The 141,692-nt window shown below is 42.6% G+C and overlaps 2 protein-coding genes and 1 pseudogene across 2 annotated transcripts in view; 1 reads left to right on the forward strand and 2 right to left on the reverse strand.

The window, feature by feature from the left end:
- The window catches only part of LOC128455077 (retinal-specific phospholipid-transporting ATPase ABCA4), a 32,887-nt gene extending 16,786 nt beyond the window's left edge, over positions 1–16,101 (forward strand). The window contains exons 21-49 of the mRNA XM_053438711.1: positions 1–127; positions 243–380; positions 1,076–1,260; positions 1,867–1,972; positions 2,317–2,522; positions 3,322–3,376; positions 3,605–3,658; positions 4,447–4,610; positions 4,705–4,829; positions 4,953–5,051; positions 5,325–5,606; positions 5,789–5,821; positions 6,405–6,510; positions 6,587–6,661; positions 6,952–7,121; positions 7,709–7,886; positions 7,969–8,084; positions 8,257–8,404; positions 9,092–9,215; positions 9,467–9,596; positions 9,710–9,830; positions 10,744–10,806; positions 11,089–11,195; positions 11,970–12,111; positions 12,806–12,940; positions 13,228–13,331; positions 13,543–13,635; positions 14,608–14,857; positions 15,365–16,101. The exon at positions 1–127 is cut by the window's left edge and continues 13 nt beyond it. Coding sequence (XP_053294686.1) covers positions 1–127; positions 243–380; positions 1,076–1,260; positions 1,867–1,972; positions 2,317–2,522; positions 3,322–3,376; positions 3,605–3,658; positions 4,447–4,610; positions 4,705–4,829; positions 4,953–5,051; positions 5,325–5,606; positions 5,789–5,821; positions 6,405–6,510; positions 6,587–6,661; positions 6,952–7,121; positions 7,709–7,886; positions 7,969–8,084; positions 8,257–8,404; positions 9,092–9,215; positions 9,467–9,596; positions 9,710–9,830; positions 10,744–10,806; positions 11,089–11,195; positions 11,970–12,111; positions 12,806–12,940; positions 13,228–13,331; positions 13,543–13,635; positions 14,608–14,857; positions 15,365–15,481 — 3,753 coding nt within the window. The 3' untranslated portion in view covers positions 15,482–16,101. The remainder of the gene's footprint in view (positions 128–242; positions 381–1,075; positions 1,261–1,866; positions 1,973–2,316; positions 2,523–3,321; positions 3,377–3,604; positions 3,659–4,446; positions 4,611–4,704; positions 4,830–4,952; positions 5,052–5,324; positions 5,607–5,788; positions 5,822–6,404; positions 6,511–6,586; positions 6,662–6,951; positions 7,122–7,708; positions 7,887–7,968; positions 8,085–8,256; positions 8,405–9,091; positions 9,216–9,466; positions 9,597–9,709; positions 9,831–10,743; positions 10,807–11,088; positions 11,196–11,969; positions 12,112–12,805; positions 12,941–13,227; positions 13,332–13,542; positions 13,636–14,607; positions 14,858–15,364) is intronic.
- An 11,931-nt stretch (positions 16,102–28,032) lies between these two features.
- On the reverse strand, positions 28,033–38,545 carry LOC128454508 (noelin-3-like; annotated as a pseudogene).
- A 6,845-nt stretch (positions 38,546–45,390) lies between these two features.
- Positions 45,391–120,150, reverse strand: LOC128455069 (collagen alpha-1(XI) chain). Its single transcript, XM_053438700.1, has 67 exons — positions 119,747–120,150; positions 113,930–114,094; positions 111,255–111,468; positions 109,911–110,073; positions 100,220–100,348; positions 96,944–97,033; positions 96,546–96,644; positions 94,295–94,603; positions 93,021–93,086; positions 91,869–91,910; positions 91,376–91,438; positions 88,450–88,524; positions 87,824–87,907; positions 85,786–85,842; positions 85,250–85,303; positions 85,079–85,132; positions 84,685–84,738; positions 84,544–84,597; positions 83,787–83,840; positions 83,639–83,683; positions 82,871–82,924; positions 82,723–82,767; positions 81,496–81,549; positions 80,412–80,456; positions 79,984–80,037; positions 79,856–79,900; positions 79,305–79,358; positions 79,167–79,211; positions 78,210–78,263; positions 77,996–78,103; positions 76,703–76,756; positions 73,883–73,936; positions 72,163–72,207; positions 71,810–71,863; positions 71,321–71,365; positions 70,966–71,019; positions 70,796–70,849; positions 69,992–70,045; positions 69,634–69,741; positions 69,402–69,491; positions 66,676–66,729; positions 63,944–64,051; positions 63,719–63,826; positions 62,630–62,683; positions 62,095–62,148; positions 59,071–59,178; positions 56,678–56,731; positions 55,891–55,944; positions 55,710–55,763; positions 55,380–55,433; positions 54,249–54,356; positions 54,061–54,114; positions 53,905–53,958; positions 53,501–53,554; positions 51,919–51,972; positions 50,354–50,461; positions 50,185–50,238; positions 49,855–49,908; positions 49,134–49,241; positions 48,832–48,885; positions 48,713–48,748; positions 48,537–48,590; positions 47,904–48,165; positions 47,093–47,205; positions 46,880–46,948; positions 46,337–46,570; positions 45,391–45,698 (listed from the first exon to the last, which is right to left on the reverse strand). The coding sequence occupies exons 1-67, from the start codon at positions 119,859–119,861 to the stop codon at positions 45,552–45,554; spliced, it is 5,475 nt and encodes a 1,824-aa protein (XP_053294675.1). The 5' UTR covers positions 119,862–120,150; the 3' UTR covers positions 45,391–45,551.
- Between the last annotated feature and the right edge of the window lie 21,542 nt (positions 120,151–141,692).

Here is a 141,692-nt window from a genome sequence, read left to right on the forward strand (position 1 = left end):
GAGCACATCCTGTTCTACTCGCTGCTGAAGGGTCGGACTCAGGCGGAGGCAGAGAAGGAGGTCGAGGACATGCTGGTGGACCTGGGGCTGCCCCACAAGAGAGAGGATGAGGCTCAGAACCTGTCAGGTCAACCACTTGTTTTGCCTTTGTGTATATGTGTGTATCTGTGTGTGTGTGTGTGTTAGAGATAGTTTGAATTCATACATATTCATATATTTTTCATACATTTGTGACCCTGCAGGAGGAATGCAGAGGAAACTGTCTGTTGCAATGGCATTTGTCGGAGGGTCAAAGGTCGTCATCCTGGATGAACCCACCTCGGGAGTTGACCCATATTCCAGGAGGTCTATTTGGGATCTGCTGTTGAAATACAGAGCTGGTAACTAATAGAAGTCACAAATCCACATGTTGTTCTCCGTGGGTCTGAATGCTCTCTGAGTAGCTGCAGGTCCAGATCTCACCCACTTCTCACTTTTAAATTTAAAACTGGAAGACGAGCGAATCCAAATCAGTCGCAGCTTCTCCCGAGGCCCTGGAATTAAGCAGTGAAATGATCAAACAGAAAAATTCAGCTACACAGTTACAACAAAAGCAAGAAAGATGTAGTCATAAAATCAACCTGTTTTAGAATGTGTTGACAAAAGCACTTGGAAACTATGGTTAGCTCTTTCTTTGTACAGTTAGCCTGGACTGGAGTTTCCCTTTGATCCAGCTGAAGGTCTCTCAGTCAGACGTCTCGTGTTTGAAACGTTTATCACAGCAGCAGAGCTTGTTTAGAGTTCAGGCTCTGATCTCGTTATCCCTCAGATATATGATTACATGGAGATGATTTTTGTAATGAACACATATCTTTAACCTCAGCCTCCAGGTAGACGCTGGGTAGAAATAATGATGCAGAGGCGTTGATAAGCAAAGGGTGTGATGGGAAATCTTTGCAATAGACGACCTCATTAGGAGGATTTTAATTATTTAATTATTCGTTTGATAGGCATGTTAATGAGCATCAATTAAAAAACCCTTCATGTAAACATGTCAGATTCTATCAAATGAATCAACACTTAAACTCCTGCACAGGCCGGACGGTGATTCTCTCGACCCACCACATGGACGAGGCCGACCTGCTGAGCGACCGCATCGGCATCCTGTCCAAGGGCCAGCTGCACTGCTGCGGCTCCCCGCTCTTCCTCAAGAACTGCTTCGGAGTCGGCTTCTATCTGACGCTGGTCCGACGCATGAAGGAAGGAACGAGGAAGAGGGAGGTGAGGTTCAACTCTGACTCAAAGTCAACCAGCTGCAGTGTTGTAGCTCTTCCTCGTCTGAGCTTCTCATACAAACACAGGGAAAAAAAGAAACTTGCTTTTCTCCCATTGAGAAAAACACAAGAACGCTTTTGGGAAATATAGTGTTCACATCAATGGGATCCCATTATTATTATATTACCAGAACGCCTCGAGGAGATTTCTTTAAATGTGGTACAAACATTCACAAAGCCTCAAAGATGACCTGATTATATCCCGGAGGTCAGAATGTGACCTCACTGTGACCTTGTGAACAAGTCGTCACAAGGATGCCTCAGGAAGTACTTCAACTCACACATTGACTGATTTCATTTTGGTGATTCAAAGGTCAAAGGTCAAGATCACTGTGCCCTTAGAAGACTTGTTTCTTGTGTGAGAACTCAACATCCAAGGAAAACCTTGAGGAAAGTGTTTCAAATTTGGTAAAACATTCACTCAAAGATAAATTGACCAGAGGGTCAAAGGTCACATCTCCACATGAATAAGGAGGCGGAGGGACACACCCGCAGTATTTAATAGTTCTGGCAGGATTGTTAAAGTTCTTCTTGTCATGTCTGTTTCTGTCAGAACGACTGTGACTGCGCCTCCGACTGCTCCTGCTCCTGCTCCCTGTGCACCGGGTACAAAGACCAGTCTCAGTACCAGTCCCAGCACCTGGACCGAGCTCTGGATGGTGAGTGTGTGTGTGCTTCACCTTCTCTCTGCGTCTCTCACCAGCGACACAGAAACAAAACATCACTTTGCCACATTTATAATTTAGAGGTGATATTGACCCAACAGCCTTTTTTCCTCCTAATTCTCCCGGAGGACTCTGTGCTGGAGATGCGGTGCCGTGAAGTTGGCCCACCGCAACTTACTAATTAATTTTACAGCTTGAATAATTATGTATTTTTTTGCCGTGGTAAGCAGTTTCCCCGTTCCTTCCTTCACCGTCTTGGTTTCTGCTATTTTTTGGGGGAACACGTTTTTCTTTAAAACCTCCTCTGGATGGGAGTTATTATCTTTCTCTCTCCTCAGGGGACGTAGAGAACATCAGCGGGCTCATCCACCACCACGTCCCAGAAGCCAAACTGGTTGAGATGATTGGACAGGAGCTCACCTACCTGCTGCCTAATAAAGGATTCAAGCACCGTGCGTACGCCAGCCTGTTCCGGGAGCTGGAGGAGACTCTGAATGATATGGGCCTCAGCAGTTTTGGCATCTCGGACACATCGTTAGAGGAGGTGGGGACGGTGAACTACAAAGTGCAGTGGGTGTACTTTTAGTGAAGTTCTGGGCTTCTGCCTAATTACAGTGAAATGTACTTTTTTACTCCACTGCATTTATCCAACACTGGAACACTGGCAGGTGGATGAGACTCAGAGAGCAAACCAGAAACCAAGGTTTAGGTGAAAAGGTCAGAAAGGCAATAAGCTCTCAAAGGTCGAGGAGAATATGAAGGGTTCACCAGCGGCAAGTGAAACCACCGGGAATGTTTGTGATGAGACAAAATAAAACAGGAAATGCAAACATGCTAGAAGCTGTTTTTTTATTTCTTCAGTAGCTCAGTGTTTGATTTTAATGTACATACTCTACAAACATCTTTTGAATTTAATATTTTTCAGTTAAAAATCTCGTTTTGAGGGGAAAGTCTGAAAGATGTTTGGTGAAGTCACAAAGGTCTACGTGCCCTTGAGCAGCAGGTTGCCGGTTCAACTTTCCTGTTACAGATCTTTTATTTCAACAATTTTTATTCATTATATTGAAATGAGACAAAATAAGTGAACAACCATTTGCTGCACTCTGAAGAAATTACAATAAATCACATGACTTGTATTGAAAACAGGTTTATATGATTCAACCACACTCTCTGATTTGTTCCTTTTTTAAATGTTATTCCTGGTTTAAACAGAATCCTTGAGTTTAATAAAGGAAAAGCATAAACCTGTATCTTGTAACATCTGCGGTTAAAACAGGAACTTTTTGTGAAAACGGTGAAAAGTTCTGAATCTCAAAAATAAATAAATATATTTCTTTCCCCAGATATTCATAAAGGTCACTGCAGATGGAGAAGCAGCGAATAACGCCACTACTCCTGGTAAATACCACCACTGATTTATTCTTCATGGCCTTTTCCTGGAATTGAGTTTCCGACCCTGTGACCCCGTCCCTCTCACGCCGTGTTGACACACTTGTTTGCTGTTATTGTTGCGTGTCCCCTAACAGGCCTGTGAGCTCTCACAGCACTTGTGGTGTCGAGCATTCTTCGTCTAGTTTGTGTTCACGTGTTGTGTCTCCCTTTTGTGTCGCACACTCCCACCTCTAGAGCAGTGGATGTTGAAGCGGAGACCAAACGATTGTGGTGTAGAGGGAGACGAAGGTCAGAGACCCGGGAGACAGTTATCTACTCCTCTAGTGGACCTGGTCACTCACGAGCAGATTCAGATGATTTTACATTAGCTACTTATTTCTTTATGTGGAGTTATCGCATAAGAACAAATTTGACATTTTATACAACAATAATAGTGAAAAGTCTGAGAAAAGAACGAGAAGAGGAAGATTAGTTTTTTCTATTTTGCGTTTCTAGATTAAAATCCTAATTCAAATCCGTTGGAGAATTTCTTTTTTAAACTTTTTAAATCAAAACTTTTAATATTATATCAAAGTTGTGACATAAATGAATATAACTGTCATTATTTAAAATGCCTTGTGTAGAAAAATTGGTTAATTTTTTCTTCAGTCACATTTAGACTTTAATCCTCAAATTGCAGAAACTCAATCTTCCTCTTCTCATTGTTTTCTGAACCCGGATCCTAAACCTCCTCCGTACACATCAGATACAGTTCTATTATGAATTTTGCGGCGATAACAAAGTGAAGTTTAAATCCTCTGGTGGTCGTGAGTGATCCAGGTCTGGGAGGATGAACATAATGAGCATCACTCAGGAAGCTTTCAGAAAAAAAGTTTTGCTGCTTCATTGCTCTTTGATTGCTGCTTATAATTGATATATTTACTCATTTACACTTGAGACCAGAAAGCTCAGATGACTTTTAGCTGCTGATCCCAAACCTGCTTCTCCAACTTTTTATCTCTGCCTCCAGTCTGCAAATGTTTTTCCAACACATTTGTAAGAGCGATACTTACTGTTTTCTTTCCTTTTGACCACAGAGCAAAATGGCTTGAACGGCCCTACCCAGAATGCATCAGACAGCAGCGCAGGAAAGGGCTCCCGGCAGGTGAAGGGAGCCGCTCTGACCATGAAGCAGTTCCATGCGCTGCTCGTGAAGAGGCTGCACCACGCCAGCAGGAGCCAGAAAGACTTCCTGGCACAGGTCCGTGCTGTTGAATTTCATTTATTTTTTAATTTATGTAACTTTTAATAGACTTCCAGAGTCTGGTGACTGATTTACGGCTGTGTGATTTCAGATCGTCTTTCCTGCCAGCTTCGTCCTGATCGCTCTGATCTTCACCACCGTGGTCCCTCCCTTTGGAGAGTATCCCAGTCTGACCCTCACTCCCTGGATGTACGGGGAACAGGTCATCTTCTTCAGGTCAGACCCGTGGGACCAACACACTGTGAACTTTACTTCTATAAGACTTTTACTGGAAATACGTTCATGCACAGGACGCCGTCTTTGCATCTGACGTCACATCTGCGTGTCTTCTGTCTTTAGCAATGAGCAGCCGTTGGACCCCTTAATGAAACACTTCACCGAGCGTCTGTCACACCGGCCGGGCCTGGGGACACGCTGCATGGAAGGAGAACCACTGGGGTGAGTGTCAGGACTGTTCATAGATGGAATGAGACAGAATAATGTAGAATATAATGAGATTATTACAGAAAGTGCATATCATTTCCTACGTCCTCCATGTTAGCAGATGGGACATGGACATAACTAAACCGTCAAATCACATGTCACATGTCCAAGTGTGAGTTTTTCCAGCAAGTTTAGTTTTTATTAGTTATCTGATGCTATAAAGACATGGTGAAACAGAACTGCCTCTAAAAGCTCAGTGACCATTTCTCTTCACTCCTCTCTACCCAGAATGCCTTGCAGCAACATCACATCGGCGTGGGCGTTTCCAGGCGTCTCCCCCGATGTCAGGAATATCTTAGAGAGTCCTGAGTGGAACCAGAGGAACCCGTCTCCGTCCTGCCTGTGCAGCTCCAGTGAGAAGCTGACCATGATGCCCATCTGTCCCGATGGCGCGGGAGGCCCCCCCCCTCGCCAGCGAACCGACGCCACGGGGGACACCATTCTGGATCTGACCAAGAGGAACATCTCCGACTACCTGGTTAAAACCTACCCCAGTCTAATAAGAACCAGGCAGGTGTTTTTATCAAATGGTAAAACATGGAGATATTACACAGCCGTGTTGAAACACACCCCAGAGCCAGTTTATAGATAGATATTCAATGCACTGTTTGCTGTGTAAATCAGTTTTTACCACTTAATCAACCTGTTTCAATATATTTCTGTTTAATCAAACTCTGATTTCCCTTTCACAGTTTGAAGAGCAAATACTGGGTGAATGAACAAAGGTAATGAACCTTAACGTTGTTATTCAGGGTTTCTCCAGAGTCTGAAGTTAAAATAAATCTTAAAGATGTTAAAATACTAGGCACCAGGTTTTAAGGTAGGTTAAGTTTGGTCTTAATTATGGTGATGTTCATTTAACGCTACTTAAAACAAGCTTTGAAATTAGATTCATAAAGAGAAATGTTTTTTGGTCTGCATAGCTCAAATATACATTTATTAGCATATTGCAAAAAAAGACCTTTATGGATTCTTCAGTCAGAATTGATCAAGGTACACTCGGCTTGTCTGTGGGAAAATTATAGAAACTGACTTCTAGTTTCAAGGTTTTATTCTCTACTCGATTACTTTACATTATCTTGAATTACTGAGTTGTTTAAGTAACTGTGGGACTTTGTTATTCCTTCTTATCTGTCGTACTCAACAAAGGTCTTAAATCTACTTAATGATGCTTTTTACAAAGTCTGAATTTTAACCGGGAAACCCTGATTGCTGTACATCTCTTTCCTCTTGTGCTTTATTCATCACATCTTTTAAAGTGCTGTTCATGTGGAGCAATGAGTGTAAATCCTCTGTGTCTGTCCCCAGGTACGGGGGTCTGTCAGTAGGAGGACAACTCCCCATCCTGGACGTGGACCCCAAAGACATCCAGACGGTTTTCCATCAGATCGGACAGATTCTCAACATCACAGGGGTATTTACTGGCCTAATTAATTTGACTACACACAAGATTAATGTTAGTTTAAATCTGTTAATTATTGTTTTTATAGGGTCACTACTCCGGACTTGCCCTGAGGGAGATCGGTCCTTTCCTAAGATACATGGAAAGTGAATTTAATGTGAAGGTAAGAGTTTCCTCTGCTCCGACCAGTGAGTGCTGGGAATTACTGGATCTGCACTTTCCTTTTAAATTAGAAACTTTTCAATTTATAAAGTCTGTCACATCACACAGACACCGGCTGAAGCTGAGAGTGCTTGTTTTAATGGTCTCGCCCCCACACTTAGAGTAATGGAGGGTTTTATGTGATGTCATGTAACTGTCAGCCGGCAGCTCTGTGTATTGTATATCAGCTCTGTAATCATCGCGTCAGAGGCGTGTGAGATGTGCTCAATTAACTCCGCTCTCTGCTGTCAGGTCTGGTACAATAACAAAGGCTGGCACGCCATGGTGACTTTCATGAACGTGGCCAATAACGCCATCCTGCGGGCCCTCCTCCCCCCGACGGCCGACCCGGTGAGGTTTGGAATCACCGCCATCAACCATCCGCTCAACCTCACGAAGGAGCAGCTCTCTGAAGTCACCGTGTGAGTGTTTGTGGTCGTTCCTTTGATTCTGTTTGTACTGTAAACAACAGAGTACAGACGTGGACCTGGATGTACTGTACAGAACAGGTACTTGGAGGAGAGGTTAAAATCTTTTAGAATGACCTCTTCTAACAGTTCAGGGAAAGAAAAACATTACATTTAAAAAAATAAGATAATATGTCTGCCTCAAAGTAAACAGATAAGAAAGAAGAGCACATTATTTGTAGTTTAATTTTAATTTTTTTTTATTTTAACATCTGAATTATCATAGAGAGAAACTCAATATTTTCCAAAGTGAGTAATTAACAACAACAATTGTTTTTTAGTTATTTTTTTTAATAATTGCAATCAAACCAGTTGCAAATATATCAAAATCACGTATGACTTTAAATTTGACTGTTAATCACGACAGTCAGTAAATCTTCCAGACAAGCACTTTTGTTTTTTATCATTGTTTCCTTATCACCGTGAGTTTTCATATCAACCTTTAAAAAAATAAATACTTTTAAACATCGGATATGAGATATGAGATATGAGATTCCCAGAGCAGAGTAAACAGACCTGACCTCTTGGACCTCCTCCCTCAGGTTGACCACCTCAGTGGACGCCGTGGTGGCGATCTGTGTGATCTTCGCCATGTCCTTCATCCCGGCCAGCTTCGTCCTCTACCTCATCCAGGAGCGCGTCACCAAGGCCAAGCACCTGCAGTTCGTCAGCGGCGTGAGTCCGTTGGTTTACTGGGTGGCCAACTTCTTCTGGGACATGGTGAGTCAGGAGATTGATGTTATGTAACTTTAGATTTTGGCAGATTTATTATTTTAAGTGACTTGTGTTTTTCCTCTTCTAGATGAATTACTCTCTCAGCACTGCGTTGGTGATCGGCATTTTTATGGCTTTTGACAAAAAGTGTTACACGTCACCGACCAACCTGCCGGCACTGATCGCTCTGCTCCTCCTCTATGGGTAAGACCTCAAGTTTCATTTATAATGAATAATCACAAATGAATAAGGAAAAGAAAAATGTGAGATTGAAGAGAAACTGGATAATTTCACCAGCTACAAAAACAAAATACATAAATATGGCTTTAATGAGGAGAAATAAAACTCCCATAACTGTGATGTATTTCTCTTGCAGGTGGTCGGTGACGCCCATGATGTATCCTCTGTCCTACATATTCAACATCCCGAGCACCGCCTACGTCTCCCTGTCCTGCATCAACCTGTTCATAGGCATCAACAGCAGCGCCGTCACCTTCATCCTGGAGCTGTTTGTTAACAATCGGGTGAGAACTCAGATAAGACTCTGATTATTTAACTTGGTGATCATTGAACTAAACAAGCTTCAGTTTCACAGGTTTTACTTCACGTCTCCTCCTCGGCAAGATTTCCAAACTTTACATCAGCTCCTTAAAATAGAACAGAAAACAGTAAAGCCCAGTTTCACTTCTCTCACGTCACTGACACTTGACTGGAGCTTGGGCACATTCGACCACAGCTATGATGACCTGGGTTCAATTACAAATGCAGGGAAATGTCTTAGTTTAATGCTTTGACTAAAGTTTTTGAAAACTTTAAGTTTCTGAGGTTCAACTTTAAACAAAAACACAAGCTTTTTTACTTCTAATACTAATGATAATAATGATTTTAATTTGAAAAGTTCTTTAAAATTTGTTCAAAGACACTTAACTATAAGATACAAATTATAAAAATAGTTTCTGTTATGTCTGCAGTAGTATGAGCTGAGATGTAGATATCCTACAAATCATAATTGTTTTACAACAAATTACTTTTGGAAATGCGTAAAAAGTTTAATTTAGCTCAAGACGTTTCTCCCAAAACCGAACTGACCAAATTCAGTCTGATATTTATGTGTTGAATCAACTCTGAGATTCAGACAAAACGTGATTTTAACATATGTGTGTGTGTGTTTGTGTTTGTGTGTGTGTGTGCGTGTGTTTTTGTGTTTCCAGTCTTTGCTGTTGGTTAACGAGTGGCTGAAGAGAGTCCTGCTGGTGTTCCCTCACTTCTGCCTGGGCCGAGGACTGATCGACATGGCCATGAACCAGGCCGTCACCGATGTCTATGCCAGGTTTGGTGAGTCCTCTGCTCTAACCACAGTCTCACAAAACCAGCATCATCCAGTGGAAACAGGGTTCACCCAGTCAGTCGTATTTCCTCAGTGACAAACATCTGCAGTAAGAACGAGACGTCAGAGTTCCCAGCGTCTGGAGGAATTCAGTTTGACCAGCCGCTGAATAACTTCTATAACTAAATCATGTGGGGCTTTTTATTTACTGGCTGAACAAAAGGTTTATTTCCAGTACTGACCTCGTGTCTGTTTCCAGGTGAGGAGCACACACTCAACCCGTTCCGCTGGGACTTTGTGGGGAAGAACATCACCTGCATGGCCGTGGAAGGTTTTATCTACTTCGCTCTGAACCTTCTTATCCAGTACCGGTTCTTCGTGGACCGCTGGTAAGGGACGACTTTAACCCCAGATCAAATCTCCCTAACTCTTCTATAATAATGCAACCAGGAGAAATGAATTCAAACATGATAATAAGTGCAGCTTGATTCGTGCCCCTCAGGTTCTCAGACTGCAAACAGGCTGCTGTGCGAGATGAAGACGAGGACGTGGCAGCGGAGAGGCAGAGGGTTTATGAAGGAGGGAGTAGGACAGACATCCTGCACATCAGAGACCTCTCCAAGGTAAACGTCCCTCACACCAGCATGTCTGTTACCACGAATTCATATAAACCAGATTCTATAATCATACTTTACACAAACTAAATTCAGTCTTTTAAATAAGACAGATTTTTTCCATCAAGATCCATGAATTATTGGTGAAAATGTCCAATTCCTGGATCTGTCCAATTGTCCAAATCCATGACAAATGTAATTTATTCTGTCTTGGCCCGTCCTTCCTCTAAGTTGTGTGGAAATATGTTCAGTAGGTTTTTGCATAATCCTGCTGTCAAAGAAACCAAAAACCCAAACCAGTGGACAGGAGGTAATAAGCTCTGGTTCCTTCTTTTGGTTCCTTCTGAAATCCAATTTAATTTTCTTATTAAAGTTTTAGTTCAGCTGTATTTTAATTAATCCTTTTCATCCTCGTCGAAATGTCAGAGTGCCAAGCAGCAGAAAATTGTTAGAATATTCATGTGCACATCCACAAAAACCTGCACTGGGAGGATTCTGGACACAGAAAAGATATTGAATTTCAGCCACACATGAGAATTACAGCTCATTTGAATTTAAAATGATTTCATTTGCAGTGTTTCCACCAAATTCTGTCGTTCTACCTAAAAAGAAATGAAAAAAGAAATAAAATAAGATAAGAGATATATCCAGCAGGTCCTAAACAAACCTGAGATCACATAATAATATTTTATTGTAAATATCAAAAAGTGTTGAATAGAGGTGAATTAAAACTGACTCTTAAGTTTATAAACTGTAGCATTAAGAGTTAATAAAGACAAAGATTAAGAGAATAAACATATAATATGTAAAATATATATTCTAAAGATGATGATAGAAGTGCTGTTGATCATTTAAAGACCTGTGACTTTTTAAAGCGTGCTCAGACTTAGTGGTTGATTGTCTCCGTGCTCTCTCTGCACAGACCTATGTGGGCAGGAAGAGGGCAGCTGTGGACCGGATTTGTGTGGGAGTCCCTGCAGGAGAGGTAAAGTCACTGAGTTCACTGAAAGAGAAACTAATCCCCCCTTTTCTTCCAATCTCAATATTTCAGATTCTAGTCTCATGTGTTTGCACAAGTAAAAAACCTTCACACTGGCTGATCTCTGAACCCGACAGTTAGAGACGCAGATGTTGACATTTACAGTCAGCAGGCGGCGGACGGAAGCATCTTTACCTCTGCTCTTATTTATTTATTTTATTGGTGAGTGTGTGTCTCGGCTGAACGTGTGTTCTCCAGAGCCCTGATTGCTTTTTTTTGTCCCGTTAGTGCTTCGGCCTCCTGGGAGTTAATGGAGCTGGGAAGACGACGACCTTCAAAATGCTGACGGGCGACACTGATGTCAGCTCGGGGGAGGCGGCGGTGGTCGGCTACAGGTAAACAGAGATCAGTCCCTGTTCTCCCTGGACACAACAACACAGAGCACATTTAATTCTCCAAAAATAAATAAATAAATGAATATGATGTTGCTTGGGGTTTATCGCTCTCACAGTTCCAGCTGGTTGAGTGTGAGTAAATACAGGAAACTGTCCAATGAGTTTAGAAAGTTTCCCAAAAACAAACAGGAAGGTCATTCGGACGTAATTCATCCTGTAACTAAAACCAATGTGTTTCTCTAAATGGTTAAAATAAAAAGAAGAAGCATGATCACTAAATTAATGGGATAAATGGGAACGTCACTATTTATTATGTTGACCATATAAGAAGACGCTATTCTGAAAAATGATTTAATGGTGTGATACTAGCTTTTGTGATGGTGCCAGTATTTAGTTAGTAAAAATTTAACTATACCAATAAACAGTTTTACCCTTTTGAATTCTTGTTAGAACACTTGTACCGAAATGTAAACATCACAGAATTGTCAATCCATTAGTGTGATAAAGAAGAAACTTCATTTTGACTCAAGTTATATAAACCCTGTGGTTTTAGAATGTTTTTTTCTTCTCAGAGATTCTCACATTAATCACGAGATGTGAGTGGAGCATCACTCTGGAATTCTTTTCACCGATCCGAATCATGCAATTGATTTGTATCTCACCTCCCGTGAATCAGAGACACACATTTCCCTCGGTGCACTCACCTTCCTCCGGAGGAGTCGTCCGGTTCGACTCCCTGACGTAACTGGTACCATGTGTGTCTTGTCCCTGCAGCATCCTGTCAGAGATACTGGACGTGCACCAGAACATGGGCTACTGTCCCCAGTTCGATGCCATCGACGAGCTGCTCACCGGCCGGGAGCATCTGTACCTGTACGCTCGACTCAGAGGGGTTCCCGAGTCAGAGATCCCCCGAGTGAGTCACACTCCTGCAGCTTCACACATTAAAGGACACATAGTATATTCATATTCAGGTTCATTATGTATAATTTGGGTTATTAATTGGAAAGACATCCCTTTCCTGATAAAACCCAGTTTACTCCGATTGGCCAGTTGGCTCCACTCTGTTGTGATTGGTCAACCGCTTTTAGCCCAGGAGATAAAACTTTTATTTTACTTATGTAACTTTACGTACATTTATTTTATGATTCATTTCACTGCATCTATGTGGTGAATTTTTCACGTGACACAGCTCTATATTTAATTATTTAACGCTACCTTGTTTCCAACCTAACGTGGTCATTTAGCCTCCTCGTCAAGTTGCATCCTGCGGATTTATTATCTTACATTTACTTTTCTTACTTTGTAAACTCGGTTTTTAAAAGAGTACAATATAAATAAAGTTTATTATTATTATTCTGTTTGTTTGGGGATGTGCCAGACTAGTGAAATTTCTCCGTTAAATTGTCTAAGGTCATTTTAACCTGTTACACAGATTACACTATAATAAGACCAGGCAGTGGACAGGGAGCTAATCTCTATTCCTAATCTCCTACGTCCTTCTGTTCAGTGTTTTGCTGATGTTTATTTTGTCCTCATCCTAAAGTACATGAAGTATTGTATCATGGGTAGAAGAACCTTCCATTACGCCCGCCCTGTCCCCCCTGCAGGTGGCGGAGTGGGGCATCCAGAAGCTCGGCCTGACGGAGTACGCGGAGGCCTGTGCCGGGACCTACAGCGGAGGCAACAAGCGGAAACTCTCCACGGCCATAGCGATGATCGGCTGCCCGGCACTGGTGCTGCTGGTGAGTGGAACTGGTGAAGCCATTATCTGGGTTTCTGGGAGATGTATTGTCCACGGATCCAGATGGGAGGCCATATGGGTTGAGTCGAGCCCGGCCTCCAATGTTTGTAGCCATTGGCAGGCTGCAGCTCAGTTTAATTCAAACTGGCATAAATCTAAAATGTCCTCCATATGCTGACGCAGATAAGGATTTGGTCCCAGTTCATGAGTAATTATTGCACCGAGAGTCAGGTTTTTCTGTTTTGTCTGAGTCCCTGTGTGTGTGTGTGTGTGTGTGTGTGTGTTCAGGACGAGCCCACGACGGGGATGGACCCGCACTCCCGCCGCTTCCTGTGGAACGCCATCATGAGCGTCATCCAGGACGGCCGCGCCGTGGTGCTGACATCACACAGGTTCGATTTCCAACCCGCTAACATCTGCCCGCAGCAGCTGACCAAACACAGTTAACCGTCCTGCCAAGAGTTGTTGATGAAGTCATGAATAAACTGGTGTTTGCTCGATTTCCCCGTAGAGATGTCGGGGGGGAAGTTATTTATCTTGTTTGTGGCCGACAGATGTGAAATTGCAGCACTGACGGCAGGATTGTTGTTGTTGTCCCACCAGTATGGAGGAGTGTGAGGCGCTGTGCACACGACTGGCCATCATGGTCAATGGGACCTTCAAGTGTTTGGGAACCATTCAGCATCTCAAATACAAGTAAGAGGCCGATATGAGCCTTTCACTGACACTTTGGAATCAGCATTCATGTTTGTTGATATGTGACAATATGACAAGTTTTATTTTCCAGAATAAACAAGTATGGACATAAGTAGAAAGCATAAACCTCCGCCACGGTCGAACTGTCCCTTTAAATTCTATCAAGCTGAATCAAATGTCATACTCTCATCAGTTTCCTACATGTTTTTGTTTTTATAAAGATGAATGTTATTCTCTAGGAAAATAATAATAACATCTCCCACAATGTTAAAGAAAGTGAAAACAACTCTCCGCCCCATTTTTCAACCAAATTTCGTGTAAATCCATTTAGTTGTTTGTGTAAAATCTTGCTTACAAACAAACAGACAAACAAACCAACACTAAACAAACAGTTTGTCCAGACAAGTTCTCTCTATCTGGTTGTTTTTGTGTATTTCTAAATACTTAGATAAAGGTTTAATGATTAAACAAAAAAGATCAACCCTCAATTACACTTTACTTACTTTGCCATAAGGGTTTGATAACAACAGCTGAGAAATCATTGAGATTTAGAAATATATATTCATTTTTTATATTGTGTATCAGCAAATAAATCTGTTTAGGAAATTGTAATTATACTTAATATCAGTATTGACCTCGCTTTGGATAAAAGCATCAGCTAAATGATATGTTATCTAAAGTAATTCTACATTTATTATCTTGGTCCTGGAAGAGACTAAAAACATTTTATACTAAACTTTATTTATACAACACCTTATTTTGAAAGTTAGAAATTACAAATTTAAGGCAAACAATAGGAATCAGTAGAAAGCAATTTGAAGATCACACAGCGGTGTGTAATGTGCAGTAATGAAGTAACTGCCATAAACAGTGTCTCTTCCTGTCTAGTAAAAGCTGTAGGTTTAAATATTAAGTTTAAATATAAAATCTGTCCTTAAGCAAGTTTAACCTTTATCTGCCGTTGTCCTCCAGGTTCGGTGATGGCTACATATTGACCATGAAGATCAGGGCAGGTAAAGCCGGCGTGTCCCCCGAGCTGGAGCCGGTGGAGGGCTTCATGGAGAGCTGCTTCCCCGGCTGCGTCCAGCGGGAGAAGCACTACAACACGCTGCAGTACGAGATCGCCTCCTCCTCCCTCGCCAGGATCTTCCAGGTGGTGGTGGCCAACAAGGAACGGCTGAGCATCGAGGACTACTCCGTGTCTCAGACCACGCTGGACCAGGTACATCCCCAGAAATCACCAATCACCTCCTACATATTATTAAACTACCGCTTCCATGTAAGGTTATGAAAATGTTTTTACTTCTCTTTAGATAAAACGGTTAATTTCCTCTTTAATCAAGCTGGAAAAACTAAATTACCATCAGCCCTTAGCAGATAGAGAACATGATACAGTACTTGTTCTGCCACAGGGCGTTTCTGTTATTCTAGTTTTTAAGTAGTATTACTGGTAAACTGATATCGACCAAACCTAGTGGACAAATGGAGCCGGGGACAAACCCATTTCATTTTTTTGTGCTGCTGAGGATTAAGGTTTTTTTTCTCCACTTTCTTCAACAATTTCAGATGACAAATTCATCATTTAGGTTTTTCCACCACTTTTCCTACTTTTCTTTTATATATTTATACTTTGAGATCCAGACACTCGTGTGTGTGTGTGATTGTTTGGCCCTGTCGGAGGTTTGCACTCTTCTGAGGGGCCGTTCTCATTCTTCCTTCTGTTCTTCAGGTGTTTGTGAACTTCGCCAAGCAGCAGACGGGAGAGGACGAGGACGTCACGTTACACCGACGGATGGCGGGAGCGAGAAAAGACGTGAAGATCGCGCCGGTGAAGAGGAAAACATGAAAGTCACCTGTGAATGTGCCGAGACACAAACAGGGGCGGTGCACTAACGGCTTCCTGTCAGAGTCACTGGTGGAACATGTCTGACACGAATGCAAAATGAGAATTCCTCATCTGAAATATGGAAAAAAACGAGATATTACTACGTACATTGACTGACCTGTATGAATATGTAAATATTGTGTGTGTTATGAATACTTCAGCACCTTAGCAGTGTGTCTACAGTTACACACACACACACCTCAATTTTATTCACGTGTCATTCTCTGTTGTCCAAGCGCAAAAAAACATGTTTACTCTCTTCTCAGTCATGTACTGCTGTAAATGTTCAGTATTTCTTTCTGTACTTTGCCATTTCATGTTGTTCCTCAGTGTCAGTACTAAAAGCATGGTCTTCTTAAAGGATTACATTGGCAATGAACCAGGTTTTTAGATTAGATTTGAATATAGCTGTAAATAAGAGGAATTCTATTTTGTATCTGGCCAAATAAACTTTGAACATGCTTTCTACTTCCCGCTCCGCTCGGTGCTCGGCTGATTTCTGCTTCATCAAACCCAAATGATGCTGTTTTCATAAGGTTTATGTGAAGTTCAGTTTTTCTCATTAAATATTTCAGACCCGTCTTGCTTCTCTTCTCTAAAGAGCAAAGCCACTGGATGCTGCAGTGGCTTATTCAGAGTCCAAAGGCTTTTCACTCCGCTGACCTTCAGTAATTCCTCTGACCTCGGCGGGAAGAAGCTCAGAAAGCATCTCCGGGTCAGAGGCAACGCTGCGCCCGAGAAGTTTGTCACAACCTGGGATTCATCCGGCACGTCGTCCAATTACTGGTGTCTGCAGCTCGAGCCGCCCACTGGTCTGAGTCTCACTGGCTCACCTCAAAGAAAGAAGAGGGATGATGGCACCGCGGAGTTCAGGGCGGCCGATGAATCGTCTGCTGGGGACGCCGTGCTCCTCTCCGGCCCCTAGGGGCGTCTGGACAGAGCCGATGAGCTTCCATAACTCCGCTGGGGGGGGGTATATGAGTCATACAGTAAAAGGGCTGTTTATTATATCCTGAGGAAGGTTCATTTAGAGCTGAGACTGAAAACCTGTTGTCTCTGTGGAATCAAACTCACAAATACCCATCAACAACACTGTGGTGGAATGTAACTAAGTATGTTTACTCAATACTGTACCTGTACCTGACAATTATAATGTAGTATTTGAATTTATTGCTACTTTGTACTTCTACTTTTTTACTCATCTGCACATATGATAATACAGATACTTTACAAATGAAGATTTCACATTCAAAGCATCTGAAGGACTCAAATGAATCAGTGAGTTGGTTATTCTAATAATTCATGCTTTCGGACCTGGCTTCATTTTTCGAATAGAGGGAAGAGAGAGATGCGTCCATCTTTATTTACAGTTTGTGTTTCAGACAATTTGCATCTTTTCAGACTTTTAATCGAACGAAAACACGTTTAAAAGCCTCACTTTAAACCTGTTGGTAATTGTGATGGACATTTCTCACTTTTATATAAACTTGATCTAAGCTATTTACCAAAAATAAACATATTTTAAAAACTCATCCTTTCTTCTTTAATTTTAAAATTGGAGACGACTACCGAGAATGTAAAGTGATGCTGTTACTTGTACACGATCAAAACAGCATTTTAATGCAATGGGGTGAAACTACCAAAGGGAATATTCAGTAGATCAACTGTCAGAGTTTTTACTTGGAAATACACTAGGAATTAAGAAACACAATATTTGCCTCTGGAAAGAAAATATAAAGTCTTATACAAATTGAAATCTTCTTGTAAAGTAGAAGTAAAGACTGTAATATGCAATATATGAGTAAATAATGTAAAGATTTTGAATGTGGAGTAAAATACAATATTTGGCCGACTCATTGTTGCCTTGACCGATATTAAATGATGGAGATAAGAAGTGTGATTGACATGTTGGAGGTCAGGTGATGGAGTCACATGACACCTCAGTGCACAGCTCTTTGTCTCATTAAACACTTTTCTGTGGCATCACGTCAATCTACTGGAACTCTCGCTGCATCAACTCTTCTTGTTTTGATTTGACATTTCTCTTCCACGGCTTTTTACCTGAAATTAAATCTTAATGAAGTTTAATGAAACATAGTCGTGATTAAAGTCTAAGATCAGCAGCGGAACAACAGGGAAGTGAAGTGAATGTGACCTTGACATATATTACACGTGCAAATATAAGAATCGTAATTAATCTCTCACAATTACTCACATGAATGGAAACTGCCTTAACTCACTTATCTTTAATATAGCAATTAATTTATTTTCAAATCAGTCTCAAACTATACAAAACAAAGTTTTACACTATAACGATCAGACACCGTGAAAGACAATATCTTCCTCAGCATGTTTTATATCTGGAATTCCTTGTTGATATGAGACAGTCAGACTCACCTGTTGCTTTGCACAGCAGGAAATCAGAGAAGCTGCAAACCCCCGGTGACTCGCCGGCTCCGAGGAAGAAGAAGAATGTGAATTATATTTCTTCTAATGTTGTGATAAAATCTAAACTGGCAGCCCACATGTTGCTTTCAACACCCGACCGGCAGAGATACCTGCACAGAACTCTCTTGTTTGGTATAATATGGTCTCTGGCAGGAAGACGGTGCAGAGGGAAGAACATGAAAACTGATCCTGGAGAAGCGCCGCCTCAGAATCGCTCTGTGGCTCCTCAGTCGGCACTGATCACGTACATAACCTGTATTGATCCAAAGCATCCGGCCTCCGATCCATACATATGAAGTTAATTATGTGATAAACTGTGTTTACGCCAAAATCAATGCTACACTGCAGCTATTCCACTTTAAATAAATCTGCCCTGAACTTTTAAAGTCTGACTTTCCATGCTTTAATTCCACAGTGGTTTTTCATGAACTTTCATGTAAAACACATTTTTCCTCTGTTTTAAATATAGAATATAAAACATATTGACCTGAACTAATCTGGTATTGATTTCTGCTTAAGCATCAGAAGATTTTATCCTTGTAATGTTTTATTCTAGTAAAATTAAAACTTTATTCTCTTAATATTATGACCTTATCATCACATTTTACAGGTACTCTTGCAACATGAGTTTATTCTTGTAATATCACTACTGAGTTGGTAATTCTCAGCTATGACAAGGTCACAGATGTGAATGGAAGCTGAAATGATAATTAATGTTTTTACAAAGGTCAATGACGTAGATTAGTTTTTTCTCATATGAAGAATAAATCAGGAATGACATTTTTTGTTGCAAAGAACACCTTGTTCCATATTTTCTATATTTACACACGTGTTATAACTCTTTGACACATGTGCCTGTGTGTGTCTGTGTGTGTATGTGTGTGTGTGTGTTTGTGCTTCTTGCAGACGGAATATGTCAGAATCTTTTTTGAGTTCCATCATTATAATGCTCTTTTTAAGTCCTGTTCTTAACGCCTGTGAGACAGAGAGCTGGGTGTTTGGGTCATGAGTCTAATTGGGGCCATTGGTTGAAGGATGGAGATTTTTTTTTTTTTAATCCTAGATGAGGAGAAAAGTTTCTGTCTTCGTATGAGCCAAAGAAAAAAGGAATGAGGAGAGTTATGGGTCCTGGTGTGTGTGTGTGTGTGTGTGTGTGTATGTGTGTGTGTGTGTGTGTGTGGGTGTGTGTGTGTGTGTGTGTGTGTGTGTGTGTGTGTGTGTGTGTGTGTGTGTCATACTGTATCCTAAAGTCTCTGCAGGAGAGTGAGACAGAGACAGAAAAGAAAAGCAGACAATGATGGAGATTCACAGGCACAATAAGAGGTAAAGATGCTGATTGCACTGGACCATGAGGACCATGACTGTCTATCTCTGACGACACATTCACAACTCAATCACTGAGCACGCAGGCAGCGCTCCACTGATACACACGTCTGCAGCATTATCTCCAAGAGTCCAGCAGCACAATCACATGAAGCAGCATGAGGCGGCTGACCACACATGAAGAGCACAGAGAGAAGAGACATTTAAAAAAAACCTTTAAGTTCATCCTGTAACCTTGGAAGTTTATTCACAAAGTTCTGCTTTTCCCCTCCATTTGTTCCCATAAGGATATTACTGTTATTTATATTCATTCAAACAGAACGCCTACATATTTACTATATTACATATGTCATATACAAAAGCCTTGTTTTCGCTCCCTGAATCACAATGTGAAACCAAAACGGAGCACATCAGATGTAGATTAAGTAACATAGACTTTGGTTGGGTCCATGGTTCAGACGTCCAGGTGTGGAAACATCCTCAAACTCTCAGGTCCACTCAAAGAGTCAGAGAGAAACTCGCCCGTCGATAAAGTCAGTCCTGAATAAAAAGCTCAGCTGTTTCCCCAAATGACCAGAATCAAGGTGTTTTCCCTGAGCGAGCCGGGCTCATCAATCATTACGTGAATCGATCAGTGACTGTGTCGACTGACCCTGAGTCAGGCATGTGTGGAGTTTACACTGGAGCAGGACGATCACTCAGCAGAGAGTCATCGAGCTTTAATGTTGTTTTGAAAATGTTTCTGGCCTGATCCTGATCCTGAAGCAACAACAACAACAACACAAACATCAGGTTTGTTAAAAAAACAGAACCCATTAATGTCTCCTCAGGTTTGTGGTCGAACCTTCAGAAGGTGGAGTTTGAAGTCTGAGGGATGTGGGAGCTCATGGAAGGAATAACTGATCCAGTGCACGGGAGCCTGCATCTTCCTGATGTGTTCTTGTGTCGCCCTTGAGACACCTTGAGCAAATACTTCTCTCTCGCCTCCTCACAACCGCACACTATTATTCACGCCAAATAAAATGTACTCGTGAAACTCCCGAGAATGTACGAATGAAACACGCTTCACACCTCAACACTCTTAAGGAAGTAGGAGTAGCTTAATTTAGGTAATTTAGCTGCCCGCTCATTTCTGGACTATTCACTGTCATTTCTTAAATCAGCGTTAACACACTTCTTTGCCACAACCCGACACATTTGGTTTCAGAGTGCACAAGATAAATAATAGAAAAATTCTGCCTAAAGATGATGTCACTTGGGATTTAATGCAAGTAGAAGCAGTTCTGCTGCCGGATCAGATTTAAGAGGCAAACACAGGACAGTGAGAGAAAGTTTGAGGAGTTGGTATCAGTGAAGTGAATCTCCCTCTGGATCTTGAGATGCTGATGTTGTGGGTCCGGGTGTGTGGGCTCCTCTGCACCCCCGAGGGACCCAGAATGAGCTCCAATCAATAGTCGAGCTGGCTCATCATTAGTTTGCCACTTCTTCGCAATCATGCTGATGCGAATACCAACTTTCCAAAAAACTCCTCGGGCTGTAATTTGCCGCGGCACATGCCAACGCTTCCACAGGTCGGGCTCGGTGAGAAGACTCGGATGCCGTCAATTTGAAGATCCCCGAAGGTGTCTCATCGGAGCAGGAGCCGAGGAATCCGGAGACAATATGCATTTTACTCCTCTGCAGTCAGGATTACCATAAATCTCCAGCCAAGATGCTGTGGCGTTGTACACTGAGCCATTAGAGATATGACTAATACGTTCATTAGCTTCCTCTCTGCACCTCAGCCTCACGCTGCTCCTCCCTGGGGGGGGGGGGTACACAGACCCTACAGGGCGAACAGCGGAGCAGATGATTGAGGGAGATGCATCAACACGGCTCACTGTCAACCGCTATTCCAGGACTATTGATTATAATTATGGAAAGTGTCAGTCAAAGTTTGTTTTATACCACTTCACCTGTCGATCACAAAGAGAAAGAGAGAGAGAGCAGCCGTCAAGACGTCGCTCTGGAGAATCTCAAAACTTCTGAGTGCAAAGGGGCGTGGTCAACCGAAGACAAAAGAAATCCATCCAATCAATCTCCTGCGTCGACGGCAAACCCTCCACAACACCAAGGACCACATCACTGGCTTCTGGTGCAACACCAACACAACTAACCTCCCCCCCCCCCCCCATATACCTGTGGGCCCATCTCAATCCCTTCCCTCTTCTTCAGCTGCTCTGCACAGCTGGACTCTATTGGTCTGTTCAAATCAGTCTCGGCCTCTCAACCTGATTTTAACCCTGGTTTTACTTTTAATATCTTGTGTCACATACGTTTGAAGTTGATAAACATATTATGCTGGTGAATCTGTAGAGAAACAGGCGGAACACATTGACTGAAATTCTTCTATTGGCATTTTTATTTATCTGCTCTGGAGTTCAGATAGCTGTTGATGTCGTCTGGATGTTAACAACCAGGAAACGTTCGACTCATGTGATAAAAGAAACTAATCAGATTGTAAACACAGAACAGAGAGAAGACATCTTGGCTCGGACCGATTCCCTCAGAGACAACTTCTCTTCATCAGACACCAGCTGATTGGCCCCGAGATTGTTTCTGATCAAGCGTTTGGTTTTACTTTAATTATTTACAACTTTGTTTATTATGCATCGTAAAGTGTCCTTGGGTGTTTCTAGAATGGCACCATGAAATGAAATGTATCTTTTATCATTCTATCGTAACTTCTTGATATTTTTATGGTAAAATCAGCCACAGTTCGAGGTCTCACTAATAATCGACATGAACTATAAACACACATATTGAAATATAGCCCATTCCGATATGTTCTCATTCAAATTGAATCCTGTTTGTCAGATTGTGGAACAGTAATTACAGATTGTGTTGTTTCCTGACTCTATCGGACACGCCCCCGTCACTGTGAGACCTGTTTGATGCTTCAGCAGACGCAGCATCACCACGGAGGTGATTGTGGAAACTGAACTTTCATCTGATTCCCCATTAAAAGGTCAGTCAAGCCTCGTTCACGGAACATAATTGAATCCCTGGCCTGGAGAAATGAATATCTCTCTCATGAATCTCTAGTTCATTTCATTTTAAACCATTAAAAATTAGACTTCAAAACCAACTGAAGGGACGAGGGACACACGACATCCACCACATCACACAGGCTGATTACAAAAAGGTAGAAGACGACTTTTCAGATTTTATTGGCGGTTAAAAAACACTTTGCACTGTTGACTAAAATGAAATAGTTCCACATTTTGGGAAGTTAAAGTGGACACGGACACTCCCCCCCCCCCCCCCCCCCCTGCATTGCCAAGATAAATGGACTGTATCTAAAAAGCTATTCCAGCCTCAACTACTCAAAGTGCTGTTTAAAAACAAGTCACATTCAGGTATTCACACACACACACACTCATAGAGCGGCTCTCTCCACTTTTTCAATCACACACCATTCATCAGACTGCAGGAGCCGGGGTTTGAACCACCGGCATGCCTGTGAGTGGATGAGCCACAGCCACTAAATGAAGTTAAAATCCCTTTCATTCATTAACCCTTTGATTATAACAGAATAAAGACATTGTGAGCACCACCAGAAAACATGCTGTGTTCCACTTTTGTTCCTGGTTCACATGTAACACACACAACATGGCTGCCACTATCAGACTACCAGTGATAAAACAACTGTTAGAGTCCCAGTTTGAACTGGAAACACCGATCTCCAACTGAGTAATGACTCAGGACAATCACATATTTACAAATTCGCCACAGCTCAGATATACCTCCACTGTGCAGTCGGGGTGAAAACTCATTTTCCTCCACAAACCATACATCCTCTCTCATTCTACCATATCTGCCAGTCCTGGGCACGGATGAGTCTCTGAGGATGGAGTCGTGGAAAGTTCATCTGGAAGAGGAACCTGCTCGTCTCTGCCTCCGCTCGCTCGGCTGTCACTCAGATTTTTTCGGTGAGCACCTGTCCCAGAAGCTGACAGCCTGCTTGTCCTTCCAGGGACCCGGCCACGGCTCCCTCTTTATCACCGATCGCCTCATTTAAAAATTCATGAGAAAAACCTAAAAGTTGATCCGATGCTGAATGTGACCTCTACTCTGCTGCGGGTTTTTAAATTTATATTTAAGGTATTTAACTGAGTCTCTGAAAGTACCACAGAACAGAAAAGTTGTATTGATGGAAAAACAGCATTTTGTGCTTTAACCAACATATTGAAAACATAAAGCTGTGTCTTTATAGACTTCTGTCAATATTTCCCACTATATGAAAACACTTCCTTATTACAAAGCCACACAGTCTTGTTTTATAGACTCACTCAATATATCTGAACGATGCCTGGAAACAAACAAGGAGGCAACAAACAAGTGAACACACATTTAGTGACTTTGTGTTTTTAATGGCGGTCGTGTGTGTGAGCAGAACATCACGTTGTGGATCTGTAGCCAAACCGAAGCCAATAAAGAGGATGGATCCGTGTAACCTGACTCAGTACAGAGTCAACAAGTCTGGGCCGTGACAGCTTTATTGAGCCCATTCATTCAGGGAGACCAACCCTCAGCTGCTGTGCACACAGATAAGGGATGATTGGAAGGGGAGAGCAGCCAAATACAGAAAATGCAGGAGAAGAAGTGACATTCAAAATGAACACAGTCGCTCAGGAGCAGCGGCACGAGGAACAAAAGTCTCTCTCTCTCTCTCTCTCTCTCTCTCTCTCTCTCTCTCTCTCTCTCGCTCTCTCTCTCTCTCTTGCAAAAAGCTAACATAAATTTACGAGAATCTTCCTTGTTTCCATTTGCCTCCACTAGTATCTCCCACCAGGACATATCTAACAAAATCTGAAACAACCCTCCCCGCCTCCGGGTGGAGTGATCGGGTTCAGTGGTCGGAGCAGAGTTTACAGTAGCTGTGGTCATCCAGCAGCTCAGGGCAGTGGGGGGGGGGGGGGGGGGGGGGGGGGGGGGGTTTGTCTGTAATCGCTGTTGGAGGAGTTATGGAGCAGCGCTGTGGAGAAATGAGCAGAGGTGTTGGCAGATTTATGTCAGTGTGCGTCTTCTTGAAACTAAAAACTCCCAAAACCTTTGAAGACAGCCTCGTGGATTGATTCCCACTGTGGTGACTCATGCATTCATTTTGTTCTGCGAGGATACAACTGTCTCCAACTGTTGTTAATCCACCAAGGAAAGGTCGGGGCAGGATTTGAACTTCAGGACGCGTTTAATCGAATCATTGTTTCTACAGAGCAGAGTAGTCAGTGGTGTTTAAAAACAGAGGATGGTTTCTTGAAGCTGAATATGTCCAGAGGTGGTTGTAGAGCTTGTTAGACTCGAATGTCACTCGCTGGCGATCATATCTCCGCCAAGCTGAACCACACTGATTGTGATCAAGTGGGAATCTGAATGAATTGTTTGTCGTAAGATGTAGTGGAAGAAAATAAAACAATTTTAAATTGTGAGTCTTTAATCCACATCCCCTCAAAGGTTTTATAGATTCTTTCCAGGCCCCAGAGCTCCACCAAGTTTGACAATGTTTACTCTGTCAAGAGGAATGAAAATGGTAATGATACCTCTTTAGCCACAAAACATTGTTGTCACAAGTTCACAGAAAGTTTAAAGACCTTCATTGTAAATACTCATCTAACAAAATAAGGATTTCCCTCCTGTCGAAGGAAAATCCTAAACTCCGCACATTATTTTCGGGAGTGGTTTTGATAAAGAGCGTTTTTGGACATGCACATGTTACTGATTTTAATTTAAAATATATTTAGAAAGTCTGGTTATTCCTTCCTTTCTAAAAGGGTTTGTTGTTTACATGTGCTTGTGTGTTTGTGAGCTCACATACACAAACAGTGTGTTGTCTGAGTCTCTGAGACCAGTGCAGGCAGTTCACCGTGTGTTGGACAAAAGGAAACACTTGAATAAGAGCTCACAGAGCTCGACTGCACCAGACACTGTAAATAAAGATGGCCGACACGCCTCCCCCACCTCCCGTTGTACGAAAGTGAAGCTATAATATCCTGGATTCAGGTGCTGCCACATTGTGTTTCTGACGTCAGGGAGCTTCCAAAAAGGAAAGCCAGTTTGGTATTGATTGCCCCCTGGTGGCTGGCTGCGAGTTAACCTCGCCTCCTCCGTGTAAGTCGGCCAAGTTAAAATAAACACAAGTACGTTTTTCTCAAAGCTGATATTTTAATCAGGTTTGTTCATATCTTTATATTTTATATTTGATGCTTTATAAATGGGTTGAAACATCCTGATTGACAGCTGATATTAACTCGGGATTGGCCGATGTATCTGCAGCTCCACCCCCTGATCCCTTCTCCCGATATTTTGGCTTTGTTTTGTTGGAAGGAAATCGAGATGCATCGTCCATCTTTAAATAAAGTCTGTGTACTGTGCAAAAGTTTGTCCGTGAATAAGATTAAATATTCGAATGCAGTGCAGAAGCAAGTGAGTTTACTGCACAAGGAGAAGTGCTTAACATGGCCGCTCCTCAGGGATCAATATCTGTGGAGATCCACACTGTGATTCCTACAGGCATGGAGCTGCTGCGGCTGCGTCTCTGACCTTTCAGACGCTTCCTGTCTGGCTGATCTGCATCGATCTGACCCGGAGGTGAGCTTCAACATGGAGCCTGTCAGTTGGATACCAGCAGCGTGTGTGTGTGTGTGTGTGTGTGTGTGTGTGTAGTAAAGGAATGATTGTTCCAACATTGTCAGTTACCTCTGGGCATGGAGCAGTGGACGGCTGAAAAAGATCTCAGGGCCAAACACATACAGTAATCTCAACTCGTAATTTTTTTTTTTTATTATTATTTAGAATCCATAAATGTGAAGCTTGAATTGAAAAACAAAAAATTGTGAGAAACAAGTAAAATTCATTTTAATATATTAAGTAAAACTTCATCTGATCACATGGTCACAAATTTACAAATAAGGTTTTGTTCATGATTACAAATGAATTGTAAATTTCTTTTACATCCTCTTTATGATAAAAGATTTAAATGATGTTAATTGAGTCTCAGGTGTAAAACAACAGTTTATTTTTCTATTCAAACCAACATGTAAACTCATCTGAGTCCTTTTCACTAAAGAACATCAGAACACAGTATTTCCATGGGCTCACTGTACAGAACAGAACTGTAACACACGTCCAATCAATACAGTGCAGCTGAAAGTTACAATCAATAATCAAAAGCCGACGCACAAACCAGAGCACGAAGCTTCGACAAGTCCTCCGGTACAAAGTGTGTGTGGACGCTGCCTCTCCCTCACTGAGAGTCACCAGGAAACAAAGCACAGGTAAAACACACACGTCCTAAAAAGCCTCAGGAAATGACAAAAGAAGAATAACTTTATAACTGTAATAACTTTATTCCAGTGGCACTTATCTGAACAAGGTCACAAAGGGCTTCCCAAAAACCGAATGAATTAAAAAAATAGATGTCAGTCACGTATCAGGTTGAGGTTTCAGAGGACAAAGGAGTAACTCTCTCTCTCTTTGTGGCTCAGAAGTTTTAATGGGCTCACGTCAGTTTAAAGTGACGTCAAATGAAATGATGCAACACAACATGAACTCACTTTCAACACATTTCACGTTTTCCTTTCTTTCCTCTCGAGCGAGTTAACGAACACAAATACACACAGAGCCCCTCTTTAATGAAAACAATGCTTTTATTTAATTCTTTTTAAAGTTACGTATAACTTCTTAGTTACACCAACAAATGTCCAGTGAGTTCTTCTACTGCTGGCTTTATAAATGGATCTCTGTCGTAGCTGGAGGGGAGGAGAGGGGGATGTTGTGCAAATACAAAAATACACAGATATACAGTTACAGTACAAATGCTATCGGGATAGCCAACATTCATGCACAAGAGCTGTTTTCCTTGGGCTTAAAGAAGGTACTGCACTGAGTAAGGCATACAAACCGTCGCTGGAAATACAAAACAACATCTCAAAGTACTAATTAAAGGCAGCCCAGGTTCTCCGCGTGTACTTTACACTTAGTACTCGCAGATGTCCTCTGACCTGCATGACTGAGAAATCTTTGTGAACACACACACAAAATAAATAAAAACAGCCGAGTACAATAACTACACAGGTTCATAACGGTTTAGCGTGTTCCTCGTTGTCTTGTACAAGGTCAAGTGCAAAAAACCTCTGAGAGGGAAAGTGGAGCGAGGCGATGAAAGCTAAGTGGTGGCGCTGAAAGGCTGGGATAAACTGGCAGATAATGATGATGATGAACAAATGGCGAAAAAAGGGAAGAATGGAAACAAAATGAACAATTAGTGAACACGGTTGAAAAACATGAATAAATTAAGTGGGGGGGATGAATAAAAAATGTGAATCCTGGATGAGAGAACCATTATAAACACGTCGACTTCAGCTCATGTAAAAGCTTTAATTTCATAGACAGAAGGGAAACGGTAGAAATCATCGGTGGTTCAGTCATTCTGAAACTTTGCAAAGTAAAAGGGCAATTATTGAGTCCAAATATATCTCCTGCAGAATGTTCCATTAAGTGCAAAATGACAAGTTAGTTGGAGAATATTTTCACCCTCACGGTGTGAAGACAGAGAAGCAGCTCGACCGAGGTAAGTTAACTTCCACCGAACCAAATCAGAGAAATAAAATAACTTAGCAAACAAATCAAATTCATCAGATCATTCAGGTGAGAGCATCAATTCACTCGCTTCCTTCACGTGTGTGTGTGTGTGTTTCCTCCGCTTAAGAGTCGTCCTCCGTTTTAATGATGTGGAACAGTGTGACATTGAACAGGACCTGGTGGCCGTTGTTCCAGCCGTACAGGGTGCGGTCCCGGGCGTTGTAGTCCAACATGGACATGTGGAAGTACTGGTTGTGAAAGGGGATGTCTGTGTACTCGTACGTGGACGTCTTGGTGGAGTAGGCGTAGTACACCTTGGCGCCCGTGAGGTGGGAGTTAGTGATGTAGAGCGTCCCGCAGATCATGAAGGACTCACCGGCGTTCCTCTTGGAGTACTCCGTGTTCCACGTGTTGAGGATCTGCAGCGTGTCGGGGTTCAGCTGGCTCACCACGATGTTCCCGGCGTTCTGGTTGGTGGCGTACACGGCCCACAGGCCCAGCTCGTCCGCCATGAGGTCGATGTCGGAGAAGCCCCCCCACGTGTAGGGGTACACGTTGTGGAAGCCCGCCGACTCCAGGGCCCTCTGCGTGACCACGCGGCCCGTCTCGAAGCTGTAGCGCACCACGATGTTGCTCTGCATCTTGTTGTAGTACAGCGAGCCGTTGTACACCACGTGGTTGGTCCCGGCCCATTTGAAAGGAAGGTTGTATGTTCTCGACTCGACTCCCGCCACAAAATCATCGAGGGACTTAAACTCTTTGACGATCTTGTTGTTGGTGTAGCTGTCCATGTACCAGACCTGAGGACCAATGAACACAGAGAATGATCCAGTGAGTTTCTGTTACAGGAAACTACAGGTGGTCGCTCCGAGGTCAAACTCCAAGAAACTGTATCTTTAATCATTCAGTTATTTAATAAAAACACAATATATATATGGTATGTACCTGAAAAACAAATATGAAAGAATGCATCCTCTAAAAAAGAAGATCATTGGTTGAATAACAATATAAAAAACCTGAACATTTCTTGGAAGACAACTAGTAAATGATGAACTTTTAGTAAAGATCACTGAAACTAAAGACAGGCTATTTAACTACTCGCGGAAATAAGAGGATTATTTTTTAATTCATAATATCACAATTCAGCAAGTGGGATTAACAATGATTCAAGTATTTGAGCCATTGGTGAGTTTCTTTGTCTTCAAGTTTCCACAAAAACCACAAAACAGATTTCCACAAAACTTGTTGGGTGAAAGAAAATAATTCACGGATCTTGATTTAAACAAATCCGTCATATTAAGAAGACTAGACGATAGATATTCTCATTTATGTTTCCATTTAAAAAAACAAAAGGAATCTTAATTTTTGCACAGAATTCCTAATGATGATTAAAGTTTCATTTTAATCACACAGAGATTCTTCTGTTCCCCTCACGACTCCCCACGGTGTTCTTACACTCACGCTCCGTTATTACAGCTCAGAACATCAGGACCAGACACCGTGGTGATAATTGGAGTTAAAAATATTCTCTCTGTTTTCTTTTAATACACAAATAATTCACACTGTGTTAAATAGTTCTCCATGAATATAAATGCAACACTTCAGTCACCCAGAGATTATTAAACATGAACTACTTCTCTGCTCTTGTTCTCTCTGAATATTTTATTCATCACTAGACATTGATACCAACTCCATACTAAAGATATAATGAAGTTGTTATAGCACCAACCTTAGATTCATATATTTAATTTAATTGATAGCTATTCATTTTAGGTGCTGCTGTTGCTATGACCAAGTTCTACATCAGATAACAGAAGAAGATTGTTGCTGGTTATGTTGTTGCCAGATCACACCAACAGAAAAAGTTCAAAGCACATTTAGAACAGATGTGTGAAAAGCTTTTAGTGTTACAGATGTTGTGTCTGACAAATTAAGACTTGTGTATCTGGCCCTCGACCTCTGCAGCTTGAGTTTAAACAGGAAACGTCTTTGAAAATGCTTTTTACACAGATTACCTGAATGCACCGTGATTAAAAACCCAAGACATCTTCCACAGGGTGACGCCCTCCTCATTTCTGTGCCTCCTATTTGCATGTTCAATTTTTTACAAAAGCAGTTAACTGTCAACTTGGTTTTTTAAATGCGTAAACACTTTTAAAGACGCGTCACCGGTAAAAGGCTCAGTATTAATGTGTCTCGCTGCTGGAGGATATATCAGCTATGATCGAGACTCTGCGGCAAGTAGTACAAAGTGCAGTAGCTTTGGTTTTCAGTGTTATTGATTGGTTATTTCACATTGGGCTCCAAGCAAAGAACAACATGTCTTCCCTCTAAGCGACGGGAGGGAAGCAGTTCTACGTGAGTTAGTAAACACGACTGTAAGAGAAAGAAAAGCCCATCAGGGTCTCACCCGGTTGTTTTGGGGCGACGCCTGCGGGTCGGTCATCCAGGCTCCGAATCTGGTCCCCGATGTTTTTACCGTCAGCGGCCCGGTGATCTTCATCAGCTTCCCGCATGCTGCGAACACATCACACAGCTCCAGGTCACACACAGCTCAAACTTCTCCCTCCCCACATGATACAACCACAGCCAATGTTGTGATGTGTCTTCTGGAATAAATATCAAAAGCACCGGAGTGATTAAATCTGTCAGCGGCTGATTTCTCCAAACCAGAGATATAAAAGTAAAAGGTTTTTTTTGGGTGAAAGCATCTCTGCATGAAGGAAATGCAACAACCTGTAAATTAGCTTCTCGTGAGTCAAAGCTGGTTTAACACATTTATCCCACACGGTTTAATATCATCTTCTAATTGTTCCAGATGACAGTAGATTGGAACCTGAGCTTAAGTGTAAGTATTTAACAGCTTTGTTTACCTAATCATTTAGAACTCAGGAAGATTTCCAGCCACTTCCCATTAGCATTCACGTTAGCTACACACGCTGACACTTTGACAGGTCCCATCCGTGTTGATACCCCGGCAGCTGGCAGGTTGGAGCTGCAGTTACACAAACCTTCATCAGAGGCAAAGCTGCTCCGGGGGCAGAACTGATCTAATTAACTGAGTTCACTGTCGATGGCTGGAGCAAAGACAACCGCAGCTTTTAGGTGCCCGGTCATAACAATAATAAAAGGAATTTATATGGCGCTTTCTAAAATGCACTTTCCAAAGGGCTGCATAAGACAACAATAACACAGATAACTCATAAATTGATCAGATTTAAAAGAAAACAGTTATTCAAATTAGTTCATTAATTCATATTCAAAAACAGAGAGTGAAAAGGAAATGTAACATCAAGTAAAATCAAGAGACTATCTGATAAAAGGATGTCTTAAGAAGGGACTTAAAATAATTTCGTTTGTCAGCTGACTTCATTTCCTCAGGCAGATTGTTCCAGAGCCTCGGGCCCTGACTGCAAAAACTCTGTCCCCCTTTAGTTTTCAACTCGGTGTCTGGAACAGATAAGAGACCTCTGCCTCAGGATCGGAAGGTAAGAGACTGAAAGGTCCAATGTACTCTAAAGCAAGAATCTTAAAACTGATCATTGAGATCTTATAAATCAATTATATAAGATGTTGGGAGCCGGTTCAAAGAGGCTAAAACAGGAGTCAGGTGATCACGTCAGCTGAGTCCTGATGCAATGATGTGGAAGCAGGCAGGAATGTCACTGTGTCTTTAAAAGTTAAAATAGAAGTTGTTGAAATATATCTAAGATTTATCGTGACAGGCCTGATATGTTCCTCTAGGGCACCAGTAGATGGCAGGATTTGGCTCTAAGGGATTTCTATTTTAACATCCAGTTTTTAACATCATTAGGAAAGACATGAGGTGAGCTCAGCATTCCAGCTTCTCTGGGTCTTACAGGCAAGTACATCAGCGTATCGTCAGCCTAACAACTGAGGGAGTATCCAATCAGGAGCATGTATAAAGAAAATAAATTGGTCCCAGGACAGACCCATGTGGTACACCATACCTAAAGGTAAGTTGTCCACTGAGACACAGTGGACAACTTACCTCCTATATGATGCTATGATTAAAAACCTTTGTGATATTTCTGGACTTACTGAGTTTGTTCATACAGCTACGAAGCCGGTTCTCCAGGTTCAGGACCCTCTGCTGCAGCTCGTCGTAGTCGTAGGCTCCCATCTCCTCCTGGATTCCCATCAACACACCCGACAGGTTCCTGATCTCCTCTTTGAACAGGGAGATGAGCTTCGTGTCTGTCTTGTATTGCTCCAGAACAGGGATCAGCGGCTGCAGGGCCTCCATCTTCCCCTTCAGCTCCTAGACAAAATAACAGCAAAGTGAAAAATAGATACCTGTCTGGACAAAGTCTGTCTGGAAGAAGAATTGTTTGTTTTGAATGCAGCAGGAGGTTTTACTGTAATGGAGCCAGCATCTTCAACTGAGGAGGAAAGTGTTGTCTCCTCCCGACTGGCAGCAGTTTTCACTTGTGTAAGAAAAGTGTCTTAGACTCAGATCAATACCAAAAATACAGAAATCTTCTTATGGCAGCGAGTCAATAAACAATTTCAATTGATTTTGCAGAAATGACGACTTTTCGTCAACACCTTGCTGAGGGATTATTATTGTTTTTTCCAGACTTAAGGTGGAAAAGGAATTATATGGATTTTCTTTCATGTTATTGTAAAACAAATAAAAACAAAACCATAACATTGACAGCTGCAAATGTTTATATTAAAACCTATATTGGTTATTTTGCTGCTGTTGAAAACCAAACCATTTTCACTGATGATTATAGCTACAATTATTACTGTAATAACTCCTATTGTTGTTGTTGTGTAAAGGCAATGTCAAATATACATGTCAATTATAACATGAAAATTATACAAAGTCAATTCATGTGGAAGTCATCGCTCCTCTTTGAAAATATTTCCGCAATTGTTAACAATGGAAATTACATTTACCATCTTGGAATTACTGAAATTGTCCATCACCATCAATTTAGCAATTTATTTAAAAATAATACACAATCAGAATCTTCCCAGTTTGTGATTATCGTGACAGATGAAGTTTTCTTTCCAGCCCATTTCAACTCTAATGGATGGTCACCGCTGTATCACGTATTACATTAAGTTATTTATCAACAACAAGAAACAAACATAAACAGTCCCCTGATGAAACCACATTCATATTCACTAGATGACAATTTAAATTTGGATCTGTACCAAGATGTAAACCCTTATAGACAATCCCCTTAAAATGCCATATTTCTTTTAAAATCAAGATCATATGAACTATTCTCTGTGAAATCTGTAAAAATGTCATCTCTCAATTTAAATAAATAAATAAACCTGGATCTGCCCACTGAACCGTATTAACACCAAAGTTGAGTGGGCTCTTCCCTGACCCATAGCACATCCGTCCACTAAGCTTCCTGGTAACACACACAGCAGTTTCTGTATAATGATGCTGACAATTGAATAAACAAGATGGAAAACATTCTCCTCCTCCTCGGTGAAGCTAATGAAACAATCAGAACAAATAAAAACCTGCACTCAGACAGATTCCTCTGCTTCCTGAGGGTTAGACAAACTGACTGGCTTCATGGACCAGTCGCTCTCACTGGTGCAGAGTCTTCAGTAAGTGTGATGGATTCTGTCTTCACAGCCTGTCCAGCTCTACAGACAAGCATGTCCTTGGCTGATCTGTGGTGGACCTGTATCGATCTTATCCAGAGTGAAAGTTGACAGGTTCAGAAGTTTCTCAGGAGGGATATTTCCCCCCTGGGATATTTCTCACAGGCTTCTCAACACGAAAATAAAAAAGAATGTACCTGAAAGTTTTTGTTGACGAGCGTCTTCCTGTCCGACTCGATCTGCCGGAACTTTGAGCGCAGCCCCTTGATCTGGCTCTCCATCCTCATGATGTACTGGAAGTCCCTCTGCGTGCGCAGGTTCAACACCGCGATCGACTGCGACATGTTCTGCACCTTTTTGAAAAGAGTCAAACAGCGAAGCATTGATTTCTCCGTCCGGCACCGGATTAAAATGTCCTCGGTGTTCAGCCGTCTGGGAGCCCGCTGAGGTCCAGCGTCCAGAGGAATAAATCAACATTTTGACCTCGAGCGTGATTGTCTTCTGAGCGTCTACCTGTGTTCAGAATGTTTGTCGCTCTCTCTCAGTATTTGAACATATAATTCACTTTATCAGACATAAATTGCTTGTAGTTTCAAGGATAAACTATAATCTGCTGCTTGAGAACACATTGATCTGACACTTTAGGTAAAGCTCACTAGAAATATTGTCCTTTCTCTCTTTTCTCTTTCGACTATCACTGGAACCAGTCGAGGTATTGGAGCCCATCACTGGAAAAGTGGCCCAACACATTGTACTCTGAATACTTTCCCAGCTCTGGCAGCCGGATCCTCAAATGGCCTCACAGAAGCCCTGAAGCAGCTTAGTGCATTAGTGTCAAAAGGCCCCAGTGAATGACAGTGAACACCCTTCAGCGTAACACAGCTAAATGTAGGTTAGAGCGCTGCTTCCTCATATGACTCTAATTGTTGTGTGTGGATAATGCATCAAATCACATGGAGGGAAATAACACGTGGAACTAAATGTGATGTTTGTGCCTCAAAATACAATCTTGTCTGTTTTGTTTGGTCTGTTTCATGAAATCATTTGAGAATTCTTCCTTTTATGGTAGAAAAAACAAATCACACGGATTCTTTAGAAGCCGAGTCGCCCTTCTGACAGAAATAACTTTCCCAATCACATGCATAAAGCCTGATAATACCACAATGGCCTTGAATGGCTCGTGGCAAGACAACCAGGGGCCGCCCCGTTCTTCGAAGATGAGATGGAGAGCGCTCTCATCTTCACAAGCCGCCATTCGGCTGATGTCATTTATGTAATATATGCATTAGTATAAAATAGGGTTAGGGACCTGGCTGGGGCAATCTCTGCGAGGATTAGGGCCTTAATGACGATAGAAATCGATGTCATGTGTCCATGTGGATTCAGGTGGGCTGGTTGCTTGCAGTAAATATGCGGTTGTGTGTGTGTGTGTGTGTGTGTGTGTGTTTGTGTGTGTTGTCACACAAACAGAAAAGCGTGTGGCTGCCTGCGACGCACCTTCTCCAGGAGCTGGCGGAGCTGTCTCCCTTTGGCATCTCTGGAGCACAGATTCTGTTCAGGTGCCACCACCGTGCAGACACAACGGCCATCTGCATCCTGAGCTGAGCTGTACACCTGCCACCCCTCCTTTGGCCTGATGGTCTGCACACACAAGCACAGGCACGGCCGTAAATTCACAGCACAGACACACACACACACACACACACACTGCTACACAGAGACACACAAAATAAATCCAACTCTGAGGATAGCACAATCATGAAATTGTGACAACCGGTTGCTATACTTTTCTTATTTTCATCACACTGGTCTCCCATTCTTCAGCACCCTGCCCCTCCCCCAAGCTTTGATACCAGCCACTTCGCCTGACTTATAAAACATCCGGGCTTTGACACAACAAAGTGCCCACAGTATACGGTCTCCAGTGAATTTCCTCTCCGACAATAAATTCGGTTTCCTGGCCCTGATGAATAACCCGAGTGTTGAAATTCCTCTGTTCCTCGTGGCCGGGCCTTCCGACGCCGTAACTGAATGTCCTGCCACAAGAAACAGATAAACCTGATTTGTGGGAGCTTTTCCTGCTCTTTATTACATTCAATATGCTCCGCAGCTCGGGCGCATAAAGTCGAAAGCACCTAAAGTTATGCATCATAAGCCAATGCAGCAAATTGTGATGCAACAACATCAACCACTGTCAGAACCGAACGCAGTAAAAAACTACTTGTGCTCCAAATATTGATGAAATTGGCCCGAAGTGCCGGGAAAGTTGGAACCTGTCGGACACACAAACAGAAGAAGTGTTTGAACAATACTTCTGTTCGCTGTCAGCCGGGGGAATTAACACAAGCCTGCAGCCAAACACTGGCAACCTTTGACTGCAGATGGTAAATCTGTCTGCACCACTCTCCTCGTTGGCAGACAACCTGATATCATTTGAAGTTGGACTTCTCCGTTCCATGTGTGGGGAGACTAACGTGTGGAACATGTGAGCGGCGACGGCCAGGCAGCGGCCTTTTGAAGCTGGCGGACCGAAAAATGGAAGTGCCCTGTTTAGAGTGCGGGCATTATTTCCTTCTCCCATTTATCCCTGCCTGTCGGCCGTGGCAGTTTGAAGAGCGTTTGGAATCAGCCGTGAAAGATCCTGTCCCCTCTGAGCAGGAGGAGACGCCTCGTCAAAGAGGAAGAGCAGCTTTGACTCATCGCTTTCACCTGTGAAGCTGCTTTTTCACCTATTACACAGTTTATATCGTGAATTTGCAATTTTGTGTTTTGAGGAAAATGGTTGTTGAAATCATTCATCATAATTTGCAGTGCAGAATGTGATACTCCTTATTATATTTTTTGTTTTTTCACACTCGGATCCTGACTCCTCTGACACATCCTCATCTGTCAACTTGATGAATAAAGAAATAAAGAATATACCTTCGATGCTATCAATCTCCTGCGCTGTCATTCTGTTCCCAGAACATCTCTCTTATGTCACTTTATCAGATTGTGAGAGAAAATTGTTTCTGGTATTATCAAAGCAAAGCAGAGACGATCTCTATCCACCTCCCCATTGGTTGTTGGTCACGTTTGTGATCTGGGGAATTAAAGCTTAATCGACTGATGCCCCTGATGTAATGTAACATAAAAAGAAGCCGAGGAAAAAGCCTTGAAAGTGGCTATAACAGTGTCACCTTTACAATGTCACCTCGTGTTTCTTTCACCTCTGGTCTTCTGTTCTCAGTTTGATATTCATGAAGAACAAAAGCTCATCGGAGCAGCAGAAGAGAGAAAAGGTGACACTTGACTGAAACACCATGGAGGTCACGTGTGGTGAATCACCAGGGAGACTAGATGCCTCAGTGCATCATGACTGTACCTGAACCTCTCTCATTGCATCATGGCTGAAGGGGATAAGAGAGGAAGAAAGAAAAACCTCCTCATCTTCCTCACTTTGCTTTGCAAGCGGCAGTTTCACTAATCGACTAAAGTTCTCTTTCTCCTCTGTCTCTTGAGTGACGCACATCCTTTCCTCTCTCCCCCCCCCCCCCCTCCCCCACTCGCACTTCTCCTCATATCAAAATGAATTTGTGGCACAGCCAAGCCAGATGCACTCTCCAGCTAGGAACTCTGCACAAATACTTTTTTTTCTCTCATTAAATAATCCAGACAGCTGGCTCCTCTTTTGTTTGAGCCGTTCATTAACACTTTCAGTTTCACTTCAATTCAGTTTCTTGGAGTGCTCACTTAGCCCCGTACACATCTCCTGTTTCCTTCCCTCCCAAAAATTAATTAACAACATTTATTCTCGACACAACTTTCAATCAGGGTGAAGTGATGCTATATGTGGGGGCTCAGCTTTGCAATCAAAACGCTGGCACAGGGGTTGTTCTGCCTGGGTGGGATGAACCTAATCGACCACTGTTCTTGTCCAAGTGGCTCGGTGATCTGCAAGCTGCTCCTCCTAATTTCTGATAATGCTCCCAAGTGCATCTCGGGGGGGGGGGGGGGGGGGGGGGCTCAAACTGGCAGCACACGATTCCTCTTAAAACATTTTAGCAGCGGGAAATAGAAAAACTGCAAGTCCGTTTTTACAGTCAGTATCATTAAAGCGCTTCCGCCTCTTTTTATACTGTCTGAACTCTCCCTTAAAAGTGACTTATATGCTCGGGCAGCTCAGGATCAATATCAATGCACTGTGGTTGATGCAAGCAATAAACAGGAGTGCTGCTCCTCTTCCTGCACCGATGCTTCTGATCTCCTTTTCTTATTTCACATTATTTCCCCCCCACACACATTTAGTGTCGGGTAAGGCTTGCACTGAAGTGTGCACCGCTTCTGGATACAAAAGCCGAATATGCAAGAATAGCATGGAACCTGAAATGAGTCATTCTGTGTGTGCAGCGCTCCACCCAAACGAATCCCATCCCCACTGAGCTGAACTTTACAGCAGTGGTGTTACAGTGACAGTCTGGATGGAGTGTGTGTGTGTGTGTGTGTGTGTGTGTGTGTGTGTGTGTGTGTGTGTGTGTGTGTGTGCGTGTGTGTGTTTGTGTTTGTGTTTGTGTTTGTGTTTGTGTCTGTGTTTGTGTTTGTTGAAGGGAGGAATGTAAAGTCATGGAACTCACCGCTGACGGACAGTAACCGAACAGCAGCAGGAATAGCAGTGGGTTCAGCACCACGGACAGCGACCACATTCTGCAGCCTGGTCCTGAATCCTGGTCCTGGACTTAAACCTGGTCCTAAGCCTGATCCTGATCCTGTTCCGGATCCTATCCTGGTCCTAAACCTGGTCCGGATCCTTGTCCTGGTCCTGGTCCTCCTCCTCCTCAGCCGCGGCGGGAACAAAACAATTTTTCACGCAAGTTTCTCCCCCCAGGCTCGAACTACCGCCGCCACCACCACCGCGTCCACCACCGCGTCCACTACACGCTGGTGAAAACCGAGGCTTCCTGAGGAGGAGGAGGCGGAGGAGGAAGAGGAGGAGGAGGAGGCGGAGGAGGCGGAGGAGGAGAAGGGACGCACATCCATCCACTCGTCCCCGTTACGCATGGCAGGTGGGCAGCGGGGGGAAGCATCGTCACTGCGCGAGGGAGGAAGAAAGTTTGTGAGGATGCAGCGAAATCCAAAAAAGACCCGAGCAGCGTCCAGGTCACAGGGAGACGTCTTATCCACGGATATGACATCATCCAGCTAATGAATCCTGCCTTAGTGTGTGTGTGTGTGTGTGTGTGTGTGTGTGTGCGTGTGTGTGTGCGTGTGTGTGTGCGTGTGTGTGTGCGTGTGTGTGTGCGTGTGTGTGTGTGTGCGTGTGTGTGTGTGTGTGTGTGTGTGTGTGTGTGTGTGGCAGATGTGTGTGACAAAGTTACATAGACTTCACCAGATGATGATATAAGGCAGCGGAGCCACATCACACCAGCGCTGCAGGAGAGCGGGAGGGGGGTGCATGACTCGAAAAATTTAACAAAACCTTATTTTACAGGATTTAATCAAAGTTTGATGATAAGTTTTTTGGAGAACACATATTAATGCAATCAGTAAATATCTATTGGTAAATTCTGAAAACTGTTTTCCTCCAGCAAACATCGAGTGGTTGTATGGAGGCCAACATGTGCCAAAAAGAAACCAGTAAACGTCATGTAAATAAAAAATGTACCTATGAAATATACACATCAAAGTATGGGGTACTAGAAGGGCATGTGTACAGAGAACAAATTTATGAAAACAGAATTTCTCATCATAAAATATCAAATCAAAATATGAGGATTAAGTAAAACGTGCCAAGAATCTGTTGAAGTCTAAACCTAAGAGCAAAAGCTAAAGCTCCAGTTGACTGTTTGCATTGCGTAGGCAGGGGTCCGGCCAATCAGAGTTCCCGCTTCTGTTGTGTGGGTGGGCTTTAATATCATGTTAATGTGCAGTCATGCTGAATTATCCTTCTATTCATGTCTATGTGAAATAGGACCAGACACATCAGCTTCAGGTCGGTCACAACTGAAACAAAAAGAAAACCCATTTACGTCCATTGTACTGGGATGGAAACCAAAAAACCTTGACTAACAAAGTGAAACTTAGAAACAATGTACGGTAAGTAAAAAGAAAAGAATCTTATCATATATTATTTGAGTGAACTGACTTCTAAGACGAGGAATGTAAAATATAAAACTGAAATCGCACAAAACCTGTTGAGGCTTGTATCATGTTCCTCTCAGCTCCAAACCAGCTCTATTAATATGACACAATGATTTCAATGCTAAAATAACCAAGATCTGTTTTTTAATGTAGTGAATTCTGCACATTATTCATCAGAGTTCATCAGAATTTATTCAGCTTTTTGCTCAAGATACTTCACTTGAGCTCAGCTTTTACACCTTAGGAATCAATAGGCCTCAACTTCAGCACAGTAATTTAACCTTTATTTGTTTGAATTTAAAAAATGAAACCATTAAAGCTTTTTTCAATGAATATGCAAACAACTAACAGAATATTACTCTGAGGAAAACTTTCACAGAGTTAAGAATCAGTGGAGGGTGAAGATTTCAAGGTAAATGCAGATATTGGACGTTAAACTTTTGAGGAGCACGTTAAACCTTCTTTATATGTTGGTCGCCTCCTGAGTTGCAGCTCAACCAATAGATTGTGTTGATAATCAGGACAAATGAGCATTTGAAATATATAACTTACTCTACAACACTGATCCTCCCTTCATGCAATATCTCAGCCCTCCGTCTGTACCTCTGCATCGGTCTCCATCCAACCTCTGGTCATGGACAGAGACGTCTGTCTTCTTCTCTGATAAGGACGAACGATTCCTCACCTAGAACCAGCTCCTGACTCGGGGCCTGAGCCACAGGCTTCTGTCCTTGAGTTGACATTCAGACTTTTTCCCAAGATGCTGACGCCTGTGAGCCAAAGTTTGTCCCCGACAGCAGGAGTCACCTTCATCCTCCATCCACCAGCCGTCCACTTTGATATAAGAAGCCCTAAAGTCAGTAGATTGTTCTTTTTGTGTTTGTTTAGGTTTAATATATGTGCACTACAAGAGGGTGCAAAGCTCTGGAGGATTAACAAGCCGGGGCACACATGGTTTCAGAGATCCGATGTGTGGTCAGATATTCAGCTTTTTCAGGGCGCTTCAGGCAATACTGGACAGCATGACTGGGAGACGTATGGGTTAGTGTCGTCCCCAGGCTGTCTTCAGATCAGCAGTCATCAGCAGGTTAGGGTGAAGTGATGGATTGTGCAAAGACACACATTATGTTTGAGTGTTTCCCAGTGAAACAGTCTGAAAGGGGAATACTTGAACTCGAGGAGCTTCTCTGACCGTAGGAGACAGAAGTTTCTTGGCTCACTTGAACAAAGGTTTTGCGTGACCTGCATTCCTGATCGGCTTCTTCTCCGGCAACAAAACAAGCTCCGACTCGCTTTGTGGCTCATCTCGGCTCAAATTGGCTTCGACACATGCTGAGCCCGGGGTATCTCTGTAGTTCAGAAGCACTTTAAAGTGCTACAAGAAAACAACAACAGAGAAAACAGTGTTGCCATAAAGGAGACATGAGTCAATACAAATGTTTTCAATCTGATAAACTATTGTGTTGTTTCTACAAGTTACCTTCATCTTCCTTTATCCAGGAACTTGTTTTTACTCTTTTGCTTCAGTTACAAACTTTTACCTCCATCATCTCTCCGGTACAGACATTTCAAACTCTTGGTATCTTGAACAGTTTCCTGACTTTTTTGATATTTTGGCCTCATCTGTCGTCACAGTATGAATTTCTGCATTAATGAGACACAATACTGATCTACAGATGTGATACAGATACTTGCTGGAGGCCAGTTTGGGATCTCTGACTTTTGACAACATGAATTAAATGAATTAAACCTGAAAACCGACTTTTAGAGATGTATTTAATAACCATGTCTCGGGACTGGTATTCAGCAGCAACATGCAACTTCACCACTAGATGTCACTAAATCCCACACACTCAACCTTTAAGTAGAAACACCATCTGCAACACCAAGAAACTGAAAGAAAGAAAGTGTGGTGAAATATGTTTTTTTTTGTATTTTTTGTGTTGGTTGCATTTGAGGTTTCCTCCGATGTAAAACCATCATATTAAAGAGAATGTGAGACTTGGATTGTTCTTGTCCTCCGGCTTGATTCAGGCTGTGATACAGTCGTGACCCGGGAAACGATTAAATGGGAAGAGAAGGACAGAACAGCGGAGGGAGAACGTAACATTTTCAAAGAATAGAACATTAACCTCCTCCTCTTGTTTCTCCTGTTTTGGAATCAGATGCGACTGAAGCCCACGGCCGCTCTTAGATTCTGACAGAGTGTTCTGGGATCAGTTAGGGACGCGCAGGGTTATTGAAGTGGATAAGTTCATATATCAACAGCAAGCAGTCGAGCCACCGGCAGCGTCCTCTCATTGCTCTCCAGCCTCATTTTCTCTCACTTGTTTGGACTCTGCACCACGACAACATGTTGTTCTGCCTTCGACCAAGAGAAACAGGTGGCTGGGTATTCATCTAAAAACAAGACGAAACTTAGTGATGAGTCATCACCATATGTGCTTTACTGACCGAACATGGCGACGACAGCATGCAGGTTTAACAAGTACACGCAGAGATCTACCAACAGATGCAATGATTCATACGGTGGAATGAAAACATTTCTACCAGACCTGGTGAAAGTCAAAATGTTTCTCATATGTCGGTTAAAAGTATTTCTTATATCTTTATCTTTTAATGTGAGTAGTTTGCAAAACACAGGAAATAGAGATTCATCTTTTAATTGGATTTTTTAAATACTCCACATGTACTACAAGCACTGTAGTGACCACCTCATGGAAATATTCTTCTGCTTACCAGTCAAGTTTGAATTTTATAAGTTTGTCCACACACAAATAATATATCGAGTGCAGACTTTAAAAGGGATTTAGATTATTGTGTTATATTTTTTCATAATCATCGTATAGTTCTTGAGTTTCTGGCAAACACTTTTTGTAAGGTCGCGGTGACCTTGACCTTTTGACAAAAGGGTTTTTGTGCCAGACACAATTCACACCAGGCAATGAAATATCACATTCACTAGAATGGGAAGGACGTGGGGTCACAGTGACCTTGACCTTTGACCACCAAATTTCTATCTGTTCATCCTTGAGGGATATTTCTGGCAAATTAGACGGACAAGCGTTCGCTATATGTACATTCACAGTATTTTTGGACAGATGGATGGACAGCTCAAACAACTGATGCCTTTCTGGGTCTATAAATTCAACTCCTACAAACTATACCTTCTCAAACCACGCCGAATAACATAACCACTTCTCTATAACCATCATCTTAAACCACGTAACAGTTTGAAGCTGGACTTCCTGATCCCGTTTGTCCTTTAATGTTTGTTTTCCCCGGCTGCAGCTGGATCCTCTCACAGCTGTTATTGGTGTGGAGGCAGACTAAGTGAACCAGATTAGTTGAAACCGGCAGAACTACTGAGACAAATTGTTTGTTTTAAAGACGAATGGTGTCGCCCCTGTGTAAAAAGTCATGAACACAACATTAACTTCATGTTTATGTTGTGAGTCGCCCGTCGTTGTCCTTTGTTTCCCCAAAACAACACACTGCTCCAAGGATCTCCTGACAAGTTGACATTAGACAAGGGTACATCAATATTTAACGGTGGGCAATGGTCTGTTGTTGCTTTTGACACAGTACTAACATTTTATTGGAGCATAAAGTCTGCCATCACATGTTTTATGTACTTGGCAAACCGGGGAGGATGTGTCGAGTGACACTGTTAATCAAGCGCTGGTCAGAGACGTTTGGAAACTAAAGAGCTTTTTTGCGTTGACAGAGTCGTGTCATTGACAACAACAACAACAACAAAACAGTTGAAAGCCAAAACTCTGCTTGAAAAATAATAACAGGCTACAGCTCTTATCTGCCGACCGAAAACAAAACAATTAACCAAACCTGAAACCAAACCGTAGAACCGGGGATGCAGATTTCTAAAGATAAAAATCCTTCACGTCTTTTTGCTTTAACCGTTTTCAACATGATGGAAAGTCACACTTCATTTAATTTGTAAAGATCGGATGTGTTTGCATGCTTTACTATCAAAACATTTACTTAAGTGCTTTTGGTGGATAGACATTCAGAAGTGATTGGTGCTGTCTGTTGCTCACCACACACACAACACAATGTTTTGGACCGCGGCCCCTTGAAGCTCCTTCACAGAACATCGACCATGTGCACGTGGAGATGATTAGTTTGAAAAAAACGTCACTTCTCTAAGCGACAGTAGCACTTTGGGGTGAGTCTGTGTGACATGTGGTTTTGATTAAAATGCAATTAGAAAGCGTCCCAGCCTGGGGAGTGTTGTCAAGCTGTGTCGACACACACACACATGATTCACCATCATCATAAACTGGCTGAATACATCCGTTATAGTGAAGTGATTCCCTGATAAAGCATCGGGTGTAAGTGAATGCAAACCAGTGTGCATTGGGCAAGGCACCAAAACATTTATTTCAGTTGTACATAGGTTGTAAACATAGTGTAATTACACAGGTTTGAAAGCGGCTCTGGAGTCTGTGCTGGCCTCAGTGTGAGCTCAGGAGGCGGAGATGCACCCAGATGTTGATCAAAGTCAAATCTGAGTCAGTGGGGGAGGAGAGGGGAGGAGATCACAGCCCCTGGGCCTCAGCACAATCACTCACAGGAGCCCAAACACTTGGGAGAGCTAATCCTCCTAATTTAAATTATCATTGCGGAGGAAAGTAATACGTAGAAGGCGGAGGTGGAGGCGGGGGGGCAGCGGCGGCGGCAGCGCAGAATCACAAAAAGAGCACGAATCATTTCTACACCAACAATACAGACGTTCCACCCGACGATGTTTCAGAATCCAGTTTTAATATTTTTGGAATGAACAATTCAAGGCACATGAAAACAATTTGTTCATAGTTACAAAGAAGGAAAATCAACAGAGCTTGTTGAGAATTTGTAAAAAAAAAACACAAAAAAACACAACTGGATGAATTTAACTACTTTGTTATTTAGTCACCACAAATAATGTTCAAACCTGATTTTGTTTCCAAGATATAAGGACGAGGGATGAGGAGCCGAACGTGTCCACATTTTGAAAAGAAACGGAGGTAAAACATCCGGGTGAATAAAGTCTGTCTGGAAGAATAAGCCCTTTCTTACAATATTTATATTACTATCTCATCTTATTATTATGGCTTAATTTCCTAATGGACATACCGACTGGTATGACATGAAAAAAAAGACAAAAATGATTTTAGAGTTAAGTGTCGTGTTCCAGTTTTGTTTGTTATCATACAAGTCAAATAATGAAAGTTATATTATTTACAAAAGGATTATTTTATACTTACAAATTAAAGCTTTTGTCAAATCACGTCATGAATGTACGACTTCCTGGAATTTGTTCTTAACAAACATCAAATATATTTATTCTAATATAGTTAAACCAAATATTTACTGGGGCACATGCAAGTTTTAAAGGAGTGGATTCGGAAAGGAACAATATTGTACAAAATAATAATAATAATTACAGTTTTATCAAAAGCACTTTTTTGTAGCACCTGGAGCGTTTTGTGATTCTGCACAAAAGCACCTCTGTGGTTGTGTTCAGAGCAGCACCTGGAGCGTCCAGAGAGGGAGGCGTGGTGGGGGGGGGGGGGGGGGGGGGGCGTCGGGGGAGTGGATCCTCTCTCTGTTGCTGAAAGTGCGCCACTGTCCGCCACGGCATCAAATGCCCGTATTCCTGATGTCACTCAAAGTCATGTGATTCAGGCCCTACAAGGGCGAGGAGCAGTTTCCCCTGGTCAGCGCCTTCATGACAGGGCCTGGGGGGGAGGGGGGATGGGGGGGGGGGGGGCACACTTCTTCTCCGGGCTTGAGTGGATCTTCTCGGCAACAAAAGAAAAACACAGGTTTTTTGCTTCGCGGGGAGAGAAGGTAAAGAGGATGTGGGATCTCAGCATGTGGGTGTTGACGTGACCCTGTCCTTCAGCGGGAGGAGGGGGCGTGTCTAGCCGAGGAAACACACGGGGCCGACCTCGAAGCCGAACCTCTGGTTGGAGTCCCCAAAGTCGTTCAGCATGACGTCAATCACGGGCAACTGGTCGATGCGAGGAGTGTTGATCTCCAGCACTGACCTCGAGTAGCCCTGCTTCAGCTGGAGACACGAAGGACACATGAGGAAACATTTAGAGAAGTGCTCCAGGTATGTTAGGGAATCTGATGCATAAAATACTATTTTATGATATTTTACAACGATTCAGCCATGACCTTGAAAAAGCAGGTATAGGAGACGAATGGATCTAAAGACAGGTATTCATTTCTTGTGTTTGGAATGATTAGGAATTGGGCACTGGAAAGTGAGTCACTTTTTAAATAATTAAAGTATGTGTCAGTTAAAATAAATTAAAGACGAAACATCTTTCTTTCTTAAATTTTGTAAAATGTAAGAAAAAATTGTCCTAAACACCATTTGACTTTTTTTTTTTAAAGAAAAAGGAAGATTCTGAATTTGTAAATTGTGAATATTTGGTAATTTTCTCAAAAAAATGCAATAAATCAATCGGTTTTAATCGTCTCAGACTCACTTTCCAAATTACAAACCATTAAATAAAGCATCAAACAGGATCAACTGCTAAAAAATGTCCAGATTCTTCTATTCGATATTTTGTGTCTCTACGTGTACGAGTGATATTTTGTGACATTTCTCTTCATGTTTGTGAGGATTAACAGGATTCCACAGGATACAGAGACAAAGTTTAACTGCAGACAGAACGTTAGTGAATCAATGTTTACCGAGCAGCCGTCCGTCAGCGGCTTGATGAAGGGATTGTTGTCGTAGGACATCTCCTCATCGTTGGAGCCCAGGAAGCGCAGCGCCTTGTCGTAGTTGTCGGCGCCGGCGTCGTACCAGGCCACGGACTGATGGCAGATGTAAGTGAAGTTCTGCCGTGCGGAGGAGCTGAGCAGCTTCAGGAAGGTCATCTGCACCGTGTTGATGGTGTTTTCTGACACGTCCACGTAGTTCAACTGGGGACGGATACAAAGAGACGGTAAAAAAAGAAGAAAAAGAAAAGGGAGAGAGGTGGTAAAGAAAGAAGCAGATAGAGGATAAATGAGAGGATGTGGCGAGGAAAGGTTGAAAGAAAGGTCAGAGTGGAGGAAAGAGGAATGAAGACATGATCAAAAGGGTAAAGGAAGGAGAAGTATGACGGAGGAGGAGGAGGAGAGGGAGAGAGCTACTGTAAATGAGATTAAGCGATGAAGCGGAAAAAATGAGAAAATTATCTAAAGTGGACCAGAGCGTCGGAAAATAAGAAGTCGTCGGTGTTCACTCACAATTTTGCCTCGTTTAAATTCACTGAACCATGAACCTGGAGACTCCTTGGGCCAGTTGGATATTCTGACCTAACAACACAGAACAAAACACTTGAATTCCTACTGTGCAGAGATCTTTCAACTTCTCACAGAATTCAAAGAGCAAAAAAAAAACAGTAAATCTAAAATATTGGTTCTGTTTCAATCCGGTGCCGACGGAGGCCTTTCACTCACTCCTGTGGATTTCTTATCTGGGTAGATGCACGTTTCTCCTCCTGCTGTGAAGTTGCAGAGCACTTTGATGGAGTCCCCTATGCAGCCCTGGTTTGGATCGATCCAGTATTCACCTGGGAGAGAAGACGCAGCCATGAGACGCGGACAAAAGGCGGAAAGTCGAGGCTGCTGCTGTTCAATTCTCACATCGTCCTCCTTCACCAGATCGCTCAACCTTTTCAAAAGTAGCCTGGTGTGCTATGTATTTCAGGTTTGACACAAACCACAGCAAACCAGTTGAGGCTCAATCTTTGGTTTAGAGTCGTTGTTGATTTATCGTTTAGTTGATTGTTATTGAGATCATCAACGATCTGTATTCTTGCTCATGACTATATGTTCCGTCTCATGGAAAATGATATAAACACACGTGTAGACACAGGTCACCTTCAACCTGAGATTCCTCCTCGTGCAGAACCGAAGACTTTTCCCTGAAATTCATGTGCATGTAAGGAAAGACACGAGCTGTGGTGCCTCGTGAGTTATGTCTGTTTCCACATAAAGACGATAAATCATAAACTTTGTGCACTGGGTCGATTTGGCTCTTGAATAACGACCATTGACCCACCGCTGTATTAAAGGGTCTCCACTGAAAGTCATTGTCTCTTTTGTCTGATTTCAACCTTTTCCATCATCTCCAAGAAATATCTGACCGTCATTGATTCAAATATGATTAACAAGCAGCTGTTTTGAGTTGATAAACCATTTGCTACATGCCAAACAAGCTGGACATTGAGAGGACACTGGTTAGAGGTGGCGATGGTCGCCATTTTACCGTCTGGGAAGTCGGGCTGACTGAGGTGCAGGTCGTTGCAGGTCCTGGCAGGATTGTCCTGGGTGCCCATCGGGAACTTCATGCGCTCGATGTCTTGTTTGAGGTTGTTGAGGGATCCAAAGACGTCCTCCATGCCCTCCATGCCCACGCCGTCCACGCCGTAGTCGGACATCGCCTCGTCTCCCTGCATGTCCGCCTGTCGCCGCGTCTTCCTGGAAGAGTGCTGCATGGGCAGCGGCTGGATGAGGTCACCAGGTGGACCCTGAAGAGCAAAAAGGTGAAAGGTCAAGATTATTCATCGAGATCGTTTTCTGTGCATGAATCGTCTATAGCATTTTGATGATCTGTTATTCTGCCAATTATTTTCTTACAAGATCAATAACTAGTTCAGGCAACAATGTAAAAATAAAAGTTTGTTAAACCATTTAAAATCCAAACATGTTCTATTTGCAAAGATACAAAGTATTTCATATTTGAGGAAAGGTTTTTGAGAGAATTACATCATAAAGGTTTTGATTCATTATTGTTGACAATACATGATTGATGATGATTTATCATTTATTATTATTTATGAAGTATTTTCTGATCCTATTATCATTGTTGCACATTAAGAGGATTGAACAGGAAACCTACTGGAGGTCCGGGAGCTCCGATCAGTCCAGTGTCTCCCTTCTGACCAGTTGAACCCTGACAAAATAAAACACAACATATATCAAATATCATTAACACAATCACAAAGGGAACAGATTCTTACACACATTTCCAGATTCATGATCTAAAACAGTGAACATGATAGAACGTTGACTTACAGATGATCCCTTTGATCCCTTCTGTCCTTGAGAGCCCTGTGGACAAAGTAACATGAACACATGAGAAACAGCCGGGATGCAACACAACCACAGTTTAACAGAGAGGGAGAGGAACTTACAGCGATACCAGGAGGACCAGGAGGACCGAGAGGACCATGGAGACCACCGAGACCCTGATAACACAGAATAGAGTCAGGATCCAGCAAAGGGAGATTTCATTTAAGATGTTTTTTGATCGATGTGTTTGTCCAAAATGTCTTTGAGTTTGATCAGGACAATACACAGTACATAACAATAGGGTGCACATTTACATGGAGATAACCAAATACATAGACTGCTGTATTAAATAAAAACTCTTTAAACATGTGAAGAGAGCACTTTGCCATTTATATTTTATATTTGAATACAGAGATTGACTTACAGCGTCTCCCTTGCCACCTGAAAGACCCTGAGGTCCAGGCAGACCTCGGTCTCCCTTCTCTCCGGACTCCCCAGGGGGTCCGATCAGACCAATTAGACCTGGGTGACCCTGGAGAAACAAGACAAAAGCATTAAAAGTGAGACAAAAAAACAGCAGTGAAAGAAAAAGCAGACACCAAAACCATATTTTCCAATTACCCATCGGACAGAAAGCAATTTTCAAATCCACGGAAATGTAATTTTTGCTCATTTATCACCGGTAGAAAGTAAAAGCCATTTAACTTCAGTAAAACTAAAATGCTAATTCAGCTCCGGCTTTATGCACAACGCCACACGACCTCACACACAGTCTTATTTCTGCCTATAAATAATTAGAGTGTTTACTGTGGTCGTCATATTTAACAATAGTGGTCTGTCGCGGCACCTGCTGCTCTGCGGAGTTACGGCCATCTGCATCTGACTACTGCATGCTGGCATTTAACCAATGACCATTACAAAGATGATATTATTGGACTTATACATATTCATCCACTGCATCAAATGGCTCGGTGAGAAACTCCTCACAGAGCCGAGGCTTTCATCGTGGCACCGGGAGCGAGGGAACGAAGAGATAGAGGCGACAGGACGTTTGCTCACTTTGGAGGCTTCAGATAAGGCGCAGATGCAGATATGGGAAATACACAGTGAAGCAATTTGAGATTAGCATCATAATAACGTCTTGCCTTCTCTCCCTTGTGTCCAGAGTCACCTTTCATACCGGGAAGTCCGGGGGGTCCCTGTGGAGAGAGGGGAGCGGGTCGTCAAGCTGAGTGACAGTGATATGACTTTGCATTATTCTTACAGGGCAGAGCAGAGCTGTGCATTCAGGTGCACTCCTCTGCATCGTTCCTGCAGAGCGACAGCTGTAAACAATGCAGCATGTAGCACACAGACATCTTCTGATAAGGACTTGGCAGGTACAGTATTTTACATTCAGCACATTTCTTGACTTTAACAGTAACATGCTTCAGTTTGACAGGTTTCTAGTTGGGAGGTGGAAGGAAGCGTCTTACGAGAGGTCCAGGAAGGCCGTCCTGACCTGAAGCACCGGGGAGGCCTTGCTCACCCTGAAAGAAGGGAGAACCTCATTACAGTACAGGCTTAATAACATGAGAATCATTAGAGAACTGTTCTGCAATTGTTCTCAATTACAATCTGGATTTTCTATTACAATCTACTCACAACAGGGCCAGGGATTCCACGGAGTCCCTCAGGACCAGACTTTCCATTGGGTCCCTGAGGTCCCACAGGTCCGGTTTTCCCATCAGGTCCCTCGGCTCCAGCTTCGCCCTGTTAAAACAAAATCTGAATTACTTTCCTTTTCATGGTCGATAGAATTAAATTTGTACATATGTTCATCTTATATTTCCTGTTTTTCATCAGTATTTGTTTGTTTGTGTCCCTGCCGTTAAAAACATCTTTGCTCCACAGCGCTACTAGTGGTCAAAAACTCCACATCATTCCTTTAATACAGTTATTTGTAATGGCAGAAACATCCCATGATGCCTAAACCACACATGTCACAGTAAATGTCAAATACGTCTGACAGTAATTAATAATCAAAGCAATCTTGTATTCAGAAATCACATTGTTTGATTTGATGCTTTTCTCCAACAAACCCTCAGATTAGAAGGATTCAAGGATTTGTACCATCTGCACGGATCAAATGTTTCCAGAGCTCGTCTTCTGTGTCCGAGCAGGAACAGCAGGTTTTTTTTTTTTTCATGTATTGAATTTCCACAGATGTCATATCAACTCGGAGATAAGGACGGGATTAAATTGTTCTGACAACCAATTAGGCCTGGATGTGACACTCAGGAATCAGCACCCAGACTTTGTCTTGTCTCCATCACGTCAACTCTAATCCTCAATGTGGATAGAATGAGCGGCATCGTGTGTGTGTCTGTGTGTGTGTGTGTGTGTGTGTGTGTGTGTGTGTCTCTGTGTGTGTGTGTGTGTGGCTCTCACAGTGTGTTTTTGTGTAGAAGAGAATAAAGACATGGAGAAACAACAGAAGAGGCTGTGTCTGATATTCGTCAGGTTTCTGTCTGTGCGTTCCTTTGAGCCGTCTGATTTGGAGACAGTTTCTTTATGCCTCACAAACACAGCTTCGTTCTGATGCTGTTCAACTGTGTCCACACGAGGATTTTAACAAAGGAATCGAACACGCTGCAAACTTCAACAAACACCATTGTTGCTTGTGTGAGATTAAACGTCCACGATCATCTATCTGAGCCGTTCTGCAGGAGAACAGGTTTGAACAGGTGTTGTTTTGCTCTCTAGGTTATCAACTTGAAATCTATTATAACATTTTGTTGAATATGTATCTTTATAACAACTTTAAGTAGCTCTTTAAGGAATGTTTTATGTATGATATATATAATGTAATGTATAATATACAATATTTCTTGGAAATAAATCCATTCCAGGACGGATTTTGGGGAAAATAGCAATATCCTAAAATCAATTCCTGGAAAAGTTCAATGTCCATAATGTTTATTGTTGAATTGTCGATGCCTGTGCACAAACTTTCTCTTATGTATAATGTTAAGATGACTTTCAGGTTCAGTAGATCTGAATACCTGACCCCTGTGGGTGAATCACTGTGAGAGAGCCTGGTTCAAACCGTGATGTGAGATGTTGTCATTGTAGAAACTATGCAGCTGCATTTCTTTGCTTCCCTACATTTATCAAACTTCGATCCCAGCAGGAATCAGAATCACATTGTAATCCGGTCAGTGACTTACCTTGGATCCCTTCTCTCCCTGTTTGCCCTCCTGACCCGTTTTTCCTACAGGTCCCTAAAAAAGAACGACAACAAAGCCATTAAAACTCATACATGAATTCTTTGAAATAAACCAAAATATCATTGAAAAGAAACACAGCAATTCACTGTTCGACCTTTTCCAACCTACTGAAAACAACACAACACAGGTCATTATTGAGCCTGACGTGCAGGAGGTCCGTGCACACTCTGGCTGTCCAGCTGAATGCTCTCTGACCTTCAGTCTTTGCAAAGAGAGAAGGTTACGCGGGGCCACACGACATCAGCGTGGGCAGATTGCCCTACATTGCAAACACACTGGGCTAAAAGCACAACAGCGTTTTCACCAAACAGCCTCTGGTCAGAACCTTGAAAGTGGGCTGTCATTTTCCCATTAGACACCATAATCAAACAGAGCAAACAAAAGCCGTCCGTCTTCAATGTAGGTTATGAGCCTCGCCAACTGTGTTTGTGCATTAGTGGATTGTGTGCTGAATGTGCGTGTGCTTGTGCTAAAGTAGTCAAGCGGCCACACGCGTCAGTGAACACCGCAACCCGAGTCAATTTAGAGAAGAGACTAACTCAGAATTACGCTGGTGAAGGATGAAAAATCATATCACAAACTCCATGGATATGGACCTGGGCTCTAATTTGCTCTGTAGCCGCCGTCACCTGGACACCTCCCTTTGGAATACAAATTCTGGAACTAGGAATTGTTTATTTTAACACTGTTTTAAAAACGTACAATCAATGGTTAAGGTCGGTTTTTAAACTGAAGCCTCAGGATTACATTTAAAACATCTAAAATCTTAGTGGGACCGAACACAGGGCAAGAGGCCTTAACTAAACACTAAATAATAATTCATGTATTTAATTTAAGAAACACTTCTTAAGGAAAACTACAACTGTAGAAATATGGGAAAGTGCAGTAATAATACAAAAAGTCCCACTGAAATGTAGTAAAATAACTAGAAGCACAATATAAAATGGAAATATTGCCAGTATACATTAAGGTAGAGTTCTCGTTCTTACTTCCCATCACCACATATTCACAATCCAAAGAAGAATATCTGTTATTCGTACTTTATGCAATAATATAAAAGAGCGACAGCAGCAACACTGGTTGATGTTGATGCGCTGGAGAACGACTTAAACAAGCTTTGAGCATAACTTCTGCTGAAGTACTCAACAGACGAGAATGAAATAACTTTAAATATAAATCTCTCCATTCTTTCTTTTCATTTCATCTGGCCATTCACTCATACAGTACAAGGATGGCATGCTTTATCGCCAACTGTAAAACATTATTAGTGTAAATGGAAGGTATCGTAAAAACGCCGCACCAGAGAAATTGAATAATCTCAGCTCAAGTCTGATGTGACAGGAGGCCGTCGAGAGCCAGAAATTAAAGTGACAAGTTAATTTCCTGACAGTTGCAGCAGCAGCAGCGGAGCTACTGCCCGTCAAAGTCACAATATGTCTCCGTCCTCCTCCTGATTGATTCCTATCATTAATTATTCCATCATGCTTTTTATCACATGCATCATTTTTGGGAAAGTACTCACCCGTTTGCCGGGAGGTCCTGGTACACCAGACTCACCAGATGGACCGGGAGGACCCTGAAGTCAAGAGGATACAACAATTCATTTCATTTCACAAAAACTGAAGAGGTGTGTATCTACATGAAATCTACTTTCACAGATTAGATTCTCCTTCGGACTCCATCACGAACCTTAACTCCCCTCAGAGCGCTGTACTTTTCGTCATTGAATTACAAATGAACAATAAAATACAAATGTGCTTTCAGAAGGCACAGAGATAAAAGATTTATTTCCATTTTCCATTACTGCTAAAGTAAATCTTGCCTTATTCTCCCACATCATTGAGCACACGGGAGATTGTTCCCAGTAGCAGAATGTGAATGATCAAAGTTTGACCACATTTTTAAGATCAGGTTTTCTTGACTTACAGGTTGACCAGCATCTCCATCATCTCCTTTGTCACCAGCTGAACCGTCAACACCCTGAACAAAACACAGAAATTAGTCAAACAAAGAATAATTTAACTTGATTCAACTCAATATAAACCAACGTTAGACTGAGTAAAGTATAAATTCAACACTTACAGCAGCACCAGCCTCTCCAGGGGGACCTGGGTCTCCTGGGAAGCCGACAGGACCCTGCGGATAAACGGAGACACAGAAGGTTGATCTTTGACATCACATCACTGAGGACAGTTTGACTGGGAAACCACACAAAGCTCTAATAATGCACCAGTCAAGTGTGTCTCTGTGTGTGTGTGTGTGTGACATACAGGGTTTCCCTTGGGACCATCATCTCCAGAGGGTCCGCGGGCACCGGCGGGTCCAGCAGCTCCTGGAGGACCAGATTCTCCCTTATCACCAGTCTCTCCTCTGGGGCCCTGAGGATAAACAAAAAGCACCACATGGCTTGTGAGCATGGAGACCACGAGAGGGCACAACGCGACTTTGACAACATTGTGCTAAATGAGGCGCGACACAATTGTGTTATCGGATCCGTCACTCCGGCTGGCATCAGAAACACGCAGCGAGCAGACTGACAACTCAAAGCATGACTTTGGAGACAGGAGACACTGAGATGAAGCTTTAGGATCATCGTCTCTGTAGTAACTTATTTTTTTCCATCTAATAAATGATTACACCGCTCATCGTGCCAATATCTCTCGTAATTGCTGTCACGGTGTCTTAAAGTGTCGGCCATGACTCAGAGCAGCAGCTGAGACATAATCACAAGACCAGAATCGTTAGCCGGCTTATTAGCGCCGAGTGCTTCTCCAGTCGATGCCCAATCTGAAAAATTGATCTGTCACCGTAAACAGACGCGTGGCGGTGGAGGGATACGTCGATACAACCTGATGGACTCAGGAGGAGTCGACCCCTCCCCCCCAACCAAGGTGAGGCCGCCCTGGTGTACACAGCAGATCTCTACTGCTTAGTCCGAATCGATGGCACCGCTCTGATGTGAGATATTCTACATCAGGTCGCCCACTGTGAATACTTCATCCTCATTTGTGAGAAGAAGAAGAAGTAGAGGCACTTTGCACAATATGCAGCATCGTCATGTTGCCTGGTGCATGACGGAAAATGAAATGCCTGTCGTTTAGGCTCTTGTGGTGAAATGCCTCATAGGATCTTCTGACCTTAGCCTCTATTAACAGCCTGGTACAGGAGGTTGGATTAATGACAGCAGCAGCAGTGGAGGTATCCAAATGTGGCCGAGTTAATTATCTGCTGAGAAGCCGGCAGGTTGTGAGGATTTCTACACATCAGCCTGAATACGAGCAGCTGCTTGTGGGAAGAATTGTCCACGAGTGTCTTTTTACTTTTAAATACTGTTCACACATGTAGAAATCATCAGTTTCTTGTTATTGGAAATGAAAATGAAGGAACAAAAGTGTACTTACACCCATACCGGGCTCTCCAGCTGATCCTGGGTTTCCAGCCTCTCCGGTTTCTCCCTGTTGTGGCACAGAGTAAATGTGAATCATTGTACACAGAGTAAAGAACACACAGGGGTTTTATCAGACTCGTTCAGTGCTTTAGGTTCGAATCTTCTATTTCAGATACACAAACATTTAATTACAAAGAAGAAAAATATGTCCTTCAGAAGTACAAAGAGAAGCATTCTGCAGAATTCGCTTATTTTGACGAAGAATGTACTCAAAGAAATGAAAGGAATGTATCTTTAGAAGCTGGAAAGTAACAACATGAGAACAAAAATTGACAGTTCTCACCTTCTCTCCGACACCTCCCATTGAACCGATACCACCGGGAGGACCTTGTGCACCCTGTGGATCAATTACACAGGTTCATTCCATTTTAGATTCACAGGCAACACGATGTTTTTGAATTTTGAATGAATGAAGTTTCCGATGGATACAAAATGTTGAGTGTGAATGAAGCCTTGAAACTTACATTGGCTCCGCTGGAACCTTGAGGACCTCTGGGGCCTGGAGGACCATGTGGACCCTGTCGGAAGAAAACTGAATTTACTATTTGTGCAGTAGAGCAAAAACATAAATCTTGGTCATACGCAGAAAACACGTGTGCATTGTCCGAAATGTTTCATATAATGTCTGGTATATATCTTCTTTCCAAAGTCATTTAAAGGAATTCAAGGAAATGCAGGAATGTCAAACTGAAGTTAACACATTTCATTTAATTATCTTCAGAAAGTTTTTTTTCGATGACACCTGCTGCAGAGAAGCTGGGCTTGTGATCGACAACCTGTGTGTTTCTTGTCAACACACGATTTCTTGGCTGCGACTGTGACAAGGACATGAGGCTCATCTCGCTCAGCATGACAAAGACTAGGCCTGAGATGTATAACGTATATAGATGAGGATGCACCGTGTTTGTGCTTGTTCTGCAGATGTGTTGTGAGAAAATCAAACCCACGTTCAATATCTGAACAAAATACTAAAAAAATATCCCCTCAGTGCTTTTATTGTACTGACAAAAGAAATAAATGATTGAAGAGAAACATATTTCCAAAAAAAGAGAATACTGAGTTTTCACCCGCTGAAATGTTTGGGTCGAAACATCTCACACAGGCTTTAAAAACATCTGCCAACTGACGGATAGAGTTGCCAAACTCAGCCGCCGGCCAAAAAACTTCAGAACATTCACAACGATTTCCCCCCCTCACCAGGTTGTACGTGCAAACAATGTGAATTCCTGTAAGAGAAAGACCGACACTCACCATCGTTCCGACGTCTCCATTCTCTCCCTTCTCACCAGGAGGGCCGGGCAAACCCTGAGAAAAAGACAAACACTCTTCAGAACAACAAAAAGTGCACGTTGAAAAGTCTACACCAGAGCACAAATGTATTTTTCTTGCTCGTTACCAGGTGCTCTCAGAAGATGTGAATTGAAAAGTGGGCTTTTAGGATGCGGTGCGATGAAGAATGCATTAATACGAGCAGAACCCCTGAGCGTAAACACACAATTAGTCAGAAAAGACACCTATTGTAATTAAAGGGTATGGGCGTCCTGGGGATAATCAGGCTGTGTAAATTACAGGGTGGGAGCTCCATCTATCTATGTCGGCAGGAGAGTGGAAACAAAAGGGGGAAAGCACGAGCGCTGCATATTACCCAGCTCTGGGATTCAATCATGCTTGAATACAAACAGTTTGAATACAGCCCAGGAAGGTGTATCTGTAACAAAAATGAAGGAGCTCTCACTTTGCCATTGTGGCTTATTGTCTCTCTGCATAATTGCGGTTCCTATTCGTTGTGCTGGTTTACCTCTGACGGCGGAGCGTGAATAATCAATAGGTGGGTGGAAAGCAGCGGTGATGATAAGTCGGGCCGAAGCACAAGTGACGTGGATATCGATCACCGAGATCACATACGTGTACTTTCAGCCCATTTGGTTGATTTACTGTACCTGCGTCGGCGGAGAGGGCTAATTTATAACAGATTCTGACCGGGACGTTAGTCAGAGTAATAAAGCACGAGGGCGGCGAGAAATGGAAAAATAAATAAAGCATCAACTTATTTCATGTATAATGTTTTTGCCGGTGACAGGTTCTTGATCAGCGTGGGACTTGTTTTTAAAATGGACGAAGCAGTGGATTAGAAGGCTGCAGCTAGGGGGAGTGATATTAATACACAATTATAGGTCTGCTTTTTTTACTATAATGATTCTCACCTTATTTGTTTTATGTAATATCTTTTTCTTCTCATATGTTTTAACGTAAGTCTTTGCCTTATCTCTTAAAGTTTGTCGCGTGAAATGTGCTCGATCAATTAACATGACTTCACATAAAAATACACATTTACATATATCAGAGCAAACCAGTAAATCTCCTCTCATCACTTGGCGTGTCCCTATTTTTTACCATTTTAAAGACACGTGAGGACAAACAATTTAAATCTGCGGCGACATCTTCACCTTTGAATCTGAGGAGATCACCCTGTCACTGAGGACTCTGATATTCCACAGCAAACACAGCCCCCCCACAGCCCCCCCCATGATGGAAGGCTTTCAAAACCGAGGCCATTCATTCCTCCTTTAGTCAAAAATCATTACTGCTACAGATAATTGAATTGAAGAGCTGAGCTCGCATTGGCCGCTTCCATCTGTTGAAGGGCAGCTTAGTCAAACGTAATTAAGAGAGTGGAGATGGAGTGCATTATGGCCAATTAAAAGCCAATTGCACTTAATAACACTGTTATCTGGCCCTATTGACCAGCGGGGGCTTCGCTCTAATTTCATCCTCAGCAAGTCCTTGGATAATTGACTTTGAGATATTCTCAAGTATTTCCGTTTCTGTATTCATCGCCACCAGAGCAAGTTTCTGTGAGTCCAGCTCTCAGCTGTTTGACAATTTTCCTCTTTCTTTCTCGCTGTTCAGGGAAAAGAGAGGTTTTTTTTGTGTCTTGTCACGAAAACCTGACATATGGTTTATTCTAATTAATCAAAAATGAATGACAGAAAGTGAGAAACACATGTAGCCTGAGAGAGAGACAGAGATACTAAACTACAATTGAGTCAACTGACTCCACGTGATCAATAGAAGAAGAACAAGAAGAAGAAGAAGAAGAAGAAGAAGAAGAAGAAGAAGAGCAAGAAGAACAAGAAGAACAAGAAGAACAAGAAAAAGAACAAGAAGAACAAGAAGAACAAGAACAAGAAGAACAAGAAGAACAAGAACAAGAACAAGAAGAACAAGAACAAGAAGAACAAGAAGAACAAGAAGAACAAGAAGAACAAGAACAAGAAGAACAAGAAGAACAAGAAGAACAAGAAGAACAAGAAGAACAAGAAGAACAAGAAGAAGACAACTTCCGTCTCCCCTCCACCATTAACGTCGTTCAAAATGCAAAATGCTAAATAAACAGTATTTGCCCGGGAGCAATAGAAAGTGTTGTTCGGAGCCGAGGCTTCATTAATAATTGATGCCGTGTTCTGATTCAATGATGTAAAGACGGATGAAATGTCGTTAGTTTAAGGAGAAGCTCATTCTGCTCTGTTTGCCTCTGACAGAGAGGAAATTATGTGCGGTTGTGTTCCATTTGATCTTGTTGTCATGCGTCCAGAGAATAATGGACGTGTGCGTGTGTGTTTCTCTATCGGACGCAGACTCACCTGCAGCCCGATTGGTCCTGGCAGACCTGGGAATCCTCGAGATCCTTCGTCTCCTTTCTGGCCGAACATGCCCTGCTGTCCTCTCGGTCCAGATTCTCCGTCGCTGCCCTGTGGGAGATCAGAGTTCACACCATTCAAACGTCTTTATTCTGACTCACATTAACTGGAAACACTGATATCTATGTGGTTTTTCCTCTTTGCCCTCTTAATCCTCCTCAAGGTTAAGGAGTTATATTCAAGCCCACATGGTAAAGAGTGGGTCAGAGCCCATATTCAAACACAGGCTGAGGATGGAGAGATGCCTTGATGCCTTTTCTGAAGGTCAATTTATGGCAATATCATCCATCCACCAATTCTCTACACCCTCACGTTTTTACTTCAGTGTCAGGACCATTAACTCTGGGCAGGCCGATAGTCTGTGTCTCAGGGCTAATGCAAAACATGCCACGCAGAGTTAAGAGGGAAACGCACGGGTGATATTTAAACTCAAAACAAAAGAGGACAGGGATGAGGCAACAGTCCTTGCCACTGATGATCCACTGTGTTGCTGTGCTACCTGAGGACACGGCAGACATCCCACTAAAGCCTCCCATTAGGGGCAGCGAGATAAAGTGTAGCCAATGGGTTGTGATAAAGATGCTGACTTCATCTGTGAAGTCTGAGGTGCAGATAGGAAGGGGAGACTACAGGGAAGGAGTGAAGAGTGCTGACAAACTGGGAGTTTTCAGTTCAAACACATGTCAGCACTTGAAAGTGCTGGAGGAGCTCTCCCTGAGCCCTGGGACACGGAGGCAGCCGCAGGTGCTTGTACTGAATGCAGATCAGTTAGGAGGGATGGTGATTACAGGTAGCGTGACTGCGTCTTTGAGCTACAGAGACGAGGAGGACTGAAGTTAAGAGAGGCTGAAACAAAGAAGGAAGTCGCAAATCTTGCTGCGCCAACAGCTGCTGGGGGGGGGGGGGGGGGGGGGTACTGGACTCAGAAATGTTTCTGGCTGTAGAGTCCCAAAAAATGAAGAACAGGATCATTTTTAACACCGCAGGCACAAATTGCACCATCAAACTTCAGACTTTTGATGCAGCCTTCGGGGAAATTAGAAACAAATCATCCAAATCAACATGGAGGGCAGCCCAGAACATGAGGTTACAGAGGTAGCCCTGGTTCTCCGATAACAGGAGTGAGGTATCTCACCATTGGGTACGTCTCTATGATTAGTCATCAGAAGTTCAATAAAGCTTCTTTAGCCCCTGGCATGGAGGCCAAGTAGACGCTGCAGCTAATGTCAAAGCCGGCTAATGCTAGCTGGGCTAAGGTGCTGGGTGTTACTGTTTGGAAACAAGTATATTGCTGTATATTGCGTATATAGCTTTTCTTATAAACCCCAGTTAATTTGCGGTGAACCAATGTGCATTCTGTAGACGATTCAGAATTTGTGAAAATCCTAATTGTCCCTGATCCAATAGTCAGCAGGTCTGACGCCCACAACTGTCCACATGTCTCCATTACTGTCCATCATTCACTTGTCTCATACCTGTGGGTTAAAGAGATGTTTAGGCCTGGAGGCATTAGTCACCTCAAGTTGCCTGACTTTATGTAGAAGTCACAAACTTTTAAATCCAAAAGAAATTATTCTCCTAAAACATTGATGACTTTTTATATGATAATGCTAAGTAAAAACATCTGCCCTGATGAAGATTAAAACTGTTCTGCTTTAGACTCTTTATTCTAAGTGCTTCACCTCTTCTGCTTCCTGAGGACAACAGCACTGGTGATTGAGCTGCTGTAAACCACATTAATCCTTAACTGGGAACGGAAATTGTATAATTTCCCCCAAGGAACACCAACAGTTCTCCTGGACTGGAAGATGAGCTGGATGCAGTCAAAAGTGATGACAGCATTAGGACATGGAGTAATTAAAAATAAAAGAGGGGCAGACAATGTTGAAACTGCACAGCACGAGTTAGGACTCAGTGATGAAGATATGAATACACATGAGCAGACTGACTCACCAGGACAAACAACTGTTAATTTGTTATTCAGCTTGGGCGCGCTACCTGCTTCCGGCAATCCGTCTCACCAGTTTCTGTTCTAGCCCCCGACAGAGCCCTGCAGCTGCTGAATATTTGCTAGTATGGTTGTTAAGGCCTGATAATTCACAGCAATGAGGTGTTAGCTGCCCCGAGGCCATCAGCCCATTGTTGTGCTGTTGTGTTAATGAGGTGGACGGGAGGACGAGGCTCTGCAGCGTGCGCAGCAGTATTTTCTGCTAGGTCTGCTGCCATGTGAGGGTATAGGCTGGAATTGGCAGGTTGGGTTACCATTGTCCTTTGCACACGGAAGGTCACAAGTTTATTCCTATATAACAATCATGAAGCAATGCATCATCTGAATTCATAAACCAAGGAAAGAAAACTTTGTGCTAAAGGTCAAGATGCCAGAAACTGTAATGACAAAACTTTTTGTGCAGTATCCTGACATTATTGAGCTACATTACGCAAACTCATGTGACGTTACTCTAATAAATTACAGGATTTAGATGGAATTTATGAAACATTAAGATGATAAAGGTAGTGGGGTTTTAAAAAAAAGGCTGGAGTGCAGAGGCAGGAGAACAAGAGAAATGCCTCCAGCATAAAGTACTCTGACCTCACTGGAACAGAGCTAAACGTCCATCCTGGGAATAAAACATAAATATGTCTTTCTTAGTTATAGGGATTTCCAAGTACCGACCATCAGGAGGTTGGTGTCTACTTTTTAAAAGTAAAAACCTGCATACTCTTCACATTACTCTGTATAGAACAAAGATGGACACTATTGGATAGCAGGTATCATCTGGTAGCAAGTATTTCAATATTTGCCCTTTTATTGTTGAGACTCAGATCCTGACATGTTGAATGAATACTAGTGAGCTCTTGTTGTAGAACTCTTTTCATTTTATGTTATACTCCTGACTGTGAAGGACGTCTTTAGCAAAAGTGTAAATTGTGATATTTCATCAAAGGTTGAGAGAAAGTGAGACTTACAGCTGGACCAGGAGCTCCGAGCACACCCTGAAGACCATTTGATCCTGGTGGACCCTGAAAACACAAGGAGTAATGAGTAATATGCAATCTGAAACAAGCTAGACTCACTCTTTCCATTTACACTAGAGCAGAATGGAAGATAATGATGAATCTGTTTATCCTCACACCTGAACGGAAAGTAATTTCTCAAGGGGAGAAACATATTTCAAAATTTACTCTATTTGTGATCCAAACCTCAGTTGGTTAAAAACACAGATGTTAAAAACGAGGACTGAGCAAACTGCTGTTCTTCATTATATCAAAGCAACCTTTTAGGAAACATAACAGTGCTCCAGTTAATAATTTACATGCTGGAGCCCATTTAGGGCAGGATAACCTGAGATGAGTCATTGCCAAGTTACTCATGTTCGATAATTAATTCAGCTCATTTGAGAATTCAGCGGCTAACGTCAGTGTTCTTTGCACAGTTTGCATGGATTATCATTCAAAGTTATGCGAAAAGTTATAAAAGAGAAAAAAAAAAATCAAGACTCACCAGTTCGCCCTTGTCTCCTTTGCCTCCCTTCTGTCCAGGTCCACCAACTTCTCCCTGTGGTGCAACACAAACAGCACAGATCACATCTCTGCTCTCCGTCGGCTCCCATGTTTAGTCAAAGTCCAATACCTTAGTTTCACCTCTGCCACCACGGGGGCGGTTCATATTCCTCCAGAGATCCCATTGTGATTGGAGCTACTTAATTCATTGGCTTCCAGTCTAACCCCCGTGGGCAGTTTGATTGACATGATGGCAGATGTGACTGGGATTTGAGCGGCTTGATGGTTACAAATGCAAAGATGCAGATCTGTGGATCAACTGAGGACTTTCTGGCCTGAGGGTAAACAGCATGTGTAAACTATTGGTGCTCCCAGTAAATAGAACTGTTGATCTGTACACAGTGGTGGGTGAACCCTCTGGAATTATCTGTATAAATCTGTCTTCCTGTGATCGTTTATTCTAATTCTCCTTTTTTCAAGTTAAGTCCTTGGTGCAAATAAAAGTAATTATAGTCGGTGACTTTAATATTCTCATGGATGTCGGTAGCCTTAAACCACTCAGTTCTAACCACACCCTCGACCTTGTTCTGGCTTATGGCTTTGGAATTTAACATTTAATAGTCGTCCCTCAGAATCCTCTTTTATCAGACCTCTATTTAATTACTTTGAAACTCCTATTACTGACCTAGACAGAAACGTCCTGATAGAGCTGTAACTAAATATAAGAAAGTGATTCCATCACCACTAAACTGAGGACTCCTGTGCTAAATTTAGTTCCTCGCAAATTCATTTTATCAACAGTGTTGCAGGCTCTACTGACTCTCTCTCCTCAGAACATATAAGCTCATATAGTGCATACCCCAAAGAATAACTCAGAAATTAAAGCAAGGCAGTCTTGATAGATAGTTTTAAAACATATATACATGATTTGGAGTTTGTTTGTTTCAGATGTTCTAGTAGAACTCTAAGAATGTAAGCGTCTGATTTCCATATTTATCCAACCGTTATGTTTTGAAAATTACTTAATTATCTAAGGTGGATATTCAAATGAAGGATTACAGGAGTTCTAGTATGTAAAGATGTACTCTACCTTGTCACCGTCCTCTCCAGGGGGACCCTGAGGACCACCTGGACCAGGAAGACCAACAGGACCTTGAATGCCATCACGGCCGGCGGGGCCCACGGGACCTTTCTCTCCCTAAACACAACATTGATAACAGACGTAAGGAAGTTTCACATCACCAGCAGACAAATCCTCAGTTTGCAGAGTCACAGAAGAGTTTGACTGAACGAGGGGTTGAACAGGAATACTCACAGGGCCGCCCTTCTCTCCAGCGGGGCCGGGGGGCCCATGGGGACCGTTGCGTCCTGTCAGACCAATGGGACCTCCGGGGCCAGCGGCACCTCTCTCTCCAGGTGAACCCTGTCACCGAGGAACAGAAGCCAATCACTCTCTGCTGCTTTAAATGGCCGTGAACAAGAAGTCCCGGAGAAAAGGTACAGTAGCACATGAAAGACACAGGAACATGAAGCAGGAAAAGTTGACTTAGTTTGAAAGGCTGCTGATTGAGTAAATCTAAAGAAACATTTTGTGTTTTTGTTATTTGGTTATTTACTGATTTGACAGCTGCAATGAGCCGTTGCATCAATTATTTAAACTATGATTTATGAGATTTAAAATCCGTAGCCCTCAAGAACATTAACCCTGTTGTCGGCCTCAAAGCCAGAACTGTGGTGCTGAAACGATTCTTATGTAACTAACAGGGTTCGGACTTTCTATTGTTTCCCTGCATTAGCATGTCTGATTACCCTGCTCTCCACTCGTCGCTGTGCAGGAGCCTCACAACACATAAAGTGCAGCTACATCTGTGATCACCAGGTCATTATGGAGACAATCTACCTGAGGAAGGTCTGAGGCTGCTATCAAATAAACCACATGCATGTGTGTAGACCAACGATTCACCTGGATTCACTTGCATGCACATCGACACACACAAACACAGAGACACACAGACACACACACACACACACACACACACACAAACACTAATTCAGCTGCCACCTGGCATTCACATGCCTGGCCCATTCCATAATAGACATTGCCAGTAGTGACACACACACACACACACACAATTCCAAACTGTCAGCCCCATCCTGCCATCCTGCCCACAGGGACACACATATACACCACACACACTCAGTCACATTAACACACACACACACACGAGACAGAAGTTTCTTTGCCTCGTGTAACTTCATATTCTATCTGAATTTTTCCCTGTCTCTCATTTCACCAATGTTTTTCTCCCACATGTGATTCTGTGGCGAGAGATCAAAACCCAAACACAAAAGCGTGCAGACACACAACCAGAGTTTGCCGTTCAGCTGGTCCCATTCATCCACCCTGTTTGCTGCTCAGCTCTTTCTTGGTCTGTCTCTTTCAAACGAATGCACACAAAACCTCTTAAAAGACAGTGAAACCGCAACACACACACACACACACAGACGCACACACACACACGCAAAGACTTTCCCACAGAAAAACAGCAGCTCAGTGTCTGGCAGGAAATCGATGGAGGGAAATATCAGATCTCTCGTGTGCGTGGGCACTGCACGCTGTCCTCTCTCTCTCTCTTTTTCCTTTTTTCAGGGAGTTTTTCAAACGCTACCAAAACCGCCAATCACATGTTTTCATCCAGTTTCTCACTCTCAAGCCAATTTAAGAAAAACTATCTCATTTCGGCGAGGCAACGATTTGACTCTTCCAGAGCGAGAGCCTCTCTTCACTTTCATCATCTTTTCATCCGTGCTCTGCATATCCCCTGTCATCTAATCTGGTGTTGCTCTGTCGCTGGTGAGCAAAGGGGGGTGGTGGGGGGGGGGGGCAATTATCGGGAGTCTGCGTTTAACGCTTGAACAAAATGTCAGGCGGTTCAAAGCTGCCTGTCAGTCAGCGTTCTGTGCAGATTCACCGCCAGAGCTCCCGGGGCCGGGCTCAAAGACAAAGGCAGCGAAAGAAGCGGCCCACTTATTTCATGGATGGCCCTGCCACTCCCGCTGCTTTTTATGGTCCTACACTATGTGAGTGCACGGCTGAAACGTGGCACAGATACAGTGCACGGCTGCAGCTACAGTGTCTAGAAGGATGCACATTACTGCAATTAATGGGGAGTCAGGGAGGCTGAGAAAGATGTTTGTGTGTTATTAGTACCTGAGGGAAAAAGTTTCTCTAAAAGTCGCGGTCATACAATAATAAAAAAAAAAGGTGACATGAGAAAAAACTTCCTCAACATGCGCCACAGCAGTTGCTAGGGTAACAATAACATGAAAGTGGAAACCATCACACACGAATCAAGATACTGGGATGAAAAGTAGTCATTGTTCAATTAGCCAATTAAGCAATCATTAGAACGTTTTAATTTCACACCTACGACTATCGTTCAGCTGAAACTCAAACAGTGTGTTTCTATCATCCACATGTGTTACATACATTCACAGGGGTTTTATTTATAAACTGCAAAAGCTTGATCATTATAAAACTACTTTAATACTTGTGATCTTCCTCAGTTAGTTTTCTTTTCTCACCCTAGTCGAGTGATAATGGAAAGAAGATGATTTGTGAATATATGCGATACAATTCTTTGTCTAATTTGATTTGATACTAAAACACAGAATCTTATGTCTGAAAACAAAACACAAGATTCAAAATTTCAAAAGGAAATAAGTGAGTAATAGTGTTTTATGATATTTTTCCAATTCAACTAAACCAAGAAAACCAGATACAAATGACATTAGACATTTAACACTACGATGCACATTCACATTTTCTAACCATGCTGGTGTTGAGTATTGATTTCACCCCTGCCCTGCTCTACTTCACCATCCTTCAAACACGGCGGCTTACATCGCACACGCTGCCGAATCACCGGAGCACGGGAGCACGCAGCATGTGCAGCGACTCCATTCTCCAAAAGGCACAAAGTCACTTTTCACTGCAATTTCTGTGTGGTGGGAGAGATGAGGAAACCATAGCAACAGGCTACTTACGAGGGGGCCGGGGGGGCCCTGAGGCCCTTCTCCTCCCTTCAAGCCAGCTGGACCCTGAAAGCAGAGGACGGGAGAGGGTTAGAGCTCGCTCGCTGCAGGCCGCCGCTCAATGCCATTCCACGAGCGGTGATTACAGCTGTCAAATGGAGCTTTAAATGTTACTGTGTGCGTGGATATGTGTGTGCATGGACGTGTGAATAACGATCAGTGAGCATGTGTGTGTGTGTGTGTGTGGAGGAGTTGGCATTAGGGTTAATACTAAAGAGCAGCAGCAATTACACGATTCAAAAGAAGAGAGGAAAATCATATACTGATTAAAATTCGGTCGCCGCTCTTGTTTTGAGTCTCAAGTAAAGTTTTCTATACCCTGCACACGGCAAATACCTCGTTAATTTATGTACATAAAAGATGTGTTTCTCCTCATCTACGCCCACAGTCGGCACATTATTACCTCCCGAAGTACTGAGGCAGCAGGTCAATAAAACACACCTCCCTTACTTCCAGTCTTCTCAGGCCCTGCAGATACCTTTGATTTTACTTCTTTCTGCCACCTTCATCATAAAGAGCTGAAAGGCTCTTTGGCTGCGCCGCTCTCACTCACGAAAATTACATCGGAAATATCCAGCAGCACAGATTTTTACAGCTCCTACTTTCTGCCACAGGAATTGTTCACACTGAGGTCCATGGATTATCCAGAGGAACAAAATGGGAGATTTTCAGTTGCTGAATTCTTGAAATGAAATATTTCAACTCTTCCCATTCGCCTCAGTTGTCTTGGGGAGTGAAAGAAATCTCAGAGACAGACTATAACCAAAGCTAAAGTCATAACGTTATGGAACACACCCATTTTCTAGTTTTATTCCTGTGGTTCAAGTCAAGCAAAAATAATGAAGGCAACCTGTAAGATGCCCGAACCTCAGCTCACCAAAGAACGATGTTATCTTTTATTATTTATCTATTGTCTGGATTATGAACTGATCTGATCAACTGTTGTTATGTTGTAGATAACAGTAAATCAAACACATTATAATTCCCATAAATCAAGAGGTGACCCTGTGCAAACCGGGCTTCAGTTCAAACCAGTTTGCCTGGTTCACTCCTATATTACCATTTTCCATTGTGTTGCGTATAGTAGCTGCAGAGCAGAATACGTTATGTGTTTGATAAGCAGAGCTGCAGGTGACGGGGCTGAAGGGGCGGGTGGGGATAGAGGCGGGGGTGATTTGCATATTCAGAGATGCGTGAATACCAAATGAGGGAAAGGTGTAGAATTGCATCCAAGCCAATTTAAAGCCATAAAAGGATGTCCTTTAAAAAATAAATTAAAAAAACGTCTAATTTTGAGGATGAGAGATGAGATTTTAAAAGTTTGATCAACGGCAGAAGAGAAACTTTAAAGGGAGCCAATAAATGAGCTTCAAAATAAAGTCCTCAGGTATGGTCCCTCTATCTCTGAAACCCCCGACACCTCCTCCAGATCCACGCCCTTGAAGGGCCGAGCCTGTGCTGCTGAATCATAACACCAGGAGGCTGAGGCTGCATATGGAAAACACAGTTCACTGGAGGCAGTAAAGACTTTCATTATAATAACTAATTTACAGGCTACAGTCGACAGAGCCAGGGGGGTGCGGAAGCTGCCAAGCTGGCTCTCCACCTCCCCGGCTTCCACAGTTTGCCACGCTGCATTAGAAGCCTGGAAGGTTCATTCTGTGCCGGACACACACAAAAGTTATTTACTGGTGTGTATTTATTGTCGCTGTGCCTTTCCTCAAGACTGAGAGACGGGATAAAGAGAATGTGAGTTTGTGAGTTTGTGTGTTTGTGTGTGAGTTTGTGAGAGTGTGAGAGAGTATGTCTAAAACCAAAAGAGAAAAATAATCTATTCACGTAAGCATCTTTCAGCAAAAGGAGCGAGATAAACGTTCATGCTCTTGCTTGTACAACAGGTGTTTGTGTCTGCGTGTGACTGGATGGGAACACTTCAACAGAGCGTGGGAGGATGTGTGTGTGTGTGTGTTTGTGTTTGTGCAGTGTGTTCTGAAGTTATGAAGAAGAAGCCATCCGCTCTGCACACACGGAGCAGACATCAGCGCAGTAATAAGTCTGGGGCAGCGCTGTCGTCTTTTTCACTTAATGGTCGGTCTTGAAATTAGCTCGGGCCTCCGTCGCTCCCGAGCTGATCCTCCGTCAGCCTCTAAACAACCACCCACTCTCACCTTGAACTTCTCCTCACCCACGCCCACTCCCTTTGTGGATTAATTTAAGATGCCCGGGCTCGGCTGCACGCTCACAGAGTTGCGGGCTTTGACTCATTCTTCCAATCTGATGGAAACAGGATTCCTTCAAGAAAAGGCCCTGAAACTAGCGTAGCTGTGAATGTCGAGTTAAACACTCTGATTACAGCGACACAAACCAGTTAGAGAGCTTCGCCAGTACCGTATTAACAACCCAGTATAACCTACTTCAACCTTGCTGAGTTAAATGATGATAAAGTGTGTTAATATTGTGTGTGGATTAGTCCTCTCCATTTTATCCATGTAAGCTAATTCTACCCCTTGTCATCAGGTCCAGTGCCAAGCTGACATTTGGTTAAACAGCAGGTTGTTAGCCCGGTAATTAGAGTTTGGAGCTAAATTCAACCCAGTGTGTGGGAGGACACACTTCTTCGTGCACATGTGAGTGTGTTTGCATTGGTCTGTTAAGAGTGTGTGTGGTCTGTGTGTTACCATGCCCCCTGGAAGACCTCTAGCACCCTGGAAGCCCCTCAGACCGGCGGGTCCTGCCTTGCCACCAGGACCATGAGGACCTGGATCACCCTACAGAGAGAGAGAGACGCAAGAATATCTGCTTAACAGAGATCTCAGACAACGTCATGTATTAATTAAACACACAATTGCTTTAGGTGTTACACTAAGGCTTTATAAGTGCAGTGTGCAGGATTTTGTGGAATCCATTTACCTTTCCACCCTCTTTCCCAGCAGCTCCAGGCAGACCTTGCTCACCAGGTGGACCAGGAGAGCCCGGGTGCCCTCTCTCTCCGCCGGGTCCAGTCTCACCAGTCGGTCCCTGTCGAGCACAACAGAGATGTGTTAAGGTCAATGTACGATAAATATGTCTTCACCTGTGTTCTAAAGGACATACAACATATGAATGCAGTAGTTTTACTTTAGACAGTACTAGTGCTTCAAAGCCTTTTCATGCATCTTGATGGTTCACACTTGTATTGTTTTGTTATATACTAAGATTTCTCCAAAATAAGACACAGGGGGAATGAGGAAGCAGATGCAAACATAGTAGTGAAGTGTGCTGTGTCTACCTGTGGTCCAACAACCCCTCCGGGTCCTGGAGGTCCTGTCTTTCCTTGGAAGCCCTGAAGAGGAGGACGAAGAAATATGTTCAAGATTTTGATTAATTCAGACATATCAATCTAATTTGTTTAATGTACAATATTTAATGTCGGCCACTAGGGGTCTCTCAGTCAAAACAATGACAATAGACCTAGTTTAGTGATTTCATAAAGCAGCGTGGGATCATGGAAGTTGGTGCACTGGATAAAGTGGATATGATGCAGTTAGAAAGCAACCAAATGTAAATGGTCTGCTTCCTTGAATAAAACCTTGGATTTCTCTAGGTACACAAGTCAAAGTACACGAGTTAACAAAATATATAGTCATTTATAGATATTTTACTGAAAGAATATTACACACTACTTCTTTAGGTTCTTTTACTGCACATTCTCACCCCATTGACAAACTGTTTTCCAGTTATATATTGAAAATGTCTTCCTCCCTCAGAGGGAGAGAAATTTAATGTTAAACCTAATTAAACAGTATGGATCCCTTTATATAGAGTCAGGCCCCGATGACTTGAGGTGAACAAACCAAACCAATAATCTTGGACTGAAATCAGTTTGCAGTGTCTATATTGTCGACAGCTTGTGCCTCACTCTCGCTCTGCAAACACTTTGACATTTCAGTTTCCTTCCCTCCGCGCTGTCTTTTCTGTATAACCTATCCGAGGGGGGGAAAGGCTGAGCCGGGGAGTGAGTCGGCACTAATGCACAATGTTGAGGATCAGGTGACAGGACACGAGGCGTTCGGAGATGAAACTGTCCACTCACCGTCTCTCCTCTCTGTCCGGGATGACCGGGCAGCCCATCCTTTCCTGCCGGGCCCTGTGTGGGGGGTGACAAATTGAACAGTTATACTGGGTGTAAGTGTGTTTTAACATGTAAAAAGCAAACTGGGACATGGTTTGCTGTGGACGGACAGTTTGACAGCAGCTACTTACGTTGGGTCCTTTGGGTCCAGGGAAGCCGACGGGTCCCTGTGGTCCATTAGGTCCCTGGGATGAAAATGAAATGAATGGAGTGAGTGAGTGGAGAAACACAACATGAATAAAGTTGTCAAGGCAGTTTAATATTAAATGACAACTTCCCCTTTTGAGCCATTTTCATAGGGAAACGATTTTCTTTACCTTTCCAGTAAAAATTAAATGAATCCACCTTTTGATTATTTTGATGAGAGAAATAGCTGTGGTTCACTTTGAGTTAAGATTCAAGTAGAATGTCCCTGAGGTACTTTTACTGTTGAACTCTAAACCTCAATATTCTCAAGAGCCACTGAAGAAACAGTCTGGTACTGACCCTCTCTCCTGGTGGGCCGGCAGGTCCATCATTGCCTGAGGTGCCCTGAGGAAAAAGAAAAGGTTCAGAGGAAAAGTTTGTCAAAAACGTCAAAGTCTGAAATGGACCTGAAATAAACTACTAAGCAACTCACATCCTCTGATCACAGACAAAACTGAATGGTATTACAGGTGGGAAATAGTAAAAGTAAAAGTAAGCTCACGTCAGTTCTCCAGACATACGAGCTAAAAATCAAATCAATATTAATAATAATAAACAGGAAATAGAAGCGGTCCTACATCGCTTCCTTGAGGAACACCACTCATTAGAACCTCCCATTTATTGCCATTCAAATATGTCACAACAATTCAACCTCTATTAGAAACAAATGACCAATTATATAAATTGCAATATTCCACCTCTGATCTGTGTTATTGTGTTTTGGACATTTAGACACATTCATTTTCAATGAACTGAATTCCTGAGGTTAACAATGACCCTGGTTCTCACCTTGGCTCCTGGTTTCCCTGTTGGTCCTCTTGCACCGCGCCCACCACGTGGACCCTGGACACAGTTTATAAAACAATGCAGCAATGTTCTGGTAAACAAATGCCTTTTTAAAGAATTTTGCTCTATTTTAGAACATCTAACGATAGTATAACAAAACAAACCAACAAGGTTATCAGCGTCTACTGCCCTCCCTGCCTGTTTCTACAATTCCCCATGCAGTGCATATCTCCTTCAAATGAGGAGGGAAATAAAGGCTATACATGACTACACAAAGGACAATATTTTCATTTGAACACACTAAATCATTAATGTGGATGTCTCGGGCTGCGTGGGCAGACAGTAGGATTTCTTACCGTGGGGCCACGTTGCCCTCTGGGGCCAGATTTGCCGGCGATTCCCTGAGAAAGAAAAACAAAAGCTCTGATTTAGCACAGGATCATCAGCCAGTGTGAGTAAAACTTCATCTCTTCTCAGAAGAAATATCGAGAATACAACAATACGGGGGGACAGAGATGAACGCTGAGGGGGTTAGGGACTCGAAATGGAATCATCTGAGTGTCTTTGGACACAAAAAAAATATATAATGAAATTGCTAAGTGGTTACACACAGGCACTTGACAGGTTGAACTACCTGTCAGTTGTAGCCCGATGGGGCCGGGAGGTGTCTGCCTCTCAATGTCCGTCTCAGAGCGGAGAGGAGCTTGTCTCGTCAATAATACCCCCCCCCCCCCCCCCCCCCCCCCACACACACACACCATTCTGCCACCCTCCCTCTCCTCGCTTAAGCTCTAACCCTTTTTTCAACTGGACCCCAGAGCTGAACATAGCTGTTAGTCCTGCACCCAGTGTTAAAACCTGATCACACAGCTACATAATAAGTCAGTGGACACTTTTCGTGGTTTTATCTCCGATTAAGGTAAATGTTGATGCTACAACATGTGATGATAGCTATTGAGAGTGAGTGTGGTAGAAAGTTTGTGGCAACAGCTTGGAGAACAGCCCGTCCTTATTTCAAAATGACAGTGAGGTAAATAAATACATGTTTTTTCCTGGTTTGTTGTGCCGGAGCTTGACTGATCTGTTCTGACCTCAGCTCCATCCAGAAGAGCTGGAACAACTGGCTTTATCACTTAAGTGGCTGAGTAGGAGAAAATAATCAAAAAGCATGTTTCCAAAATCTCATGGAAAGTCATCACAACAAAGTGGAGACTGTGATAACATATACAAATATATATATATATATAATATTGCTATTCAATTCAGGAGTCCTTTGTTCTGGTGTTGACATACATTTAAAATGCAGATTATACACAGTTGGGTTATAAAAACAGTCACATACATATTCGGTTAGATGGTTAAATGATGATGATATCCATGTTAATATATGCTTAAAGTATGCAAAGCGTCCTGTCTATGGTTTATGTTGCACAAAGAAAAATGCTGAAGTAGATGTTAAATCAATACTTGACTCTATTTTATGCCTGGCACCAGTAAAGTCTTAGGGCCTTTTTAATCTACAAGTCAAGACATATTTACAACCTGTCGTCGACACCTACGTGCGCAGCATCGACCCATAATTGACATTTATTGATTTGGAGTATCCAGCGTCAGCGTGTTGTCAATTCAGTTGCTGCATTTGCCAACTTTTTTTGAATTAAGAGCACAGAAGTAAAGGCGTCTTTCCGTTTGAATGGAGACAATAATCAGGTTCATTTCTTAATTTCCTTGCCAATGTAAGATCATTATGTTATTACTACCATCTTCTCCTATTGTTTAATGACGTCTAAACTTTTCCAATTGGTGCCAAAGTCCGAAGTATCCCCAAAAATGTTTGCAAACAGGAAATGAACAAACTAAACAGAAGAGCCTGAAGGTCCAGAGCAAACAAGGTATAATGTGAAAGCATCAGTTATTTATTGTGCATCTTAAACTGCTACAATAATCCTTGACCATGATGTGTTTTAATATTTTACATCCTCTGCACTTACTTCCCTTTGCTAAATAGGAAACCCCTTAGTGACTGAGAGTGTTTGTCTTCAACAGGAAGGAGCATAATGAATGTTTCTGACTCACCCTTGCTCCTTTCTCGCCATTTGCCCCAGGGAACCCTGGGAAGCCATTGGAGCCCTGCAAGACACATAAAGAACAAGTGAGTGAGATGAAAAGAGAAACAGAAAAAGGTAAGAGTGAGGGGGAGGTATAATATAAGAGAGGACCTCACAGCGTTCCTCTCGTGCTTTACTGACAAAGGATAATTAAAGGGCCAACCATAAATACTGCAACACCGGCCAGCACATTGTTTCCATTAGGTTACAGTTGGTGATTTGTGAGTTCCCGGCTGATAAATGAGCACCTTACTTTAAATGCTTCAAACAAACTCAGCGGGATACTTTCTTCCTCCTCCCTGTGAGAGAAGTGCTGTTGGGATGTTGGCACAGTCGGGAGGCAGGAATAGGAAGTTAACCAAAAACTGCCAGAGGGAGCAAATAAAGACAAAGGACGGGGAGAGAGCAGCTCCCCTTTGATACCCATCAGCAATTTAGTTATTGGGCTTTCGCGGGCTGTGCCCTCTGATAGCGGGGACGGTGCCAGTCAAACAAATACTCGGGGAGTGGAATCACTATTGGATGAATGAAACGAGTTCCAAGCAGCTTAGCACTGCAGCGTCACTTCATGCAACATTAAGTGGGATAAACGCTGAATACATTACGGCTATTTAAGTTAAATATTTATTCGTCTCCGGTTTGTCTTTGTGTTTAGAACATAATCCAATGCAGATCACATCTGCAGCGCCCGCTACCGATCACATGCATATGTATACAAGGCATAATTCTGTGTGGTATGCGCAGGAGCAGCTTAACAAGGCGCCGTGGGCAGAATTGCAAGAGGTTAAATTGCCCAGCAGTTTCTGAGGCAGCAGGAAAGCAGATCTGTGCAGTTTAATGAGTTTTTCACAGAGGTGCAGTTATGGTAAACTGAAAGGATCACCGGCACCGGACGAGCCTGACTTGTGCCACAGAGATAAGACGGCACGCTGGAGCTGTCGCCAAATGGCATCGGGAATTAACGGTGTGGCAAGGCTGTTAACAGAGGGTGATGGGGTGCAGCAGCCAAAACCACAGCCAGTGGAGGGATTCGAGCACGCGGCTGATGGACGAGGGATAAAGGCAAACGAGCAGCCTCACCGGCAGTGACCCTGAACCTACTCACCGGGACAATGTGACATTTTACAACACTGGTGTAACTGTGCAATGGTTTAACAGGCTAAAAACTGAGGGGATAATAAGGTTCGGTGAAGCATACAGTAAATTATCTTAAGTTCTGGTCTCTGAGAGCGTTCTCATTATAAGTTACCACTGACAGCTTCAAACTTTGTTTCCACTTACATCTTTTAAACGCTGGAAAGAAAAGAAGAAGAGAGCGTGTCGCTGTTTATACCGCGACAGAGTCAAGATGCCTTTATTCTCTGCCTGCCTCTCTCTCTCTCTCTCCAAAAACACTTTCTTTGAAGGAGTGGAAAAAGAAGATGGGATCCACGGGGGACCGTTTGTGGGCAGCCTTTGTTTGAAAAGATTTTTATGGATACAAACAGAAGGGAATTTTTTTTGTGTTCTCCTTATTACTGCAAGCGCTTATTGCTTATTCATTACAGCCATTTCACTTGAACTGGTTTACTCCACAGTGAGATGCACCACAGCTAAACAAAGAGAACTACCTGACTTTAAATGAATGTAACAAATGGATGAAATCATCGCCCTCCTCTGAGTCTCTCCCACTTTAATTCGGTCTCGTGTTAATTCCAGCTCCACACTCGGCTCTGATCCTAGTGCTGACACTAACAGACCGAGCAGGAGATTGGCCGGTCTGGATGTTGTGAGAGAGGGTGTGTCCGACCCATCATCTCAGGGCCAAGCTGTCAGTGCTGACAGCAGCAGAGGGGAACCGGCTGCAGCAGCACATCTCGATGGTCAGCGCTGCGGCTCGAGGAACGCCAGAGGGTTAGATCATGTCTGGAGGAGTTTAAGGAGGGGAGACGGCTGATGACTGCGGCAGGTGACCGTGCAAGTTAAGCTTCCTGCAAGAGTTTGTGGCGAGCGGGGCGGCGGGTGTCTGCTCGGGTTTGTGTCTGGGCAGATCGGGGTCGGTCAGCAAATCAGCAAGTTTTAGAGAGGACACGCAGGAGCAAATTTAGAAATGAGCGAACGCTGATCAGGGGGCAGATCCAGGACTTGTTTTCATTTTCTTTAACACTGCTGGAGAGAGTATTTTTCATCAATTCCATAATTATGTGTCAATCTTGATGAAATTGTTCGGACATATTTAGGGCGTTGGTCGTGATAAGTACAGATCCATATTAAAATCTCGATCTAGTTAATTTAAAAGTGCTTTCACAGTGGTGAAGGCTTTTTTTAGATGCTGTATCGGAACTGATTAGAGTTAGAAACCTGTAAAGTCCAAGCTGAGAGATGTTTTAAATTGAAGTCGCCTGTTGGGCCTTGGTGGAGGTATAAGCTCTACTGAGTGCAACACTAGTTTACAATTAAGTTGTTTAAACATTAAATTCAAGCTTTAATTACATTTCTTAACCATAAAGAATATGTTTTTAAATCTATATGTCAGCTCATATGCTTCTTACTCCCTAATATCAGTTTTGGCATTGGCCCTGAAAAAAATACATATCATTCAGACACATTTTTAAGCTTCATTGTTTCCACACTGACAAGCAGAGTGGAAAAATCTTCCCTCAAAAGTTCACATTACTGCAGCTCCTCTGCTGAACTGCGCCTCAACCCTGAATAAAATCTCCATCCGTGACCTCTGACCTCTCAGTGGATTCAGGGGAGCAGAACTCATTTCCACACACCACCCAGCGGAGGTTGGTGCATCACGTACCTTGGAGCCTTGTCTTCCAGGGTAACCAGGCAAACCGGGGACTCCAAGTTTTCCCTAAGAAAAGAAAAACAAAACAAAAGACACTGTATTCTCATTGTGTCACTGGAGACAGCGGAAAAGTTCACAGAAGCGTTAAAGCAATAAACTTATAGCAGTAAAGTTTTACTGCTGGTGTGGGAATTATTTTAATACCATGTTTATGAACATGACATCATCCGGGCACACAGTTTTTCTGCGTTTTGCACCCGAACGTGGATCCATGCTGGTCCATCTAGACTCTTTTCGATGGTGTATGGTCGTTATGAATTTCACAGAATCGGATGCAACTCTCCTGGGTGCGTTCAAACATAAAGGTCAAGTCATATATTCTCATGAAGAGACTTTGAATCTGAGACTTCTCACGCCGGTGCTGGAATGTGTATTGCTGCAAAACTCAAGATGACGATCACAAGAGGAAATGTGAAATTTATTGATTTGATTTTTCAATATTAAGTGATATACAGCAGCAGAAGTAGCTTTGAGAAGGTTTCATATTTATATATATCATAAAGTCTGCTGTCACACCAGGTGGGATGAGTTTAGCTGTGAGGCGTAGGTCGATTTCAGTTGTAGCAAAAAGATTAAAATAAGAAGCGGTAAATCATTTTTCTTAAGTCTCCTTTTCAAATGGATTCTAATAATCTTTCAGTATTTCCCTTCCACAGCTATTGACATCATCATTTCTTCTTTCTTGGAGGATTACTGGGTTTTTATTGAGTAGTTTCATCCACAAACCAGTTGATCCAAACCTAATTACTGTATAAGAAAACGGCTCATTAATTAAAACTCATCAAAACAACCCTTACTACTGTCCTGAAACCGACCAGGCTCTTATTTTCAATAGTATGAATACTGCAGCACTACACAGCGAGGAGCTCACTGGAGGAACGTTGTCAACATGAACCAATTAAAACGAGTCTGAGTGCCGAGCTGAAGGCCGCTGGAGGAGACTCTGAACCTCACATGATCAAAACGGCAGCGAGACCGAAGTGGACTGTTCCTCACAGACCTGTGTCTTTCCGGCTCAGTTCACTAAAGACGTGTTATTAGATCCCTGTTTTACTGCCCCCCCCCCCCCCCCTGTAACTTTACCCATTCACATATGAGGGAGAATTTATGTGTGTATGTTTTCTTTCTTTTATCACACTCTAAAGCATGTTGGCTAACCCTAGGCTTAGTACAACTCAATAATCAATAAAGGCATTACGGAGAATCCACAGCTTTATAATCCAGTTTCAGCTGTTGATTATTTACCTTCTCTCCAGCTGATCCCAAGGGGCCGGACTCTCCTCCAGGTCCTGATTTGCCCTTGGGGCCCTCTGGACCGTCCTCTCCTCTGACTCCATCCACACCGATCTCGCCCTGGATGCAAAGAATACACATGTTCAAATGGGTTTCCCTTTACTAAAGCACATGGTTTTTTCTCTTATGCGAGTATCATTTCTGAATTTTGTAGTTGATGATTCACCTTGTCGCCCTTGAGACCCATGTCTCCCTTGAAGCCGGGGAATCCATCTTCTCCCTGATGATGAAAAGGACAAAAGTAGTCAGTTGTGTCTGGAGCTGAGAGTTGAGTCCAGTATCTCAGAGACAAACTTATACTTAAAATACATATTTCTGCACGAAAGGTGGAATCTACAAAACTTCACACATAAAACAATGAACCCTGATTCAAAACAGCAGCGATAATAACAGTGATAAACATTTACAGTTATGCTGACTGAGGTACACAGGCTCATTAAGACAGATTCATACCGACATCTAGCGGCCACTTAGGCAAAGCATCCACCTAAGCACTTCTGAAGTTAGTGTTATTCTACTGACATCTGGTGGTTCACACTGAGAATGCAGTTTAAAACTTTTTCAAAAGTCCCTTGGTAGTTGTTGCATGAAAGCTGAGCTCCAGTTTATATTACATTATATTACATTGTATAAAGTTTTATTATATTAAATTATATTATATCACAATACAGTAAAATATGATCATCCTATAACTTGAAGTCTTGGCATTGTGAAGATGTTTACAACAGAATACATGAGACATTAGCTTTTAATGACATAATCAAGTATTTCAGTTAATTTCTCCAGTTCCCTAACGATTAGTGTTGGATCTGCACACAGTGGCATCAGGCTACGTTCAGCACAGAGATCCAAGGAAACAAAGCCAACTGATCAATCTGCACTGAGACTGCAGAACAAACAGCCTCATTCTAGTTTAATGCTCCACGCTCAATTACAGCCCGGCGGCGTGACGACTTAACTGCCAGCCTGATGGGCCTCTATGAGAGTTCTTTCCACTCGCTGGATTCAAATGAAGCCTCATTAAAGGAAGGAATTACAACTGTGATGGCAGGATTATTTTTTTCACAGGAATGACATTCGTCAGCCTCGCTGAACAGAAGGAGGAGAGCAGGGAGGCATTTACCTTTTCTCCTTTGCCACCTTTAAGACCTCTGATGCCCTCGGCTCCCTGGAGAGAAAATAACAGTGGGAATGACATTCAGGGAGGATGTGTAAGTGTCATGGCAGGGTGCTGGTACTGCATGATGGAGACGGCGCTTACTTTCACACCACGAGGCCCGGGGTAGCCGATGGATCCCATAGGACCAGGATGACCCTGAAAGGTTAAGAAACAGCCATGAGATGTACATTCTTTACAGAGTTTAGTCTCTGATGGATATTCACTGATGATTTTTTCCAAAAGTGAATGGACAGTACCATCTGATTCCTACTGGTTCATGACTTAACACATAACAAATACTAGATATGTAAGCTTTTAAAAACCCACAGTGCAGCCTGTGAAAATGATTTAACCTCCATGCAGCAAAACGGTGCTGGAAAAAATTATGATCATATCAGATGTCTGGAGCTGAGGAGTTTTATCAGCTGGGATGGTCCTACATGAACTAATATGTTATTGTCAATCTCTGACTAAATACTGACCATAAAAAACCTATATTCACACCTGATGTTACCTAAATTGCCCTTCACACACACTTAACCCTCAACAGATGCTAAATATGATATTTGAAGTAACTGCCTGTGCAGCGACACTTTGGGGAAAAACCATAATTACACATTTCACTGTGAAAATCCAAACTACATGATACTCACTAATGTTCCTTTCTCGCCTGCAGGGCCCTCTTTGCCTGGGTGACCCTGGAACAGATTTCATGATTTACCAAGAGGTGAAGATGTAAATGAACGAATGGTATTAAAGTGATAGTGCGTGGGAAACTTACAGGAGGACCATCTGCTCCAGAAAGCCCAGCCAAGCCCTGTTTACCTTGAGGTCCCTACAAATACAGAATAACAGGCACGTCAGACAGACACACAGGGAGACAGACCAGTATTACTGCCATGAGTTCAAATTCTGTTTTATATATTAACAAATCCACAAAACCACTAAACAATACTTTGAGTCTCACGGAGTAAGTGCTTATGCAGGGGCGCTCGCACAGTGAAATCTACATAGTTTGCATTTGTGCACGTGTGTGTGTGTGTGTTTTAGCCAGCAGGGCTGTGCGGAGCCGCCAGTCAAAGGCCCACAGCTCAGACAGCACAGGTCTGCTGAATCACTTATGAGGTCCTGACTGAAGCGTTCACTTATCGGTGCAGCAGAGCTGTGGTGGGAGGACTGGAGGGAGGACTGGGATCCCACTTTACTTACTTTCTCACCGGGACCCCCGATTGGACCTTGAGGACCAATAAGACCCTGAAACACAATGGAAACATGGATTAGAACAGTCAGGCCCTTTTAAGTCGTTTTCCAATAACAGGACTTGAACACTGGCAAAGTGATGCAGGGAACAGAACACTGGCTATTGTCAGTATTGAAAAGTCTGTGTGATGCGTCTGTAATTTACATATTTGTACTATAATTCCATTTCTCTCTTCTATGACCAACTATTGTTTTTATTGGTCGGCTCCTTTATGCTGCCTGTTGGCATCTGATCACTCGGCCGTGCAAAGGGAGGTCCATTATTTTTCTACAGTTCATTTTTATGTCACTCATCTTAAAGACGTATTTGGAAGTCGCCCAAAGTAGAATTACAAAAACAAGAAAAAAGGTGTTAACATCTTGAAATAAAAGAGCTGTGTTATTCATCTGTGGCCTTCAGTGGAGGCCATCAATCTGCCTCAGGGCCAGTGAAACTAAAAGGAGCAAGTTATTTACTCGACCTGTTTACCATCAGGACAGGTTCCTGCTAATACTTTCCAGGGAAGTGACCTCATCCTGTCCAGGCTGTGAGCATCAGCGGGACTTCAATCTCTTACCTGGCGATGGCCACGATATATCAGGGGCTTCTGGTTTGTATTAAGGATGGAAATAAAAATTCCCTGCGCCACCAACTGGACAGTGTAATCAGTGCTACTGGATAAATGCAATATGTCTCATCTCAGCGGCACAGAAAGGATGTTTTTCTTGTGACAACAAAGTTCAAATTGAATATTTGGGAAATGCCTCAGAGAGCAGTGGTTATTTGAGGAATGAAGGATGGAGAGAGCAGGGAGAGGAAGTGGAGAGAAATAAAAACATGCCTGCGAACATCTGATTAAGAAAACAGGAGCGCGAGTGAGCACCTGCGTTTCCCCCGCTGTAAAAAGACAAATGGCAAAGAGGAGCATGAGAAAGGGACAGATATGAGGCAGGGACGAGAGAGTGGGGGACTCAGAGAGAAAGACAAGAGCGATCCAACAGGGTGAGGAAGAACAGATAGATACCAAGAGAGAGGGAAAGAGAAGGAACTTACATGTGGACCAGGCAAACCCTGCTGCCCATGAGGCCCTGGCTCTCCTTGTGGACCCTGCACATGAGAAAGGAAAGGGTGAGATTAATGTTTGTAATTTCTGCAAATTGATTCTCTTCTATTCATTATTAAACATGGCAACTACTGAAAAACAATACTGCCAAAATACGGATTAATATAAAAAAATATACACCAGAAACTAATCTTATGTCTAAAGGCAAGGAAAACTTTACAAAGACTTATGTGCCTCTTGTCTTTTGCTCCAATGCACTGGATTTAAAGAAACTCTTCAAAGGAACTGGGGCCGGCTGGAGTGAGTACTTTGGATGACCTTGTTTGGTTTGATTAGATTAATCCATGTCAGGAATGTGCCGCTAAAAAACGGTGTAAATGTTTGGGGGACGGTTTGTCTGGTGAAGATTGGTGAATGAATTACTTCCTCTGAACACACGCTGCGGGGCCACGGAACCGTCTGCGTTCGGATTGCAGCTGATAAGACTGAAAGTGGTGGGCTGTGCCGTGTCCCTGCCGAGGTTCAGTGTGCCACAACACAAACAAATAGAAAAACAGAGCGGGGCCCTGTGACGCAGCCTGATCCAGCTGTTACAACAAACACACGAAAAAGACCCAAAACTGAGCTTAAATGAAGGATCGGGGTGAAGCTATTAGAAACATTGTGGTTCATCACTCCTGGAGGATGATGTAAAACCTCCATATGTCCGAGGAGCACCGAGAGGCACCGTAAACCCGATGGACAGCTCCGCTACTTTGGATACACTCCGCTTCGATTTTGAGAAAACGCCAAGATCAACAGCCCGTCTGTGGAAATTAATGAGAAGCACACGTAATTTCTCTTGTGATGTGTTGTTTCGACAGCTGTTTGTTTCCTTGGCTCGGCGTCTCGATGATTTAGAGACTCGCTCCGCAACCACAGACAATGTGCACGCTTGTCTAACTGTCATGACCAATGATCAGTCTGCCTCACTCGAAGCGTCCAACCGGGACCCGCCGGGAAGCTGCATGAGTGATGGGACCACGAGCAGACAGGATTTTCTGTTATACCCCTTACTAAGACTTAAAGCCTCTTCAGCATGGAGTCCTCAAGTCATCAGACTTTGTTTGAGAAGTATGATGAGACGATCTCTGCTGCGATTTACCATCTCTATTCAGCAAATAGGATGAGTTTCTACTTTTCCTGGCTAAATATGAAAAAAAAAGAGCAAAACTCACCATGTTTCCTTTGGGACCGGCTTGCCCATCGATTCCAGGGAGACCCTATGGAAATCAGAATTTCAAAATGAAAGTTAATAGGTTCATTAAAGCTTAAAAGCACATAACAAGTGGTATCAAAGTTAAAGCGTATGGAAAATGTACTTACACGCTGTCCTCCAGTACCTTGAGACCCTCTGGGGCCGAGCAAACCTCTAGGACCCTGGATGTAGAGACAATTATGAGTTCATTAAAATAATGTATGATTATGATTTGAGATAAATGCATTATTTCTAATCTGACTGCAAAGGTTGCAAAAATATATGTGCAGGACCTTACATGCACTGGAAAGTGACTCACTATGTAAAATACTGACCTCCTGAGGTCATGCATGGTAACTGCAGGGGTAATTCAGGGAATGAACAAAAGTTGTTTTTATTCTTGAACTCTTGTGTTGTTAATTTGAAATCAATTCCCTTACTCTGCTCTTTTATAATGTGGACACTGAGGGATGAAGCTGTGAGCAACTATTTGGTTTAAAAGGACAATATTGTTTTGGGTAAGAAAGGGAGCGAGTTATTGAGACGGAACCGGGCAGAATATGTCAGTTTCTCATGGAGCGATGACAGAACAACACATTTCCCCCGGTTCAACTTTCATGATCTATTATTCAGAGCCATTCTGACTTGGCAAGGACGAGACTACGAGCGCAATGGTCCTTTTGCAGACAGGAATGTTGATACAAGAAGAGAGGAGGGCGAGGCTATGTATTAAAATAATTGGCGGAATGAGTGTCGGGGTAAAGGAATGAGGGGAAGAGGACTGCGGCATTGAAAGGAAAGGAGTCTAGTGTTAGTTGTGTTTTCATTGTATTCTTCTCTGTGACGTGAGCCGCACTTTAAAGATCCTGGTTCGCTCAGATCCGAAATGTACTTACGCTCTCTCCAGCCACACCTCTCTGTCCAACCTGGCCATCTTCACCCTGTGAATAGACAGAAGAACAGAGGGTTATTGAGGAACGTAGAGGGATTGTGATGGCGTTTCAGAACAAGGTGAAGGTGTATGGCCACTGAGGTGCTACTTACTCTTGGGCCGTCCTCTCCTGGAGAACCCGGAGGACCCGATGGACCAAATTCTCCCTGGAGAGAGATCACAGGAGAAGGGATGTGAACAAAGGAGTGGGAGCAGCGGGGGGGTCACACAAGCTCCTACAAGCTGGAAAGATGCTCCTAATTTCTAAGTTTTGAAAAATATGATATGGCCCACAAATTCAGAAGCAAGAGAGTGTCTCTAATCTACAATAAGCACGGTCACCACAATTGGCACTGGCCTATATGGTTTCCACTATTCATAGTGCTCTATAAGAACGAGTCTACAACCGGGTGGCCCTGTAATTACTCAGTATAGGATAAGGCCTGTCTAGAAATACCCCTCTGTGATCTCTGTGCTCGCTCTACTGGCTGTTTTTACGCAGGCCCGAATTCCACAAGCACCACACTCAGCACTCCCAGTTCGCCTCCAGGCCTGGTTCAAGGCAGCCCCAGTGGTTCTGGAGTCAGTCCCACCGCTGGTAACTGGGTCAAGCGCCCTAATGAGTTCCACTCCTTCAAAATTCCTATCTGTCAACAATGGGGCGCGCGTGAGACGGATGGGAGGCGGCGTCTGAGCTACCAGTCGGGCCCGATGCTGCTGTGAGGCGCGGGGCAGAAACTACTGGGATCAACTGGGACTAGAGATAAGAGACTGTGGGATGTTATTTTTGCAGACGGACGTTTTTGATGATGTCTGTCCTCTGATCTTGTTAATTCACGAGACCCTCAAATTATCTCTCGTCTTACTTACTCTGTGTCCCTTCTCTCCGGGCAGACCTGGGAGGCCGTCGAATCCTCGGTCACCCTGGAAAAGAAAGGCAACAAACGGTTACAGCTCCAAACACAGATAATCATATTTATTATTTTCATAAAAACCTGGTGCATGCTTCACCTTGGACCCGGACTCTCCTGGCGAACCTCGAGATCCGTCAGCACCGTTACGACCCTGGAAGACATGGAAACATCAACATGTCGGCCTTCGTTTGTAATGACATTAGAAAGTATTCAATTATCTTGAAAGGCCGTGCAGAGTAAACAAAGGGAAGATGCTATCATTCCCCTGTAGAGTTCACATTTAAATAAACATGACTTTGTGAATTTGGTTGACACACAGAGATGTTATTGAGAGCAGCTGACTTCTTTGACATATAGCCATGTTTCAAATTAGACAGGCTCTTCTCTTTGGGCATTGTAGACAGAAATATGGGACGCCTGCAAGAGCTTAATCAATCAATTTTATAAGGTTTAAAACCCTCTAACTCAGGTTAAGTATCAGATAATCTTACCCTCTTTCCTGGTTTTCCTGAAGGCCCAGTTGAACCTTGAAGACCTCTGGGTCCCTACGGAGAACAGACAGAAGGAAGCTTATTGTACAAAGAAAGGAGAAAACAAGGATAAAGCAAAGATTACAGCGAGGATAATCTTTGTACAGAATAGATGAACTGGTTCCTTCTCACCTGTGGTCCGGAGTCGCCACCGTCACCTTTAAGTCCAGAAGCACCAGGACCTCCCTATCAAACACAGACATTGCACATTTAAAGAATTCATCTGTCTTCACTGATGACGCTTGGCTTAAAAAACAATATAATCTAGGTTCGGCCAGAATTCCACTCGAATCCAAACACACAAAATGAAAGGATTTCAAATTTGGACTGTAAATATACAACTGATCTTCTGGAGCATCTTATTATTAAGAATTACGGGATTGCTCATCGTAAATAACATGTAACATTAAAGAAGCCAGCTTTTGTATTTTTGTATTTTTAATTACCCGATCAATAACTTATCTGGTAGACATAGAGTAAAATAAATCCTCTCAGAAGCAGGTAGAGAGTGTGTGAGAGATCCATGTGTGCTGGGGACATGATTAAATGCTCGAAGTTGAACCTTTCACACGAGGCTCCTCTAATCATCTGGTGAGTTTCTCATCAGTTACAAACAGGACAGGAGGGTCAAGCCGATCGGTGGCATGTGTTTGTAATTAGCTACTCACCACAGGACCAGATCTCCCTGTCATGCCCGCAGGCCCTGGAGGACCTCTCATAGCCAGCTGTGGATCAGAAACCTTTCATTAGACCACTGCTCAGCAAACATCTCCTGCTTTTACATCTATGACGAGTGAATGGATGAATAAAATAAACTGTATTTCTTCCTCAACCCAAAGAAATTGCATGAAGTCTTTTATTTGTGTGCAGCCATGTCTGTACATGATTAGGTTGTGTTTGCAGTCAAAGCATCAGTTTATGTTTATGAGTGTTCTGCTTGATTAAAAAGTAAAGTTCTACTATTGTTATTCTCCATCTGAAGAACATTTATCTATTTTAAAACAAGCTTGTTATGGAATAAATATGTAGTCGCTGTAATAAAGCAGATTTTCCTGTATTTGACTCATTATTCATTCATCTGAGTGGATTTAACACATCAAGGGGTCTGAACATAATTTAAAAAAAAACTTAAAGAACCTTAAAATGTGCAAACTTGACTCTGTTGTGGTTTTCACAGTTTCACAGGTCTTTGTTGCTGATTATGGTCGACCACAGTGTGGTGCTGCCAAAGGTTTGTCTGGAATGCATTTGAATGAGTGAATTTGCTAATTCCATGAAAACAAATCATGCCCAAAATCACACATTAACCCATTGTGGGAGTTTCTGTTGCAGGTGCCAGAAAACATAAACACAGAGGCTCTAATGACAAATTAACAGACTGCAAATAGCTCAAAAAGAACATTTGTGCCTATGATTCACATTCAGTTCATTACTGCCCCTCGTTTTTTCTCTGTTTCCTTCCTCCAACACTTGGCAGAAAAGACAAACACAGAAAGGTGACAAGTGTTTTTTCTAGATATTACCAAACACCAGGTCTGGCAATGCTCCAGCTCCACAGAGCGTTGTGAAAATGTGTGAATATTTTTGTGTTTGTGCCACACTTAATAGTCTCCATGTGTCGCACGATAAATCACACCTTGCCTAAAGCCTAGAGCTGCATATTTCATATTTTCAATACTGCCATGGCTATCACCGCTGAGTGGGTGTGAAAATCTGCTGTGGGTTTTATTTATAACCTTTATTTAAACGTGATGAATCACTGAGGGCTGGTGCTCACTGACAATGACGTCAACTATGTGTTAAGGTTTTAAAAGATAGAATATAAAAGAGGAAAATCAAATAAAACCACTTTATACAGAGGAACTTATAATTGCTGAGAAGAAAAGGGACAAAAGGATGATGAGTTGTTTGTGATAATGGATTTAAATTGTCAATTTTAAGCTGCGTTGTGTGAAGTCACTGAAAGCAGAGCTGTCAGGTTGGGACTTGCAGAGAAAGCCAGACAACCTGTTCAGCATCAGAGCAATAAAAGAAGGGAGTTTCCCCAATAAGAGTCCTGTAAATAGAAATATACAGATGCCTATCAGGTCCATCAGGCAGAGGAGACCACCCAGGTTTTTCTTGCAGGATGCAAAGCGAGCATCACCTGTGATAAACCTGAGGGCAGAGTGCTAAACAGCATCCAAGGGTTCAAGAGTGGAAGCAGAGGCTTCACTATAAATCCCTCAGAAATAATGTAGAACAGAAAGAAAAACTCCTCCACCTACACAACTATCCAAGTTTGTCATAAATTCCTTATGAGGATGTCTATATGAAAGTTGAATTTGTCATCTATCCAAATACCCAGGAATTCATGTTGTGTAACCCTCTCGATAATGGATCCTTTTACATTGGACACATACACATGTTTTGCTCCCAGTATCTGTAGCTCAAGAGAAAAGCATGAACTTGGATTTAAGTCCATTCAACCCAAGGTTCACATCCTTAAGTGTAGTTTTAAGAACATTTTATTATGTCACCTGACACGGTAATATTTTAAATTCAGACAGTTTATAGGTCGAGGGGGACTTGTGATTATGGGATTACTCTTTTTATTATTTGCTACACTTTATGGGTCATCAAAAGGTTTTTCTCTGCAGGTATGTGACCGCTCATGAGAAGAAAAATCCTAGTTGCACTGAGGACACGTTTGCCCCTGATACTCACCCTGGCCTGAGAGAGGATGGCCTGAGCCTGAGCTTCCTGGGCTGAAACCACTGGTCCCTTGTGCGACTCGCCACCCGCACGGAACTGTCAACGACGAAACAAAACAAATAACACAATTAAAAATCAAATTGACTTGTAGGCTTTTACAGAGTGAGACGTCTAACGACCTCCCCTGGTGCCCGTGTTCAAACATTTGCTCGGTTCTGTGAAAACTGTAAAGCTGTCACCATGTCACACACGCACACTTTCAGACATACATATGCTGGAAAACCACCACAGGCAGCTCACACACATACACACACACACACACACACACACACACACACACACACACACACACACACACACACACACACACACACACAGACACACAAATATGTGTCAACGTGCCTTTCAAAGCCTCAGTCACTGGTTCCACTCCAGTGCACTGGCTGACATTTACAATGTAAGTGATTTGTAACCCAAAGAAAATAAGGCTGCGGTCCTTTGGCCTCCTGCTGACGCTGTGAGGTAAACGTACTAAATGGAGGGAGTTCTCGGACCGACGCCTGAGATGAAGGATGCACAGCATGTGAGGAAAATACGACAGAAACTCCCATGGACGTGTGGAAAGTCGCAGGACTTACTGGCAGCATCAGAATGGTACCTGGAGGCCCAGGGACACCGTCCGAACCGGGAATACCGGGACGTCCTGGAGGACCCTGGAGAGTCAGAAGAAAGGGAAGCAGTCAGTCTTTCTCTGAGCAGGGAGATGTCATTCCTCAGTGTGATGCAGCAAGAGCTGATGTCACCGACCGAAGCAAAGTCAATAAAATCCCCATTAAGTACAGTAATGCTACTCAAAAGGTCTTTGCAGAATTTGTTGCCGACAAACACATATTCAAAGTATTTAATTTAGATCAGCTATTGCTTTGTGTTGCATTCCAGCCTAACAATTAATTAAAAGTGGTTAATAAGCAAGTCGTATATTTTCCCATGGGCTAACATGATTATTTTGCCATTCCTCTATAAACCCCTGGAGGTGCTGTGTAAACTGGGGAAAAAAAGAGACTGATAACAATAATAACAAACAACAGTAATAACAGTGGCAGTGAAAAACTAATCTATACAAAGCAAACCCTTCTTTTTCTGCAACAATAATTTCCATGCAGAGGTTCTCTGCTACACTGTTGCTTATTCCAAACGGATAACTGACTAATCCCACAGAGAAGAAGAACACAGGGAGTTTAGTCACAAAGCAAAGACAAAGCATCTATTTCATTAAGGATATTTCCTTCAGGAGAGCAGCGAATTTAAAACAAGATAAAAGAATCCACAGCCATGTCCCTGTGAGGCTTTAACGCTCATCACACTCCGAGAAACTAAATGTTGTTTGATGGATGAGAAATGGCCTGTGTTTGGCGCAGAGGAGAGATTATATTGTTGTACTAATTTAAAAAGGAAAAATATTTTTCATGGGGGCTATTTTAAGAAAATCTCATCAAACATTGTAAAACTTTCATCAGCCTTTGCCTCTTCACTGAAATGTGTTAGCTTGAGGCTATGATTTGGTTGCTTTGACCTCAGTGCTAACAGTCAGTGCTACAATGAAAACTTTAGCATTACATTTTTACAGTAATATATATACTGCGTTAGACGTGTTTTCATTTTCTCCCATTTTACAATAATGAGAGCAGTAATTAGTTGTTCCGATGTACTTTGAGCTAAGCGCTAAGATTAACATGCTAAAATGCAAACATTAGCATTGCTTGTTCACATTCCTACTGTAGCATATTAACAGTGCATAAGAATGGGAAGGGCAACATAGTACAGTATGCTATGTTAGCATTAGCTCAAATTACATCCATGGTTGTGGACTAAAAGTTGGACGAATTGTCTCCACTTCCGGTGGTCACGGTGTGGAGCAGCAGAATCATGGTCACATGCTTGACTCATCAGGTGTCAGGTGATTTTACTTCACTATTATTTGGTGTGGGGGGGGGGGGGGGGGGGGAGCTGTCATGTTAGTTCTACAGGGATACCGTCATGAACTCAGGTGCAGAAACGTGTTTGGTGACAGATGAACTGTCAGAGTTATTAAAATCAACAGGATTCACCCTCTGGGAACCATTAATATCTGTACTATTCAAAAGTTGTTGAGGTATTTTAATTACAAACTGACTGACGTTCTAAGAACCACGCCAAGAATGTGGATTGAATCTCCTTGATTGCATAACGTTGCTCATACTGAATAATGACAGTAAGAACAGACAGTCAAATTATAATACGTTTAGAACTTGATTTAATAAAGACAAAAGAAATTATCATAAATCAGATCAGGCCTCAGTCGGACCCATTGGTTCCAGAGAATCCAGGATCTGTTTAGCAGTCCTGTCATGTGCTGCAATCTCAGACTGTCGACTCAAATTGATGCCATGTGTTCACATCTGCCTTTTTCCCCCAGAGGTGGTAAATACTCGGCATCCATTGCTGTTACAGAAGGCACAGCGGCCCCTAGTGTTAATGACTGTCCGGCATAGCTGGGAAAGTGGTATCTGAGTGGAAAGGAGAGAGGTGGTGATGATGAGAGAAATGAGCCGATCAGACGTCGAACCCAGGCGGATTCTGCGCAACGGAAAACCGCAGGACTACAGAATAGAGTAACTTTTAATCCCCCGTCAATCCTCAGCAAGACTCGTTCTCACGGGAGGAAATAAGGGGAGGGTGGGGAGGACTTTTGGTGCAGCGAAATATTTTCTGATCACTTTGACTCTGTGGAACAATAAGCCTTTTGTACTGGTCATACTGGAGGAGGCACGTTTGGGTGTTTTGAGGCTGGCAAAGAAAGGGTTAACCTCCAGAGACGTGAACTGATCTGCTGAGAGTGCGATGAGAGGGGGGTGGGGGTGCGGGGGAATCACCACATTTGAGAAAAAAACTAAAAAAGCCGGGATCCAGCGTTCTGGAAGGGGTCGGGGCACTTACTCTGTGTCATCCCATCAATCACCAAGTGAGAGGAATCCCACAGTGCTGGGAGAAAAAAACATTCTTCGAGAAAAGCTTAGAGAAAGTTTAGGTTTCTACATATTTTAAGCCATCTCCTCGATCTCCTTCTCAGAGGTCCTGTGTTATACCAACACAGCTGTAGCACAACAACACAACTTCTCTTAGTATATTGATAGTTTATGGGCATCTCACTTTCCCCACACAACTCCTCATCAACCCCCTCCAACTGCTGCAGTAGCAAGCTGTGTCCAATTGCATTATTCATCGAAACAGTACTTCACAGTTTTTATAATATACAGGAAGACGGCAGGATAACAAATCCAGGGGTGTTTATGCTGACACCCATAATTCCACAGAATTAAAGGCTCAGGTTAAAAATAGTTTTCTTTTTGCCAATTATAACATGAAAAACACGCATTTCTGTTGATATACATGTCATCTGGAATCTTAATTGTTTGTTCCGAATGTCTTTTATTCAAAATACAAGTTGCTGGGAAGGAGAATGGGGGACGGGGTTTCTCAACAACATCTGCAATCAGCTGTGAAATGAGGCCGGTCTTAACTCACCCTCTCGCCATGATCTCCTGAGGCACCTGGGGGACCCTGCAATCCTGCGGTACCAGGAAGACCCTGAAAACCACACACACACACACACACACAGACACACATGGACTTAGCATATTATATCCCAAGCTGCTGCTAACCAGCAGTCCCACCACACTCTATCCAATACTTCACATGCACAGGCCAACAAAGACAGAGGGAAAGACATGGGTTCAAAAAGACAGAAGCCTCAAATAAAATAGGACCCCAACCCCCACTTCTCTCTCTCTCTCTCTCTCTCTCTCTCTCTCTCTCTCTCTCTCTCTCTCTCTCTCTCTCTCTCTCTCTCTCTCGAACACACACACACATGCACAAATTCACATTTTGACTTTCTCTCCCAACTCAAGCTTCACTGGCGATCAGGACTGACACTCTTTCCATAAAGACATTTTTTCCCTCTTTAGCTGTTCTCCATCTGTGGAAGGCAGACAGGAGTTTGGGAGAACGTGATACTCACTGGTTGGCCGGGGGCTCCTTGGGGTCCTTCTATAAGCATCCCCTGAAAAAGGAAAAAAGGGGGATACAGTAGCATTACGGGGCGGCTCGTAAATCCAGAAGCAATTTGAGGAGAAGGAGAAGACGTGAAAAGAGCCAGTGGGCGCTCAGGGTTTGATGCTGAGGAGTTGTTCTCATATGAAGCTCAAGATGTTAACAAAGCTCCAGCTACTTGAAGCTCTGATCACTGATGTGTTTGTGGCTGTGGTGGTAACACATTTGTGAATGGTATAGAATGGCTCTGTGAAGATCTTATGCATTGTGGCAGTTTGTGTAGACAGCGGTTGTTGTGTTTATGGACATTCGAGCAAACATGAGTTAAATCTCATCAGGCTCGATAAAATAAACAAAACCTAAATATGAATTAGATTGAAACATGAATCAGTAATGAAAGAGAAAGTAGATGAAAGAAACCATAGAGTAGGCAGAGAATCTACAATTAACAGAACAACTAAAGATAGACAGTGGTTACAGGGGTAAAGTTCAGTATTAACATCTGTCTCAGATGATCCGTTCACACATGGAAAGCTCTAAGTTCATCAGGAAGGATCTCCATTTTTCAGTGACCACGGAGGATCGAATCTCACTTGACCGCTCTGTAAGCACATGTGTCATATCTGTGCACAAAAATCAAATGATGTAGTTTGTGGCCAGACCGACTGAGCAGATGGGTTTGTCATCAGTGAGTTAGATTTAAAAAGTTCTATGAGACTTATTTGAAATATGAGGTCAGTGTGGCACTTTTGATACTGTGGAAGTTTTGTGTTGCTTTTAGTTCATTATGAAACTGTGGCGGGTCCCAGGACATCAGGTGAGAAGGCAGAGCTCCAATGTCGGATCACCTGAGTCAGATGTTAATACCAGGTCTGAACATCGCCATTGATGTTTGATATCAAATCAACGTTAGCTGACAGATGCTAAAAGATGAAGGATAAACAACTGCATGAATTTGCTGAGGTCATAAAGCTGTAACATTAGCAGGCTGATATACTGTGATATTGTAAAGTGGTTGATTAAACACATTGTAGGTTTGTTTCTAGTACATTTCATTTCCAACATTTGCATTTATCCTCTTACTCTGCATTGAAATCAGCTTGAAATCAGCTTCACTTACTGGCTCGATGACGGCAGGTTCGCCCTTCTCTCCTTTCTCCCCCAGGTAACTCTGACCTCCACCCACCTACAGACATAAGAAGGACCAGGTGAGGCTTCTTTTTTTTTACACAGGAACAGGGGAGAAATTCATCAAGTAAAGACAGAGCACCAACAGATTTGACAGCCAAAAAGGGAAAATGTGAGACCAATGAGCAGCAGATGCCCTGACTGATATCCAGGGTGTGTTCTCTTTTATAGAGGTTACGTAAAAAAACTCCGACATATCTGCGAGAGAAAAGATTAGCAGCATGCTGACTGCTGCTCTGCTCACGCTTATAAGGATTTAAGGAGTTCTCAAGGCAAAAATCAAGGAGGGGGGGGTGGGGGGGGGGGGGGGGGGGGGGTTCTCAAGCCTGCTGGAAAAAATTAAAACCTCAAGAATGATTTTTGCAAGAAGCTATAATTTTGACTTTGGTCAGACTCCTATTTATTAAGCTTCCCAAAAAGCCAGGGACTGAAAAAGAAAAAAAGACCCCAACTGTGCACAAATGTCGAGGTGGTCACCTGACACTATCCATACAATGACTTCACATGAAGGGAATCCACAGACCACCTACAGCAGCGCGTCCGAAACCCACCAGATTGTACAATCGGGCCAGGGGAGGACTCCTTTAACATATTAGGGCTCTGGTGTACTGAGATTGTAGCGTTGCGAGCACTAACAGAGCCGTTTAGATTAATAGAATAATTAAAGCAGACGGATCCAAAGCCAACGTGTCACTTCCTGCCTCTGTGAATCTGGACCCCGAGGCCCGGACGGGGGCCGGAGAGAAGCCTCCCCCGACACTGGCTCAGCGGTTACTTCTGCTTGGTTTTGGATGTTGATCTGGATGTGATGAAAAACGTTTTGCTGAGCCTGAAGTTTGTCATCAGGAAATCCAAACAGATCATCGGTGTGATAACCGGGGGGAGGCATGTCTGTGATAAACAGCAGAGGTCAGCGGGGTCGAGAGGTCACAGAGGGCGTGTCTGCGCTGATGGCCGGGTCGACATCTGTTTATCTCCTGGAGACTGAGCCACACAAGGTGGTGGGTTCGAGGCTGCTGGTGTGTTTGTGTTTGGTGAACGTGAGCGCAGATGTCTCCGAGCTACAACCCGATACCAGTAGAAACAACAAGCGGCACAAATTGCAAACACCCCGTCACGCAGACACAAGCAGCAAATTCTCCATCTTTCCACATTGCTGCCCCCCCCCCCCCCCCCCCCCCCCATCATTCCACCGAAACCACTTACGTTGCTCTCTCTGAAGTCTGTCTCCGCCGGAGCACCCTGACCAAACTCGTCCTCATTTGTGGGAGATGTAGGCCTGGCTTCAGCAGTGCCATAATCACCATAGTCGCCATAGTCGTACGGCTTCTCTACAAACTCTTTGTGGTCATATTCCTTCAGGTCGTACTCCTTAAACTCATACGCGTCAGCGCCAGGCTCCGCCTTCTCTTGGGCGTCGACGGGGGCAGCGGCCGTTTCCACAGCTGCCGTGGGGTCCAGCCCGACCTGCTCCACGCCGGTGATGTAATCATCCACTATTTCCCCATCGTAGCTCTGCAATCGGTGCAGGCGTGGCAGAGGGGGGGGGCAGGGGTTGTTAGGATGGGAGAGAATATGGAGGATTGGTTAGTTAAATGAAACCATGTGAACAGCATCAGTGATTCACATGTTTATTTATAACACAATCAAAGCATTAGTGTTGAGCAGTTTTGTTGAATCATCAGACGCCAACTAGGTAAAACTCCTTTATGGGAATTTTCAACTTAGTTGTTCTAACATCCTTGTGTCTAACGTGGGATGGCATCCATAGCTCAACATATGTGATTTAATAATCACATTATATATTCTTAATTGTTTCTCTGTAGAGCAATAAGAATGTGATTTGTCTCAAAGTAAAGACACACAGATGTGTTACACAAGTTAAAAGCAAAATATACAAAAATATGCTGTATATTTTGAAATATATTCAAGTTTTACCATTACAGTCTGAAGGTAATTTAGAAAGCATTATATTAAATATTGCAATCTGAGACAACAGATCAAATGTTTAACAGTAAAGTTTAGTTTGAAAAATACAGAGCTTTTTAAGAACTAAACCAAACGAGGATAAAATATGAGTATTCAAAACCTGTTTACTATCTGAGGCAAAAGGAAAGTTGATTGGAGAGTAACACTCACACTTTTGTTTGTAAATCAATCATGTGATCAGCTCGTTGAAACAACCTCTCATGCAAATATTGTTTCTGTGATCATCTTTTTGTGAGTTGACATTTGTTGCACACAATTTTCCATTTGTGCAATCTGGGTTGATTAATGTGCATTTAAGTTCCCTGCAGCTCACATTAGTCTCCTTTCACTTCGTGGGATAGTATGACACATCTTAGGCAGAATTACAAAAGGATATTTCTCTCTCTCTCTCTCTCTCTCTATATATATATATATATACACAACTATTCCTTGTTATAAACTGGTAACCAACTTCTGAGTCACAGGTCCATTTCCCAGTATTTCAGACAACAATCTCTCTAATCTTTCGTCATTACATGGAACATTTATCGTACAATACAAACCAAAAAAGCAAATTCCTCCACTAAACATTTAACAAACCACAAGCTATGGCTAAATTTAGTCAAGACCTCAATAGTTGTTTATATTTTAAGCAACTTGCCGCCCCAGCACAATGTGCACTAAGAGACATCCAGGGCTAAACTCTATAAAAAAAGGATAATGAAAGAATAATTGGATGCACAGACTGTGGAAGTTATCAGTAATATAAACAACCTCCCACTGACAACACAATACTGCAACACACCAAAAAGCATCGATAGCAATTTGGTCTAATTTGAACCCACTGTATGAAATGTCTAAGAAGTTGTCCAGTGCACCACAGTCTCCAGTCATCAGACATGATCCAGCTCATGTGAAGTTTCCATGCTTCGCCCTCTGGCCTGTCATCTCTAATAAAACATAATGTCTTATTATCCACCTCGAGGCAAATGACAATACAATTGGTCATATTGTTTTAGTTTAACCCCCAAATGTTCCTCATTAAGCTGAGTTTAATGTGAGGGTTAAGCACAAACTAAGGGAGGATCTGCCATATTCAGGATATGGCAGAGACGTAGTGATGGGATGCGTCTGTCTGCTGATTTTCCATCGGTCACGGTTTGTTTAACGACAAAGTTTTCCTGGTTCTCTCTTTATCCAGACTCCGATTGATGGAGGCTGTGTCTCTGTTTGAAGTTAGTGGGGCCTTGTTTTGGTTTCAACCTCCACTGGCGATCATAAAAATATGTTTATTTTGTTGGTGAAACCCTGAAGCGTGTTTTGTCATAGCTGTTCTACTGTATAATTTTACAAATATCCCTAAAATCCAAATTGTCACACTGTAAATTGTCTTGATTGCTAATTCACATCCAATATCAGAATATATTTTATGGCAGACGAGGATCATAAAAACATACCAATGAAAAATGAAATCTTTTTTTTAAGTTACCTGTCCTTGTCTGGCGGTGTCAGTGGGAGTTTCAGGCTGACTTCCATCCACTGTGGAGTAGTCATACTCACCTGTGTAGTATTCTGCACCCGCTTTAGTCTGCAAATAAGAGCAGGAACGGCACAAAGGAGAAGAAGCGTTACACATGCGATATGGGTAAATGCAAATCATTCACGTATTCGACAGCTTCTTTAACACAATAATAGTCAGTATCTGCAGAGACTCTGTAATATGTGTGTTAAGAAGTTAAATTATTTAGCATCTAGAGTATAAAGCTAAATAACTATTAAGAAAGAGAAGAAGATCAGAGGGTGAAAGGACAAGAGAGAGAAAGACGGACACCGTGTTGTTGTGTCATCATGGTAGGAGCCATGATTACGGTATTAGTGAAGTGTTACCTCGGTCTTGGCTTCTTCAGTCGGGGGAGCGTCAGTGGTTACCACTCCTTCACTGTAGTCATAGAACTCACCATATTCATAGTTAGTGTACTGGAAGGAAAAAGGGACGGGGGGGCAATCGGTTAATTGGTGCAATCATGTAAACACGGCAGCACACAGATATGTTGCGCAGTATTTACATGGCATGTATGAGTATGTTATTCTTATACCAGAGTACAAACTGTATCATGCTATTTTATAAATAACATGGTCAAACGATGAAAATATCACATCCATATTAAAAAAGGCAACGTATTTTGGATATGGATGACAGCAGCAGTCATTGAGTCCCCTGAGCTTCACGTGTCCTGGCTTAGAGATTCATATGTGTTGTTTAACAAATATTAAAATTCTTGGTTTTCTTCCAACAGGATTTCAGATAGTACATTTTTACGCCAGTGAAAACGCTTCTGCCTCTAGTGTTTAGTTTTGAATGCCAACAATAGCCCTGGGGTTTCATTAATGGGCTTCCTGGAGCACTGCATGTTTGGAAAGGATGGGGAGCAGAGACAACCCAGGAGTGGGGGGTTAAAACCACTGGGGCATTAAAACAGTCTCTGACTATTTCTCTGTTATTTTGTTGAAAAGAAGGCAAACATAATAACTTTAAAGAAATTATAAGAAAAACTTTTTGGAAAATATTCTAATTAGTGTTTTTTTTAGCTCTGAAAATCTACACCACTTTTATGTCTCTCTGTTTTATAGGGGTCAGAAGCCAGGAGACAGTTAGCTTAGCCTAGCATAAAGACTCATAGTGGATAGAAACAGCTAGCCTGACTCTGTTTGATCTGCATTAAATCTATAATTAGGTTGCTAATTGGTCCCTGGCACTAAAAAGAAGAGAGAGGAATCAATCCTCTGGTTTTACTCTCCGCAACCAAGCAAATATGTGTTCCTACAAATTGTCAAACTATTCCTTTAAAGAACCAATGTTGATGGATCATTATGTAATTTTAACATTTAACATTTGAACCCTTCACTTTGTTTTTTGCTGCTCTAACACAGTCAAAACGGAGGCGAGTTAGATTAAGTTAACAGACCGACCCCCGATATGCAACGCTCTATCAACTCAGGGATAAATATTAGTCCCTGGACAACTGCTAAGCTCATAAAAATAATACAAGATCCACGGTTTGCTGCAATGCTGGCTTGGCCTTGTTTCAGCGGCCAAGACGGAGAGAGGGGGTCAAACAAGAGAGAAGCCCTCTGCCAGACCGACGAGACTGACTGACACCGGAAACACAAAGAGGGACAGGGTAAGAAGATAGAAGATAGAGGACGAGAGAAGGATTTATAGAGATTTATGGCACCGAAGCGCTTGGCTGAGTTGAAGGTCTTCACCACAGGCTTGGATCAAAGGCATAAATACTGAGGTGAGCTCATAAAAAAAAGAAAAGCTCCCTCTTCCGTCTCCTGCAGCAATCTCCTTTCCTCTGTTAACCCAGCTGCAGACATGTGGCTCACGACTGCAAAGGAAGGGCTTAAGGTCGAGGTCAAGGTCAGGGCCACGCTCTGTGCCTTTACAGAATTATAGAGGTTTGGTTATTAAAAAAAGAGGGTTCAGACCTCTAAGTACACAAATCAGGGATATTTTAACTTTTACGACAGGGGTTTATCAATTGGGGCAAATACTACTCAGTTTGTCCGTTGTGCAGGAGGAAGAATTATTTTAAATATGACTGAACAGGGGAAAAACATTCCTGTCATAAATGTTCTTAAGTGCAAAATCCTCTCCACTGTCTATTCAGAATTGACAAGCTCCCTGTCTTGGCAATGAAGAGTATCTTGCAGATGAAGCAACATTTTCCAGGACATGGTACCAACTGTTAAGCCAATATTTTCAAATGGAGTATGGACTCTTTTTTTCTTTGACCGGGGATACAAAGTCTGCTTTTCCAGGTATTGGGATTCTAGCTGGGGAAGGAAAAGCTTAAATTTCCCTGGGAGTCTGGGCAGAGCCTGCAGAACTCGTTAGTGATATAAATCACGGGGCCACTCCAAAGTGGGCTCAGACTTCGTGGCAGGGAAAAGGGAAAAGTTTCCAGAGTGAGCTCATCAGTTATTTGGTGAAATGCTGAAGGAAAATGTCAGCCGACAGAAAAAGCTTGAAGCAGCAAAATAACACAAAATTAATGACGAAAAAAAAGTTCCTGACACAGAGAAATTTGAAAAGGCTACAAGTGATGTTTTGGAGCCAGTGGCAACAAAATGTAAAATTTTGAACGTGGTTCAAACTCAAAAAGGTATTTTGATACGACGACATGTTTCCACCAGTGAAACAGACAAGAGGCAAATTAGAGTTTACATAGAAACTCATACCAGCCTGTCTCTGTCAAAGCACTTATGCCTGAAGGAATGTTTGTAGAAAGGTTTTAGGAGCATGCAATTTGCAGAGGTTATTCTTCTACTGTTTGGTGTATTTCTGGCACCATGAGTCAGCACTGGCTTCCACTAATATCTGTCCAAGACCATTGTTTATGGTGCTGTAGTGTTTTCTGAAAAATGTTTAAATTGGGGTTTAGGAAAAAGAGGAAGTCGATGATTTCCCCTGGTCTATCTCAAATAACACAATACTGTCCAAACCCAAATCCTTACTCCGGGGCACCAAGGCACGAGGCCTTTGCTTTTTATACTTTGTCTAAACACATCTTGATTTGTTGAAAAGGAGCACACCATCTTGTTTAACAGTTTGTAAGGTTTACAGGGTCATGATGTTCTCCGGTCAGCACAACAGAGAAAGTTGCACCGTGCAGCTCAAATGTTGCTCCTGGAAAAAATGTCCAAATACAGACGTTCTCTAAAAAAGAATCCAGTAGCTGTAGGAACATTAAAGTTTTACATTTCCTTACACGAGAAGTGGTCAACTTCAGTTCAACTCATTCTGACCTACTTCATTTTGACCGTTCCACGCCTTCTATTTCACTGTCTGACTTCATCCTTTGTTTTCTAACTGTTACTGACAACACCCAAGTCCTAAGTTCTCTTTCCAAAGTCCTGTTATCACCGTGACTGCATTTCAAACTCCGGCTCTCATTAACTCTTCGTCTCTCCTCTTCTCACTACAACTTTTCTTTTTACTTTTCTCTTCCTCACTGAATCTCTAAAAACCTCTTTACTTCCCTCTACCCTCCCCCATCTCTCTCTTCCCCCTTCGCTCCCTCTGGAGAACAGCTCATCTCGCTGCCTCCTAAATCCATACCCCCTGACCTGACTTATTTCCCCCTTCCAGATACCGACCTCGTCTTCAGGTTCCTGAGCCTGGGGGGTGTCATGGTGGTTGGGGGTTTCACAGTCGGGGCTGTAGTGTTCACAGTAGTCGTAGGCTGCCCTGGGGTCTGCGACAATCAGCAGCTGCTGGATGTCACCCTGGAAGATTAGAAGAAGAACAGAAAAAGCAACGTGTCAGCAGAATGCAGTAAGTCAACACATTTCACAGAGTAGAGAATCATGGACTGGAACGCACACTCCTCCCCCGGCAAATTCTTTCTTTCATCCTGAGTGTTATCCCCCCTTAAAAAAACATAAAACATAATGTATACCATAAAAAGAGGGAGTCTGCTGGATAATTTACAATGGTACATGTGTACGTTATGGCCATAACTTTAATTTATTTCAACCGAGGTTCTAAGAGGCAACATTTTCCAGTTTGGTTTGGAAAAAGGTTTGAATACTCTGGAGGCTCAGCCACTGCTGCTGTGGAGGAGAAGCTATAGTCAGAAGGGCCGGGTACCAAACTCAGTACTTTTAAAGGGTACTAAGCCGAATTAGGTCTGTAAATACCACGTTATATCAGACAGTGCCATCTCGGTACCTGTGAGCGCATCTGGATGGGAGTGATAAAGCACTGAGAGAAAGTGAGAGAGCAGGACTAAGGTGACTACACACTCCAGATCAAAGGGAGGCGGCAATGCACCTGAATGCTGAGGGAGAAGAGAATGATGTCCATCGTAAATCATGAGAATGGTGAGCAGAGCAGGTGTGGTGAGACAGCCGCTGCAGGAGTTGTGATGTGAGATGTGAGGCTGTCCGGGGGCAACACGTCAAACTTGAAGCAGCAACCACAGGCTAACGGACATTAGCACGACAGCTAGTCAGAGCTAAACTAATGGAATGGGTTGTTGTTGGAGATAACTTCACTTTTTCACCGTGTGGTTTGATGGTAGCTTAGCATCTTGACTTCCACTAGCCAACACTGAGCTGAGTCCAAAGCCTTAGTGTGAACTGCAGCAGTGCCAACAGCAGAAAATGTAAGAGGACCCCAAAACGTTTTGTTTGACAATGTCTTCACTGCATTTTTCTGTCCACAGGCTCGAACTTTTGACTTTTTAACCGAAGGAATACTCTTTTTGACACAGTTGCAAATCTTCTGTACCGGTTCAATGCCCCTCAAAGCCTCGGAGGGGCTCCAACATGTCAGTCACCACAAAACTGAGCAATAAACTGACTGTGAATTTGACTTATAGTGTCCTGACACCCAAAATAACTCAGGAACTCAGGAAACTCTTTCTCACTGTCCACCGTTTGTTTCTTTCATGATTACAAACAGAAACCAAATGTTAAAGTCCTTGAAGTATCCACAAGATTCCTCTTCGCCTGATTGCCCCAGCGTTGCACAGACGTGGTGATAATTAAATGTGACAATAAAACAACGAGGCAGATGTTGCAGCGTCCCAGAGGCAGTAGTCTCTCGACTATTAATTACATATAGTTTTATGGAACAGCTCAAGGCTTTAGAAGGGTCTGTAAGCTTATAAAAAAGACCCATTGTATAGGCCCCCTCGCTCAGCCCTTGGAGATGGTAAGTCCGCTACACAGCAGATAAATAACCAAAGTCTGTACTTATCTCAGGCCGTCTGGTTTTCATGAGCTGATGGAAAAGGAAATGAGATCCCTGCTCACAACCCTTCGATCGGCCAAAGGCTCCTATTCCAGGATTTTCTCCAGAGGAATTTCTAAACCCGGGAACTGCTGTGTCACTGGTGGAGGGAATGTTATCCATACCTATTAACCATATGGTCACCTCCCCTGACCTTTAGCAACCAAGAGGACAAATGAATGGGCAAAAAAAGTCCTCAGTGCTGTGCAGAGGTGAAGAGGGGCCACCATCAGGGTGGCCTCTGCAGAGGAAGCACATACATGCAGATTGCATTAAATTACAGGAGGCAACATCTGCACAAGCTTAGACCTCTGGAACGCATTCTATATTTACGGCCACAATGTTCCCATCATACGTGACCACTAACTCTCCACAGGGTACTGGACAATACCCAACAACAACTGTAACAAAGATGATATGAATTAATTCTTCATATGGAACAATCCATTGGTGCTTAATAACTTTCATCCCACCTGCAGTTGTGGCATTAAAGCTACGATCAGTAACATGTGCTTATCAATGACTTGCAGATCTCCCTTCTCACAAGAAAACCCATTCATTATAGATTTAAGTCTTTTCACGGTCTGTGAGGTTTTATGAGGAATAGCATCTCTTCAGTTTGCAGAATTTTGGATGTAAAGGTCTCATAATAGAAATAGGCGATAATAATTCACGTTTCCAACAGTACTATCCACAATCCAAACATTTCAAACCTGGTCTGTTTCAGGTTTGCAGCTGCAGGAATCTCTCCATAAGAACTGCAAGAAGTACTTGTATAATAACCTTTTATTCATAGTTTCTCTGTCTCTATTCTGAATCCACCTCCGCAGCGCCTTCATTAAAATAAGTGGGCAGCATGTGAGCAAGGCGAAGTTAGTCCAACGAGATCCGACTGCGGTTGCACTGGGCAGCTTCCAGGTGTGAATGTGAGTAACCGAGCGAGGAGGAGGGCGTTTCGGCGAAAAAGAGAATCTGCTTATTGAGGGGGAAAATATCCTGCTCACCAAAGTTCAGCCTGCACCTTGTGAACCTTTACTTCAATGAGGAGAAACTACAATGACAAAAGTTTAGCACAAATGGATCCAACTTTAAAGCCAAAGGACAGAGAAGGGCCATTAAGAAAGAAGACGCGCTTCATTTGGCAAAATGTCTGGTTCCTTCTTCCTGTTTGTTTGGTCGTTGGTTTGTTTATTGCTTGTGTGAGGGCAAGATTATGGATTTTCTATGGTTTTCATGAAACTGGGTCAAAGAAGAACCCATTAACCTTTAGTGAGGATCCAGATTAGGGGACACATACATTTTATTCATCAGTTTCTTTAACAATGCAATTTTTCTTATTTTCTCTGGTTTTTGCCGGGAATCATTCATGGATCTTGATGAGACAAAAGTCTGGCATATTTAGGGAACTGATTTGTGTGTGTGAATTCGATTGAATTCAAATGAGCTATTTGGCCTTGGTGGAGGTATGTGTTGTTTGGATGTGTGTTCAATGATAAAATAAAGTGTTTAAAACAACATAGTATTCAGTGAAACAAGAAAACATGCAGGGGGGTCCACAAATGTCATTCAGGGCTTGTCAAGAGACCACACACACACACTTCTCCCATTTATAAAACCAGTCGGAGATTGAATCACTCCCACACTCCCCACTTGAGTCATCCCCGCCCTCTCCCCCTCTCCTTCCACTCTCTGTGTCGTCCTCGTCTGCATCTCTGTGCTTTTTGTTGATGTTATTGTCTGGGTTGCACAGCGCATCTCTCTGGCATCTGTTCAGATTCCTCCTCAGAATTCCAGCAGTGATCTACAGCAATGCCCTGGCTCCGGCTCGGGAGCTGGCACCGACACTGTGGAATAAATCATCTGTCTAGGCCACACTACAATCGATCCATTAATGGGTCCGTGTGCAACGTGCATGTGTGTGTGTGTGTTTATACGGCACGCCTCGACACGTGTTAACCTTCATCTCAAACTGTAGCGACAACTGTTTGATGGGACAAAGTACAAGGAAAGTTTAATGAGGCCGAAGAAGAGGAAGGAGACTGGGATCTAACTTCCATCGACTTTCCACCCGTGGGGGGCAAACCAATTCAAGAGGTTTGTTAAAGGCTGCAAGACAAGATAAATACAAAAGTACTTAGTTATAAACACACCACTTGTTTTGCACTTGTGTTAATGTTTCACATCTGATTGTAAATGATCTAAAACACCAGCACACACACACACACTACGGATTATCCCTGCATGGGCCTGGTTACCCTGACGTTTGCTGAGCAGAGTATATCCCTCCCAAATCACACCCCACACCTACGAGGAGCACTTAAGCAAAATAACTGGCAGATGGACGATCCCCCTAATGGTCGGTGGTGTTGGAAAACTTAAGCAGTCTCTGAAATGTGTCCTTGTCAGTGCACTGTTATAGCAGGATGTCAAGAGCCAGCATCAGCTACTCAGAGAGATGGAGGACAGTGATGAGGGGAGTTGCTGACCCCCCCGATTATGAGCATACATGATCTCATCCGCGAGTATCAAGCACATGACCGGGCTCAAAGATTTAGACACGACTTTGATTAAATGCAGATAGCTCCTGCTGGCGCCGGATCAGAGATGGGAGGAAGCAAGAGGGTTTTCTCATCCTGCATTTGTTGGACTAATTTAGAGACATAAACAAAATGTAGTCTGTGTTTGTCTCCACAAAATTAAGGCCATGTTTGATTTACAAACTTTATCAACATCAGAGTGTCGATTTCTGGATGGATACAAGCCTTGGTTTTCGTATATTCAGTTGCCTGTAGACATATCGCTGTGAGTTAAGGCTCATTCGGCCAGAGTTAAAGAAAACACACCCACACTCCTACTTCAGACACGGTTCTTATGTGATCCCCTAACTATCCCAAAACTGCATTTCTGCCTATGGGAGGTTTAAAAATGCAGGAGCACTTTTGCAATTGGTCAAAATAACAAGTCATATCTGCACAACCCTGAAGATATTTCAATATTCAAGTGAAATGTAAAAACCACAAAAAGCTGAAGCTCTCAATTTCAACACAAACACAAAACTATTTGTACAGTATGAGTTTAATGTCAGACTTTTACATCTGCTATTACTTTCACTTGGATGTGGCCAATGTCTCTCATTTCAATCTGGCCACAGCTGGAGCATTAATCAGGGATTTAGAAAACTGAAAAATCTTCCAATTTCAACTTCCTCAATATCAAGATCTACGGATGTCCCATCACTGTAAATCAAACATTTTGGGGTTTTCAATTCGGTATTTGACAATTACTTGCTGACATTTTAGAGAAAAAGGCAAATACTTAGCAGAGTAATTGATTATGAAAATAATCAGATAATAGCCTTCCTATAGTTCACGCAGAGAGTTTTTTGAAGCCTAGAGAACAATGTGCAAGTGCATAGTCAATAAATCAATGCACCCAGGACACACACATGGAAATCTGCCAAATGCGTTTGCAGTCTGACCAAGTAAAACACAAATGCATACATGCAGAGGTGGAAGGGAAAAATACCCCCAATATTTTCACAAATCTTAAATTTGCCTGATCAATATCTTGTTCAGAGACTTGTTGCTTTACTAAAGAAAACCATGTTTCAGGTCTTGAAAAGTGACTCAACTATCTCTAACCAGATGGTTTTTGAAACTGTAATTTCACTAATAAAACTAAACGAGTATATTAATCAGGTTTTTTTTTCTTCAGAGAACTCACTGTGAACTGCTTTCATTTCAAAAACCTTCTTTCAAGAAAAAAAAAAAAGAGGTAATAAAACATTTAACGGTGTCACTTCACCTTTCCTGTGACACTGAACCTCCCCGGCCCCAGCAGCCAGATGTGGCCGGTTCAGGGGCCTCGCTGACTGCGCCTGTTCACATCAGTTATTTTACACATGTTAGTCCACCACAGGTTTCGGGTTTTTCAATTTTCTTTTGTAACCATAACTTTACTTCTGTATTTTTCCTTGTTCGATTTCATATGCCCACCTCTGCACAAGCTTGACACGTGTGCCGCTTTTCCAAACTCTGGGAGGGGAACACATCTTGGAAGGACAAATAGACAGATGGAATTTCAAAACTGTATAAGGACAACAATTAACCAAGGAGCAAGGAAAGAGGAAAAATGTATAATACTCTCCAGATTTTTCCCAGCATTTTTGATCAGATGCAGCCTTTGTGGTCAGTGCAGGGATAAGGTTTCTCCTCAAGCACTGGGGGCATACAAATGTCTTGCACCCTTCAAATATTAAAACATTTTGCTTGCCAGTAGCTCACAAAACTGTTGAACTGTTTGAACCATCTGCCTGTTTGTCTACCCGCCCTTTCTTTACTTCTCTCTCTCTCTCTCTCTCTCTCTCTCTCTCTCTCTCTCTCTCTCTCTCTCTCTCCATCTGCTCTTTTCTTCGCTTTGCTCTTTTCCAATCGCAAAAGTTTTTAAGAAGCACCTTGGGTCCATTACTTCCAGGTCTGACTGATACCATTTAGTGGGTCACAGCACATGGGACAAGGAGGTCAGGCACAGGTAAAGCATGGCAAAGCATCTCATATGCTCCTGACACACACTCAAATAATGACTATATTACAATTACACCAGCAGAAAGCAGTTAGTGACGGTACTGATGAGAAACAGTCAGAGCAGTTCTCTTCTTGCCAACCCAACCATAAACAATGATTCACTCTGAGGCTGAGAGCCCATCAGAGCCGTGTTAGATCCATCTGCCAGCGACTCGTCCTGCTGGAGGGACAGCAGTTTGGAACCATCCACCTTGGAATAATGACAGTCGTATAAACAAACCGGCTAGGCCCATTTCTCCCGTGTCTGTCACAGGGACAGACACATACCTGCACTTTTATGCATGCATGCATGTATCGTACATTATAGCACCCACATAAACACACATGTTGACATATGGAGCAAATAAAGGATCCCACTCAGTCTTGAAAATGAATTTGCATAAAAATGAAACGAGGGGATGATTTTACTTCAAATATCTTGTGGGTTTTATTACAAGGAAGAAAAGCGAGGAAAGGGGGAAAAGGCATTTGGAGGCCTGGTCAGTGACCATATCTTTTAAACAGCTGTGCAATCTGAGCCAAGACTCAGCACACACTGTTCATTCTTTCCCCTAGACTTCAATCTTGTGCTTCCAAGCTTTGACACCTGCTTATGCACTCTACTGCACTAAGGTAGCCATGTGCTCACAGCAGTGTGAACGGTGAAAAGGCACAACCATCTTCAATAATTAAACCCGAGAGGATGCTCTATTTATGAAGCTAACTTTATCCGTAAGGTCCCAGAAAGATGATCATCCCTTTAAATCAGTGGAAGGCAAACTGCAGGGAATGTCCTGGTTAAAATTAACAAAGTTAAAACAGTTTAAAGTTAAGTTTGGATATGAAAGGGGCTAGAAAAGATTTGATGAAAATCTGGAAAAGACTTTGGCCTCTTCCAGTGACTAAACCAGGACCCCGAACATCATGTCCAGAGGATATCAAGAACATACGTGTTTGTCCTCTGGGTATCTTGAATAACCAGATTTCACAATATCAAATGACCTGCACCAACGTAATGGCAAAAGTGAGATTTTAACCAGACGTTGTTGTTGGACAACGGTCGGGAATCAACATAATCCTTGGAATCTATCATCTGATAACCATTTATGTGCATGCTGAATCCTAAAGAGACTGTTGAAATATGCAGGGACACTTGCAAACCTGCACCTGATAGCACTCCTGGAAACTTGGCAGATAGACAAAGTGACTTCTGGAAGTCTTAGAGTGGAGACGTGCAGGGTGGATGTGTAAACCAGGTTAGATAATAAACTGTTCCTGCAGGGCCAGGGGCAGTTGTGTCTCGCTTGCTTCCTGTTTATATATTGAAATGCTTTATAAGTCAATCAGCTCCTGGCTGCAGCTCCATATTTAACACAAAGTGGCATCGATGTCCTGATCCAAATTCTCAAGAAGAAAGCATTTAAATGCATTTCCTAGGATGTCAAACTGATCCTTTACTCTGTGCAGTAGTTATCAAGGTTTCCTGTTGTCCACTATCTGAACCTATAGCACACAATCCTGAGATTTATAGAGTCAAACTTCTAATATATACATTCCACACCTTGTACCTTGGAGGAACTACTCTCAAAAACCTAATAGCCGATTTTGACAACTTGTTTATCTGATAAGATAATTAGGTGGGCAATGGCCCAGAAGTTTCCATAGCCACCGAGACATATTGATTGCAGTGCACCTGCAACAGCTTCAGAACGAATGCCAAAGTAGAAATCCCCTGAGAAGACTCCAAACCAAACACATGGATAACATCTATTTCACAAACTGGTTTTTATGTACGCGAATATTCAATAATTACCCACAATTCACTGAGGCCAGTCCAATTGTTTCCCCGTCCACAGTTGGCCTTGAAGAAGCCAGTTTGAAATCAGCAAACCTAAGAATATTAAACTTGAAGTGGAAATAATTAGCGTTTGAGATAAGCCCTTCTCGCTGGGTGACCACAGCATTGCTGTGGTGTGATACACTGATTAAAAACACCTTGCAATGTGCAAAAGCCTCAACTCCTGGAACCAAAAGGAACCAGTTTCTTCTCTTCTCCATTTTTTTTAAGATGAGAACAAAACGAATGACTCTGTAATTCAACACCATTTAGTGTCATATGTGTCCAAAAAAAGAGCAAATGACTTGTCTCAAATTGAAGTGAATGTGTTGGGGGACTTTTATCCACTTAACTCTTATTTACACTAATTACAATCTCACCTCTAATCACTGTGGCTCTCACTCTCACAGTCTTTATTTCTGTTAGTGTTGCACTACTTGTGCTTTGGCTGGAGCAAATTTCAAATGTGCCTGTCATCATATTGACTTGTCTGCTTGTCTATATGTTCAACCAGGACATGAAGCGATGTGATCTCCTTAACGAAAAGCAGATCCCACTCAGACGGTCGGTGAGGAAGAGCGGCCCCCTGCTTTCAAGTGGCTCCTCTGGAAAGTCATCTCTAACCTGGAGGCAAACAATTTGCGAGCCGTTCTACTTAGCATTCCACACGCAGACTTTGAAGACAGGCTATTGTCTTCTGAGCTATCATTCAGCTCACATTTTGCTACCTATGCTAAACCTGTCAACTTGAACGTTCTAAATCTCCATCTCAGAATAGTGAATTCCTATTCTTACTTACGTTATTCAGGGAAATATGAAGAAAACCCTTATCTCACAAATAGTATCACAGTCTACAGTCAGTGTTTCATTAAGTCAAACCAGTGTAAAGAGGAAAAAAAGAAATAAAAAGCACTTTGGACGGCACAATGTGCAAGAAGCCTTTCCACAGACATTGCCCAAGGCTTTTACCGAGTACACAAAGCCAATATTGTAGTTCTGGCCAATAAAACTCCATATTTACTGTATGCACAAGCTAATGAAAGACAAATAAATTGCCAGCCTTAAAACATGTGGATTTGAAGTATTAGACACTAAAATTGGTCGTTTTTTTTCACATTAGTCAATAGGATTCACTGAAAGTCGTATTCCCAGTATGCTTTCAATTATATCCGCACTCAACCAGACCAGAGAAGTCGCCTGCGTCTCTGTGAGCCTTCGAAACTCTGCCAAAACATAATCACTTCAATCTAGTGGTGAATTTCTGCATTAGATTTGGGAAAGACACTCCTGTGTAAAAGACGGAGAAATCTTGAAGCCATAGATTTCAGTGTCAGGGGTGAAAAGTACTTTATCTTCCCATGAATATATGCAAAAATTGATCCAATAAGCACAACAGCATCTATGCAACATTTTGGAAAATAAGCTGTATTTGCTGTATTGCCAAGAAGTTCAAAGTCTCCTTGTCCCAGGTCTAAACTTAATGCATAACCAAGACAGTGGTATCCATCCTCTCGTCTAATTCTCCACAAGAAAAGCAAATACGGGGATTTCCCCAAAACAGGTCAGACCTTCCTTCTTTCAGACCTTCCTTCCACCATAACCATCACAGTGCAGCTAGCTTGATCCTTGAGGGGTGAAACAAGTCTGTCTTACCTCAAAGACCTCCTCATCCAGGATTCTGGTGCCGAAGACAGTAATGCCCTCTGTGTTGATGACGGCCTGGTCACTTCTGCCAAGGGGCCTGGTCACCTTCTTCTTACAGTCCACAATGATGGTGACGCTCTTCTTCTCCACGCTGATAGCGATGCGATGCCATCTGTGCAGCGCGAGAACAACACTTAGGACAAATGCTCTCACACTTTGTATTCTCTATCACAATAGCCTGAATCAAACATCTGATTAGCCTAAAGAAAAAAGCTAAAGCTAACCTGTTAACGCAAAATCCTATAGTTTTTATAAACAAAACATTTTTACACTGGTCTTTTGGTGCTGTTTAGCTCCGACACAGGGGCCATCACAGAGAGGATTTGATTGTTTTGGTCTGACATGGTTTAGGAGGACATTTCGCCTTTTGTCCTTCATACGGAGTCATGCTAGCCGTATCCTCCTGCTCATTGTTTCTCCTTCTCTTCGTGGCCAGTCTTTAACCGGCTGCTGGTTATATAACTCTGGGCACAAGAGCAAGTAAGTGTATTGTCCAAAAAATGTCTGACTATTTACTTAAATACTCAAAGGTTCCACATGTTTGAGTATGTAAGGAAATGTCCTTACACTAAATGATACAGTGCTGCAGAGAGACTAATGCTATTTGACAAATCTCTGGTTTGGGTATTGGTTGTGAAGGGACAGCTCTTTGGAAATCTGAAGCACATTTTAGCTGCGTCAAAATTTCTAAACTTCCCACTACTGAAAGCTACAGATTTTTGAAAATTGTAATTGAATGTAATGATTGTACTGCGGATTTAGAACATTTTTTTTCACCCCTTATAATTCAGACCGACAACCACATATGGGATCATTTCAACGAACTTCTGTGAGCATATGTGCAAATGATCGATGGCAACTTCTAACAGATATTTGTTTGAGCACCTTTGGAAGGGGTTTTATGAAGATCCTGCCCATTACTTTGTATACAACTGCTAATAGGCACTGAGCAATTTATTTAAATGCTATTAACGCCTGATTTGTTCCATGTGGTATTAATGATTGAACAAATATGATGACAATAAATCCTCCGTGTACCAGGCCTGAGCAGTTTTTGAGGGCTTGAGAAAATATGTTATGCAGATTGGTTTGGTTTAGCGTACAACACAACCTATAAATCTTGTTAAACTGCTCAAGATGAGCCTCAAAACCGGGCTTCTTTGTTTTTGAGCCAATTAAGCAAGCTTCACAACAAACTCGAGATTTTAAATTCCTCTCTTAACAACCTTAATTCATCTGCTTATAACCCCCCCACCCCCCCCCCCCCCCCTCTCTTGAGAACCCGTCACTTACTTTCCATCAGCGAGGTTGACGGAGCGGAAGAGGGGGTACTCCTCTGGGGCAGGCTTGCCATGCTGGTCCTCGTACAGGAAGACGGGGGCACGGCCCACCTCCACGCCGAGCTGCTGGATGCCTTGCTTGTTGTACACGGACAGCAGGAAGGACTGGAGGCCAGCCTTGGGTTTGATGGTAAACAGGATGGAGAAATCTTCTGGGAAAACTCCCCCTGATAGAGGAACAAGCAGCAGGCATATAGGTTGGTATGTTGGCAAAGACCAACACATATGCAGTTAAAAATGTTCGGGTTAGTGCACATTTTTGCCAGAGGTTTTACAGCGTTGCTCAGCATCTGATTCACACAATAGCACACATGGGAACGTCCCAGTATGACCGCAGTATTTCTAATTACATTCAATTAAACAGCCCTTGTGGGGACATTGGATCAGGATGTTGCAGATAATTGGCCGACATCCTTCTTTAAGTTGAGGAAATGAAAGAAAACCCTTATTCTTACTGAGAGTCGGATGAGAAAAATAGATATCACTCTAAAGGAGCGACTGCCGGCATCTGAGTATAGTCTAGCAATCAAGATTTTTTTTTTGTTTGGAGAGAGACGTGCAGGTTATTTACCCTGTGTCCAGGCTTTGTGTAAGGATAAGCTAACCTGCTACTAGTGGTAGCTTCATATTTAGCACAAAGATGCCCGAGTGGTATTGCTCTTTACAGCTAACTCTCAGCTAGAAGATGAATTAGCACTTTCCCATAATGTCAAACTAAAAACATATTTCTACCCCTTTGTGTCCTTGAACTACACAGATTGTGAAGCAATGCATCCTTGAAAGTGTAAACACTCTGTGTTTAAAAAAATCTCTGTTTAACGTATAGGAGCCAAATCTAGGGACTGTATGTACAAGCAGACTCCATTTTACTATCTGGGCTTTCTTCCACATCAATCTTTTACTTAGGATTATATTATGAAGACTGAAGTGAATAATGTTAAAATGTATTAACCCCTCTGACTTTCTCGCCTCACATTAAACCCAAACTTCTTCCAGTCTAGGCCGAAAAACACAGAGACCCATTTTTTCATTCCTTAAAACTATTTAGCATTTTCTTTTTACCGTTTACAATCCAGCCAAATTCAAAAAGACTAACACGTTCTGGACAGACTGGGGAAATGCATTTAACAGCACTCGGTTTTAAATACGTTCACTTTCTTGCCAAGTCAGTGTTGAGCAAGTTATCAACGGGGGTCTCTTTCTACATTTCAACCCAGCAATAAAAAAACAAAAGGTCTCCTAGGGATGTGAACGTTATTGTTATATAGTATTATGGATGGTGTTCATGTTTAAATACAACGTGTTTCTTAACTGAGTTGGATGCAGACACATGGGAAAGCAGTAAACTGGTAAATGTACATCTGTGAGAAGGTTGACTGGTTTTCTAAAGCCAGAGACGTTCACCCTAGATGAGATGATGGGAAGCAGTGAATGCAACCAGAGGGTAAGGAGGTACTAATCTAATGGGTACACAGTCAAGCAGAGTGGACCCTTCCTAAAAAAGTTATATTCCATTATTTTCATCACTTTGAGTAAAGCAATGTGCGTTCAATTTAAAAACCCTGCTAGATTTAATTCCACCACCACAATACGCCATAGCCAAGGCTGCCAGCAATCAAACGTGAGGACAGACGTTTGATTGACAAGATCACTCCGCGAAGAATCAAAGGAAATAAAATTGTGGGTTTCCCCAAAAAATATCAAGTAACAAAAAATTCGGTGTTACTCTCCTTGAGTCATATGTTTACAAGACATTTCATACGCCACATGTGCTGCGTGACTCTGGGGCCCTCTGGGCTTTTGGAACAAAGTGAAACGCACACATGGGTTTGTCCCCTGGAAACTGAATGCTGAACGTCTGCACCGCATTTTGGAAAACGCAGGTGTTCGGAGCAACGGGCTTCATTAAAATGTATCGATTGCATCATTGTGGAATAGATATAATGTGTCTTTGAGATGTTTTTGGTTTGTCGATAAATGGAACAGGATGGTCAAACGAAAACATCAGTAACACTTTCATACAAACGATTATTATTTTTGAGCAGGCATAACATTTGTAACAATGCACATGGTGTGGCTGCAGGGACGGCACTGTCAGTCTGGGGGATGGGGGTGTGGGGGGGGGGTCGGGCTAGACTGAAATATCTCTGCCACCACTGGTTGGTTCACCATGAGGTTTCGTACAGTCATTAATGTTCCTCTCAAGATGAATTACTAATAACTTCTGTGATCTTTTGAATTTTCATTTCGTGTCATTTTAGGATTGTCCAGCAATTACCTTCAATAATTATATTGTTGGTAGCTTTATGTGAGCTATTGTGAGAATGTCAAATAGACTTCAGATGTCTGATAAAAAGTGTTTATTTGAAGTTCCGCACTTCAACGAAGTAAGAGCCAATAAAACGCTAACTATCTCCTGAGCAGCAGCAAGGAATAAATATGCTGCACTAAACAACATTTGAAATTCAGTGTCTTTTTATATATTTGGTAGTTAGTGTAAAGCATAAAAGACTGAGATGAGCTGGTGAATGTTTTGTGAGCTCCTCCCTTTACTGTCCGGAGCGTCTTGGTTTCTAGTTCAGTGTAAACACTAGAGAACTGTGTGAGTTGAGTAAAGTGAGGAGTTACCTGGGAAGAGCTGCTTGGTTGGAGCGCTGATCTGGGCCTGTTTCCCCACTCGGTAAGCCACGTCGGGTTTGGATCCTCTGCGGGCCGTGCAGAAGCCCGTTGTTTTACGAACTCCATCAGGAGAGCTGTTGAAGTCTAGCGCCTTCAGTACGTCCACTGGCTCAGCTGTGGAGGGCAGAGCAAAGAGTTGATTAAAATACTCAATCATACCTTGGCAGTACCTGTGCACAGTAATGGGGTGTTTGGGAACTTTGTCCAAACAGGCTGCTGAGTGCTGAGTCACATGTTTCCCCTACACCAACTGTATATGAGTGGTGCAACTCAAAAAGCTTTTGTTACCACAAAGAGAAAGTTTTTTGGGGGCATTGTATTTGTGATATATTTTGAAATAGAAGCTTTGTTTGAGCTTTGAAGTATGAGGTCGCATTCAAGTGCAGTTGTAAAAATTGGAAACGAACTGGTTAAATCGCTGAAGAAAAGTCTGCAAATATCTCCAATTATATTCTGATACTACTTTAATTTTAACAGTTTTAAGTGAAATACAAGTTTACACAGGAATGTATGAGATTATTTGAGAAAGGGCTTTTTCATAACAACGTGTGACGAGTGTGTATGTTGTAAATGCTGCATGTAGTTTTTTACAGTAATTCCAGCTGTTGAGAGAAACAACTAATAGGACCTGGCATGTTGATGATAAGTCAACACTCACATCCATTACACACGTTGCCTATTCGGGGACCGTCGGCCAAATCTGTCAGCTCGACCCGGGGTTTGTTTATGAGCTACCTTGGCAAAGGAGCGGTAAAAATGTTAGGAACCATTCAGACTGCATAATTACCCACTCCCCCCCCCCCCCCCCCCCGCTCCTCCTCTTCACCTCCATTGTTACTCCCACAGCATCTATGGGATGATAAAAACCCACTGCTGCTGATCACTGGGTCTTTGGGCCAACGAGAACACCAAGGAGCTTTACAAGCTTCTCAGTACTACTCCAATCTTTTCCTTCAATGGACCTGGAACTACTGAGCTTTGCAGCCATAAACACGGTTTCTCACTTCATCTCTCTCCTGCACATTGTCTAAATCTTTCACGTTTTTCCCTCTCAGCATCTTTCTCCCAACCCCCTTGTGTATATGCTTTTTGCTCTTAAATTCAAATCCCCACTTCCCCGAGGCACATCATCAGTTAGAGTGTGATTATGTAGAATTTAAGAAGTCCAGCAGGGTGCGTTTTATTGACGTATAGCACAGCGTCGTTTGTGATTTAATGCACATCGGCCTGAGGCTGCATGGGCTTAAACATATGCAATAAGAGCTGGTCATTGATTCAAGGTCATTGCGGGCGTGGTGGTGGAGAGAATAGTAAATGTACGTATGAGAAACTGTGGGCTGTCATTCTGCCTTTTGGTCTGTGACTGGGACAGTGTGACTCTTAAATGATCACCCCACTGGAGTAATCCATTAATTACACAATGCACAGATGCATACAGTATTGCAACACTATCTGACTGCATGAAAACAGCCAATGAGCTGCCAATGCTGTAGAATTTTGACTCTAACAACAATATTTGAGAGTTAAAAAGATTTTCAAGCCCAGTAACAACACATCAGCCAATGACTGTTTACAATAATGTGATCTATGCGAGTGTAAAACCTCAAACCTGTTAAACAAAAACAAGAAAAGAGAAAATATACGGAGACAAAAAGTTTCCAATTGAAGTTAGCCAGCATTGTCAGACCGAATGACGAAGGCAACTAAATCAGTGAGCAATGCTTCATATCACTGCCTAGACTGTGTGGAAAGAGTTTGTCTTTTAAAAGTGACACAGTCAAATGACTCATGGTGAGGCGTCTCTAGTCAAACACCTAATTGTAAAGGATCTATACTGTGGTGAAGGTTTTGTGTTGTAAGTTGCTTTGGGTTTAAAATATCTACCAGCTGAGGTAAAGTATATGTAAATGTTCCATAGTGCCTGCTCCCTTGTAATTTGATGACATTCACCACATGTAATAACAGCTCTGCTCTCTTCAGTGGGAAGTATTCACCTGATGAAAATGCTCATCTACAAACAGGCCAGAAGCTTCTTTAAAGAGAGGACATTAAAATCCAACAGAGGTGAAGAGGTCCAATGTATAAAACAAAGTGACTAACAATGTAACCCGATAGCTACTTGTTAAACTGTTACACACACACACACACACACCGCAGTGACCAGCTCAGCTGTGTCCAGACATTACATTACGGATTTGATTTTCTCTCAGTGAGTCAAGAGGCAGGAAGTGTCCTCTTCAAAGGCTGAGCTCTGATAAACAACCACTGCTTAAAATACCAATGGGATGATAAGGCAGATAACAGGCTTAATGGGAAATCTCCCTCTGAAATAAAAAGTTAAAAAAACTGGATTCATGTGCTTGATACCGGTAAGAAAACATTGTGAGAAAATGATTCACAGGGATCAGACGGAAGCTTTACTTGAAGTCCACGACCCAGGAAACGTCCTCAGCATTGTAATAAGCCATTAAACGGCATGGACCAGGAAGAACAGTTGGCCAGGAGATAATAGACGAACCAGGACTGCGTCTACTGGTGGTGAGAAAAGTGTTCACAAGGACTTTATGTAAAGTAATGGTGCTATAAAATGTTTTCCCCATCAATGGAAGGACCATATGTTCCTCATCTCCACGTAAAAAGTAGACCCCAGACAGTTAACTCCATACATTCATCTCACTCTTCTGTAGTTCTCTCTTCTCTGAACATTTCCACATCACTCTCAAGTGAAAGAAAAGAATTTGATGGTAAAAGTATATGTTTGTTAGTGTTTTTTTCTAAGTCACGTGAAGTCCCGAAATGATGATTGTGCGGTTCCTGTTCTCTTAAAGTGAGAAGGGGGGAGATCTGATGGGTGGAGCTACAAGCCCACATGCTGAACCCATTATAGCTCTGGCACCACTCCCCATACCCCCCCTCTAACTAAACATACATGAGACTAAACCGAGAAGGCCCCATCCCTGTAGCTACCTCTCCTGTGTCCAGAAGAATAACAGCTTCAGCGGTGAATCCAACTCGCTTGATTTCAGCACATGCTCAGGGTTTGTTTTTTGGAGTTCTTTTTTTTTGCCTCTACAGTTTTTGGAAGTTGTGCTGGGGCGAGTCCAAAATCCCCCGATGCCACAGTCGAGCATCAAGATGGGAGATCTTTTGATTTAAATTAAATTCAGTCTTATAGTAACTTTGGGAGAAGTTAAGTTTTAAAACAAAAGTTGTTTTAGAAAGAAGAAAGTGGATTTTTAACAGACGCAGGGTTCACTTTGTCCTGAAGACAGACAGACTGACTGTTGACTGGCGCACACACGGAACAAAAGGCAAACGCCAAGTTTTAAAACCTCACACCAAATGTCTCATAGAAAGAAAAATAGTCCGTGGCTCCTCTGAATATTGTCCCGAGGTACAGAGCTACTGGTTCTTGAAAGGGAAAGAGAGAGAAAAAGAAAGAAAGCTTGGATGAAGGTCTCTTTGTGAGTTTCAGAATGTCTTTCTGCATTACTGCATACCTCAAGGCCTCATATATTCCAGATGTGCTGAATTGGCCTGGACCGACCCCCCCTCCCCCTCCCCCAACACACTCACACACACACACCTGCCCACCCGCACCCCATCTCTTCAACCCCTCTCCTTCCTCAGCCATCGCTTCACAGAAGCCCTGAAAAACAGGCAATATCCCAAAACCATTAAAGATCCCAAATGAGTAGGCAGCGCTCTTTAAAAAAGCTTCTCAGTCTCGCAGGAGTTTGAGCCAGCACAGTACACATCCGGAAAATAAAAGAAATAAACTCCCATCCCTCCGCCCTCCAAACCATCATAACCCATATTCTAATCATAAGGATGAAAACCACAAGAGAGAGAGAAGGCGGCGCTCTCGGGCTGAAGGTACCGACGCAGACTCTCAGTCACAGTCGTGTCTGAGGGGGTAATTTGTCAGTCTCTCTGATTTTTTAATGACACATCTCCCTGGCTGCTGTCGGGGACTTGTGATCTACTATCTGCCGTGTTAACAAGCTTCTAACATGACAAAGGAGAGTGATTTACCCGAGAGGCACTGAAGCACGTAGCGACACGAGAAAAAACCCTCTGTTAAAGTAATTAAAGCAATTTCAGCCTCGCACATTCAAATTACCATTTTCAGCTGTATCCCAGCTCTCACCCCCCCCCCCCCCCCGTCTCATAACTCACTGGAGACGCACAGTTTGATGTTTACGTTTAAACTCGTGATTAACGTTTTAAATCTGTGACACTCTTGGCTTAATGTCCCTGAGGCTCTGTGGTCGCCGCCGCAGCAGCAGCATCTCGGGACGTCTTGAGGGTCCCTCTCTTTCTTTTTTTGTGTCACTGCCATCTACTGAGAGTTGGCAGCATAGGCAGCAATTAAAGTGCCCTGGAAGGCCTGTAAATGTTTGCTAGTATATCATGCAATTATGGTCAGTTTAAAATATCAGTCATATTGAGGAGAGATGGGCAATGGGGAGGCCTTATGCTTCAATGATCTTTTCATCTTTTGGGGAGCTCGGAGCAAACTGCAGGCCGCTGGGTGGTTTCTGTACAGGGGTTAAATATCAATAGGTGATGTTGAGGTTGGTGAAGTGGGGTGGGGCCTCAGAGAGGGATGACCAACTATTATATGACTATAAAATGTTCATAAAAAAGTTGATTTCTGTCACTATTGGGGCTTTAATAAAAGGAAAAAGTCGCAAAAAGTTGTGATGTTACACAACTTTGAGTCACACTGGATTATCCTGGATAAAGTCACATTATACTGGGTGGACGCTTCAATGACTTCACAGACAAAGGAAGTGTAAGAGAAGAGGTTAATGGGACCCACATATGTCTTTTAAATCGGAGAAAATACTTCAGATTTTTTTTTTTTCATTTTCCATCGACGCCCCTTCTTGGACCCAGTGGGAGCCCAGATAATGTGGAAAGATGGAGATCCATCAGGCCAAAATATGAATTTCACTCGCAGACTTCTTCCATGATACAGTGCCCAGTGAAATTAACCACAAAACCCTTATTCTTTTTGTTTTTTCAGCTACAATATGCTGCCGATATCATTCAGACAAACCACAGGCTTGTCAGACAGAAGTAAGAAACCACATTTTGTGCTCATTGTTGTTTTGGAAAAAACGTGTGAGCTTCTTGCTGTGGAATCTGAATAGTTTCCAATATTAACCTCCTGCAAAGTGATGGAGTGGAATGAAAATACACAATTTCAGCTTCTGAAACTACACAAGCATTTCTGACCACCAGTGAGATCCCTCATCGCTCACTCATCACTCGGACGCACACTTTTTTCCAGTCCTGCAGTAGCTGACCACACCTGGAAGACAGACTTCACCTACTTAGACACCCTGAGGAATTTAGGAGACACATCACATCTGCTTTGGCGGCGTGGACAAAAAATAAATCGTAAAAAGCTCAATCAATTCCAGATTAATTGTTACACATTCACACATTTTAAAAGTTCAAAAGACTTTTAAATTTACTCGCAACTTGGATGTGGGTGTAGTCACGTGATTTGGGCTCAATTTGGTGCCAATCCCTGTTAAACATTAACGAACCAATCATTGCAATTGCCTGGGGTATTAAACAGTGTGTTGGATGTTGTGAATACGGTATTAAATCATTTGGGAAGGGGTTTAAAGTGAGTTAAGGTGGGTTTGATTCCACTAACACCTTCGGGCCGTGCGCCAGGCTGTGCGCCCCTGTGCGCCCTTGGATGCCCTGGCGTTGGCCAAGTGTCGTAGATGCGCTGCGTCTTCTTACCTGCTCGGACTTCGGCCGCTTGTAGAAGTAAAATTAATGTAACCAAAGCGGTCAGCGTTGAATCCAATAACCAGCGTTTCGTTTTCCACCTGGTGGTCCATCTTTGCATCTCCATGGTGAGCGCCCGCGGCTGTGCTGAGAACCGACTTTTAAATGAGATGAGAAACGCTGTCCCTTTTCCACAGTCCACAAAGAAGAAGAAAAAAAGTGTGTGGCTACTCTACAGCTCCATGTGTGAGGGAATACCGCCCGGGCCCTTCAGATCCGCTCCCCCTCAGCCCTGCTCTCGCACTGATGGTGAAGGGCTCTCCTGAAAAAAAGCGCACAAGCCACTCCAGCTGCCTGAGCGTTGCGCACCGTCAGGAGGAGGCTGGACAAACGCCCCGCAAACACGAGCACGAAACCCAGTGGAAGATACCGACACTGGAAAATCCTCCGCTCATCAAATCACCGGTCGGGAAAGTTGCCTCGGGGACCCGCCCCCCCCCTCCCCTGATGTTTGGCATGAGGTCTGAGCAGCATCAGGCGCAGCATCACTGCATCCCGGGGAAACCTAATTACAGGACACAGTGCAGTATCCCAGATAGAGACAATCCTAGAAGAACTCCTGGACACGAATCTGCATCAAGCCAACAAGTGAGATCGAGAGGAACAGAGCTAAATACATGGAGGGAATTACAAACATCTCAATTTTAACCACAAAGAAATAAGCTCAGATCAGATTCGACAGGAGATTGAAACTATACATTTACTTCATTACTGTACATTTTTTCATGAGATACATGCTTTATCGCAGGTACTTTATACTTTTACTCCACCTTCCATCCATCTTTACTTCACATCATTACTCGGCATCGCTTTCCATTTTCAAATTGTTTAGGTGAATTTAACCAATCAGAGCTGGCAGGTAACATTAGACTCTGCCTCCTGCAGCAGTAGTACAGTATGGGTTTGGAAGAGGCGACCAATGAGATTCAGGTTTCATTTGACAATGCTAAAGACTTCAGTAGCATCCTCCGAAACAAAATGTCTTTCATTAAACAGAATATATAGGAGGTACAGTTAATGATGTAGTAGACCATTACATTAGGGAACAGGCTTCTCAGCAAATACTTTTACTTGAACTACTTTAAGTACACCTAAAAGCAAGCACTTCATGTACTTTTACTTAAGAAGAAAAGTTAATATTGAATGTTGCTTATTTATCTCTATTTGTTTGTACTTTTACTTGAGTAAAGTACTTACCTCCACTACTGATAAATGCAAATTAAGTGGTGAAGTTGTCATTTTTTGAGGTCCCTGAAAGCCTCAGCATGTGACATCAGAGCCTGAATAGCCCCTACATGGGCCGATCGCTGACATAAAAGCTTAAGTGGTCAAAGGGAAATGTTTTCCAGACTCTAGGAGTTTCCTCAAGGAGCACATACATTTTTTTTTTCTTTTTGGACAGCAGGGCTCCCAAGGCCTGAAAATAATTAATGGTTAAACTGGAACAAAGAATGGAAGCACAGGTGGAAGCTATAGAGTGGAACCCTTGATTTGGATTTCCATGTGTACCGATGAAAGACGGATTTAACCGTGCGAGGGCGGCCATTGTCATACAAACCCAAAACCGTATTTCGGAAAATTGTTGAAGTGTTTAGGTCTTTAGTCATGAGATTGAAATGAGAACCACAGGCTCAGCTGATATTCAGTGTGTTGAGCCACAGATGTAACACAGCATTGTACAGTTGTAGCTGATTAAATAATAACTGTTTGATTCATGTTTACTGTAATAGGGATTAGATATAGAATGCAGATAAGTGGCTACATGCCTGGACTTCAATTCAAAAAAGGCCAAATGCCTGTTTGTGTGTTTGTTCGTATTTCAGGTTGTGTAGGATTACTGGTCTGATTTAGGGCCACGCTATTTAGCTGAGAACATTTTTATTTAAACAAATCCATACAACCATTGAAAACCACCGATTTATATTAGCCACTGTGCAGCTCCTGCTCATGAGTGACGGCTGATGGTGTGTCTCGTTTCCTTTGGAAATCATTATTCTACCTGTCAAGAAATTTGAACTGACAATAACTTCCAGCTCTGTATATAACTGATCCCCCCTAGTGAGAGAAGATATATGTGTATACCTCTATGCTATGATATTTCACCAGTTTTGCCTGTTGGTGGTCCAACAGGAAAAGTAGGAGAACCAGCGAAGCCATTATGCTTCTTCTCCCTGGGGAATAAAAATGTTAGCACATAATTTCATGGCAATCCTCAAAATGATTATGTAGATATTTCAGTTGGGTGGAGAAATGATTGACATGTTGGAGCTAAAATGCTGCGACCAAGACAAACATACACTATCAATAGATTGACAAGGTTGATTCGGACCTTCAATAGTAATCAAAATGAAAATATGATCAAAAAGGTTCACTCTTTAAATTATGAAGTTGGATCGAATGAGCTGTGTGACTAATTTTGTTGTCAGAATGTGTGCGTTGTTTGCATTTGATGGCCTTGTGCGTGTTCAGGAGTAGAACAGCCCTTTATAGAGCAGCCTGGCAGTGCTCTCTGGTTGTCGGTTGGCTTTGTTTGTCAGTTGTTTGGCAGAAAATGTCAGAACCCCTTGTTCATGCTGCAGCCTGGGACAGTGGGACTGTGGCCCAAAATGTTTGGCTTAATTTGACAAGCCCTGCTGCGCTGGCAGACAACTGAACCTGAACGCCTAGAAACCAAAACTCAAGTGTTCAGTTTTTGGTTCAAATGGGTCTCGGACAGCCGACAGAATGTACTGACATAAGTTCAACGGCTCCTTATAGATTCGTGCCACTGGTACAGTCTACAATTTTCAGCAAGGTTTGACATCGGAGCTGCTCTCTTTGTAGCTGGAAGCATATGATTACAGCTGATGCATTCCCTGCCATGTGTACCAAGACGACATTGTATAATTATTCTATAATAAGTCTCCACTCTATGCACGGCTCTGCCCAAAGCAGCTATAAAAACAAAAATGTCTTGAAATGTTGCCCGGCGGCTTCGTTATTCTATTGGGGGCAGCTTTTAATCTGAGGTGCTTTTAAGTTTTTACTATAAAATTATTTTCCAGAAACAGTAGACCAGCGCAGTCTTCTGTAGATTTACAGTCGCTGGAGTTCAGGACCTTTACTTTTACATAGACACTTAGATGATGTTGTATTGCTTCGTTACGAGGTCCGTTGGGTTCTATCAAATTCATGATGATTGATGACGGATGATTTTTTGATATGATGCATATGAAACAATATGGGGGGGTCCAGGAAACCTCTTTTAACAAAATCTACAGTAGCACTTCTAAATGACCCAGCGTATAGCTCTACATGACTGCAGCAAACCTGGGCAGGTAGAAATCCAGTGCATGTTCAAAGTAGCATCAGTTGAATGACATGGATCTCTTGGAACCAGGTCCTCCCGTTTAATGCGGTTCCCTTCATCTAGATGCCTGAAAAGCTACAGTAAGAACAAAGTTAGAGCCAGATCGTCTGAAGTCAAACGTCCTCGACCAGATCACAAGAAGCTAACCTCAAGAGCTTCTTATTACTATGAATTATCCAGCTAGAAGGCAGTTTGCGGCTGGGTGGGGGTGGAGAGGGATACGTACTAGACACTGCAGACCACATAACCACTGAGTGGAATGTATGTTTGTCTGGGCCTGCTTATTATAGGTGCCTGTGGTACCCAGACAGCCTCACCTTGTGGGAGACGGTTAGGACATGGGAAGGTGGGCTTTCACTTTCAGATTCTGTGAGGTCACCTGGTTTTACTTTGCCAAGTCATCACGTACTGTACGATACACTGACCAAGTGCATGGTAATTCTGCCCAATTTCGGCTGCCAGCTGATTGCTTGGAACTGAATTGATCCAGTTCACAGCCAAACCTCTTTACACTGGACGATGCACCTGCCATTGTTTTGTCCACTCCAATATTCTCTGGGCGGCATGCTTAGCAGTTGAGTGCCTTTCCTGGAAATCTAGCCCGTGTGTGATGTGAAATGTCCAGGACTCTAGGTGCTGCTGTATAAATCTGCCTTTTCCTTTCCAACGAGAAACAAATGGTCTGAGGATGTCCAGGTCATGGTCTCGTCAGAAGTTGTACAAGTGGACGTAAGCAGCTGGACCTGCTTTGTGTTTCTTGAAGACGTTACACCTCTCATCCAAGAGGTTTCTTCATTTCTTCAGAACACAAGAAAGTCCAGTTTCCTAGGTACAACTTCTAAAGCTTTGTTTGAAAGTTGCAAATCCCCCAAACAATTCCTTGTAAATTCTTGTGTTCTCAACCGTACACCTTTGCATTTGGGAGAAGACTGGATGAGCCGTTGTCAAGAGAATCCCAAAGCAGACGCACAGAGATTCATCATTAGATTCCTCCTCTTTTAACTATGAATATCTGGGCCCCATTTCATGGCTTTCCATGCAATAGAGAGTTCCACAGGTAACTTAGTCAACAAAAATCATAAATGTTCACAGACCAAGACATATCACACTAAATTTGAATGTTACAAACACAACAAGAGAAAACTATCAGCGTACACATGAGCAGAAAACAGTAAAGTTTCCTTGATGATCTTTATACCCAGAGTAAAAGCTGCACAATAAGAGAGGAACAGAGTGCGAGTCCCAGATGAAGATCAGATATCACCGAGCTCAACCTTCAAACACACCGGGGGAGTGACAGAGACGAGGACAGGCCTTCCTATTTTCATGTTTCTTGTCAAGTATGTGTGATGAATGCCTTTCCTCTCAGCAGTGAGCAGTGTTATGCCGAGTTAACTGGAGAGGTCTGGGATAATCTAAACATGCCCCGAGCTTCTCGTATTTCATGAGCCACATACTCCCCGAGCCCTGTTTCCAGCCGTCAGCAGTAAAAAGAGATAGCACAGAGGGACTGGCTGACACCAAGCGTGGAGGCTGACAAGCACCTAGGCACAGACGGACACTGACAAACTAATTAATACAGTTTACTTGAGTTTTAGGCTTTAACCTGGAAGGACCTCATGTGATAGAAGTTACAAGGTGACTGAGGACAGACTCCAACAGATGAGAGAGACAAGACAATAAAACAAAGAGCTTGGCAGTGAAGATGCTTGAAGTTGTGAACCTTCCTGGATTTAGAGAACCAGGGGATTTGCTTCATTCGCCAGCCACAAATGTTCCTTGTTTCATTTTTCTTCCTTTTTTGTGGTCACGTATAAATCTCTGTCATCTTTGATGCTCTGCCTGAAAATGTTTATTTAGAGAATTCAGTTTCAGTTTGACATTTTTATGTTTCGAGTCGGATGATTCTCACAAACATCCTTTTGTATGCAGAGGAGGACGACGGTTCAGAGAGGGACGGGATCTGGGGACTAGGTAATGAGTCGGAGGACGCAAACAGGAATGCAGAGTGTTGGATTGATCAAAGTTCTCTCTATTGAATTAAGAAGCTACATATGAAACCAACTGTAATATTTTGGTTTATTGATTTTGTTCTATGATTGATCTTATTTACAGAAGCAAAAGAAGTCTGATGTCCACTGTATGCTGATTGCTGAATGTCACAGTTAGCAGCTAGCTGGAATTAGCTCGAGATAATAGCACCCATCAGATCAAGTTAGTCAAACACCTAGAAAATTTCACTTGGGACTTTGCAGACACAACCCAAACAGACTTAGATTTTTTTGTGACCAGAAACACGAGACCACTTGGATGATAAAGAAGAGGTTGAGTGGATAGTTTTTGCTAGCAGGCTCCTTTTTGACCTATACAACTAGGTGAACAGCAACATTCCCTGCAAACATCCAATCTGCAGTTCAGCCAAAGGTAACCTGAGGATCCAGCAGTCTCAGACAGTCACGCCAAGACTATAGAACTTTATGATAAGAATTCTCTGGAATCTGTTCCATTCACGTAAAAGCAATCATTTTATGTCACTGTTTTTTTTACCAAAATCTATGCTTAGTGCTCTTCTGTCACAATAAACAATCGCAAAACAGTTTTTCTAATACCTTAATACTGTTAACCTCGGCAAAGGAGGTTATGTTTTCACCCCAGCAGTCCATTAGTTTGTTGTTTGGTTGCGATATTATTTTTTCAGATGGATTATACAAAAACTACAGAAAAGAAAGGAACACAGGGCAAGAAAGAGCTCATTCAATCTTGAGGCAGATTGGGACAAAAGTGCAGATCAGATCCAGATCTTTTTACATTTTCACCCGATTCCCAGGGGAAAATGTATGCAGGCAGTCATTGAGGCATTTGTGCCAGTCTGTGGAATATCAGGAAAATCAACAGAAAATGTACACATACTCCGTTGCATGCATAACATAAGCAAAACAGTTCCCCACTTCTCAAAGCATTCACTCTTTGCACTGAAAATAGCTTTAAGATAAACTAAATAAATGTGAAACTGGCCTGTATGAGGTCGTTCTGGGTTTCTGGATCAGAGGGGTTTTCTTTCCACTGATCTGCTGAGGACGGCCCCGACTAGAGAGAGAGAGAGTTTGCATTGCTCCCAGCTTAGTGACTAAGCGAATGTCTGTTGGCTAACATTTACTTGCAACAGGTATATTCCTTCTGACATCTTAATAAGTGGGTAGGCACGCAGGGGTTTCCAGTCATAAAAAGCAGTCAGCGGAGAGACTCCTGTTCCAACCAGCCTTCTCTCTTTTAAGATAACAATTCCACACAAACACATATGGGCATATTTATCGAATCCAGCTGTGTGTGCGGAGCTGAATTTTGGTATTTGTCTAAGTCCGATTGTTTTTAGCAGCACTTGAAGCTGTTTGGACACGTGCTCCTGGCAATTCTTAAAGGGGACTAACATTACTAGACTAAGTACTGGGAATGAAACCAGTAACATGTTAAGCTCCAGGTGTCTTTCAAAAATCAGCCTGAAGAACCTGCCTTGTCTTGTTATGTTTTCTTTCTCATGAAAGGACAGCTCTGCTTTTTTTTTTATTATGTGAATAAATAAAAAGAAAGTATGAGGAGAACGGATCAAACGGAAAAATGAACTCTCATAAAACCACATCATCAGCTAAACTGGCACAATGTGGATTATTTTAAGAACTCAAAGAACTTTATACTGGAAATCAACACATCATGAGTTATTTTGCTCCAAATGTGAAGAAAGCTAAAATGGGAACAAGTGGGATTATAATTGACAGTATATGACTAGTGAATGAGAAATGATCAATAAAAATGTCTGTGGTCTGTTTCGTATTTAAAGATCCTGTTGGCACTCTTTAATCATTCTGGTGCCGAGAGGAATATCTGACTTCGGAGATTGTGTGACTTTCCTTCTGGTGACACCAACGAGGATAAGTTTTCACATATCCAGTGAATATATAGCGACTTTGGTGATCGTCTGACTTTTCCGCTTAAGTGCAACCATGATAATGACAGACGTTGCAATGAAATTCGATTCAGATGTCGATGTTAGCCACTGGATAAACTGCAAACTTTGGTGAGTAATAAAATTGTCCAGTACTTAAATTTAAGACCTTCGAAGTCCAATTTGTGCCTAAATACAGCCTCTAAGATCCATTAGCACGACTGTAACATGTTTGTCTTGTAAATGTAGTATAATCACCATTTACCTCTGCACATCGAGGCCCATTATTTGACCACTTTTCTGTTTTTGAGTGATTTCAGGTTAACTTTAGAGTTAAGGAACTGCACGTTGAAAAGAAGCTGAATAAGAGTTCAATAAAACAAAGAGGGCCACTCGGCAGAAGCCAAGGTTTTCAGCTGCCATCTGAATAAGCCCTTCATGTATCAAGAATTCAAATCATGACTTGGCTTCCAGCTTACACACCCAGGATCCCATGTTTTTCTGCTTAGTCACATCTAGAGGGGCTGTCTCACTAAACTCTGTGAGGAAAATGTTGATCGAGCGTCCAATTGCTGAAATAATACGCACTTTTTACAATGTTGGCTCGCGGCCGCTCCTCTCGGCTCACTGTTGCTGTAATCAGATCACTGGTGTTCATTTAATCGGAGCCTCTTTGAGTGTGTGTCATGCGTGGATGTGGCTAATAAAGGCGATCGAATGCACTGATAAAAAAAATGATGAAATTTGTGGTGCAGTCAAGGCCAAAAGATTTCTAATTTGTTGCACTGGACGAGATCTGCGCCAACAGACAATGTCGCCATATACCTCAAAGGGAAAAAGTGGCTGAAATGCAAACCACATTGGCTTAATTAGGCCTGTGTGTACTTCCATGGAAGCCGAGAGACACAACTGTGGCTGGAGATATGGAAAAACAGATACAGTAGATTATAGAGCTCTGCACTCGTATCACCCACAACTCGCTCTCAATGTGAAAGGGCCATTTTGTTCCACTAGCAGGGAGGCCCCTGACTGGAACTCCTCTGGAAACAATGCATTGTTTGAGTAAAGATCCATACAATTTGGAAAATGAGTAAATTTGGAAGATATCCAACATTAAAAGTTTCATCTTTGCGACCAGGACCTTTTATACATTCACTCATACTTGTTACCAGTATATAAACGGACAGTTACCCTGGAGAAGGTAAAATGTGTTGCAGTAGAACAGTAGCTCACAAATGTTCCGTGTTCATCACCTCCCAGAGTGTCTGGATTGGGTCACTTCCAACACAGTGGTTTTGGGGGAGCGTTGTTTCCACGGTGCCTGGAAGCTGCGGTTCCGATTCCGTCCCCCCACAGGCCTCTGCATCAAGCCAATCAAAAGCCATCATTCTCACAGGCAGAACTGGGATGGAGAGCAGTGGAAAACCATATGACTTTTACATTAGTGTTTCAGAGGTTTACGTTTTCTCTGCGTCATCGGAGCATTGGACGCTCGTGCTGCCGACAGAGACAGTAACACAGAATAGAAACCTTTCTTCCACTCAACCAGTGGAAGAGGAAGTGCTCGGACATTTTACTTAAGTAGGAGTAGAAATAAAAAGACAGATATGTAAAAGTACTGCAATTACTTTTCTACTTGAATAAAAGTAAGTACTTACTGAAAGTATTAAAAGTACTTGCCAAGTGTAATCTATCATAATGGCAGAGTCAGTCAGTTGTGGCATCTTCCAAATTCATTTCAAAGTCTAATGCTACCAGCCAGCTCTGATGAATAAATCCCAAAGTGAATCTATTTAATGTACAAATACAAGAAAAATGAAGTTAAGTAAAGTACCTACGTTAATCTGCTTTAAGACTAAATTGTGTTTTGTTAATAATAGGTTAATCTTTGTAGATGTGAGGGATTATCTTGTTCCAAGTTTTTGGAGTTACAGCGCTCATAATGTAAGACCACAGGAATCTGCACGAGACCAGTTTTATTTTCGGCCTGTATTTCCTTAACCATTAAAATTATGCCGAATTAACTGTTATCAGATCCTTTATGCGACAGTTCAAAGTATGTCCACAAACACACCACCGTTTAACTCTGACACTGAAGAAAATTTAAAAACGTGATTATTCTCAAGCTAGTTCTGGCGTCCCACGGTGCGCGTTATTTTATCTCTGTTTCTGAAGCGGTTGTTGGGACATTTGATCAGAGATGAAGTCATCCTCTGAAACGTCAAGTCCCCCTGAATACAAACATGTGTGCGTCACGTCTGTGCGGTCGGACTGGATTGAGTTCTGAGACAAAGAAGGAACAGGAAGTTGACACAAACCAGGGTCCTTCGGTACTTTGACTTCCCCCGCGTGCTGAATCACATCCAGCTGCTGACGGTGTTGATAAGCGGGTCAAACCGGCTTCACCCACCTGGGGACTTCATTCATCCTCTTCCTGTCGCCCCCCAACTCTCCTGCGCCCCCTGGAGGAAGCCTGACTCAACTCTCCAGCTGCTAAATGCTCTCCTGCTATCACCGGATCTATTAGTGTGTTTGGTGCTGGACATGTACAGAGGATTATTTCCCAGAAAATAACTGAACAAGGAACTTCATTTTACAACAAATCTTATTATCTCAAGACTGGAGACGTTCAAGAGAAACCAAACTCTTCCCTCAATGAGTAGACGTTTTGCAAGTGTGGTGATAAATGACTCCCTTTAAACTTAGAATATTGTCTCATCAGCACTTTCATCTTCCTTTTACACTTTCTAGTTCGATATAAAGCTGCAAAAAAGGTACTAATCTAGTCTAATAGTTGCATAACTGTGATATTTAAAGTCAAACAATGGGTACAATAAAACCACGATACAAAATAATAATTACGGGTGAAACCAAATGACCGAGAGTGGAGGGAGAGAAAAACCAAAGCAATGAGCTAAAATGCTCGTTGCAGCTGTGGGGAGCTGTGAGGAGGAGGTTCTGTCTTCGCCTCTGTCAGTTTGTTTGTTTGTTCTTTGGTTTGTTAGTTCGTCCGCAAGTTCACACAGAAACTACTGAATGGATTTCCATGACCGGTGGTGGAGGGGTGGGACCGAGGCCAGGAGAGGACAATTAGATGTTGGCGTGGATCCGGGGAAAGGAATGGTTTTCGAGGAAGCTCACTATGTAGGATAGGATTTTTTGGGACATATTCACAAAGTTTTGTGGATGTTGATGACACATTTAGGATATTTATCTATTATATCAGTGCAATTCTGTGCTGAACTCCTAAAAATCCAGATCCAAAGGGTTTAAATGTAGTTTCACAAGGTGACTGTTTGACCTTTGCCGTTCTACTGCGTGCCACTCGTGTTCACACGTATATAAAGTAATGTAATTCATCCCCAATATAAAGATATTGACGATACTTTGCAGCATTTTATTAATTGCTTTCTTTCAGCCCATCTCCGCTGCTGTAACTCCTCCACTCTGCTCCTAATAAGAGAAGTTGGCACCCCCCAGCAGAAGCCTTTTCTTTTCTTCTGTCTGGGTCCAGCATCTGGCCGTCAAAGAATGCCAAACCCTGGCTGTGAGGAGAGGAAGCTGCTGGGTGGATTTCAATAACATAAAGTACCATTATGAACATTTTTGAGTGACATTGATCCATTGGCCTCTCCGGCGGCGTTACACACACTTCTTTGGAGTGAGCACACTGAGGTAAACCGAGCAGCTGGTTTTATAGGAGCAGGAACAACTGTCTCTTGTCTCTCTGATGCCAAATGCCATAACAAGTCACCGACAAGCGATGCTGCAGCGAGGTAACACCTCGGATCAGAGGAGGCCCTGCTCCTAAACATATCCAAGCACTGAGTGTGTGTGTGATCATACAGCGGAGAGGGAGTGGAGGTGTGTGTGTGTGTGTGTGCATCTTTTTCTGCGTACACTCTCATTCACGTGCACGCCCGCTGCCCGTGCACCCGCGCAAAGCCGATAGGGAGCGCAGCATGTCTGGAATCATTTAAAGTGAGTGAGAACACATTCCCGCATGTGGAATCACTCCCTCCCAATAGGAGTGTCATTGTTTCCAAAGTCAGCTTCGCTTTCACCATGATTCAGGTAACATTTTTTCCTCTGTATTTCATTTTTTCCCTCTCAGGTCTTGAAGTACCAGGCCGGGAGCCAGGAGGACGTTTTGATTGTAGTGATCTGAGACGTCTGACCAATGAGACTGAGGAAGACAAACACAATAATGTTATGTCTTGGTAGGTTGAGGGTTGGATTCTGTGATGATACTTTCTGTGAAAAAGACACATGCGGAGCCTCCGGTGGTTTTACTGTCAACAAATCCCATGAAAACACCCAAACCAGAGATGTGGTGTTATGGTGCCATTCCTGCACCGGCTTCCCCTCACTGTCTGTGACATTGTGTGAAATCTTTTTAAACGCCTCACAGCTATAAACTTTCATCTTCTTATTTGTTTACAAGAGGAAAGGCTCAACAGCTGCTTCGAACCACCGATCAACACCTGAGTATTTGTGCGTTTGTTGTTCCGCCGACACAATGTTCACAGTTTATACAACAGTTTATAGAAATGTCAACCTGCGTAATCATGTCCTTCACTGATATTCTAAATGGTTTTTAGGTTATTTTGGCACAGAGGAATAAACTATAACAGGGGTTTGTATAGAGAAGCCATACTTGTGAGGCAGATCAGGTCGTTGTTATCTCTGCCGATGAGGTTGTGTGTTTGTCTGTTTGTAAACGAGACAACACAAAACCAGCTGGAGGGATTTCCATTAAAGTTGTTGGAAGGATGCGATACGTGTCGGAAATGAACTCGAAAAGTTTTGGTATAGATCTGAAGTTGTTTTAACTTTCTTCAACATTACGAGAAACCAATTTTTTTAATTTGATTGAAGATATTAATAAATGCTTTAAATCAGGTTTAATATCTTTAACAATATCAATATCTTACATCTGCTCACAAAAATCCAGACCAGTTTTCAATATTTGACTCGATTTCTCCAAGAATAATTTCAGAAAGCAAATATCTTCAGATGAACTGTTAAAAAAGACCATAGAGCCGTCATGTGTCTTCGAATAACATGGCTTCAACTTTTGTGTCTCTTTCAGGAGCAAGAAAATCGACTATTGTACATAATTCTTTGAACATTTTAAACTTAATCCTTTTGAATACGTATCTAATTTACTGCCTAAAACAACAGAATCAGACAAGACTGCATGTTAGACATTAGCACAGGTTGACACTGCCATTAACAATAAATTAGCTTCTTTAAAAAGCCTAAAAATGACTCTTCCTTAAACTCAAAGCTGCTTTAAACCCTCAATTCATCATCTCTGTGGCCCCTGTGTCTGAGAGCCGTAGCAGAGGGCCAGTGACTCATACCAGTCAAATGCACGACTCCCCTTGTGGTGGCACGGGCGGCCAGCCACATAGCTGCCTGCGGTGAGGGCCCCTGTACAGGCAGCACTGGAATAGACGTTTATTACTGGCCACCGAAGTCAAGCCCTGCTCACCAAATTGATACCTTGGAACAAATATAACGCAGAAAATCACATACGCGCATAAACTGAGAAGCAAACGCACTCCCCTGCAACGGCTACACTGGCGGGTGGAGACACGCACGCACACACAAAGTTAAAGGCTATACTTTCAAAGTTCCTGTTTAGGTGTAAGTGGGTGAGAAATGTGGGCACATTGTTCAGCCTCTGAGAAAAGTTGCAGTCGTTCAGTGAGGAGAGACGCTCAAAATATAAACCGGAGATTGAAGTTTTTCCAGAAGGCGGAGAGCAGCAAGGAGTCGCACAACAAAAGAGTTGGAAGTGATGTATGGATGAAGGTATTTTTAACTTTTCCATCTAATATTTGACATATTCCTCCTGGAGAGGGAAAGAAAAACATTTGAGTCTTCCATCGAAAGCTCTCCATCTTTTGACTAATGTGACAAGTGGCCCCCCCGACATGATGTCACATTAGTGCCGTAAAGCTGCAGTGACGCTACAGAAACCTCAGCTGCCCACATTTCCCCAGACAAGCTCTAGATACATTCTACAAACACACGCCTAATAGTGAAGGTTCGGCTCCGGACCCTTTTTTGGCCGAAGCCCGATCGCGCTCAATAGAGTGCAAACGGGAGTGATTGACAGGTCACGTTCGCTGCAGCCGCTCGGCGCTCGAACGACGCGGGAGTCGTGACAGGTTGAAATCTGAAGAATGTGCGATTGAGACTCTGAACAGTTTTGCACAAGACATCAGTGGAAACAACCTCAGCAGTAAATAACGGGCGGTGACATGATTTATAAGAAATGTTCATGTCGAGTTGTTTTGTGTTTTGGCTCGAGACGCTGCTGTGTTGACGAGGTTAGAACACAAGGCCAGCATTGTTCATTTACTGTCCCCTGTTGGGTTGTATGATCATAGATTATATCAGTTTGACTTTTACTCCTGAAGCATGACCACGAGCTGGAGTGTTCTGGAAGCTGATGTCTATATTTTTTGGAGTAAATGACTTAAAATGTGTTTTAAACTGGAATTTAAAGAAAATATAGGTGACTTTCTAAGGGAATTAATGAAACTAATCTATTTGATGGCTTGTCAAATATTTCTGACGTGGAGATTTAGTACCTATGCCAAAGATCATGCTTGTTTGTCTTCTATTTATCAGAATTACACAAAAACGACTGAACGGATTTCCTATAAACTTGATATAAGGATGAGGTTTGACTCAGGAAGGAACTAGTTAAATTGTGTTGGGGTTTAGTTCAGATCAGGGTGGGGATTCAGGAGTTTTTTCCCACCTTTCTTAATATTGTGAAATAAGGAATTTTCATAAATTTTACAGGGAGTAATTGGCCTTTAATACAAAGTTGAGGAAGTGTATTTGGGCAGGTTCCACCACTGAAAGATATATGTGTGGAAAACAATCCATCATGAAACTCATTACTCAAAAAGTCCAAACTCAACCTTAGTGCAAAACAATATTAGGCACATAGAGAAAGAGAAAGAAACCATAATCTACAATATGCTTCCTTCTTTAAAACACTATATTCCCATGGCCCATATCGTTTGGCCACTGATTCCAGATTTCACGCCAGCAGATTGAAATTTAACAAGAGTGAATAAAGAGGATAAATCTGAGGCTGTTTTCTTGGAAGGTTTAAAGAGTCGGGTTGCTGTGATGGCACCAGATGACTTAATCACTGCTCCGCTGCTCCGCTGAGCTTAATTTGCAACCGAGGGTTTTTCTAATTGTCGGTTTGTTTGCTGAGCAGCTTGGCTCCTCACACCAAATCCTTAGAGAGACCCCTAGTGTCGGTTACACTCAAGTGCACCCGCTGGGCCCAGAGCACTGGAGTTTACAGTGTGATGTTGCTCTGTGAGGACGAGCAGACAATGGACAGAGTAGAGACACCCAGGGACACGTTGGACGGGATGAGTCTCATTCAGCTGCAAACTCTCACAACTCCCGGGCTTCTAATTTAATTTGGCTCAAAGTGAATCTTTCCAGATTGCTTCGTGGAAAACCTCCAAAATTAACTTCCTGGAAATTCTACAGAGCCTCTGTGTCAACATCCTCTCTGGTACCCAAACGGTGCCCGGGCCAACTTTCACGGTGCTGCTGAGTGTGTGTGTGCATGTGTGCGTGTGTATGTGTGTGTGTGTGTGTGTGTGTGTGTGCGTGTGTATGTGTGTGCGTAAAGGTATTTGTCAGGGTGTTGAATTGAAACACTCAGAGGAAAATAAGGGATGAGGGTGTTTTAAGGAAGGAAACATCAGTGTGAAGTGTGTTTTCAGCTTTTGCGATAATGCATTTCTCAAGTGGTCCAGTGGGTTTTTTAAAAGGTTTATATGAAAAGTTCTCTCGGCGCATTAAGGAACAGGAAGGAATCTGAAGGATTAATTTCTTCAGCACATTTGGAGATACTTCATTTTTATTAGAGAGCAAACACAGTATGTGTGGGGTCAAAAGTGATCGATCAACCTAGTGCAGAGCCAAAAGAGAGACAAACATGGGACGAACACCCACATTCATTACTGCGGCCAATTTAGGGTCTTCGACTAATCCTAACCCCAATAAAATTTGTGAAGAAGCCAGAGTACTATGCTGGAAACACACAAACACAGAGAGAGCATGTTGAACTGGGATTCAAACGAAGAACTGTGCCACCTCTGAAAACTGATCCACACGAACACATATCAGGTCAGAAAGGTTTTATAATTATATCCTCGAACCTTCAACAGACCCTCCCCGAAACTTCACAGACAGAAAATCCAGAGGATCCCTCTTTGAAATTCAGACAGGTCACACAGTAAAGAACAAACCAACATGAATCAGCTTGAAAGAAAAACAGCAAAGTGTGTTCTAAATGGTTCATTCCTGTTTTCTTATACTGGCTGCATGACTTTTCTCTGGGTTAGTTGGCTTGGAGACTGTCTCTGAATGTTTAACGCACCCATCTCTCCCTCAGCTCAGCTTGGACTGGAATAGGCTCCATCATCCCCCCCCACCGGGACCCTCAAAAGATAAGCGGTATAGATAATGGATGGGTGTGTTTTGGAAAAGTAGCTGCATCTCCACTAACCACAAAAACAGCCTCAGTCCTCCCTGTCTCAGATTCTCAAAGTCTCTGGACATCTGTGAACATCCTTCTCTGATGATGGAGGAGGAGACGATTAAGGAGGAGATGATGGAGGAGGAGACGATGGAGGAACAGCCGTCAGTCATGCGGCTGATAACACATTTACACACATTTCATTTTCTGTCATTCTCTCATTCCCTCAAACCTTGTAACTTTTCATCTGTAGTCCGTCACCGCTCTGTATCAACGTGGAGTTGCATCACCTTCAGGCTCAAGATTCCAGAACTTTATTGACAATGTCTGGGCACAACGGAAATACAGAGTGTCTTCCTCAGGTGAAATTGTGCCTGTTAAAAAAGATTTACAAAGGAAAATAAACTAAATACTGAATATAAAAGCAACCAAGCATTAACAAAATATGAAAAATGCAAAGAAAGTATAAAGTTAACTCAATTTAAGGAAATGGGTGCAAAGAGCATATGGTAGCAGTAAGGTGACTGATATAAAAAGTGATAAATAATATGGATGTAAAGTGTATCTGAGTCATATGAAAATTACATATTGCACATTATTCATGTTATTTCATTGCTCTGTGGAGTCTTCACAGTTTAAGCAGTTCCACAGTCTTAAGGAAGAAGTGTTTCACTTTTTCCCATGAAAAAACCCAAACTGGGTTAAATGTATAAGCATATGGAGATGGGATGATCTTTATTTCTCCTCCCCTTTATCCACCTCCACTCACAGCCCCCTCCCCTGTCTCTGAGAAAGAGAGCATTGTTTCCTAATTAATACGTCATGTGTTTGCAGCTCCCGGGACCAAAATAGGTGGAATGTATGCAAGTTTAATCGCTGAAGATATCCCCCCCCCCCCCCCCCCCCACACACAGGCCATCATCAGCTGGGAGTCACAAGTACTTAAACCTGGAGTATTTCCTGTGGAGTGAAGCAACAGTACAACGCTCTGTTTTTCTGAGTCAGACATTTGCTGGAAGGAATTTGAGGGGTAGAAAAAAGAAATTCAAACATATTTCTATTGTTGAAATGCATTCGCAAAGAATGATTTGAAATAATAGAAACCGCAAAGTAAATTATACGATCATTTTAAGCCACTTTGGTTGTTTTTTATCAGCACCAATTTCAATATTTCAGCAACAATAGATCCAGAATGAAATATTTCTACATCTGTGTCCTGAAAGTCGAGCTCTTCACTTATCAGACAAGACTTTATTAGTTATTGAGCTACGTTCTCCGAATCCAGCACATATCTAGGGCTGTGTGTGTGTGTGTGTGTGTGTGTGTGTGTGTGTGTGTGTGTGTGTGTGTGTGTGCCAGGGAGTACAGGGAAGCAGTCACTTGAAGACAGTAACTTTGACAGAACAGTTTACGACTCCAAAAACATAAAAAATGTCCTAGAGAACAAGCGACGGGCACTGGACCTGTTTATACTGAAGCTCATTAGAGTGAGATCAGGTCGAGGTTTTCAGTCGACCTCTCCCCAGCTCGATGCCAACTCCACAACCTGTGATTATTGCTCTGTAAGTACAAGCCTGGGACCTACAGCGCTGCGTCTTCCCTTCTAAAGACCTGTTGCTATTTCTTTCCTCCGCGGAGAGGATGATTTCAGTGCAACACCGGCTCCCGTGCCACAGACAGACATCTGTCCCGCACATGGCTGCAGCTTCAAGTGGACGTTCATCATCTCCACTGAGCGTTTTCTGAGGAGCAGTCTGGTCACTGATTAAAAGCCTCATATTTCCAGTCAGCAAAATGCAGTAAAGGCAGCGGTGGGTCACTCTCACTTTGTGTTTAGTGAAAAATCACCACTCGGGGAAAAGCTCGAGATAAGACCAGTGATGTAGGAGTAAGACATTTACCTTGAAGTACAAATAAATACACACATCTGAACTAAAGTTAAAGTAAAAGTGCCAATTCAAGTTTTCTATTTAAATATGACTAAGTATAACTTGCTTTTCAAATAAAGTGTTTCAAGTAAAGGTACTTGCTGAGTGTAGCTTTTTCTCAAATGAGTCTTCACCAGTGAAGGGGGCAGAGTTTAATCTCACCTTCCCATTCTGATTGGATCAATGGACCCATTCCACTCTTGTTACAGATTTTTGGGGGAAAATATGATAAAACTGAGATAATACATATATTTTCTGAGAGTGTCGAAAGTTCTAGTATTTTCTGGAAGTGATTCACAAGGATATAAGGGCAATTATAATTTTTAATGTAGTGTTGAACCTTCTGCCTTGTATCATGGAAGAGTTCTCCGACGTAAACCTTGGGAAAAGAAAGACGTATATCTCAGTATATATTCTTTTGTCGTAGTTTCTTTCCGAATGATCTGTTTTGTCATTTCTTATGTTCCTCTGGGTTTGAGTTCAGGACTGGTGCCAATACGGTCTTTTCGCCGGCCAAAATGTAAATAGTTCTTCTGTGCATTCCATTGTACTTTGTCTCAATGATGACAGCGGCAGTAAATTTGAAATACATAAAATAAAAAGAAAAGATATTTGCTGATATGTGTTATGGAACAAATGTGAAAAGTAACAAAGCAGATGTACTTTGTCAGATGCCTCCTCTGGATGAGATAGAAGTTCTGTGCTGGTGCGTTGAGGCAGGACTCCAGCACGTGTTGGATGAATGCAAGGCTGATGTTGATATTTGAAAGACATCTGTCTCCTCATCTCGTCCTCCTCCCTTCCCTTCCCTCCTCCCTCCTCCCTCCTTCCTCCTCCCTCCTCGCTCTCGAGGAGCAGAGCCACAACCAAAGGAAACTCTCTGGATCCCGGGGCCAGCAGTGATATCATGGAAAAGGCCGAGAGTCGGACAGGTGTGGGAGACACTCGCAGGGATTCCTGCCGCTCCCTCAAAAACAGATTTGACTTCATTCTCTGCTTTCACCTCTTAAACGCTAAATAAATACTTTGTAAAATCAATAAAGTTTCAGCTTAAACTTTTGCCGTAACTCTTCCTTTGGTTAGAAACATGAGTCGAGTATAAACCCTCTGTCCTTCCACAGTCTCTAATTTCAGAATAAAGGTGAACAAATGTTTTAGGAGGAGAAACTACAAACCTTTCAGGAGCAGTCGAGCTCCAGAATGTTTTCCTCCACAGTAAAACCGTTGCTCAGCTCGTGACCATGAAAGCAAAGCTCTCATTTCCCGCTGACTACTGTGAAAGAGGATCATAAAATTGACTCCATCTGTAATTTTATGGTGAACTTTCCAGTCTCGAGCAGCTCGACGGCATTCCTTCTGTGAAGTTCTATACTGACTTCCACTTCAAGGCGTGGACAGTGTATACCAGCCTTTAGCATGTCTTCACAAACTAGGGTTTCGCTTTTTTGATGTTTCCTGTCTCTTTGGACATTTTTAAACGTGGTATTATGATGTCATCAGAGTTATCTGTGCTAAATTTGTAACATAAAAAGGTTGGGGTAGAAGCTGGAGGAGTAGATAAGGCAGGGAGTGTCTCACAGGAATATGAATCTGCTGTTATCAGAGAATATGTAAAACCCATAGAGCTCAGCACACACCGGGGATTTTAATATCAGTTCATCTCAGTCTCTGTTGCTTCACTTTTAAAATATTTAAAAAATTATGTCTCCTACAAGACAAAGGGTACAAGTGAAATGTCTTTTATTAAGTAATGGAAAAAAATTAGAAATTACACATTTTCTTGTCCAGTGTCTTTATCAATTAAATCTCTTATGGGTCTTTAGGGTTGGTCACATTTATTACTAACATTATACCTGCTTAAATGTACAATATATGATTTCACCTGTTAGAAGTCTCTCAATCAGAACAGTTCTAAGGCTCTATGACTCTAGTAGAAAGTGAGTTTGTTGTTTTGTCTATTTTCCATCAGCCGTCAGTCATAATTCTGCATAAATGATGTCACTAGTGTCCAAAAGTGATTTTTTTCGTTTCCAGATGAGCTCACGATAAATTTCTCTATATAATAATCATCACGTAGTGAAATAAGGAACAGTGAGTGAGTGGCAGATTTCCCACACAGCCCAGGAGACCTGTAGTTTAAAGATGTCGTGAAACAGCGTGGAATCATGGGAGTTGATGTCTTCACTGTATGACCGTTAGCTCTCTACTGGGAGAGTCTTGTTGACAGCAAATGGCAGTTAATGATTGCCATCCACCATGAGTGACCAATAAAAACAGTGGGAGGAAAACCAGCTGACTGGCTAGCCGTGTGTTTTAAAGCAGATATGACGCGATTCAAAGGCCAGCGAAATGAATTGTCCTGTTACCTTGAATTAAAATGCAGGATTTGTCTGGGTTTGAATATCGATAGGAACATTTTGGATTAATGTAACATTAAAATATACAAAACAAATATACAACACAGGTCTACATTGCTTTTAGACATTTTAATGAGGAATTGTTCCATATATCTATGACGTCATCACGTCATCATTGTCCCTGTGCATGTTAACTTGTGGCTGCATCTTGCCACATGACGTCACATCACATAGTTGAGCCTGGTTCAACTCTTCCTCTGCAGACGACACTGTGCTGGCACCTCCACCAGGTTGGCCAGGGCACTGCATTCTAGTCATGCTGGGACAAAACCTGTCTGGACGTCTTTTTCTTGGAAGGCAACACCTTGGACTCCGGCAACTCATGACAGGCGTTTGTTTATAATCCCCCCCCCCCCCCCCCCCCCCCCCCCACGACGGAACAAGTCAATGTGTTAATTAAAAAAAATACATCAAAAGATTAACCGGTACATTAAACAATAGTTACTTGGGCCGGTAATCCTCCTCTCACCACACTACTGTTGTCCTTAATAAAAGATTCAGGACCCTGACATGAATAATTTGGAAGTGACTTTAATGTGTATGGTCGGGATTAGAATCTACGCATGTTCCTTTAATGTCTCAATGTGAGGAGCACATGTCGTCCGTAAAAGAGAAGTGTCTACTCAGAATGGATGAGGAGCATGTGTGTGTGAGGGGGGGGGGGGGGGTGGGGGGGAGAGAGGAGAGAGAGAAGAGAGAGAGAGAGAGGGGGGGGGAGGTAGAGAGAGAGAGAGGGTGTCTGATTCGATGACTAGAAACATCAAGGTGTTTGAGTTCATGTCTGCACATTCACGTGTGCACCCATGTCTGGCTCTGTGTGTGTGTGTGTGTGTGTGTGTGTGTGTGCGTGTGTGTGTGTGTGTATTAGTGTGTTTTAGAGCGTGAACCTCTCCTGGGAGACTTCCGCTGCTGCTGTTATTCTTTGCAGTGAGATGGAAAGCTTTTCCCAACATCTGCACAACATATCATCACGGCAGAAAGGCAGAAAGTAGAAAAAGAAAGGAGGACACTGGGCTGAAAGTTTCCATTGGAAGAACCTGTGGATCGGACTTTATGGGTCTGTCCGTGCTCGCTGCATACGGTATAAGAACAACACGTGATTTATTCTGTGAAATGTTTGGGTAAAATTGTGGTGACACACCTCTTGTCTTAACAAGAAACTCTTGTTAGAGCACTTGAAGGCGTTACTAGGATCATTAAAACACCATGCTGGGCTAAGGGTAGTAAAGTTTCGCAGTGCAGTGACTCTACAAGGCCATAGGCTGCGAATGGGAGGTTTTTAAATGACACTTTTTCAAAATATTAAGAAAACAACTCCATCAATTTGACGACACGTTCGCTGGAAAAAGTCACAACACATGTGAATACAGAAACGTGCTGCAAATACCGACAATGTAAATGTTTCCAGGGAACCAAAAAAGTGATGAACCTGGCTATAGTTCAATGCTATGACGAGTAGCAGACTTCAATAACTTCACAAAGCATTATATATATATTTATATAAATATTTTGCAATTCACATACATATATACATGTACATGCAGCCCTTTCTCGATCATGCATCACTCATATCTTGCCCTAGGACCCTAGGAGACTAGGATCAAACTGTCTACACTCTGGTTAGTGGACAACCCGCCCCACCTCCACATGCGTCCAAATGAAAGACCCTTTAAACTCTCCACCCTGTGCCGGTGCTTTTATACTGGATCCTGCCATGTTGTTCACCTGACA

This window comes from Pleuronectes platessa, chromosome 13, assembly GCF_947347685.1.
Source record: "Pleuronectes platessa chromosome 13, fPlePla1.1, whole genome shotgun sequence".
Lineage (NCBI taxonomy): Eukaryota > Metazoa > Chordata > Actinopteri > Pleuronectiformes > Pleuronectidae > Pleuronectes > Pleuronectes platessa.

Coding starts and splice junctions, on each gene's coding strand:
- LOC128455069 (XM_053438700.1), bottom strand. CDS start 119,861: ATGGAGATGCAAAGATGGACCACCAGGTGGAAAACGAAACGCTGGTTA. Junction 49,242..49,854: donor CTGGACACAAGGGAGAGAAG/GCAAGACGTTAT, acceptor TTGTTTCTCCAG/GGTCACCCAGGTCTAATTGG. Junction 48,886..49,133: donor CAGGTGGCAAGGGAGACGCT/GTAAGTCAATCT, acceptor CTGTGTTATCAG/GGTCTCGGTGGTCTCCATGG.